Source organism: Felis catus, chromosome A1 (assembly GCF_018350175.1).
Source record: "Felis catus isolate Fca126 chromosome A1, F.catus_Fca126_mat1.0, whole genome shotgun sequence".
In the NCBI taxonomy this organism is placed as follows: domain Eukaryota; kingdom Metazoa; phylum Chordata; class Mammalia; order Carnivora; family Felidae; genus Felis; species Felis catus.
Window position 1 is genome coordinate 20,532,174 of NC_058368.1, and position 122,056 is coordinate 20,654,229.

Below are 122,056 nucleotides of genomic sequence, written 5' to 3' on the forward strand. Positions count from 1 at the left end.
TGGTTTTAAGCTACCAGTGGTTTCGCAAATGGCTTGGGAACTCCTGAATGTTTAACAATTCGCTCTCATGAACCAACATGCCACTGGTGAACGATTCCTACATCTGAAAATTGCATGTTATGTATGGATGGATGGATTTATTTTTAAAGTTGATTTATTTATTTTGAGAGAGAGAGAGAGAGAGAGAGAGAGAGAGAGAGAGAGAGAGAGAAAGAGAGCACAAGTGGGGAAGGGACAGAAAGAGAGGGAGAGAGAGAATCCCAAGCAGGCTCTGTGTTGTCAGCACAGGGGCCTACGCAGGGTTTGATCTCACCAACCCTGAGATCAGGATCTGAGCCCAAATCAAGAGTCAGACGCTTACCCAAATGAGCCACCTAGGCACCTCTAACATTGCATTTTAAATGGCAGGTTGGGATTGACAGGTAAGAAAAAATAACTCCCCTCTCCATACCCCCGGGCCAGCACAAATATGGCACTGAATTTGGGGACAATATTACTAGTAGGGGCCATTAGCCATAACTAAACATGTGGCCAAATGGGCTATTTTCTGGGTTGGTCTTTATTATTGCAATGGTGAGATGAAGATTTCTTGCAAACCAATGGGATTGTCAAAGCAGAGTCCATTCCACGGGTCCCCAGATACCTCTGGCACCCTGAGGAAAGGAGCAAGGTGGAGCATCTTCGGATTTCTTTAAGTATTTTTTTCCAATTTATTTCAAAAGTCAAGATAAGTAATACCATAAAATAATAGTAATAATACCATAAAGTGGCATACGTGAGGATGTCTTCTTCCAATCTCTGAACCTATCCACCCACTGCTGTCATTATAGATCAGCATTTGAAATTAACTTCTCACTAATATTTTCTTTATGAAACTAGAAGCACACACACACAGGTGTTTTCATTCCCCACACCTACCTACCTTCCCCAAGAGATATTATCTACATGGTTCTACACTTACTTTTTTCATTTAACACTAGAACCTGACATTTTTTCATGTCGGTATCTAGAGAACATCCTCATTCTTCTTCTTGCAACTGTGTAGGTTTTCATGAGGTGACACACTGAAGACAGCCCCACATTCTTCGCTCCTCTTCCCACCGAGAGGTAGATTCTACTTCCCTCCCCTCGAAGACATGCCGGTCGTAGTGATTTGCTCAGTTAACAGAACACAGTGCGAGTGAGGCCGTGCATGTAGGTCAGGAGCGAAGAGGTTGGCTGCTTCCCCCTCCTGCCTCTTGGGACACTCCCCTGGGGGGGAAAGACGCTTGGGGAGAAATCTGACTACCCTGCGGCCATCATGCTGTGTGGCAGCCAAGCCAGCCATGTGGAGAGACCGTGTGCAGAGAGATCTCAGCCAGTCCCAGCTATTTTAGCCATGTTGGCCTGTGTACCAGACATGGCAATGAAGACCGTGGAGGCTTCAGATGATTTCAGCCCAGCCAACATCTGACTGCAACCCCACGAGAATTCCGAAATGAGACCCGCCCAGCTGAGTCCGGTCAACCCACAGAACACTGAGAGATGATAATGTGTTTTTGTTCTAACTATTGTATTTTGGGGTCATTTGGCTATAGCAACTGATAACCGGAACACATTGTGCAGATATGCATAATTTAGTTAGTTAGCCCCTTATAAACACACATTAGGGTTGTTTCCAATCTTCTGTTGTGTCAGCCTATGAGGTCATGAATAATCTTACCTATATACTGTTTTGCACAGTTGCAGGTTTATAAATTCTCAGAACCGGATAGTGAGTCAAAGGACAGATGCATTTGCAATTTGGTGAATTTCCATTCATTTAAAGTGCCAATTCCTTGTGCATTTTTCTATTGGCTTGTTCTTTTACTTCTCAGTTTCTAGAAACTTGGGTCTTTGTGAAATGAGATACAAATAGTTTTTCCCATTTATTTTGTATTTGGACTTTGCTTATATTGATTTTTGCCAGGAAGAATTCTATTTTTAAGTCTCCCATATTTCTTTCATTTATCTTTTATCATTTAATCTTTGATCCATTTAGAATTCATCCTGATGCACACATCTAACTTTGTTTTTTCTAAATTGCTACTTGTCTTAAAATCATGTATGAAATAGATCCATATTTTTGCTACTGATTTGAAATTTTACCTTTATCATATACTAAGTTTTAGTATGCATTTAGGTCTACCCGTAGTATGTTTATTCTGATTCTTTATCATCTATTCATTTCCTACTGCACTCTTAATTTTTGTAACATAGAACTATAGTTTAATACGTGAGACGGCTAGTGTACGTCTTGTTCTTTTTTTATTAAAAAAAATTTTTTTTAATGTTTATTATTTTTGAGAGAGACAGAGAGCAAACAGGAGAGGGGCAGAGAGAGAGGGAGACACAGAATCCGAAGCAGGCTCCAGGCTCTGAGCTGTCGGCACAGAGCCCAACACAGGGCTCGAACCCATGAGATCTCAGAAGATCGTGACCTGAGCCAAAGTCAGACAGACGTTCAACCGACTGAGCCACCCAGGCGCCCCGTGTCTTGTTATTCTTATTTCAAAGGATTCTCCTGAATGTTCTTCTTAACTTATTTTCTTACGTGAGCTTTCGAGTCAACTTGTTGAGTTACACACATAATCTGGCAGTATATGGGTTGGAATTACAACACAGGGAGATTTCATTTAGGGAGATTTGCCATCTTGAAGATAGTCACTCCTTTTATCCAAGCATATGGTATGCCTGCATTTGTTTAAAACTGCTTTTGTGTCTTTCAGGATCAGTTTAAAGTTTTTGTTTCATAAAGATGTGGAACATTTCTTAGGCTTATTCTTGGTTATTTTAGCTTTTTTGTTGTTATGCTAAGTGTAAAAAGGCCTTCCATTACATCTCCTAATTGGCTGCATAAATGAAGGAAAGCTTTTGAAAGTTATATATTGATTTTATATTAAGCCACCTTACTCAAGTTTTATTTTCAGAATCTTTTTCAGATAATCCTCTTGGGACATCCAAAAATACAAATATATAATTTGCAAATAATGATAATTTTATATCTTTTCAATTTTTCTGTGTCTAATTTCTCTTTCCTGTTTGTAACATTTTTAGCTTATTCTTGACATTAGTAGGGATGATATTGGTATTTCCACTTTATTTATTTTTTAGAGAGAGAAAGCGTGAGTGTGAAGGGGGCAGAGGGGGAAAGACAGAGAGAGAGAGAGAGAGAGAGAGAGAGAGAGAGAGAATCCCAAGCAGGCTCTATGTTCAGCATGGACCCCAAAGTGGGGCTCAATCCTAAGACCCTGGGATCATAACCTGGGCTGAAATCAAGAAATGCTCAATTGACTGAGCCCCGGTATTTCTCCTTTAAACATATGTTGACTTTCAAGTTGGCTTATCCTAGCAGGTGCACATCTATTCTTATTTCACTGAATTTTTTAGATCAAGAATGGAAATTTAATTTTACTACATATCTTCAAAGCACCTAAAGAGATAAATACATAGTTCTTTTCTTTGATCATTTATATGGTGAATTCATATAAGTAGACTTCCTGAAATTGAACCATCTTTGCATGGAATAAATGCCACTTTTTCATGCTATCCTATTCTCTTAAGGAGTTGCTTGAGTCTACTCGGTAGAACTTTGCTTTGTATTTTTGCATCGGTATTTTAAAATTATTTCATTTAAAAAAATTTACAGTTATTATCAGGTTTTTAAATTCAATATTATGCTCACTTTTGTGTTCTTCTTAATACGTCTTTTCTATACCCATATCCATTTCATTTTGTTTGCTTTTCTCATTTTGACCCTCTAAGCTCCTTGCTATGTTTTATTATTATCCATTTTCTCTCCCAATTCATCCTCTTTCTTTGATGGTTCATTTTTTCTTCTATTTCTACCCTGGATGTCACCAGCTCACTCTCGGTCTCTTGTCTTGCCATCCCTGCTAACGGAGGGCTGCGCTTCTGCGTTGTGCCCCAACTTTGTAGAGGTGACTTCATCACTAAATATTTCACATCTGTAGTACAATACTTTATACTATTTTCATCTGCTCTTTGGCAACATTTTATCTGCCATTTACTTTTCCTGATCTTGTTTTATGTCTTGAGTCTCTGGAATAATTTGGGTGGGTTCTTTTTGATGTCTCACTTTTGGAGCCAGTGAGTTTTTCTTGTACCAAATATTTGCAGGGTCCCATCCAAGCCTAGTAGGAATTTTTTTTTTTTTATGAATCAAGAGTTTGTGCATGAGTTTAAAATTTTTTTTTAATGTTTATTTATTCTTGAGACAGAGACAGAGCGTGAAAAGGGGAGGGGCAGAGAGAGGGAGACACAGCATTGGAAACAGGTTCCAGGCTCTGAGCTGTCAGCACAGAGCCCGACACGGGGCTCGAACTTATGAACTGTGAGATCATGACCTGAGCCGAAGTCGGACACTTAACCGATGGAGCCACCCAAGCGCCCCTGTGCATGAGTTTTAGATCTAGTCTCCCCAGCCAATAAAGACAGGCAGCAGTAGGGTTTTCAAAAAACTCCTCTCTTCCCTGCTGCTGGCAGATAGGGCTTTCCCTGCAAGTGTGTGTGTGTGTGTGTGTGTGTGTGTGTGTGTGTGTGTTAACCCCATCATTTCTACTTATCACAACCAAATTGGGTCCAGAAAGTTCTTGCCACCCTTATTTGTACATTGTTCCCTCTGTAGGAAAACACGAGCCCCAGATTCTGTTCCTCACCTCATTGTGCCCTTTTAACAAACGTATTTTACTGATTCATCCTGGTATTTGAAGCCACGTGCTCCTCTCTCCCCTTCCCTGCTCTCCAGCATTTGCAGGCCTTCCCTCTATTTTGCTGTTCTTAGTCTTAACTCCCTCCTCCTTTTGCTGAAAATGGGTATTTTATTTTCATTTCTTATTTTACTTTTGCGTTCTACAACTTCAGAGAAGGGAGAGAGACAGACAGACCTTCCATCTTTACACTCCTATATGAAAAGTTCATGGACATTCATATTTCAGATTCAATGCCAACAGTCTAAAGGATTAAAGCAGCTAATTTCGAAAATCTTTTAAGGAAAAACAATACGGGATTCACTTTCCAGAGCGTGTGATGTTTTGAAGTCTCAAGATGGGTTTAAAGTATTCAGGACATTTCCTTAGCTTATCATTTGGGCAAGTTATCTCTCTGGACCTCATTTCTCCAATGAAGGGAAAGGATCTCTAAAGCCTTAAGACAGAGTGGACAACCCCAGGCTTAACTCCGAGAAATTAATGACTAGTGGTGAAACTTGGGCATGAGGAAACTTGGATGGGGGAGAAGTTTGGGGCCCTGAAGTAGAGGAGAATTAAGTTGTACAGGGAAGTTACCATCTGCCTGGCTCTGTGCTAGGAACTTAACATACATTAATGTTCACGGGGGCAGGTATTATTATCGGCTCCATTTTAGAGTCATGGAAAATGAGGTTCTAAGAGGTTGGATAATTTATTCAAGATGACAGAACCAAGACAGAAATCCTGACCTTCTTGGTTTTGGAGCTCAGTGCTCTTTCTAGAGCAATTCTCTTTGGTGTGCAGGCCTGTCGTGCCTGAAATGCATGGGCCGTGGTAACATTCCCAGTCACTAAGGCCTTCTGCTTCCCTGCCTTCCGTCCCATCTCCATGGTAATTATTTAAAAGACCAGATGTTTTAATACACATCATATTGATATAATCATGGATGCAACCAAGTTAATTGGATGCACTCTGCTATTAATCCCCCAATGGCCACATCTAGGCTGTGTTAAGGTAACTACATTATGCCTGTTCAGGCTAATGCTCTGGAAACTATATTCTAAACAACACGGTATTCATTTACTAAAACTTTAATTAATTTTAAGCCAAATCAGCCATTTTTAAACTAGACAAACTACATATATTAGAAGACCCAAGGCACCTTTCATGGAGCTCATCTCTTAAAACAAGACAAAGCAAACAAAAAACCCATCGGTACTTTGGTTCACATTTAAAAACTATTCCATACCTCATTTCGACCGTTTTTGATTGTTCACTAATGAAATCAATGCAAATAACCTTCATGTTTATTAAAAGAATAAAAAGGCGAAAAATTCATTTCCTCAAAATACATTTGCTTAGAAATTCTTTTTACCTTATGAACTTCCTTGGCCTTATAAACCTGTCAGCAGAGGAAACTGGGAGCCAGTTTCCTGCAGCCATAACCTCCACTACCCTTTTTTACAAGTCTTTATTCTTTGGAAATATAAACACTTGTGTTGAAAAACATCGCCTGGGAAGATAAATGAGCAGTAAAATGATTAGTGCCCATTTAGTGATTACTTACCTCTGGGCTTAACAACGGAGAGCTGACTTGAGGGGCTTTGAAAGCTGACTCCTCCTCCGCACCTGGGTAGATGGGGTCTCCTGGGGCCTTGCCTGGGCCTGCCCGACTCCAGGGCCCCTGGACAGGCGCTCCTCACAGACCTGTTAGCCTTTGTGGTGTCTCCTTGGAGCACGGGTTCGAACCACCACTCAACTTGGAATTTTCGCTGCCACCTTTAGGCCATGGCACCAGGCAGAGAAAAGTGACATCAGATCCCAAAGAGGTTCTCCAAGCCCTTAGGTGCTGAGACTGTTTCCTCCTGAGTTCTCATCTGCTTCTCATCCTGAGGAAGGGCTGGGGCGCACGCAGTCTGCGCGCGCACACGGACAGTTCACTCTCCCTGGGGCCTCGCCTCAGGCCGCACCTGCCTAGATCCCAATCATCCCAGCTCAGGTGCACCTTCGCCCTGGAACCTTCCAGTCTGTATCCCACAATCCGTATCTCTTTTTGTGGCTCTTCTATTCTGTTTGAGAACCTACGTTTCCATCCACTTCCAAGCCAAACTCCTCTGCCTGGCTTTCAAGACCTGGATAACCTGACCTCACCCAATTTACTACACGTTGCTCCCGGATTCCCTGAGCAGCCATGCTGGGTCCTTCAAGGAGAGCTCACAGCTTTGCCAATTAACGGCTGCTGCGCCTCATAGTCTGCGGGCTTCCCTAGAGAAAAGTTTAAAAATAGCAAAGGCATGGGTTTACATTTACTGGAGGAGAGAGCTTCCCCAAGACAGTATGTGACATATGCATCCTTATCACTGATAGTGAGCTCTTGCCAAATACTCACAACCAATATTAAAATTAATTGGCCTCAGCTTATACGTGAAGTGAGGTAGTATGATGGGCATGGCGCTAAGTGGTGGTGTAGACGCTCACTGTTGAACACAACGTTCTCACGAAGGATGTTCAGCCCTACAGGGATGTTCTTAGGAGTGACCCACTCTGAAATCATCCTGATTTTTATGGTTTTGAGTTCTTCTAACTGCATGTCCTGTTCCCCTCTTCTTGCCCTGCTGAGATTACGAGGTGTTATTTCTTCTTCTTATCAGTGTGCCTGCCTATTGGTTGTGAGCGAAGACGCCAGAAAACAGAAGTTTTAAGAAGTCTTTCAAAAATAAGGATAAATTGGCCTTGACTGGAAGCCTGGGCCTTGTGAAATATGATTGTCAAAAAAACATGGCCTGAGGGGCGGGGGGAGAAGGGCAGTGCGGGTGTCGGGGGGGCTGCACGTTGAAATCCTGGTGCCCAGACTACACTTCAGACCAATTCTATCAGAATTCCTAGAGCAGAGGCCCCAGCGTCATTGTGTTTTAAAACTTCCAGATGATTCCCAATGCGCAGTCGAAGTTGGGACGCACTCATTGCTCCCCACGCTGAGTGTCACTCTATGTGATAGCCAATGGGTGGTGGGGCAGCAGGGAGACAGGAAAGCCAGGGAAGACGCATCTGGGCCAGAGTGAAGGTTCTAGCCCATTGCTCCCCGTGCCTCTCCCGACTTTAGACACAGAAAATTCACTGTCTTGAGAAAAAATTCTGACTGGCTTTGACTGTATTAAATTTCCGGAATCATTTCTTATTCCGCTTTTTTGGGAGGTTTGTGCATTCTTTATTTGGGTCATGGGGATATAGTTAATAAATTATAATATTTCTTAGTTCTTTTGAGAATTTCCACAGGATAGATTAAGCCCTAGCCCTCTGAAGTCATGTTCACTTTCATTTAAAAAATAGATAATAAAGCACTTAATAAATGTCAAATACTGTGCAAGTTTCTGGGGACACAATGGTGCTGGGAGAGTCCTCAAGACCACTCCCGTGTTTGAAGATCTGCTATAAGGACTCACGGGAGTTGGCAAATAGCCGTATTCCCAGCTAAGATTCATTACAGCGGCATATGGAGGGAATACAGCCAGCCAGATCATAAGGGACAAAGACACAGGTGGTCGGGAGAAATCCTGTGCAGCCTTCCTCATGCTCTTCTCTCTCTCTCTCTCTCTCTCTCTCTCTCTCTCTCTCTCTCTCTCCAGTGAGGGGGTCACACAGTGTGGCTGAATCTTTGTACACATTCGTGATTATTTCTTCTGTGGCTCACGGTGGGCACAGCTGAGGCAAAAGGAATGCAGCATTTGAAGGCCTTTGATATTATTTTCCCACTCGGCCTCCTGAAGTTGTCCTTTTTTATATTCTTCCCAGCAGTGTTCACTTCCAGCACCCTCTCTGGCTCTACGCGGGACTGTTTTTTAAAAGTCCTTGACAATTTGACGAGGAAGGAGGATCTCCTTGTATTTGTGCATCGGCGACTCCTGTACTGAGCGGGGAACACGTGAGACACGCTCAGCTCTGTGGGGACTAGAGACACTAGGGCCACATGGTCTCTACCCTCAAGACTGCCGACAATCCAGGTGGGCGACAGCCTTAAACCTGGGGGCAGCGGGCGTGTGGAGGAATGGGCTTTTTTTTTTTTTTTGAAAGTGCTGGGGTTTTAGTGCCATTGATCTACTTTAGTTTTAGTTTCCCTGTGAACTATTTCTGAAGAAGGAACCAGTAAGACAACATAGTAACATACAATATATACGGCATTTATAAGTATATGATATGAAAACCACGTAGATGAAACAATGAAAGAGACTGCATGAAAAGTGAGTGTGGGGTTCCCAGCTGGAAAAGGGTAGAAACTCAATATTGGAAATTGAACAGCTAAGAAAAGGAGCTGGTTCAGGGCCAATGAAACAGTCACCTAGAGGAGCCTGAGCAGTGGTGAGGGTGGGGATTGTTTTCACCTTCTCTTGTCTTTTAAACTTTTTGGGAATGTCTCATGAATTGCTGCGTAAAGATTAAAAAGGTAACGACTGTTTAGAATTTTAGGTGTGTTGAATTTAAAGTGATGGTAGTTCTTCACAGTTCCGAGGTCAATGAAATATGAGGTCGGGGCACAGGTAAGAGAGTGGGGCTTCCGGTGACAAGTTAGGTGTCACCCGTGTTCGTGACTTTGGCCACCAAGGAGTGGGTTATATTTGAGGCAGTGTGTGTGTGTGTATTTGTATGTGTACATATGTGTGTGTATATTTGTGTGTGTATTTGTATGTGTACATATGCATGTGTGTATATTTGTGTGTGTATTTGTACGTGTACGTGTGTGTGTGTGTGTGTGTGTGTGTGTGTGTGTGTAGCGAGAGACAGAGAGGGGGAGGGAGAGGAGAAGAGGAGAAAAGAAAGCAGCAGAGGAGCAAGGACACAATTGATAAGTGGATCCAGTGGAAGACTCAGAACTGTTCCAACAAGACTTTCTCAAGCTGGGGAAGCCTCGTCCATGTGGGAGCCTGGTGCCCACGCAAGGTTTCCCAGCAGTGTCTTCCTGGAGGAGAAAGAGATAAGCGACAGCTGTCACATCCGCTGGCTCTCCTGCCCTTGTACGAGGTCCTGAGAGGCTAACCGAGTTGTTCCCGGATACATAGCACACTTTGCAATAAAACTCCAGGGCTGGCAGTTGCTCTGGGCCAAAATATACACTGGACCCCAAGGACAGTGCTTGAGATTATGCAAGGAGAGGACGGAAAAGGCCAGGTTTTAACTCTACAACCGTGTGTTGAACTAGGTGTCAGGCTCTTGGTTCTTACCCAAATGGCCTGGATTCCAAACAGGTGATTTCTGCCAAGTGCTCCCTCTTGGAAGCCTGTAGGTACACCCTCGTTCCACAGCTGACTCTCTAGAGTTGGGTTTCTGAAGAGGACGGTTCACGTACCAACTACAGAGCACGGGAATATTAAAAGTCCTTCAAGGTTAATGCAAATTTCTCTGTGTGGAAGGAGATGTGTAAAAAAATTACAAAGTACTTTCCAGAACCAGGTACTACTTACCTGCTGGAGTTAGAGAATCAGAAACAAAGCTATTTCAAGAAGAGGTTCGGGGTCCTGTCTGAATGCAGGAAGATCACCGAGTGGCTTCTACTCTGCTCCCCTTGTGTGTCCGATGGACGAGCCCGCTCAAATCCCTGGATGTCTTTGCACAAATCCCTCCACTGCCCCCTACAGCATACTCACTGTGCATCGATTTCCCCATGAAATTTTCTGGCAGGTACTTGCCACTTTCCCCCATGTCTTAGGTCCTCACTTTTAAAAATAGTAATAACACACATACTAGGCTTCTTTTAAAAATGTCAATGTTTATAACTCCAGCAGGTCATACGATACCCGTGTTCAGCTACCACGTTGAATTAGAAGGAGCTGACAAATTAATAAAGAGTAAAGAAAAGTCAGGCTTTCCCTCCCCTCCCCTCCCCTTCTTTCTTTTTTAAGTAAGGGTAGAAACTTGGTTCAACAGAGCTTTTAGTGTGCGGAAATCAAGTACTTATGGTCGGCACACACATCCCTAAAACACATTCACCTGGCCCCAGGGAGGCATTACTTCTAGGCCAGCACGGTCAGGTTTTCGAAAGGACCCCAATCTCACAAAGAGCCTTCTCCTCCCACTGCTTTGAAATCAGAAGCACGAGGCTGTGGAAGAGAAGACAGGCTGCGGGCAGAGGGGCGGTGTGGCTGGAGCTCCTCAGACCCCAGGCGGATTCACACCCAGAGGCTGCTCTCAAGTTCCAGGGACGGAATTGCCTCCAGGGTGGCATGCCATTAACCAATGGACGGGCGGTAGCAAAGAAGAAATGAATCATCAGTGGGTAGTTCTTTAAAATACACCTTTTGGGGGCGCCTGGGTGGCGCACTCGGTTAAGCGTCCGACTTCAGCCGGGTCACGATCTCGCGGTCCGTGAGTTCGAGCCCCGCGTCGGGCTCTGGGCTGATGGCTCAGAGCCTGGAGCCTGTTTCCGATTCCGTGTCTCCCTCTCTCTCTGCCCCTCCCCCGTTCATGCTCTGTCTCTCTCTGTCCCAAAAATAAATAAACGTTGAAAAAAAAATATTAAAAAAATAAAATAAAATACACCTTTTGGCATTTGGAGAATTTCCAGGAGGCGCAGAAGAAACAGTCTTAGCCCTTTGAGAGTATCTGAAGTTCTAGAAGAAGCAGCCAAGCTTTGAGTGGAACGGCTGTCACTTGTCCCTTCTCTGTCTTTGTGCTGCCACCTAGAGAGAAAAGGAAAACATATGTTGTATTCCGCCGAGGAGAAGCAGTCATCTGACACCCCCAGCACTATCTGCACCTTCTAGAACAGAAAAGCGAGGCGGGCTGTTCTAGTTCTGAGAAACAGCAGCGGTTAAACTTCTGCTTCTGAGGGAAGACCTCAGGTAAGGGCCAGGGCTCCCGTCGTGGCCAGCCTCCATCCCCAAGCTCCTTCTGGAGCTAGTATTAGTCTCCTCCAGGAGCACGGGTGGGGAGGAAGCGTATTTTCTTTCCACTGTTCAAATGGAGTGAAAGACGAAATCTTCAGTTCACCCGAATTTATGGAATGGACACCATCATTTTACCAAAAAAAATATAAGAAACCTATGAAAACAAGGTTCTACGATGAATGATTCTTAAATCCTTTCTACTCTTTGCCTTTTCCTTTCTTTTTTGTTAAACGCAGATCCTTTTATGAGACAGTGGGAGGCCTTATGTGGACCCCAGTGTATAAAAAATAGGTATCTATAGACTTGTTGGCGGAAGTTGTCGTCCCTAAAGAAGACTTGACTCTGAACACGTGTAATTACGATCCGCTGTTTTCCGTGTCCAAGTTCAAACATCATTTATTCTGGAGCGGATTTTTTTTTAAGTTAATGGAAATCAGATCTCCGTGCCATAGTGGGGGATGACCTTCCCTAAGCACCTGCCTCCCCAGGACTATCACCCTCCCTTCCCCTTCTGCCATAGCCCTGGCACCACATGACATGCCCACCTCTCTGCTCGCAGACCAGAAACTTGAAGGCAGGTGTTTTTTGTTGGCCACGTTGACAACAGCATTTCCAGCGCCCGGGACATTTGGCGTGTAGCAGGTGCTCGGTATATGTTTTTAAAGGAATAAATGAATCTGCGCTTGTCCCTTGGCTTTTTTCTCTTTTCAAAGAGCAAATACCACGACTAACTTTAACTTTACACATCTTCTGATTCAAATACACGTGTAAGGTAACACCTCTTCTAACATGTGTAAAGAAGTCGATTCCTCTATAAATCACATACGGTGTTTTTCCTCCCTCTCACACGGGCTTGACTAACGGGAGGCCATCAAAATAACATTTATTAAGCAAAGTACAGGAAACGCTAAAATGCTGAGGCTGAATTGAAGATCTGACGTGCAGAGGCACCAGCTAAGTAGAGGCTTTCCTTAAATTCTGGCTCACCACTGCTGAGGATGCACGGACCTGCAGAACCCGTTTTGAATACGGCAAGAAGATGAAGCCCAGGAAATCTGAGTGTCCCTTCCTTAAGATAAAACTCACAATTAAAACAGACTAGTGAAGGAGAAACGGCCATAAAGCTACACACACAACGGTATGAGTAAGGTACCTTTGAGGTAGGCTGCAAGGAAAGAGGCCTGGGCCGGAGGGTAAAAGGGCAGCGGTGGGCTCAGCCACTCTCAGTCTGTGCCACCCACCGTGACCAACATGGAACAGGGACACCCTCCCTTTCTGGTCTACGTCAGAGGGTTGTTGTAAGGATCAGTGCAGCTACTGAGAAGCGGTGGCTGCGGAAACCATAAAGGGCTATTCAAACACAAGGTAGGAAACCGCTCTGTCAGTCTAATGACCCTGAGCAGTGTGTAAACACCAGCGTATGAAAGGTGTATAAGCCTGATCGCTTCTTCCCATTATTCAGATGAGTCAAAGCCTGTGGCCATCCTCTAAGGACACTAAGAAAATACCAGTACACCTCCCTTCCTGGTCCAGGAGCTCTTTGTCTTCTACAGAGAGGTTTGACTCTTCAATGCAGCTGACTCTGGAGCTCTCCAGAGCTTGCATTAGTCCTGGAGAGAGGGCTTGTGGGAGGACGTATGTGATACACGGCGTCTAGCAAGTTCCATCACCTTTAATAACGGAGGAAGTCCGTCCTAACCATGTGAGGAGACTGTCTTTCAAATCTAGTGATGGCATGACTTCCTAGAGTGTGACGGAAGTCAGTTCCTCTGGAGAGAGGGAGTTTGGTCTGGGAGTCAGGGTCCTGAGGTGAGCTTCTGGCTCAGCTCTTTATCAGCCGAGTGACCTCAGGCACATAAGGTGAACTTCGCTTTTCCAACTGTAAAATGGGGGAAATAATAACCAATTGTGCCCTACGGTTTCTGGAAGGATCAATCACATAAATCCACGTGAAAAGTGCTTAACATCTGCTGAGCACTTGGTGAGCCTTTGTTATTACTTCCCCCAAATGGTGTTCTTCACGGTTTTTTTTCGCTGCAAGGTAATGTAATCTAAGGAAAATGAAGAAAAGAGACAAGTCTATACCAGGGACACCGCAAGAGCCAGAACGAGCATGTTGGCAGGTTTCCTTCGGACTTTCTTCCAGTCAAACAGGTAAGATAATCCACTTAAAGAACTCAGAGGAGTGCCTGATGCATGCTAAGTAGTGGATGGATACTAACTCTGAAGCATTTTTCTCCTGGGTATATAGGAGCTGAGGCTCCCCACCCAGCAGCAACTGCAGGGAAGGACATAAAAGGACTCACTGATCGACACTCATTTCACAGGGAACACACGGCTGTGGGCCAGCAAAGCTAGTGATTTGCTCCCGGGCCCACAGAGTTAAGGCAGGTTCCAGGGACAGTATAATCCAGCTACTGTAAATTAACCGGTCTTTTTAGACCAATTATTCTTACTTTTTAAAACTTTTTAGTTTAGTTGGAAACACGGTGGTTGTTGGTCACTTTTCACTTTATTACATTTTTACAGATTCAGATATCTGTTTCCTGTTAGTGTCATAAGTTCGCACATAACAAAAGCAACACTGTACATTGGGTAAGTAAAGGGATGCTTTTTAGCTTCTCACTTCCAAATTGCCTTCGGGTCTTGCTAAGTCTCCTCATGAGAGAAACATGATCCTGGGAATGGGCACAGCACACGAGAAACACACCCGAACTAACACAACACGATCCACTTGACATCCACATTAAAGTGGATGGAGGAGAATCTCCTCGGGAACGCAGGACCAGGGAAGTATAAGCCTCGAAAGACGAGAGAGCCTGAGAGCCGGGGTACAGGGAACATTTAAATCGAAGATAAACCAGACATAAAAAAGAAAAGAACGCTGGTAATTCTGAGATCCGCTTCAGAATTATGTATGGTTTGGTGAAAACGGAGGCTCTTGTGTAAGTACCTAAGTGGTTTTATAGTTTGCAGAAGTTTTTGAAGCTCACCCCGAACTCAGCACATGAATCAAAAAAGATAAATAACGTTAAGTAACAGAAGCAAAGGACCAAGAGATTTAAGTAAGCTCTTTGGGTTAGACGTCACTATCCTGGCTCCTATGTCACCCTGCCCTACGACTGTAGCTGTTGTGGGGATTCAAGGAGTTATTATATGTAAAGTGCTCAGAACAGCAGAAATACATAAATGCTATACAGTGTGCGTGGTTATTAGAATAATCAGTTCTTAGTATTATGAAATGATCACATGAAAAACAGGATATTAGCATAGTTTCAAAAACTGAGGGGCATTTTTACAAAATAACTGACCAGTATTCTCAGAGTTGTCAAAGTCATTGAAAGACAAAGGAAGATTGAGAGACTCACATGCTAGAAAAATCAGAGGAGACAGGGCAACTAAATGCAATGTGTGATGGTGGATTAGATTCTGGAGTAGAGGGGCGCCTAGGGAGCCGTGGAGTGTCAGTCGGTTAAGCGTCTGACTCTTGGTTCTGGCTCAGGTCATGGTCTTGCAGTTCATGAGTTCAAGCCCTGCGTCAGGCTCTATGCTGAAAGCACAGAGCCTGCTGGGGATTCTCTTTCTCCCTCTCTCTCTGCCCCTCCCCTGCTCACTCTGTCTCTCTCTCAAAATAAATAAACTTAAAACGTTAATGTAAAAATAGGTGAAACTCAAATAAGGTGGTAAATCAGTTAATACTATTGCATTATTGTAAATTTCCTGGGTTTGATCATTATACTATGTTTACATAAGGTGTTGACATTAGAGGAAGCTGGGTGAAAAGTATATGTAAACTCTATTGCTTTTGCAACTTCTCTATATATTTAAAATCATTCCAAAATTAAAAAGTAAAGAAAAAAAGAAAGAGAAAGAGACCCCGAAGTGACAGAGATGATGCAACCCGTAGACAGGGACATTTAAGCAACTATTGTAACTATAATGAAATATTTGAGAAGAGAAATGGAAAGACATAAAAAAGAACCAAATGGAGAATCCAGAACTGAAAATTACCATATTTGAAATAAAAATTTACTAGCTGAGGTTAATGGAAGATGACACAGAATAAGATAAAGTAAACTTGAAAACACAATGGGAGAACTGTCTAAAATGGAACATAAAACAAAATCCAGAAACTCAGTGAGAGCACTGGTGGGCTATTATCAAGTGGTCTAACATACGTGTAGATAGAAGTCCTAGAAGCTGAGGGGGTGAGAAGAAAAAAAAAAAAAGCAGGAAAATATTTAAAGAAACACTGACCAGAAATTTTCCAAATTTGATAAAAAATCACAAATTCAAAGATTCAAGAAGCTCGATAGGCCCACAGACAAGTTAGCACAAAGAAACCCACATGAACACATCATAATCAACTTGCTGAAAACTAACAATAAAGAAAAATCTTAAAAGAAGCCAGGGAGGAAAGGGAACACACTTTATATAAGCTAGAGGAAATACAAAAATTATCACAGATGTCTCATCAGAAATCACACAAGCCACAAGACAATGAATCTTTGGAGGGATCAAAGAAGTTAAAAAGTTTTTAGTTGGATCAACCAAAAAAACCAAAACAAAACAAAAACAAAAACAAAAAAAGACACGACCAATCAGGTATGAAAAAAGAAAATCACTACAGATCCACAGATATAAAAGAGATAATAAAAATATGAGAAACAACTTATGTCAATAAACTTGACAATACAGATGAAACACATATTTCTTTGAAAGACAGAAATTACTTAAACTGGTGCACACACACAGAAGAAAATTAGGATAGCTCTCTATCTATTACAGAAATTGAATTAGTAATTAAAAATTTCCCCAGAAAGAAAATTCCAGGCCCAAATGGCTTCATTTGGTGAATTCTGTCCAACATAAAAGGAAGCAACAATTACTAATCTCATATAAACTCTTTCAGAAAATAGGTGATGAGAGGATATTTCTCAATTTATTTTCTAAGGTCAGTTTTACTCTGACACTAAAACTAGACAGAATTATTACAAGTAAGGAAAACCACAGACCAACATCCTTCATGAACAGAGATACAAAAATCCTTTACAAAATATTAGGAAGTAAAACACAATACTGTATGTGAAAAGAAGAATACACTATAAACCAAGTAGGGTTTTTCCCAGGAATTTAATGATATTTTAATTTTCCAAAATCAATCATTATACTTCACATATTAAGAGATATTCCTCTATTAAAGGAAAACTACATGATCATCTCAATAAATTAGGAAAAAAAATGTGGCAAAATTCAATATCCATTCCTGATCAAAACTCTTGGTGAACTGGGGGTAGGAGAGAAATCCACAAAAACCATGCACATCGATTGATAGAAGCAATGAGCACATTTTGTGCCTAGATTTTGGTTTCTAAATACCATTCTCCATGATAAGGAACCCTGGATTTTTAGGAAAAAGGCCGATTCATGGCTTGGGCAGAAGGAGTACCAGAGCCTGGAATAAACTGTCACAGAAGAAGAAAGGAAGTATTAAAGAATAATAGAAACACACCAAGAAGATACAGAGGCCAGCTAGAAGGGGCTCCCACTGGCCCTTCTGGGACAATATGAACAACAAAATAATTTAATATAACACAGTGGGCAAAGTAAAAAATCTACAAGTCCATACTGATATAAATTCATAGATGAAAAATAAGTAGAGAAGGGAAAGCTATTCCTTATTTTTAAAATGCCAGCTAAATAAAAAGAAATAAATATAGAAGAAATGAAGGAGTTAGAAAAATCACCAGTCAATTCTAAACCTTGTGGGCGAATGTTTGATGAGGAATAGTATAGTTAAAAATCCCAGAGTATTTATCTGTAAATTATCTATTAATTATAAAGAAAAAAACATTAACTCTACAGTGGATAAACCTGTATCAAAGTTTACCACCACCTTAATCTAGGTGAACATCATTGGTATTGGGTCACACTGTGACTCCTGATATGGTGCAATGAGAAAGACACATCATCACCTCCGTGGGTGCCCATTAGGTATCATTCAAATCTAATCAAGAGGAAACATTAGGCAAACTCAAAGTACAGAACATTCTACCAAGTAATGGCCTGTATTCAATAATGTCAAGATCAAGTAAGACAAAGAAAAGGTGGGAAGTTCTTCCAGATTAAAGACTGTAACAACAATGAAAAAGAAGTCTCAGTGCTAGCTGGTTTTATCAAACGTTTTCTTTAATATGTTTCAATACTAGAATATTCCTATGCAAAATTATTCCTTCCAGAACATTGGTCAATAAGGAAAGGTGGCATAATTCTAACGCTAAACATAACAGCAATATTACTTTTGAATACAGATGCAAAAATTCTAAGTAAAAGCCCAGAAAAACAAACTGACATGGCTAACCCACATAGAAAGCATACACTATGGTATTCTTTATCTAATGTCAGGTGGAATTTATGGTAGGAACTCAAGTACAGTTCAATAGTGATAAAAACTCTCTTGTCATCTCAAGAGATGCCAGAAAGATACGATAACAGCCAACACCAATTACTAATTAAAACTTTAAGGAAACTAAGTATGAAAGGAAATTTCAAAAATAGACATTCCTTATATTAACTACAGCTAGTGTCAGAATTAATGGAAACGTACATTAATCAAATCACAAATTAGAATGACTACCATTATTACACTTTAACTGTTCCAGGTATTAACCCATGTAAAAGGACATAAAAGATATAAGAGATATAATAATTAGAGTTACACACAATTTTTTGAAGATACGTATCTTATGCATCAAAACCCCAATATGAATATAATAAAAATATTTAAATTAATAGTTTAGTAAATTGGTCATTTAAAAGATAAATATGTAAAACTGTAAAACTTTGCCAGAAAATAGCCAGTTAGAAGATCTAACTAAAGGAAAAAAAAAAAAAGATTTCATTAATAGCAACAAAAATACCTTAGAGATATGCCTTAAGAGAAATATCTAGAACCTATATGGAGATGGAGAACCAAATGTTAGTGAAAGGTACAGTTAGGATTTTAGGAAATACGTAAAACTACTACATGCCTGAATAACAACAATGAATTTTATAAACACATCTGTTTGTCTCCAAATATTACTGATTTAACAACATCTCAATAGAAATCTCATTGGAGCTTATTCTTAGAACCTGACAAGATAATCCAACAGATCCAATGGAAAAATAAACAGGTGAGAAAACAATTAAATTAGAACTTTGTCTCACAGCACATTTAAACACAAATTCTGTAGATGATTTAAGTAATTAAATATAAAACAAAAAATTAATTATTGAAAAATTAGAAGAAAATAAGTGGTTAACCTTCCTGCAAAGGGAAACATCCTTCTAAGTATAACATCAATATAAAGGAAAAGTTTATACACACACACACACACACACACACACACACACACACGTCTACTTAAAAACCAAAACCATCTGCATGACAAAAAAGTCATACACAAAATTAAAGACAATTTACAGGTCAAGAAAAAAATTAACAATGAATATAGTGGACAAACAAGAATGTCTTTAAGTTATAGAATATCTTTAGGGTCCATAAGAAAAATACTGACACTCCAACAATTAAAAAAAAATTTTTTTTAATGTTTATTTATTTTTGAGACAGTGAGAGACAGAGCATGAACAGGGGAGGGTCAGAGAGAGGGAGACACAGAATCTGACGCAGGCTCCAGGCTCTGAGCCGTCAGCACAGAGCCCGACGTGGGGCTCGAACTCACGGACAGCGAGATCATGACCTGAGCTAAAGTCAGCCGCTTAACCAACTGAGCCACCCAGGCGCCCCGACACTCCAACAATTTAACAGAGGACATAATCAGGCAATTCTCTATAAGATGACAAATGGTGAAGGAAATGTGAAAAAATATTAAATATTATTACTAATTAGGGAAATGTGAATTAAAACCACAATAAAATGCCTTTTTCCCCACTTATTTGCAAAGATAACATTCAAAGCTAACCAGGTGGCATGAATAAGACAAGAACTGATACTACCATATGATACAGTACAAGATCCCATACACTTTCTGTGAAAGATCTTCCCGTAAGTATGTATTTGGAAAGTTTAGTTATAAACTGTGAAGCCCACATCTAAAAATCCATTCTAAGGGAGAACTAAACGTTTTGAACAAAGGGCACCCGGCTGGCTTAATCAGTTGAGCATCTGACTTCGGCTCCGGTCATGATCTTGCAGTCCGTGAGTTTAAGACCCTCTTCGGGCTCTGTGCTGACAGCTCACAGAGCCTGGAGCCCACTTCGGATTCTGTGTCTCCCTTCCTCTTTGCTCCCCCTCCCCCCACCCCCGCTTATTCTCTCTCTCGCCTGCTCTCTCTTGCTCTTGCTCTCTCTCAAAAATAAGTAAATAGGGGCGCCTGGGTGGCGCAGTCGGTTAAGTGTCCGATTTCAGCCAGGTCACGATCTCGCGGTCCGTGAGTTTGAGCCCCGCGTCAGGCTCTGGGCTGATGGCTCAGAGCCTAGAGCCTGTTTCCGATTCTGTGTCTCCCTCTCTCTCTGCCCCTCCCCCGTTCATGCTCTGTCTCTCTCTGTCCCAAAAATAAATAAACGTTGAAAAAAAAAATTAAAAAAAAATAAGTAAATAAACATTAAAAAAATAAAAAAATAAATAAAGGCTTGGACAAATATTTACTTATAATGTAATTCTTCAAACAGTGAAACAGTGTAAGTAATCTAAATGTCATGGTCATGAACTAATCAAGTATCCAAATAATTTAAAATGACCATCATTTAAAAAAAATTTTTTTTTAATGTTTTATTTATTTTTGAGACAGGGAGAGACAGAGCATGAACAGGGGAGGGTCAGAGAGAGGGAGACACAGAATCTGAAACAGGCTCCAGGCTCTGAGCTGTCAGCACAGAGCCCGACGCGGGGCTCGAACTCACGGACCGCGAGATCACGACCTGAGCCGAAGTTGGCCGCTTAACCGACTGAGCCACCCAGGCGCCCCTAAAATGACCATCATTTAAAAAGCATATTTATGAAAAATACTTTGGCAGCCTGGGAAAATGCTCACGAAATTATGTTGTCAAGGAAAAAGATTATAAAATTACTACTACGATTCCTTAAAAAATTATTCTTATAAAAACACATGCCATATTATCTCCAGCCAGTGTCAAGGTGGGAGATTCGAGTTTTAATTTTATACTTTTCTCTATTTTCTGCAAAGAACAGGTACTCATAAAACAGACAGTGTTAAACAAAAGATTTACCAAAAACTAAAGGCTTTTAGAAAACTAGTAGTTTCTGACAGCTGTTATCTGAATTCTCTTGGTACCCTGAAAACCAGATTGCTACAGGTACCATGTGGCAAAGTTGTGCAAAATTACAGGCATACACTCAAATATGGTCACATGTTCATTTATTGAGGAAACTGTGAGGCTAGCTACAGATCAGCTCTGTTCACTTGATGACTTTTCATGATGTCAGACAAGACTCTGAAGGCCACAGGCCATGAAGTTACCCAATTACTTTCCCACATTTTGTTCAGAAACACAAAAATCAAATGCCAAGAAATGTTCGACTCTGAAAATTGCCCTCATTTTAAAAAAGTTTTTTTGTTTTATTTTTTCAAAAGGTGGTAATTAAGGGTCAGGAGGTAGAGTGGCATGGAGGAAGGACAAAAACGGAACCTGGAAGAGGCGAATATTTTTTGCTAGATTTCAGTTTCAAAGTTTCAAGTCTTTTCAATTTTTTTTTTATTTTTTGCAGCGAAAAAGGAATCAATACTTTTCATTCCACTCTTGTCAACTTTAGCCAAAGCCTTCTGAGCTGCGGTCATTTTGTTATTTTTCTGTTAAGGAAAATAAGAGAACAATTGTTACAAATGTAACGTTTATGAATCATACATGCAAATCAAACAAGACCACGCATGTCTCAAGGTTCATTAAGAGAAGTATTTGCTGGTAACGTGCTTCATAAGGGAATGATAATTTTTTTTTTAAGTTCTGATTTCTATTCAGAATTCAGACCTAAGACACAAAATACGTTAAAAGAACCAGGACGCAAAACGGCCGCCTTCTAAGGAGGGGAATGTTGCAACCAATGGTTTACTTTAGGGGAGTAATTCTGGAGGGTGTTTTCAGTGCAATAACACCAACAAAGGAACTGACATAGGCTGCGGTTGTCAGAGGAGGAATTACAGCCTGGTATTACAGCACAATGAATAATTCACAACAATTTACTGTTCGAGTTTATTCATAGGCTCTCCGGGAAACCAAGGCCAACACTATAATATTCAAAAGATAACCTGTACTGCAGAGCATCCCGGACCAGCAGGACCACTGCCCTGGGATTCCTCCAACTAAGAACTTTTCAAAAAGGTGACTTCAAGTGACTCTGCCTTTTAAATTTCTATCTCTTTATGGTCACTGTATGTTTTGTTTTGGTTTGTTGCCACATCCTGGAACGGGCACTAACAGGAGGTAAATAGTAGCCGAGTTTCCTTCAGTGCATCATAACTTCTCAGCAGAAGCATACGCGATGGGAAGCAGCGAAGGAAAAAAATTCCTGTGTCTCCCTGTGAACTGTGAGATAGTCATTGACAGAGAACCTTTTAAGGGCACGGTGTCTGATCCCTGAAACCTTGCTTCTCACGTTCTGTACTTCTATTTTAGAAGGCTTATTTTCTCACGGGATGGTGAAAAGTGGCAGTCTCTTCGAGACAAGTTATCCCCTGTTTTTAACAGACAGCCGGGTCCAGCCCCTCATTTCCCTGGGGCGGTGCCCAAATAGATACAACAGAAAGCAGCAGTTCCAAGGGTGGGGCAGAAGCAGTTCTCACAGAGAATGCCAAAACTTCCCTGCTTACAGAAGCCATTGAGGTGACCAGCTGTCTTGCCAGATCTCAACCTGGATTTTCCCCTGACGTCACATGCCCAGATGAATTATGTATAGATCAAAGAAGAAAATTATAAAAAAACCCATTAAGCTCTAAGGTGGGGGGGGGGTTAAATGTTAAAATCCAAGTGGAAGTTAATTTATCTTGGATTGGGCAAGGTCTTTTTAAGCATAAAAATAATGAGAAAATCACAAGAAGAAACAATTCCTATTATTTAATCCTCAGAAAAACTTAAAGCTGTTAAAAAATCAAATGAAAAGGATAAACACAGATTAGAAAATTATTTGTACCCTATTTCATATTAGTAATTACGGTCCTCGTCATAAGTTCCGGGAAGCTTCCAGGCAGTAGAGTTGACAAAAAATGACCTGTGGAGGCCCCCTCTCTTTGTGCCCCCCTACTCTTAATATAGAGCAAAGGGTAGGCACACTCTGGCTAAGCATATTGCCTTCGTGCCTCCCAAGTCTTCTTGACTTGCCATATCCATTGCCATTCACAATTTTGAATTACTGAGTCGCAGAAATGCAAGTTAACAATTCTTCATGGTTAAAACTGTAAAATCACCATCAAGCATGTAATTGTTCCTACGTGTCCTCATGCAGGATCACCTACGGGATCCAAGAATATGCCACTACAGCTGGACACACATACCTTTTCAGTCTTCCAATCTTTCCTGTTAAACTTAGTGTAATCTTCTTTTGCTTCTACAGGCTCATCAGATAACTTTACTTTCTGCAATGTTAGAGCAGTAAAGTGGTATAAAATGTCACCTCGACACATCACTCCATTTTTAAGAAAACAACAGGGCCAATCTGGACCCACATCAAGGCCAAATGGAACAACAGACCCGGCAAAGGGCTTTACTTTGCATTTTGCCAACTGTCTGGGGAATGAAGCCACACGTCCCTTCTGAAAAGCAGCCTTGGTGATGGGGGGATATGATCAGGTGAGCCCACGACCCAGCTCCTTGGGCAGTCTAGTGGTACTGATCACATATTTTGTATGTACCAGGACCAGGAGGCATCTAGGTGACTGCTGACTTCCAGGACAGTCTAACGGGGTGAAGGCAGGCACAGGGGTCAAAGACAAGAATTTCCTTTAAGGGGGCCAGGTGTCCAGCCAGAACCCCCACTGCGTTCACCATCTGGGCTGGTGTAACGTCCACTGAGGAAGAAGGCACACCATGATTCTGTTGTTACCATTTTTGTATAGCTTCATGATCTTACCTCCTTTCAACTGAACTCTCTCAGTTTGTCCACACAAGGACAACCTTGCAAAGCATGAAGCCAGCAGAAGGAAGCACAGAGAGACTAAACAAATGATCAAGGCCACCTAGTAGAGGACAAGGGCTGGGATCTCCGTTTCTTAACACGTGCTCTTTCCATGAGGCCCGGTGCAACCAAGCCCACCTCTACCTCATATTTTCATCATCCACATGAGCCTCGTGCACCAAGGAATGGGAGAACCTTGTCAAGAGCTAGACTGTGGCCTTAATGGTCCCATTATAGAAGGAATCGTGACACATTTACTAGGTAAAAGGCACACAACAGGGCAGGGAAGTCTTGATGATTAACGCAGAGAACTAACTGCACAGTGACCACAACCTGGTCTTCTATAGATCTTTGGGTTCTTTGTGGAGATACTGGGTTGACAAGATCTAACGTGACTCTTCCCTGGGAAATGCAGATTTGTTCCCGGCTTCCCTCTTCATATCCCAGCTTTTGCTAAACAAAGAACTGCAGGGCTAGGGCTAAAAGATACCCTGGCACATGAATGAAACCCAAGGGGATAAAACAACAGGTCTTGAAATACTTCATTCTAAACAAGGGCGGGGGAGGGGGAGCGGTTCTGGGAATCTATAATATGTGACACTCAAAAAAAAAAAACAGGGGCATCCTGGAAATCTATAAGGCAAAACCTTCTCTTGGGCACACCACAATCTAAGAAGGGAACCTTCAAAAGAAAAAGACTAGCTTATCACGAATGAACTACCTACCAGCAAAGTATGTATACAAGGAACTTAAGAATACATGTTTCTACTTAAATTAAGATCAGTAAGGGGTATTTAGGTGATGCATATTTTTACTAGAAAAGTCTCTTCAGCCAGGAGAGTGGAACTCGCAGGGAATAACGATGAAGGCTCGGATGCAAACTACAAAAAGCTTAACGTTATAAGGTGGTTTGCTTTCCTTCTCTGTGGCAAAATGTTCTACAGATGTCATTATAAACCCTTGGGCGTATTTACTTTTCACTGAAAAGGAAGTCAAATGAAAAATGTTCAAGGTAAAGGTTAAGATGAAAAGTGCTTCTTCACAAATATAAAATGTTTCGTCAGATGACTGACTTGTCCAGGTGTTTTAATGGCTCACTGCTAAGCAAGACACCAGTTGTCAGTGCTCACAATAACAGAAATTGATTGTGGAAGGCTCTGCCTGGAATTTTCTTGTGTTATTCACAGCTCACGTTGAATACCCTTGAGAGAGTCATAGTTTGTTACACTCACTTGAATGTTTGTTATTTAAAAGACCAAATCACTACAGGTTTGGAGGGATGTTTCAGAAGAAACAGAAAAGGGCTCAGAAAGACAGTAACAAAGGGTATGACTAAGCGGGTACAGTTCTGGAAAGAGAGGGGGCAAACAGGAGAGTACCACAGGGATTCATGCTAGGATGGTCTGATTCTTACAAATGAGCTGCAAGGATCTCAGGAGCGTCTCCAACCTACTGACTGCATTCGGCTCTGCCAGCTGCCAGCGATAAATTCAAAGGATGGAAGGGGGCGACGGGTGGAAGCAGGGCTTCAATACAGGCAAACATGTGATAGTAAGAAAATAATGCGAAACATATTAAGGATGACAGGCTTCGTGCCATCATTACAGACAAAGATACCTAATAGCCACTGGAACGTATTTCCTGAAAACGGTCAACTCTATTACTGTAAAAATCAATCAAATCCTGGACGCAGACAAGAAAGCTAGCAGAAGACATTACCCTAAGCCTGTTTAAGCCGTGGTACATCATCCAGTGCAGTTCGCACTCTGCACGCCGGAGCCCCAGGAAGACACAATAGACCGGGAGACCTCAAAAAGCAACTAAACAATCCAGGAGATGAGGCTGAGATTTAGGGGAAACAGGACTGGGAGATCTAAATCAGGGCTTGGCAAACCGCCCGCAGGCCAAGCCCTGCCGGCCGCCTGTTTTTATAAATGAAGTTTGGCTGGAACACGGCCGCCCGCCTTCGTTTATGAATCGTCTGTGGCTGTCTCTGTGCTACCACAGCAGGGCTGAGCAGTTGTGACAGAAACCAGCTGCTCCGTGAAGCCTCAAGTATTCACTCTCTGGCCTTTGCAGAGTAAGTCTGCTGACCTCCGATCTAAATCATAAATGATGAATGACATCACAAATGATTTACATTTTGGAAATTAAAATAGGAAAACAGAAAACCGGGTTAAAAGCAAACGTATGAAATGCATTACCCCGGATGCTATCAGAGGCCAAAAGCTTCAAGAACAGGCTTCGATCTGTTCACGAATGATCTCTAAGTTACTATGGAAGACGGATATTTGGGAGAAAGATGCTTAGGTTTTGGAAGGAGAGATATGAGAGAGAAACGGATATGCCCATCTCCTTAGTTACAGGAAGGCAATCATGTCTCTGTCCCCTAGAGCTACTTACTGTCAGAGATTAACTACCAGACTGGAAGAAGTGTGGGTCTGACCTAGAATGACCTTAGCAACTGACCTCTGCCCAGTGCTATTCCTCCAGAGAAAAGGATGCCCCTCCTCGGACGATCTGCTGAAAATGGCCCATAGCTACTACTGATGCACTTTAACAGGACATGATACAAAACAAACAAACAAAAACGACCCCGAGTATGTTGGCCATCGTGAAGGCCGGGAAGACAGAAAGTGCTTTAACATCCATGACGTGTCCACTGTACATTCTCAGGGCATCCGTTATTCTGTTGGCAGGAGAATGGCCTCACTGACAAGCTGGTGCATGTGTTTATTTCCCTGTCTCTGAGCAGTGCTCGCTTGTCTGAGATCAGGCCTGGACGGAGGGACGCCGCAGTGTGCCATCAGGTGTGGTTCATGGCTGCCTTCTCTACTCTCTGTATCTGGGAGACAAAAACAGGCTGCGGCCCACGGAGCAGGGGAGCGGCGGGTGGTGGTCGGAGAGCAGCTGGGAGAGGAAGGGTTTTGTGCAACACAGAAGTTGCGTTGATCATTTCAAGAGGAGGGAAAAAAAAAGTTTGGCTATCTTTGTTCAAAGGATTCTCTGTGTTACAAAAATCATGCTCTGCTCACCTCTGTGCCAGTAACGATTAGATCTGGCAAAGTGAGTTTAAGTTATACATGGAGTCTTCCTGATGATTAATAAAGTTAATTACAGGATCTGGCTGACTCAAGAAGATTTCGTCACGTATCTATAAGACTTTTATGTAGGTATCTGGCTAAAACCAGCTCTTATCTGGTTTTCACAGCACTTTATCATTCAGGTAAAATCTACAAAAATAAAAAGTGCCGATGGACAGCTCATTACAATCTTTCATCCATACAACATCAGTCCATGCAAGGTGGATTTAGAAAGCTTTAAAATGGGGGTGCCTGGGTGGCTTAGTCGGTTAAGCATCCGACTCTTATCTCGGCTCAGGTCACCATCTCACAGTTTGTGAGTTTGAGCCCCGTGTCGGGCTCTGCACTGATGGCTCAGAGCCTGCTTAGGATTCTCTCTCTCCCTCTCTCTCTCTGCCCCTCCCCTGCTTGTGCTCTCTCCCTCTCAAAATAAATAAACTTAAAAAAAAAAAAAGCTTTCAAATGTGCTAGAACAAACTAAACTTATGTGGTAAAAATGAAATATTTTTCCAAGTGCCCCAAAGATAGCTTAGTCACAGCTCCTTACCTTTGATGGAGGGTTTGGCAATGAAGCTGAAGGTTCTGGAAGCCTAAGGAGTGAAAAATAAGAATCATAGTCATTGTTTTTCATAGACAAGCAAACAGAGAGTCTGGGCCAGCTTAGGACTTACAAGTCCCACTTTTAGGGAATAGCTTCACCTCCATGTATCTGACTGTACAATTGCCTCAGTGAAAGGAATGAAATTTCTCTAAATGAAGAAATCTTCATTTTCCTTGTAGTGAAACTGTCTGAACTAAAAAACAAAATTAGAACTCATTGTTGAAATGGAATTGCTTTACTTTAGCCTCCAGAAATTTGCATTCTGGCATTGTAGGATTTTTTTTTTTCTTCAAAAACGACGAATGCAGCACATATATGAAATTGAAAATCATTTTAATTGTTGACAAAAAGTCACACAAACTTTACTTTTCTTCAATTAAAGGGAAGTTTAATTGACCTATCTTTCTCCCCAAATCTTCAAACACTTCAGGGTAAAGAAAAGAATCTAAAAAATAATGGGAGTACAGAGACATAGGTCTCCAATGAGACAAACAGGCACTGAGAAATCCAGGGAAATATTAAACAGAAAGACAGGGTTATCGATTGAAAGCAGGCTTTGCAAGCACTTTAACTACACTAGAAACCAGTTCCCACTGTTTTTTTTTTTTTTTTTTTAAGTTTATTTTTGAGAGAGATGGCGACGGCGTGAGTTGGGGAGGGGCAGAGAGCGAGGGGGAGAGAGAGAGAGAATCCCAAGCAGACTCTGTGCCACAGCACAGAGCCCGATGCATGAGATCATGACCAGAGCTGAAACCAAGAGTTGGGTGGATGCCTAACCGACTGAGCCACCCAGGCGCCCCCACTGATTGTTTTTTAAAGTAGGACCTAAGTCATTTGCTAAAAACAGCAACTATGCATCTGTTAAGAAGTCGCTTTATGTTTATGTATCAGAGGAGAAAGCTACTAGAAGAATCAGGGAAAGCTATTATCACACCCATAAAATCTTAACAATAGTTGCTAAAATCTAGAAAATAAACACATTCTTTTCAGCCTAAGGTAAAGTCTTTATAGTATATTAAATATCTTTATGAAGGACATAACACAAATCAGGTCCTTCTTAAACCCGTTTTCTGCCCTCTGACACAGATTGTGTTTCATCCTTTCAGCTTCAAGCGCTGGGCAAAATGAAGGTATTTGGTGAGTATCCAATGACGGTAAATATGGTACAAAGCCTTTACATGTAGCTTTCAAGAATATTCCACATGCCATCTCTTCTTTCCTTCTAACCTTTATTTCTCTTAAAATCATCACAAAGAACCAAATTAGTTAAGTGTAACCGGGGATCAATTTTAATACCGTTTACCCTCTAAAATCATACCAATCCAAAAATCCAGTCCTAACATTCACAAGTTTCCACAATCAGTATCCACAAATCAATTTGTTCCAATCCACCAGTGTCCACTAAAAATTATCTTCAAACCACACGGTCCAGGAGGTAAGTCGAGAATACTCTCTTATCAAAAATAGTGATGTGATGTGATGAGCCATAAAGAACCTATTGCTGGGAGACCAGGAAGCACCGAGGTACTTCCTAATTACGACTTTAGAGGAATGATACTTACTTTAAATATTTACACAGGTCGTCACTGAGTTCTCTAGGGATGTAATCAGATACCAGACCATGGGCATAACAAATATAATCCTCTGAAAGAAACAGAATGGAGAGTGAAAGAAAAAAAAAATTAGTAACAATTATGATAGTTTTACAACCAAATTGACCAGAGTTAAAATTCTGGCTCTAGCTGGCCTTAGAGACTCATTTAAGCTCACAGCCTCAGTTTTGTCATTTGTTCTTTTTTTATTTAAAAAACAAAAATTTTTTTTCTTAACGTTTATTTATTTTTGAGACAGAGAGAGACAGAGCACGAGCGGGGAAGGGTCAGAGAGAGAGACACGCAGAATCCGAAGCAGGCTCCAGGCTCCGAGCTGTCAGCACAGAGCCCGGCACAGGGCTCCAACTCACGGACCGCGAGATCATGACCTAAGCCGAAGTCGGACACTCAACCGACTGAGCCCCCAGGCGCCCCTGTTTTTATATATTTTAATAGTCGCTATGGTCTGTGGTATGTGAATGCTGTGACTTCAAGGTAGAAAAATTAGGCATAACAAGGAGGGGCCGATCTTTTTCATCATCTTTTTCTTTTTATTATTTTTTAAATGTTTATTTTACTTTTGAAAGAGAGACAGAGATAGAGCACAAGTGGGGAGGGACAGAGAGAGAGAGAGAGGGAGACACAGAATCCAAAGCAGGCTCCAGGCTCCAAACTGTCTGCACACGGCCCGACGCGGGGCTCGAACTCATGGACCGCGAGATCGTGACCTGAGCCGAAGTCGGACGCCCAACTGAATTCAGAGACAGAAGTCTACTAGCTATGACGGGTGACGCTGGATAAGTCATCTCCTTCTCTGATACCATGGGTCTTCACTTTTAAAATGAGGTCTAATGTCTAACATCCCTTCTCCTACTTAAAAAAAAAAAAATCTGGGGTCCATCCATCCATTTGACTCAATCCCTTCTCTTTTGTTAAAGCCAGTCAAAACCAGTGATAGCTGGTAAACTCAGTAAACTCAGCTCAGCAGAGCTGTCCACCATTTCCTGAATGCCTGGAGCCTACTAACATCTACATGTGTAAGGTGTTTTAAGGTAGATTTCTGCAAATCAAGGACTGCCTGAGTTACCTTCAATCACAAACAGATCTCTGGTCCTAGTTTTAATTTTTTTAATGATGAAATTCTGATGCTTTGGAGTGGTATGCCTGTCTAGAACAGGGGAACACTGAATTGGAGTTTAAACTCAGAATAAGTTTTTTTCTTTTTTAACGTTTATTTATTTATTTTGAGAGAGAGTGAGTGCAGGGGAGGGGCAAAACCAGGCAGGTTTTGCGTTGTCAGCACGGAGCCTGACGCGGGGCTCCGTCTCATGAACCGTGAGATCATGACCTGAGCTGAAATCAAGAACGGGACGCTTAACCGACTGAGCCACCCGGGCACCCCCAGAATAATTTCTGTCCCACAGTTGAGAATGTTAATTGTATTATACGGCTGTCTTTATTCAACTATACATACAAAAATAAGGGGACACTACACTGGAAAAAGCAAAAGAATGTACCTTAAGAATCTAAAAGAAAAAAATTGCCAAGGGCATCAGTTTCCATCGAAGATCAAAATATTAAGATCCATGTAGGACATACACTTCTGGAGACCAAGAAGCAAACAGAAGCAGCCCGTTGGAAGCCTAGGGACACACAGCAGTATGACAGAAAGGGGAAGCGTGTGGGCCCCAGAGTCAGGCAGGCTCGGCTTCACCACTTGCTGGCTGTGTGGCTTTGGGTGCAGCCTCCAGACTCTCATTGTAAAGTGAGACTTAAGGGGAGTGTTAGCTGGGATACTGTGTGTATACTGGCAAATGAGCCAAGGGCTTGGCACACAACATGATCTCAACGAATGACGGCCAGAGTTGTTAGGGTGGCTATTACTGTTTTTGCAAAATACGTACTTGCCCAAGGAATTATTTAAGCATCGATTAGTGACAGCAGCGATCTACGGTAGAAATACCACTTGGTTCTGAAACGAAGTGCACACGGCCACAAGATCTATGAGAACACACGGACACGGATGCGAAGCTTCTGGGACATGAAGATTTTAAAATCATAAGGCAGGCATTTGTAAATCAGCAACTTACTCCAGGCAAAAGTAATTTCTGATAAAGTGATTTACCGGGGTGCCTGGGTGGCTCAGTTGGTTGAGTGTCAGACTCTTGATTTTGGTTCAGATCATGATCTCATAATTCTTGAGATCGAGCCCTGCATCAGGCTCCATGCTGAGTGTGGAGCCTGCTTAAGATTCTTGCTCTCTCTCCTTCTGCCCCCTCCCCCACTCATGCTCATTTTCTCTCTCTCTCTCTCTCTCTCAAATTAAAAATAAATAAATAAATACATAATATTAAAAAAACTGATTTCCTTACCTTCCTTGTCACTGGAAGCCTGGTCACCAGAGAAAAATGCAGTTGCCTGTACCCGGGCACTGACATTTACATTATTGGTTTTTAAGGCTGCCACAATCTGATTAACCTATAAAGTAACCAAAAGGGAAACATCAGGGTATTGCCAAGGAACTTTAGAGATCCACAACCTTCCAGATGATCCTCGATCCATTTAAGACCCAGGAAGAAGTAACTGAGGACCTAGAAATGTCTTGACCAGATACCAGAAGACGAGAGAGAGATGCACATTTGGACAGGAGTTGAGCAACAGCGGCAGCATTTGGGGATGATGTCAAAACATGTATCTCTAAATGCCTACGCAGTATGAGAGCACTGCCTCCGGAGTCAGGCTACTTGGCTGTGCTCTGTGACCATGGACTACTTACTTAACCTCTCTGTGCCTCTATCTAATGGGGACAAAAATAGTACCTAATGCACGGTATTGTGGTGAGGCTTAAATGAGTTCATATATGTAAAGCCTTTAGAAAAGAGCCTGGCACAAAGTTTATATGCAATAATTTTTTTTCTAAATGGAATAAATCATATTAATATCCCACTTCCTAGGAATTTAAGAAAAGAAACACAATTGATAAATATACATGTGAATTTGCGATTCACGTCATCATCACTTGCTAACAACAAAACCTAAATGCCGAGACCCTGCTCAGCACTCACCCTTATTTTTCACCTACTACTAATGCAAATGAAAACTGAACCACAGGGGCACTTGTAAAATCTTTCCACTATTTTGTATAGAAGGAGCCTGATTAATTCCGCAAGGTTCACTTCCACGTTTCTGGGTTCCCCGTGTGCCCAGTAACATGGTACGACAAGTGTGTTTTCCACATACGAGACAGAAGAGAATCTTCAGAATCAGTACTATACTGAACTTGAAAAACTCTGTCATCAGTAGACCTAGACTGGTGAGATTCTTAATCAGTATGAAAGTCCACAATATTCTTAGACCAGTGGCTTTCAAAGGAGTTTGTTTCTACTACACCTACAGTAAGCAATACCCAGCAACCCAGTACTTCAACACATATATATGCTTCATAGAACCATACTTACTACTTGCCCTTACTCTGTGCTACATTTTAATACATCCTATCCTATCCTATCCCATCCCATCCCACCCCAATCCCATTCCATTCAAGAGAAATACTGGTTGTGACCCACAGAATCTATTTGAAAACCATTGCCCCAGACCTGAGATTAGTTCTGGGATGTTAGGATCACTAAGTTCCCTCCAGCATCCGGATGCTGAAGGTGGAACACACTTCCCCTAGGCCTGAATCCCGTCTGCCTCAGCCCCCTGCCTCGCTGTGTGAGCAAAAGCAACCTCTGAGACAGGGACTGAAAGCAGTAAGTGCGTGTCACGCCTGGTATTATCTGGCTTGTAAGACTCAAATATCCATCACCAAATGGTGGGAACTTCTTTCATTCAGGGGTGAGGATCATGGGAAATGGGGATGCAGGTCAAAGGAAAACATGGAGCTAAACCCAGAGATACATGAGTTAGGGAGGATGAAGAGTATTTGGGTATCTCTATACAGTTTCTGTATTTTAGCTGGATAAACAACATGGCCCTTTAGATTCACACTCACCTCCTTCTGTAAATATTTTTTAAAAGGAGCATTAAAACTTTCTGCTGTAAGGTAATGGAGGCATACTCTACCTTTTTTTCCAGCCACTTTATCGTCTTCTCCTTGCTGTACTTGTAATATTTCTTTTTGTCTATTTCTGGATTAAAGAGAAAAACAAAACAAAACAGAAGCGTGGATTAAGCAAAAAAAAATACACTCATAAGGTTATATCGTATACAAGATATGTATGTAACATCCACAATAATTTAAAAATATTTTGTAACAGTTTATATTCTTAAAAAAGTCAATCTCTAAGCCTGAGAACATACTTGAGAAGTTAAAAAATCATCGCAAGCCAGAACTTGGGTGACTCAGGTTTCATCCAACCATTAAATGAATGGGAATTTAAGAAAATCATCAAATTATACTAATAGTTCTCATCCCAAAGAGAAATTTCTTTCTTGTCTTTTTATTGCACCTATAGGAGACGATAGATGTTAACTAAACATATTGTGGGGATCATTTCATAATATATGTAAGTCAAGCCATTATGCTGTACATCTTAAACTTATAAGGTGATGTGTGTCAACTATTTCTCAGTAAAACTGGAAAAAAGGTTACCAACAAATCTGTAGAAAATCTGCGATTTTTAAAACTCAGCAAATGAACATGCCAAGCAACCTTCATTTGTCGACATAAGTTTAAGCTTACCTCAGTGTTTTCAATGAAAGACTTCTTTTCTTCCTTTTTTAAAAAATTTTTTTAAATGTTTATTTTTTTATTTTTTTTTATTTATTATTATTTAAAAAAATTTTTTTTCAACGTTTTTTATTTATTTTTGGGACAGAGAGAGACAGAGCATGAACGGGGGAGGGGCAGAGACAGAGGGAGACACAGAATCGGAAACAGGCTCCAGGCTCCGAGCCATCAGCCCAGAGCCTGACGCGGGTCTCGAACTCCCGGACCGCGAGATCGTGACCTGGCTGAAGTCGGACGCTTAACCGACTGCGCCACCCAGGCGCCCCATATTTTTTTAATGTTCATTTATCTGTGAGAGACAGAGAGAGACAGAGACAGAGTGTCAGAGGGGGAGGAACAGAGAGAGGGGTAGACACAGAATCTGAAGCAGGCTCCAGGCTCTGAGCTGTCAGCACAGAGCCCGACGCGGGGCTCGAACTCACAAACCGTGAGATGACGATCTGAGCCAAAGTCAGATGCTTAACCAACTGAGCCACCCAGGCGCCCCGAAAGACTTCTTTTCTAAAATAAAAATGGAAATCCCGAGAAAGAAAACAAAAACTAAAAGGAGATGCATATGAAGTGTGTTGCAAACATTCAGGGAAAAAAAAATCTCGTTAACTACTTAGTACTGTCCTGGTGGGATTAGTGAGAAGGAAGAAAAGATATGCCTATGTTTGAACACATCACCAGTCTAACCATAGCTATTCAAGGGAATTTAGATTTATGATAGGCTTGACTTGGCCCGTAATGGGGGATAAAAAGTTCCCCTCTTGTAAGTTATACTGCCCCCCCCCCCCCTTACAATCCACCCAGCTTTGCATACTGTGACCTGAGCTGTTAGTTCCTTGGTAACACTTCATTCATGGAGTTTCTTGCTTTCTGTGCAGTCAGCAGAGGCGGGGCTTGCACTCCCAGCCTCCTGCCCAGTGCAGGAGTTATCTTGGGGACCCTTCAATATCCTAAAGCCAGATGCAGACTTGCCCCATGAGATGTTGCTAGCCATGCAGAATGACAATTTCTCTTTCTTCCATAATCATCGTGGGAAGTGGAAATGCTTAGGGAGGGATCGTTTCCTGCAGTCTGTTAAATTGCTTGCATTCCTGGGACGGCTTAGATGGGAGAGGGGCTGGCCTCAGCACCTGTAGTCTTCCTCCCCATTGCAGCCTGCGGTTGTTCACGTTGTGGGCAACAGGAGGCATGACGGAACACGGGCTGGGCCTTTGCATCCATCCCCTCGGCGTGTGTCACTGGCGTAATGAAAAGGAGACCGTTGCAAGTGGCACTGTCAGGAGTCCGAGAATTCCAAGGTGCAAAGTCTGTCATGCTGGAGCCAGGACCACCGGGGGCAACAGTCTGCTGTGGAACCAGGCGAGGCTGGACTCAACTTCCCTGGAGACAGTGTCCTACCCATGTGCAAGAGTAAGGGGCATTCTGAGAGCATACAGCAATCACTTAATAAATGTATGCTGCTGCATGGGTTAAAACTTCTAAAGAAGCTCTGGTCACTGCCCAAGACAAATCTCCAGAGAAGCTCAGCGTGCAGGTCTCTCCTAAGAAATCCCATCTTGACTCGGCTGCTCACTTCCCTCTGGCCTCCACCTCCGCATTTCCTGCAAGAACATTCCACAATCTGCCAGTTTCCTTCCTCTCTCCCACTCCCTGAGCCCCTTGTAGGCCCTTCCTTAACACTCTACCAGAAGAAGCAGAGACCACAGGCTCTGAGCCATACTGCCTGGGTTCCGATCCACCCAGGGCACAGTGTCACCTATTATGTGACATGATCCACACAAAGCCAATAGCACAGCACCTGGCATGTAACAAATACTTAATATTACTTAAAAAAAAGATTAAATGACAGCTTGTTAATGATAACAGCATCAGAAACAAATATACAGTCAAGCCTTTGTAAGTTCTTTATATACATTTCTCACTGAATGTTCAGAATAGGTCTCAGGTCAAAACCATTGTTTGTCCCTACCTTCCTAGACTGGGTTAGAGTGCAGTTAACTAGACTGTCCAAAGTCACTGAGCTAGTAAGCAGAGGCACCAGATTCCTACTCCAGATGACTTCAGAGCTGTGGATCTGATACTCATTTTATTGAGATCAATTAGGTCTTCACCCTTCTCAGTACTTCTGACCTTGTTCTTTGTGGGAAAAACTCCTCCATGGTTCTAGGTTCTACAAAAATTTTCCTCTTGGTTCTTCTGTCTTTGATGACTTTTCCTCTGATTCTTTCCTGGCTCTGCTTCCCCCTGCTCCAAGGCTAACTATAACTTTCTCTGCAGGGGGGCCGGGGGGGAGGAGTTCATTTTGTTTCAGACTAAACAAACCCAATCAGGAAGTCCAAAGGCTTGAGCTGAGGCTCTGTATCTAAAGACAGACAGTTCAGCTTCCTCCCAAACCATCCTCCTGGTCAACCAGGCTTTGAATCTCAAAGCCATTACTCACTCCTGCCTTGCTTCCCACATTCTATCACTGGATTCCAGCATTACCTTGTGGGAGCTGTGGGGTAGGATAAACAAAACAAAACAAAACAAAACAAAACAAAACAAAACAAAACACACTGTATCAGAAATGAGGAGGCTTAGCTTCTTGTGCTGGATCAGTAACTACTTTAGTTTTTTAAAAATCACCTTTATTTAGGAATAATGTGCATATGGTTGATACACCCATTTTAAGTGTACAAGTTGAGGAGTTTGGCCAAATGTATACATATGGTCACGTAACTGTCACCCCAAAATGTTCTCTTGAGCCCTTCTGTAGTCAATGCTTTCACACCTACCCAGACTTCAGGTAACCACTGATCTGCCGTCATTAGAGTTTAGTTTTTGCTTGATTCTAGAATTTCATGGAAATGGAATCATACAGGAAGTATATTTTTGTGATCATCTTCTTTTGCTCCACATAATTTCTGTGAGATTCACCCATTGTGTTGCAGCTAGGAATAGTTCCTTCCTTTGTATTATGGAGTAGTATCCTGTGTATGGATATCCTACATTTTGTTTACACACTCACCAACCGAAGGGCATTCGATTTTTTCCAGTTTGGGGCTATTTTGGAAAAGTTGCTATAAAAACAAAAAAGCTCCTCTGAACACCCTTGCACAAGTCTTTTTACATGGAGATATGTTTTTGTAAGGCTTGGGTAAATCTCTAGGATTAGAATTACTGAGTCATAAGAAATTGTTAAGTAGTTATATTATTTTATGCTTCCATCAACCAGGTAGGTGAGTTCCAGTTGTTCCTCAATTTATAGTTTTTCTTTTTATTTCACACCACGCTGGTGAATGCTAATGACATTTCCTTGTGGTTTTAGTTTACATTTCCCTGGTGACTAATGATATTGAACATCTTTTCATGTGCCTATGGGCTATTTATAAATCTTCTTTTGCCAAGTGTCTGTTCAAACTTTTTGCTGCGTTTTTACTAGGCTGTATATGTATATTAGTACTGCGTTAAGAGTTTATATATTTGAGATACATGTCTTTTATCAGATGTGCTATGTAAACATTTTCTTTCAACTATGACTTCTCTTTTCTTTTTTCTTAATGGTAACTTTCAGAAAACAGGAGATATTAATTTTGATGAAATGTAATTTATGGTTACATTTACAATTTTTTTTTTTTATGGTTAGTGGGTTTGTGTCCTAAGAAATCCTCGCCTATCCCCAAGGTCACAAAGTTTCCTCTTAGAAGTTCAATAATTTTGATTTTTGCATTTAAGTTAGTGATCCATATTGAGTTAATTTTTCTGTATGACTGTGAGGTGAGGGTTAACATTGTTTTTTATATGAATATCCAGTTTTTCTAGATCATTTGTTGAAAAGACTGTCTTTTCTCCCATTATCTTGACACCACTGACAAAAATTCAATTGACTATATAAGTGTGGGTCCACTTCTACGTTCTCTATTCTGTTCCATTATCTATATATTTACTCTTAAACCAATACCACACTTTGGTTATTATAACTTTAGAGTAAGTCTTGACATCGGATTGTGTAGGTTCTACAACTTTGTTCTTCTTTTTTCAAAATTGTTCTGGATATTGCAGGTTTTTGCAAATTCATATAAATTCTAGAATCAGCTCATCAATTTCTACTCCCCGTCAAAAAAAGCCTCATAGGCATTACATTAAATGTATAGATCAATTTGGAGAGAAGGAACATCTTAACGATATTGAGTCTTCAAATTCATGAAGATGGTATATCTCTCTATTTAATTCTTTAATTTCTCAGCAATATTTTATAATATCTAGTGTACTGGTCTTACATATACTGTGTTATATTTATTTCTAAAACTGCATGATCTTTGATAATATTACGAATGGTATGTTTTTATTCCATTGGATTATTTCTTCTTAAAGTATGGCAGAACTCGCCAAGGAAGCTAGTTGGGCCTGGAGGAGTTTTTCTAGGAAGGTTTTAATTATAAATTTGTTTCTAATTAAACATTCCCAGGACAAGATGGTCACTAAAAAACATCCAGCTCGGATATCCCAGAATGCTACAAAAGGATCAAGTGCTAAACTACTGCTTAATTTTGAAATTATCAAATTTTGATAAGCAAGGGAGTTCAAAATATCCACGAAGGCTCACAATTATGAATTACCCACACTTATGAAAAATACCATAACATGTTTGCTCATGTCTTAAATTTAATATTTGCAAGAGTTGGTGAGTTAGATAATATGCGCACATGCTGGAAAGGTTTCTTTCCCTAATGTGTCTGGTGCCGATAAAACTGGTCTCAAACATCTGGAAAGATTGGGTTTACAAAATAAAGATGGAATAAAAGTGAGTCCACAATTAAATAACATGTTCAGCAATTGGGTAATCGGCTCACAATCTTGAATTTCCCTGATGCATTGTTGAACAAACTGCCTAGAGCACATTCTCACATCTACTTTCTCAATGTTTTCCATAACGGAGAAACTCATATGGTCTCTTTTTTTTCCTGCCTCTTGGGGATAGAAACTTGGCAACTGTACTTGGGGTATTTTAATCAGGTAAGTTTTCCTGGCTCTTCCTGTTAATCACATCGGACAGCCCAGCGCAGCTCTGGCTTGCAATATGAAACAGTGTTACACTCAAGATGAAGTTCATAAGCCTTTATTAGGCCTTTCCTCTGTCATCCCTCCACTGAATGTGAGCTTCTTTGGCAAAAAATATACTGGGCCCCAGAGCTAGCAAACAGAGACACATCATTTCCTTCACTAACAAATAGGCGATGTTAACTAAGGTCACCACCATCATTATTTGGGATGCAAACAACTGTGGCTGGGTTTACTCGGTAGGGACACAGGGACGGCAGGGACGACGCAAGCAGGGGGAGGTTCTCATAAACCTAGCAGGCTTAACCAGGTCTTTAATGCCATAGACTTTTGAGACAGCATCTGGAGTCTAATATCAAAACATCTGGCTGGGGAATGTGAGTGTTTCAGGTTTTGCTCTGTCTGCACAGCGCCTGGGGAAAGAAGGACATTAAAGATAATCAGCTCTCTTCTTTATCTTTGCTCCTTCTCATGGATATCACCTGACCACTCCCTAGCAGTCCTCTTTGTTACTTATTTTGAAAATCCTAGCAGTAAAACACAGAACAGAACCAAACACTAACTTATAAATGGACAGTAAGCCAAATTCAAACAAGCAACCAGTACCCAAGGCAATCACTAAAAAAGAGGGGAATGGGTACCCGAGAACAGAAGAAAGCTCATTGTTGGGATGAGAAACTTAGACGTCTTTTCCTTAAGTTATTGAAGTTCTCTGTCTTCTTTCCTACCTCTTTTTGCCTTTTAAGACGGGGTACACAAGATTTTTTGGATGTTTCTATTTTTATAGAAGACACCAACTGACAATTCTAATGGAGTGTTCTGGAAGTGTTTTGCAGTTGCAAGAAGGAAAGGAAAGAGTTGCTGTCAGACACGGGTTCAAATCCTGATTCTACCACTTCTACCTCTGTGACTCTAGTCCAGTAACTTCAACTCTTTGAGCCTCTGTTCCTCATTTGTAAAAATGCAGGTTGTAATAATAGTGAAAGGAAATTACTGTAAGGATACCATAACATATGTAAAGCAGTAGGCACAGAAATGATACATAATAATTTCTCATTATAGGGTAGATAGATATTTTTATTGTTATCTGATTATCCCCATTCTACTTAAACCATTTGAATATAATTTAGCAATGGACCTTCAAAAACACATGTGTATCAGTGTATATAGTCCTTAAACATCAGCAAAGAATTTAAAATTTGTAATTTAGCAGCCTTAACAGTATGAACACTTATTGAGCACTTACTATATATCTAGTACTCTCTTGGCACTCAGTTACTTGTAGGACATGGCACATCTCTTTAAGGTAGATTCCAGACGCTATTAATTCCAGACACATCTCTTTAAGGTAGATACCGGACACTATTAATTGCAATATTTAAATAATGTTCGCATTCTGGTCATTCCTGGTCATTCAGTAATCTCAATGCTATAAAGCTAAGAGCAAAAAGCTTTATTTTGTGATTTAGAACAACTTTGCAAAGTAGTAAATACAATGTATGAGGGATACTCTCAACCCTTCAAACTCTTCATCTTACAAACCAAAGATGATGAAAAATTTGAATGATTTCTTCAAAACTATATAGTAAATACACTTCTAATTTTTCTTGCAAGCCATCAGATCCTGAGATCAGATTACCAGACTGTTCTTAAAAAATTCTTTCCTCAAAAATATCTGAAGCAACTGTAATAAAATATTAACATTTGTTGATTATTGGGGTTGGGTACAAATAATATTTGCAGTTTTTTTTTCTTGAGTTTTTCCTGTATCTTTGATTTTTTTAATTAAAATAATTATTTTACCTGCCCATGTACTTTCATTTTCAAAGCAGATATAGTATCAGCCTATACATAAACCAGGTTTCTAAACATTCCAGGCCTCAAATTTTTCTTTCTGTCTCAGTGATGTTAAGGCAAAACATAAAGTAATTCAGATTACATTTCATATACTAAAAGATGTATGAAATTCTCTAAAAGCCTTGACAGTTTCTTCATAATCAAATTCTGCCCCTAAAGAACTGCATTCTGTAAATCTTAAAATAATGGAAGGCTTAAAAGCAACACCAAAAATTTTAAGAACAAATACAAAAAAAGGAAATAGTAGGATCTCTTATTTTTCACCCTCAAAAAGGCCTCTTCATCAAAATACACGTAAGCAATCTCACATTACTTATTTCACCCCTAATCCAGAACACAAATATGTGAAATATTTTCTTTACATCAGTTCTGAATACAAGGACAGCATACTGAGTCAGACATCTTTTTCCAGGAAGATCCAAACGGAAAGGCATCGTATTTTGAAGTTTATTTAGAGCTGGTCAAACAAGAGAAGTGTAGGGCATGCACTTTCTATTGCAGTAGAACTTCCAATGATCAGGTGATGTCGAGGACAGAAAGAGATGACGACAGGAGTTCAGATAATGACTCAGTAAATGGTCACAAGTTCAGCACACAAGAAGGAAGGAATGAGAGAGAGAGAAGATCTTGCTTTGAAATGCAGGCTGTAAGCTAACAAATGCCAGTGTGTTAACGTTGCTTCTGAATTTGGGTTTCTGGGTTTGGGTTTAAGGTAATTGCTCTTTATTCAGCTAATGTAAGAATCTGGGATAATGAATTAATTGCATTTTCAATTTCCGGTAACTTGGCAAAATTAAAATGACTTGTAATTATTCGTCACTACCTAAGCTTTCAGAAATGGCTATTTGTCATCCACAAAACGATGGACATCTTCTCCGAGCTCAGCATCAGGGAATGTCTTTAACGGGCCTGTTTTAAAATTTTTTTTTTTCAACGTTTTTTATTTACTTTTGGGACAGAGAGAGACAGAGCATGAACGGGGGAGGGGCAGAGAGAGAGGGAGACACAGAATTGGAAACAGGCTCCAGGCTCTGAGCCATCAGCCCAGAGCCCGACGCGGGGCTCGAACTCACGGACCGCGAGATCGTGACCTGGCTGAAGTCGGACGCTTAACCAACTGCGCCACCCAGGCGCCCCTTTAACGGGCCTGTTTTAATAAAACCTTGGTGCCACACACCATATCCAAAATGGGAGCTCTGGGCCTGGCCGAATGTGAATTGAGCAGAACCTAAAATGTGAAATGCAGTCAGTAAGGTTCTCCCCTCTCCCGCAGTAAGCTCACACTTCTTGGAACCACTGCTACTTTGGTCTCAGATCCGTCATAGTTGCCAAACCGACCGTGACCCCGAACAACCACAGCTCATCAGCCTGTTGTTTTGGTTCCCACGCTATATTTCCATGTTAACCCTGAAACTACCTGGATGACTTTTTTGAGACACTGACACTAAGGTTGTAGTGTTTCTAACTTATCAACTTATCGACTCACTTCCCTTCCCCTCTCAGAATTCAAATGAAGAGTATCTGCTACTCATCTCTTCTTTACCCCCAGCCTGCTCCTCTCACCTGTGTCTCCAGGACGCCAACCTCACTGCAGGTCAGGGCACAACTCTACAGTCATCCTTGACTCCTCCTTCTCCTTGACTACCGCCCAACACTAGATGAGGCCGGTTTTCCCTTTCGGCGCTACTTTCTGCAGGTGCTAAGCTCAGGCCACCACCATTCCTGCCGAGACCGCTGCGGCAGCCTCCAGGGACCTGGACTTGGCTTCTCTAGCACGTTTTCCACGTTACAGCTCTGCCCTGCTCCAACTCTGCCGACACTCCACTACCACGAGGTAGATTCAGACACGTACAAGACCCTTCACCATGTGAGCCCTTGCCCTACATCCTACCCCATTCCTTCCTTACCAACCTAAATGCATCCCGGGCATCCTATACTCTGGCTACCCTGAACCCCTTGGAGCTTCCTAAACATGACACTTTCCCATATATTGATGCCCCTGTCATGCTGCTACTCTTTGAGCTCCACTTAGAGCTCTAAGAGCACTTCAGGGATCCATTTAGAGGTCATTTCCCCCAGGAGAGCAACACGATACCCAACTTTCTGCACTCCCTACCTGCCAGGGTATGAATCTGTCCTGTGCATCCCCAGAAAACCGAGAGTTCACTTCTGTGACTCCTTGCTGTCATTGCCCTACTTGCATTTGTCCCCAGCAGACTCAAAGCTTAGTGAGGGAAAGGATGATGTCTTATTTATAACTAGCTTAGTTGGGGCGCCTGGGTGGCTCAGTCGGTTGGGTGACCGACTTCGGCTCAGGTCACGATCTCACGTTCCGTGAGTTCGAGCCCCGCGTCGGGCTGTGGGCTGATGGCTCAGAGCCTGGAGCCTGCTTCTGCTTCTGTGTCTCCCTCTCTCTCTGCCCCTCCCCCGTTCATGCTCTGTCTCTCTCTGTCCCAAAAATAAATAAACGTTAAAAAAAAAAAATTATAACTAGCTTAGAGTCTAACCCTAGTGCTCAACATATGCTTCTTAGTTGGCCCTCAATAAACACTTCTTGATTCGGTGAAGGTATAGATTTTATGTAATTTTACAAGTGAGAAATCCAAGGCAGAAAGTAGGCAAGAAACTTAACTAAAGTCAAAGACTAGTTAAAAGAAGAACTGAGACCAAAGCCCAAGCTTCACGATTCCTGGCCCTGTAGGAGACAGGCCACTGTATTCCACTGGTTGGAATTTCACAGGCTGAACAATCCAGTAGAATAGAGGACCAGTACTGACAAGGGGAAGCAAGTCTGAATGTCAGTCTCCCCTATGACCAAACTAGAGCAAGTATTACATTCAGTGAGACGGACACCCAGCCTTTCCAGCAGCCAAAGCCTCATTTCAAAGGCCACGTACTATACCTTTCTCTTCTGTCACATGTTGAAGTAACTTCTCAAGTTCAGGAAGTTTCAGCAACAAGATGCAATTTGGGAACATGTCATCCACCACGACTTGATCTAGGGGCTGGAACTTGCCCTGAAAAAAGACTTTATTCGGTCAGAATGTAGGCACTCCAGTCGGCAAACTCACACATAAAAAAGAGGAAAAGATACATCATCTTGTAACTGAACCTTTAAACTAAGTTCAAAGCCACTGGTTCCACCTAAGGAACCCCTACACTGGGACTGGTGCCAGAACGGACTCTCAGCTCCCTTCAGCAAGCTCTTGAAAGCACTGGGCTTCCAAGCAGCATACTACCCGCATCAAAGGCATAGCCACTGGATAAAACAGGGGAACAAAATTCTGAACAAAATGCGAGAAGCCACGGAAGCTTGCGAAGATGGCAGATATTACCTGGGGCCGTTCCGACCCACTGGACATGAAGAAGAACCAGCTGAGTGAGCAGAGCGGGAGTCCTGACCACCACTCGGGAATCAGCCCAGATCATGCCCGGAGCAAAGTGCTCCGCTCCCTATCCTTACTCCAGGTTGAAGAAAGAAATCCCACAGCAAGAAGAAAATTATCAAAATGAATCCACTCCTGCCAGAGCTGTCTGAAGTACTTCCGAATGCAGACCGTAATAAAAGAAAAGATGGCCGGATGCATGAGTACAGTGAAGGTGCACGCATATTAAATCAGGCTCATCTATATACGTGTATAAGGCCTGGTAGCCAATGGGCCAGAAGGCAGAACATAGGAATTCAGAACATTCTTCTTCTCAGTCAGGTTTATTTTTACTTAACTGTACAGGGGCATGGAGGGGTGAAGTCTGTCTAAATGATTAGTTCCCTGACTTAACGATACCAGACTTTATGAAAAATGTATTCTTTTGCCCGTGTCCCACTTTTAGCTCGCTATGCCTTTCTGTTTTAGTGACAACTCCATTTGAAGACAGAAAAACTGATCATCTTTCTTTCTGCAAATGCAGCTTTCTTTGGTTTTGAGATGAAATCTCATTCATTCAGCAGCACATGTGAAAGCTTGTCATACTTTCTCTTAGGTCAACAAGTGGCAAGAAGTGCCTCAATTTAAATGCTATCTTTTTCCTTCAGAGTGTAAGAATAACCCAGGGATTTTCCAAGTCTTACTTTCACTTACTTACTTAATTTTACTTTCATTCTGTGCCTTCTGAACCAGCCACAGCACACTCAGGACTTCCAAACGGCCAGGGTGAGGGTTAAGTCCGCACCCCCCGCCCGTGGTCTTAAGGGGACACAGGGAAACATCACCACTACATAGGAGGGAGACACTTTAAATGTGCATCATTATAGGTACTAAGGCTGGTTAGTGGCTTTCTCTTAGACTTCTACCTTAATCTATATTCCGTGATCAACCAATACCTTAAGTATTTAGCAATTTAAAAAAATATTCTAATTATATACAATGGACTGCCAACACAGTTATGATATAATAATTTCATAATTAACTAACATTTTATTCTCATTTTCTTTACCATACATGCCCCAAAGGGAAATGTAATAGCAACTTGCTTTGAATATAAAGTTAACAACAGTTGGGACAGCTAGAAAAAAGAATTTTCCTGATGTTAAATCTCAGGATTAAAAAAGACTAGGTCTGGGGTGCCTGGGTGGCTCAGTCGGTTAAGCGTCTGACTCTTGATTTTGGCTCAAGTCTTGATCTCATAGTCCATGTGCTGACAGCACAGAGCCTAGTTAGAATTATCTTTCTGCCCCCACTCCCCAAAAGAAAGAAATAAACTTAAAAAAAAAAAAAGACTAGGTCAACATTTTAATTTTGTTTCTTTTAAGTTTATTTATTTATTTTGAAAGAGAGAGAGAGAGAGAGTACAAGCAGGGGAGGTGCACAGAGAGGGAGACAGAGAATCCCAAACAGGCTGTGTACTGTCAGCACGGAGCCCCATGCAGGGCTTGAACTCATGAACTGCAATATCACGACCTGAGCTGAAATCAAGAGTTGGACGCTCAACCAACTGAGCCACCCCAGGCGCCATGCTCAACATTTTAAAAGTGCATACCGATATTTTTTTAACTAAACAGGAAAAGACCATGTCTAAAATGCAGGGAAGGAAATACCTAAATGTCTCATGAGTTATTTTATAGGGCATTCCAAGTATTTCAGAAGAGGAAGTAAGACGGCTTACAATGAAAGCCAAGCACCACTTTGAGCAGGATTTCTGCTTCATTCTGTGCCATTCTGAACCAGCCACAGCACACTCAGGACTCACAGATGGCCAAGGTGAGAGTTAATTCACCCCAGTCATGGTCTTAGGGAAACATCACTACAACGTGGTGGGGAGGCACTTTAAATGTGCATCATTACAGGTACTGGTTCACGGCCTTCCCTCTGTTAATGTATCTTAGAAAGCAAATGGGAGCCAATGGAAGTTTTCAGCTTCCCCCCTGAATACTACTAGGGCCTTCGTGGTGGTGACCAGAACCATTTCTGTTTGTTAGAGATATAAGACTTACTTGCCTCACTGCTTACATGCCTTAAATAGACTGGCTCCATGATAATGAGCACCGTGAATAAAGTAAGGAATACAATTTCACTAATCCACACTAAAGGACAGAGGATGTAGGAAAGGAGGAGAACAAAAGAAGTTAAGCTGCATCAGGAGAAAGCAGGACTTGAGAAGTTTGAAATCAGTTTTATTTACTTTCAGTTTTTACGGCAAATTAAACTGACACACCTACAATATGGAAGTTTTGGAAATTTGGTCTAAGGACTAAATAAGATGAGCTATAAACATTTAAACTGTAAGTAAACACCAGGGTACGAAAATCCAGATTCTTCTGAGCAGTTTGAACAACAACTCACTCCTTAAAGTTGTTAATTCACAGATTTTCAAACTGTGGTTGATAGATCCCTGGGAGTCTCCAGCATCCTTTCAGGGGGTCCGCAAATGCAAAACAATTTGCACAATAATGCTAAGATGCTACCTGCGTTTTCACTGTGTTGACACTTGCACTGAAGATTCAAGTGCAAAGGTGGGTTAAACTGCAGGCTCCTTAGCACCAGTCATGGCCACGCCAACAAACTGTCCCAGGAGTCCCTGTACTCCTCATGGCCATGCAGGGCAGTTAAAAAAATTTTTTTTTAAAAGCCAGTTTCACTTGAAGGATATCCTTGATCAAGGAGCAAAAGCAACTACTTTTAGTTAAACCTTGAGCCTGAGTACAAATCTTTTAAATACTCTGTGTGTTAGGGGCGCCTGGGTGGCTCAGCTGGTTGAGTGTCCCACTCTCGATCTGGGCTCAGGTCATGATCTCGCTGTTTGCGAGTTGAAGCCCCATGGCGGGCTTTGCACTGACAGTGCAGAGCCTGCTGGGGATTCCCTCTCCCTCTCCCCCCCCTCTCTCTCTCTGCCCCCACTCAGAATAAATAAATAAACTTAAATACTCTGTGTGTTAGGACAGATGCTAAAGTCCTTCTGCCACTACCCAGGCACAGTGATCACCTCAAGGAAAAGTGCTTGCGTCACTGAGTCACGAGCAAAAATAATCATTTTTTGTAGGATACCATTTTTAACTGGAAAAAAAAGGAAACGTTACAGACAATGGCTATTTAGACTTAGGTATTTGACAGAACATAAAAGAAGTGAACCTGTCACTTCAAGGAAAAGACTGACAGTGCTCATAACCAATGATACAACTTTAACTTCTAAGCAAAAATTAGAACTGTAGAAAAGTTATATCTGCCACTATGACAGCTTCCTAATAAATAATAATAATAGTTTTCTGATGAGACCAGTGGTAATATTAACAAATGTGAGAGAGAGAGGGAGAATCTATGTGTGTGTAATGAGATGTGTCAACATTTGTAAGATCTGCATAATTCAGTGAAACAATATTTTCTAAGTGATCAATGCATGACATTACAAAGTCATACATGGGAAAAAAAATTCATTTTCAGTGCAAGACAGGCCAATTGATTTTCATGTGAACAGAGCATGAGAAGTTCATTAACAGGGTTTCAGATTCCACGTTGCAACTAACTTCTCAGAAACCTCTACTCCTTGTTGAGTTTTGGAGTAGTATCAAAGGGTAGTTAATGATAAAAGTTTCACTGTCAGGCTGAGTCAAACAAGTAAGGTACATAGCACGGAGGGCTAGGCGATTCTCAGAAGACACAGGAAAACTAGTCTGAGATTAGTGCTGCTTCTCAGATCTGAGTCAGTGATCGAGTCCATACCAGCACATGTGATACAGGTGTTCTATACCAACCTGAATTAAATTGAATCAAATGTGAATTGTGGGGAATCTACATTTGGATCATTAAAAGGAGAGAGAGAAGATCAAGCTAAAACAGTGTATTCTGTTCCCTCACTGTTAATATCCCAAACTGGGAACTCACCTCTTTATCAGCCTTTCTGAGGTAGTGGAGAAGCAGAAATAGAGGGTCTATAGGTGTGGCAAAGTGGAGAAGACCTCCTATAGATTAAAAAGAGAACAAAGGGAATTAAATGTCTTGGAAAGACAACTTAGTTATTTCATCTTAATCCCAGTGTGGGAACCATTTACTGAAAAATATACCTGGGTGGCTCAGTCAGTTAACCTACCGACTTTGGCTCAGGTCATGATTTCATGGCTCACGAGTTCGAGCCCCACGTTGGGCTCTCTGCTGCCAGCACAGAACCTGCTTCAGATCCTCTGGCCCCTTCTCTCTCTGCCCCTCCCCTGCTCGTGCCCTCTCTCAAAACTAAATAAACATCTAAAAAAAAAAGAAGAGGGGCGTCTGGGTGGCTCAGTCGGTTCAGCGACCGACTTCGGCTCAGGTCAGGATCTCACAGTTTGTGAGTTCGAGCCCCGTGTCAGGCTCTGTGCTGACAGCTCAGATTCTGTGTCTTCTGCTTCGGATTCTGTGTCTCCCTCTCTCTCTCTGCCCTCCCCCACTCATGCTCTGACTCTGTCTCAGAAAGAAATAAACATTAAAAAAATTTTTTTAAAAAGAAGAAAAATATATGTGAAACTCCAAATTCAGAAGTTTTTCCTCCACAAGCCCAAGATTCTACACGACTCTTTCAAAAGGCAGAAGGCGGTCCATGAGATTCTACTCTAAAAAGCTTCAAATCCGTACGTGGAGAGGACAGCCAAGACAATGAAACTGATCTTTAAATTCCTTTTGTCTTTAGACATCCTTTTGTTGTTGTTGTTTACTGAAGTATAATTCACATACAATGTTATCAGTTTCAGGTGTACAACATAATTCAACAATTCTATACATTAGTGCTCATACGTTATACTCAGTGCTCACCATCTGCCTCCAAATGACGTTACTGCACTCTGACTGATTATATTTCCTATGCTATACTTTCCATCTCTGTGACTTCTTTATTTTGCAACTGGAAGTGTGTGCCTCTTAGTCCCCTTTATCTATTTCACCCATCTTCCCAGCCCATCTTCCCTCTGGTGACCACCGGTTTTTATTCTGTATTTAAGAGTCTGTTATTTTGGTCTCTTTTATTTGTCGGTTGGTTCTGTTTCTTAAATTCCATTCATGAGTGAAATCATATGATATTTATTTTTCTCTGACTTATTTCATTTAACATTATGCCCTCTAGGTCCATCCATGTTGTTGCAAATGGCCAGATCCCATTCTTTTTTATGGCAGACTAATATCCATTGTATATAGGGGCATCTGGATGGCTCAGCTGGTTGAGCGTCTGACTCTAGATTTTGGCTCAGGTCATGATCTCATGTTCGTGAGCTCGAGCCCCACATTGGACTCTGTGCTGACAGCATGAAGCCTGGTTGGGATTCTCTCTGTCTCTCTGCCTCTCCCTTGTTTGTGCTCTCTCTCCCCAAACAAATCAAGTTAAAAAAATATTCCATTGTATATAAATATTTCTCCTCAGGCAAGGGGAACAAAAGCAAAAATAAACTACTGGGGGGTTCCTGGGTGGCTCAGTTGGTTAATCGTCCGACTTCAGCTCAGGTCATGATCTCAGAGTCCGTGAGTTCAAGACCCATGTCATCATCTGTGCTGACAGCTCAGAGCCTGGAGCCTGCTTCGGATTCTGTGCCTCCCTCTCTCTCTGCCCCTCCCTTGCTCATGCTCTGTCTCTCTCTGTCTCAAAAATAAATAAAAACATTAAAAAAAAAAACTACTGGGACTACACCAAAATAAAAAGATTTGTACAGTGAAGGAAACCATCGACCAAACAAAAAGGAAATCTCTGAATGGAAAAATATATTTGCAAATGATACATCCAATTGAGGGTTAATATCCAAAATACATAAAGAACTTACACAACTCAACACCAGAAAAACAATTTGATTTAAAAATGGGCAAAGACCTGAACAGACATTTTTCCAGAGAAGACATCCAGATGGTCAACAGACACATGAAAAGATGCTCAACATCACTCATCATCAGGGAAATGCAAATCAAAACCACAATGAGATATCACCTTACACCTGTCAGAATGGCTAGAATCAAAAATACGAGAAATAACAAGTGTTGACAAGGATGCAGAGAAAAAGGAGCCATTGTGCACTACTGACAGGAATGCAAATTGGTGCAGCCATTGTGGAAAACATTATGGAGATGCTTCAAAAAAGTAAAAATAGAAGTACCATATAACCCAGTAATTCCACTACTAGGTGTTTACTCAAAGAAAATGAAAACACTAATTTGAAAAGATACATGCACTCTGATGTTTACTGCAGCATCATTTACAACAGCCAAGGTATGGAAACAACCTAAGTGTCCACTGAAGGATGAATGAATAAAGAAGATAGGGTGTGTGTGTGTGTGTGTGTGTGTGTGTGTGTGTGTGTGGAATATTTAGAAATCATTTTTAGCAGAAGTCCTCCCACCACCCCTAAAAAGGCAAGAATTGGGGGAAATATGGACAGAACGTGAACCAGCAAAACATTACGAAACCTGTAGAAGTCTATCTATAAAGCTGCAGTAAAATGTAATTTCCTACGCTTTTGAGGATGAGGTCATGGGCAAGCAATAGTATTCTCTCCATACATAGCTCCTTCTATGGTCTGTGGGTTCACAGCTCGGAACTTCCAATGATCGAAGGCTCAGAAGGTGGTTCCCCACCCCAGACCCAATCCTATCCACATCCTACCCTATCCTCCTACTCCTGAAGAAAAGGCAAGAGGAAAGGAATCTAACAAGACTGAGCATAAGAAACAGGAAACTCTGCAGTAAGAGTCTAACTCTACCATCCAGGCTGAAGGGAAAAAAGGCGAATCAAACAAACTAGCCTACCTATTCCCCACTTTTCTTTCCTCTGTCACAGCCCCCTCCAAGCATCCAAGACTCCTTCTCCCATGGGAGTAAGCCAGAAGAGGTATTTCATCAAATGGAACAATAAACAATTCCTTTTTCTCCAATCCTTATTTTGGTTTCAGAAACACGTGTACTTACTTTTATTCCCTAGCAGAACAACCTGTCTATACAGCCAAGAAATTCTAACCCTAAATTATATATGTGAATCCATTTCATAGCAAGTAAAAGAAAAATTAAGAAAGTAATTCCATATTATATTAGTTGATTATTTTATTAAAAGTAGAAGAGAAACGTATGAAAACAAGCTGTAAGCTCATTTTATAGGAGGCATCCATGATAGTCAGAAATTAGGAACAGGTTTCTAATATCCTGGTGGCTATTCTTAAAAATAGGTCTTTCTTCAAGGCTAAGTTCAAAAGAAGACAATGATGAAAAAAGCAGACATCTTTGCCGTGAACCTAAAACCACTCAAATAAATAAGGTCTATTAAAAAAAAAAAAGCAGGTACCAGCTCAGAGGGAGAGATGATCAATCACTGCCTCCCAATGTATCCCAATTTCATCTGGATATTACTGTGTCTATCGAGCTAAACCCAACTGCAAGTGTATTACGTTAGAAGTTAGAACTCTCATATATTGCCAAATGAATAAGCATAGCAGTGACAATAAAAGGGAATATATACTTTCCACCTGCCAGACTATACACAGACTGCCACTGCATTTTGGCAACTGAAAGCCATTTCAGATATTCTCATGCACACAAGCATGTGAAATTTATCACCAGCAATAAACCCTTGTTCTGGAATGTCTGAGAAGAAGAAAGACAAAGTGGCTTTTCTACCTTGGCACTAAGTGGAGACATACACAGTCAACAGAAAGCAGAGGGCTTAGAAAGAAACAGAAAGCACTCTCTGGAAACAACGAGAAAATAGGCAGAGAGAACACAGAATGCCTCAACTATCCCTGACTCCCCCCAACTGCCGGAACCATCAGAACAACATGCGGTTTACTTTTTCCTTCTGAGTCAATACTACCCCCAAATTAGAACATTAAAAGAAACAGAACTTTCTTCGGTGTTGAGTATATGTGTGTGTTGGGGGTATGTTGGGGTGGGGGCAGCAGTGATTTATATGACAAAGCATTAAAAAATCTGTTATGTTCTATCTTATTTTAGAAGCAATATCGGTATCCATTTGCAAAGAAATAAGATGTTAAAACTTGAAAATCTTCAAAAGTGTCTAACAGAAGAGCAAAGAGTTCCCAGTCTGCGCAATGTGCAGTGAACATGAAAGATTTGTACTTTCAGTGGTAGGAAGATCCTCTAATTTCTGACTAAGCACATGTCAGTGTTTTAGGAGACAAAGCAGAGGTATTCGTTTAAATTTTCCTACTATCTAAGACATGTAGGTATTGATTTAAACTTGCTCAAATTATCTTTCCTTTCCCCTTGATTAAGTCCTGCTCTGGTGCCAAGGAAGGCTAAGGCATGGACCAGACTCCAAACTGGGCAGACAGGCCTGTACCAACCCCCACACCCCCACCACGCATGAAGGTTGGAAAAGTTAGAGTATGTGTTTAGTTAATGGAAACGTATACGCTAGTCACTTACCTGATTGAACTGACTGATTTATAAACCAAGAATGGTGTTTTTCCTTGAAAACTTTTATTTCAAACAGCTGCTGTAGACACATATTGAACAAGTAAATGGTTCCTTCCCCTGTTAAGACAAATCTGTTTTTTATTTGTAAGTTTTCACACACACACACAAAATCAAAAGACTGTCCAATAGTTCTGAGGAATGTTCCTAATATGAACATAAACATACATAGATATATTCTACACAAACTGACTCCAAGGAAAGCTTATAGCTATTATATACAGATGCTTGTTTTCCAGCTCTATAATCCTCACTGAACTTAAACCAATAAATACAAAAGTACAAGCCATTCATCTTAACTGCTACAAAGCCTCTCACTGAATCCTCCATTAGATCATGAGGGGAAGCCCATTATTAAACTACCCAAACCTAATGGTTCAGCCAGATGAACTGAGCTGGCATGTGGGTCCTTGTCAACAGTGCAGCGTGTGGCTCTGCACACAGAGGGCCCAAGAAAGGGACGGATCCTACACACCCCAGGGCCAGCTCGAAGTGAGAAAAGGCGAGGGCCCTTCAATGCATGAAATCTTTTTCTGACTGCAGCACTGTCAAGGACCCTGAGTTTGAATCCGTGGGTACCACATGCTTGGCGTGTGCCGTTGAGGAAGTTATGGAAACCTTTCTGTGCCTCTGTTTCCATTCCGGTAAAACGGAAGCAATACTGAAGCTACCTCACAGGTTTTTGTAAGGGGTAGAAAGACAGAATATATGTAAAGTTCCTAAAACAGTACTCGGCACATAGTAAACGCTCAGCAAATGTTAGCCTTTATTTTTCCACAGCCAACGTAGAAGATGCAAACATTTGTTCTTCTGTTGTTTACAGACAATTTAGACAAAATGGAAATTTTACAAGGAGCTTAGCTTTTTTTTTATATCTTTATTTTCGTTTGATTCCTTACGACCTTTACCACTACCTAAGACTTCTCTTGAAAAAAATTGCCCACCTCAGTTTAGTCTCACATCCAGTGAGGAGTGCCACATAACGTAGCTGACCGATTTCATTTTCAATTCAAATTCAATTTCATCTTGAGGAAAGAAAACTGGAGGAAGCCAGGAAATTCTGCCTCACTTGTGGCTTCTATTTGTATGTCTTTCCATCAACAATAATAACAAGGCACTACCCATTGGCTTTCCCTTGCTTTCACTATTCAATATTGTACCCACCAGCACAACGCTCTAATTTGCTAAGTATTAGGTGTCTACTCAAAGCCTTATAAAATAACTTTATAACATAAACCTTGTAAAATAAATTAATGAAAAAACAATCCCACGTAAAGACAAATATCAATATTACAGTATATTTACGGTATACTTTAACATTTTTGCCTAAAAATTAGAAAACAAAATGCACTGAATATAAAGTTAAACTCAAACGGCTTGCAATAAAATAGGTATCTCCGTATGCAATGCTTTTAATATAAAAAATTCGCCCCTTGACTGGGAACGAATATACTGCCTCTTGGTCAGAACAAAATAAGGAAAGTACCGCTAAAAATGAAACCACTCAAAATCTTGGCATGTCAAGCAAAAACTTTTTTTTTTTTCACTCTGGTTGTTTATTTTACTTTACAACATAAAATTAATATAAGTGGAGGCTAATGTTGGATAACTACTCTAAGAAGAGTTGGCTTAAGAAAGCTAAAGAAAATTAGTCCGTTTTCCGAGAGAAACCAAACATGCCACTTTTTTGTCCTGCATGCATTTCTGACGAGTGAATCGTCTACAGATTTAAATTACAACAACAACAAAAAATGTTTAGGTCAAGCTTGTTTTGACCATCCAGTAATGCCAGCTTACCTTTCAAAGCTATTAAGGAAGGACAAACATACACAGTAATAAGTATATACACTTTGGGGCAGCAGTGTTTAAAAAACATTAAAGTTACAGTTCTCGGAGGTGGTGAGGAAGAGAGAGGAGGAAAGCTTACCTGAACACGGGTTCACCAGTTTGACAAACATAAGCCCACTTTTCATCTTCTTTGAAGCATCTTTGAAATATTCTGAAAAGAAACAATGAGTCTGTAAGATTAAAGGGCATTTGCTTTGTTGCTCACCTTGTTTAGTTTACTTGGTTTTTCTTCCTTCTGTTTATATGGTTTTTCTTTGTAAAATCTTTAACTTCATTAGAGTTGGACCTTCTGGGTCATACTTAGAGAGGCTTCTCTTCCTCAAGCTTATGTGAATCACCTGCATTTTCTCCAAACACCTTAACGTTGTATCTTCAATCTATCTGAAATATATCTGGGTGTAAGATATGGAGAGGAGATCCAGCTTTTTTTTTTTTTTTCAGTGAATTGTCCAGTTGTCCCAACACTATCTTCTGAAGGACTCATTACTGAAACAATTCCTTTATGCTGAATGTTTAAAATACATTTATAAGTCTGTCTATGGAAATTCTATTTTGGTCCACTAATCTGTGTCTGCTTTAGCATTATTACTTCAATATTTCAATTATTATAGCTTTAAAATGCACTTTATTACCTGTTGAAGTAAGTTCTCGTGGTATGTTTCCTCTACAATATTTTCCTGTCCAAGTTTTAATTGTGTAGATCGAAACACATAGATCATGACAATTTTATTTATAACATTTCTTCCAGACGTTTTAAATGCACGTTCATAGAAGTCATTTGGAGAATCTCTCTCCAAAAGGAACAAAGGGGGGGGTTCTACTAATCGAGCAGAGCAACAACCTACCAAAGAGCAAATGGGAGAGCTTTGGGGTAAGGACTGGCACTTCGGTGTGTTTTCTTTTCTGTGGCCCACGTTCCCTTCACCCCATTTCGGATCTTCATAAACTTAAATACAGCAAGCATGATTAGAAATCGGCTTACTCATACATGGTTAAAATACAACTTTCTTCTTAAAATAATAGTGACACTAAATATATAAAGGTTTAAAAACCCTAATTTTGAGATTTCTACTTGCAACTAAATGGAGTAACAGGAAGCTGATTTATCCTCCCACCTGAAACAACCAAAACAGTAACAACAATGACAACAACAATAAAATAATACATGAAACAACTGTTTTCAAGACACTGGGCATTGAACCCTGCAGGACAGTGACCCCGGAGAGATGGGAGACAACTGAGGTGCGCCCTGTGAATGCCCCAGCTTATTGCTTTGAGAGAGATTCCGGTCCACAGAGCGGAATGGTCCACAGGTGAAGCCTGGCAGACTCCCTGAGTTTTAGAGGTGGAGCGGAGAGTTCTAGAGACACCACGGCTACAGTTCACAGGGCAGTTTACGGGAGAGGAGAGTGCTACAAAGAAAGAAAACGCCATAGATGTGCAAAGGTACTGCTTGAGTACTCAACGGAGTACTGATCAGTGCATGCATATGATGACACTACCTGAGGGCCAGGAGACGAGCCACCCGCGTTGGATTAGAGGGAATAGGACCTCACATTCACTCAGGGCTCCAAATTCCAGATGGGCTGGAAAACCTCACAATTCAGAGTACTCAAAAGGGCCTTGCCTCAACAGTGGGGAGCAGATAGCCCTAGACTAAATGCTGCTGTGGTCCCAGCAAACTAATTTTAAAAGCAAGACCTAAAAGGATCAAACTGTTTCTAAGTACGTCCTCTGTGCTCCAGAATGAAGCTCAACATTATTTATAGGAATACAAAAGTATTCATCAGCCACAAAGGTAAAATTCACAATGTCTGGCATCTAATCGAATGTTACTGCGTATTCAAAGAAGCGGGAAAATATGGCCTATAATGAGAAAAATAAAGAAATCAATATTGAGGGAAGGGTACTGATATTAGACACAGATGTTAGAATGAACAGGCAAGGGCATAAGAACAGTATTCCTCATGCACAAAAAATTAAATAGAGAGACGTAGTTTTTTTTTTTTCTTAAAGACCCAAATTAAAATGAAAAATACACTATATGGGATTAACGGCGGGAGAAAAGATTAATGAACTGAAGACATAGCAATAGAAACTATGTGAAATGAAAACACAGAGAAAAAAGAATGAAAAATAAATAGAGTATCAGTGAACTGTGGGACAACTTCAAGCATCCTAATAATATACATGTCACTGGAGTTCTGAAAGGGGATGTGGGGAACAGAAAAAATATTTGAAGAAATTATGGCTAAATATTTTCAAATCTGATGAAAACAATAAACCCACACATCCATGAGGTTCAATAAACCCAAAGGACAGAAAGAGGAATAAACTATACATCATAATCAATAGCTCAAAGCCAGTAATAAAGAGACAAATCTTAAAAACAGACAGAAGAAAAGAGGACACATTTATGTCCAGAGGAACAAAACTAAAAATGGCAGCAAATTTCTTGTTGGAAATAATGCAAGCCAGAAGACAATAGAAACATCTTTAGAGCACTGAAAGAAAACATGATGATCCTCGAGAGAAATACCCTTGAAAAATGAGGGTGATTAAAATAGACTTTTTCGGACAGCAAGAGCTGAAAGCAATAACCACCAACAGACCCATACTACCAAGGAATGCTAAAAGAAGTCCCGGAAAAAGGGAATACGATACCAGAAGAAAATATGAATCTAAACAAAGAAATGAAGAGTGCCGTTAATGGTGACTACAGGGGTAAATCAATAGGAATTTTTTTATTACTTGAATCTCTTTAGATCACTGACTAAACAAAAATAACAAGTTAGTGTGGGGCTTACCACCTACATATAAATGAAATACATGGCGACAATAGCACGAAGGCCAGGATGGGGGAAATGAAAGCATACTGTTGTGAGTTTCTTATGCCGTCTCAGTCTTAAAAAAGCAGAAAGAGAGTAAAAGCAGTTTCAAAGGGCAGATGAGATAAAGAGAAAACAAACAGAGGCTGACAGACGCAAACCTAACCCTATTAATCATCACATGTGACATAAATCTCTGTGCACCCCAATTCAAAGGCAGAAGTTTTCAGATTGGTTAAAAAAGTTAGGCAATACCATATGCTGCCTGTAAGAGACACACTTGAAAGCACTAGCAGGTTACAATGAAGGAAGAAGATACATCGCCCGTATCATGCTACTTATAAAAACAAAGATGAAATAGCTCTGCTAATAACAGACACAGAATATTACCAGGAATGAAGAAGGTCATCTCACTGACTTGACTGGTTTCACTTAGCATTATACCCTTTAGCTCCATCCACGTTGCTGAAATGGTGATTTCATTCTTTTGTTATGGCTGAGTAATATTCCGTCATATATTTATCATCTCTTCTTTATCCACTCATCAGCCGACGGACACTAGGGTTGCTGCCGTATCTTGGCTACCATAAATAACGCTGCAATAACCATACAGGGGCACATATCTTTTCAAATTAGTGTTTTCATTTCTTTGAGTAAATTTCCAGTAGTGAAATTACTGGATCATATGGTAATTCTATTTTTAATTTTTTTGAGGAAACTCCATACCGTTTTCCATATGATTTCACTCATATTTAGAATTTAAAAAAATGAAAAAAGATAAAAAGAGACAAACAAAAAAACGGACTCTGAACTACAGATAACTGACGGCTACCAGAGGGGAGGTGGGTTGGGGGATGGGTGAAATAGGTGATGGGGACAAAGAACACATGTACTATGATGAGCACTGCGTAATGTAAAGAATTGTAGAATCACTGTATTGTACCCCGGAAACTAATGTATGTATGTGCCAATAAAACTCTACTGGAATTTAAAAAAATAATTTTTTTAAAGCCGGTCATGTCATTTCACAATGAGAAAAAGACCAAGAGGAAATAATCTTAAATGTTTATGCTCACAAATACAGAGCCGCAGGACGTGCTAACCCTCAGAGAACCCTCTGCCCCATCTTCAACCCTTGGCAACCACTAAATCTGTTCCCCGTCTCTACAGTTTTGTGCTTTTGAGAATGTGATACAAATGGAACCATACCGATTTAATTTTAAGAATCTTTTAAGACTTTCCTTTCTGCAACTTGTAAAAATGTACAGGATAAAGTTTAGCACTGTTAAAAACTTTTCCACAAAACGAAAACAGGTTTTGGTTTCTCTCCTTGCCCCTGCCGTTTCTCACTTGTCCATTGTGTCTCCAGGCACAGAAAAGGCGACCTCTCTCTTTCGGCAATACACCCTTTATTTTATATCAATACCACGGTAAATCTTTCACCGTTAACTCGGTGAATCATTATTGATTTTTTCTGTTTCCTTTTTTTTTTTTAATAGAAAGTGCCAGTTGTGGTGATTCTTGCCAGGTCTCCTTCAGCCTTCCCATTCCTGCAGAGCTTAAAATAATTAAAATTTACAAACACCAAAGGGCCAAAAAATATATTTTTAACAACTAGACAAGGGAAGCCCTGTTTCCATTTTTCTCAGGAAGAGCACTAAGTCCGAGGATTAGGTATGGCCTAAAATGTCAAACTGTAAGAACTTTGGATTTACTAAGTACAAATAAATACTGACAATGTGTTCTGCTGCAAATGCCAGGGTTCTCTGGAATATACTTTGAGAGGTATTAGTGTAGATAATGCTGAAACGTCTATTTGGTAGGGAAAAAAAGTCATCTTTTCTCAGTCGTGCCAATAAAATGAACTGCTGTTGGACTCAATCTTTCAACACAGAATTCCAAGTGAGATGCTATACTCAGGTTGTTTTTCCTCTTCAACGACACAATGGATTTTAAAACTAATCTCTCCTCCCTACTTCAGTCATTCATTTATTAACTATTGATTAGCAAAGCCCACCCAGCCTCTACCCATGAGACGCTTTTGGACTTTCCATGGAAGAGAAAGATATTGGGTGAAATTATCACACAAATGCGGACTCCAAATATAACAGCTGCTAAGTTGAAAAAATACATGGAACTTGAGACCTTAAGACAGAGGATAACAACAGAGACGAGGAGGTCTAAGGCCTCCGGTGCCTAGCAATGGTTAAGTACTTTGCTTTGATGGCTAAGAAGTCAAAGGAATTATGCATTCACTTCACTAGCTAAATCTTCCCTTGTCTCCTGGGCCCAACCCAAGCCACAGAAAGGTTTTGTTTGATGTGCGCCTTTAAAAAAAAATCTGAATTTAGGTGCCAATATTCGGAAATCAGGTGATAAAGTGCAGTCTGCAAATTAAGTATATTTTCCCTAAACATGAAAAAAAAAATTACTAGGCAAAGATTTTGCCTTGTGCAATCAAAGAAACCCGGCAACAACAAGCTAACTTTGTGAAACCCCAACTACCACTCTCTAGTTCCCGTATTCCCCTATGGCAGCTCGTACATCCATCCCATGGTCAGACCATTGACAGATGCCACATATGTCCTCACTGAACTGCATTCCTGTCTGCTAGATTCTGTGTACCCACAGCAGGACCTAACAAGTATCAAGTGCTGAATAAATAACCATTTAGTAATAGACACCACCCTCTTACCGAATCTTTTTTATTTTATTGCCAATCTTTATTTTATTTTATTACCAGTTTTCTGTTACCAGCCCAGGTATTAACCTAGGCCCTGAGGATACAGCTGTGAATAAAACAAGGCCCCGGCTCTCAGAGCAAGACTGCATTCATTACACCCCTTTATCTCCGTCTACTTCTTCTCCACCCCATTTCATCAATCCCCATGCTCTACCCTTAACCTCTCAATCATCCAGTGCTACAGGACAGGGGATAGGGCCCACATGTACCAGAACCTGGAGGCCCTGGGTCCAGAACAGAAATAACATGCATTCCACAAATGTGAGTCACTTAGAAAATTTTAAATCGGTAAAGTAAAAATTAAAAATAGGTAAAATGAGTGTCAATGATATATTTTATTTAACCCAATATACCTAAAGTATTTTCATAACATGTAAAAATATTTCACGTGAAATGTGTTAGCATGTTACCTGTTTTTTATAGATGTGCTCTATCCGATTGAGAAAGTTCCCTATTCCTAATTTGTTAACTTTTTTTTTTTTAATCATGAAAAGTACTGTGTTTTTTCAAATGCTGTTTCTGTGGCTATTGAGATGGTTATGTGGTTTGGGGCTTTTATTTTATTAAAATGGTATATTGATTGATTTCGGTATGTTGAACTAACCGTGCATTCCTAGGATAAATCCCACTTGGTCATGGTTCATAATCATTTTCTACATACTCCTGGATTGAGTTTGCTAGTTGTTGAGCACTTTGGCATCTATGTTTGCTAGGGATATTGATCTATACTTTCCCTATGCCTTTGTCCTGGTTTTGGTATGAAAGTAATACTGGCCTTACAGAATGAGTTGGGAAATGTTCTTTTTCCTTTTTTGTTTTGAAAAGTTTAAAAAGGATTAATATTAATATGTTAAATGTTTTTTTAATTTTTTTTTAACGTTTATTTATTTTTGAGACAGAGAGAGACAGAGCATGAACAGGGGAGGGTCAGAGAGAGAGGGAGACACAGAATCTGAAACAGGCTCCAGGCCCTGAGCTGTCAGCACAGAGCCCGACGCAGGGCTTGAACTCACAGACCGTGAGATCATGACCTGAGCTGAAGTCAGACGCTTAACCGACTGAGCCACCCAGGCGCCCCAGTATGTTAAATGGTTAGTGGACTTTATCAGTTAAGCTATGTAGGATTGGGCTTTTTTTTTTCCTATGGGAAACTTAATTTACTAACTTCTTTACTTGCTATAGGTCCATTTAGATTGTCTATTTCTTCCTGAGTTGGCTTTGGTAATTTATGCCACTCTAGGAATTTGTGCATTTTATCTAAATTATCTATTTTATGCGCATACAGTTGTTCATAGCGTTCCCCACGGTCCTTTTTAATTTCTGTAAGATCATTAGTGATGTCCCCTCTTGCATTCCTAATTTTAGTAATTTGAATCTTCTCTTTCTTTCTCTCCCCTCCCCTCTCTTTTTGTGGTCATTCTAACTAAAGATTAGGCAATTTCATTGATCTCTTCAAAAGGACCAACTTTGGCTTCATTGATTTTTCTCTATGTTGTTTTTCTATTCTCTCCTTTGTTTATTTCTGCTCTGATCTTCATTTCCTTCCTTCTACTTGCTTTGGGTTTGGTTTGTCTCCTTTTTCTAGTTTCTTGAACTGGAAGTTTAGATTATTGGAGATCTTTCTCCTTTTTAGATATAGCCATATACAACTACATAGTTTGCTCTAAACACTCATTTGTCTGCATCTCTTCTGTTTTTGATATATAATGTATCATTTTCATTCGATTCATTTGATCCATTGGTTATTTTAAGAGTGTGTTGTTTAACTTCCACGTATTTGTGAATTTCCAAAATTTCTTTCTGTTATTGCTTTCTATTTTCACTTCAGTGTTTTTGGAGAGCATATTCTGTATAATATCAATCCTTTTAAATTTACTGAGGTTTGTTTTATGGCCTGTGATATGGTCTTTTCTGGAGAATGTTTCATGTTCACTTAAGGAGAATGTGTATTCCACGATTATTGAGTGTTCTATAGATGTCTCTGTAGTCGTTTTACAGTGTTGGTCAAGTCTTCTATTCCCTTGATGATCTTCCTCTTAGTTGTTTCAGCCATATTGGAAATGGATTATTTAGATCTCCCACTAATATTATTCAATTGTGTATATATACCTTCAATTTGATCAGTTTTTGGTTTGTATATTTTGGGGCTCTGTTGTTAGGTGTATATATGTTATATAATAGACTAACATTATTATCATTATAAAGTATCCACTCTTGTGTCTAGCAACAATTTCTGTCTTAAAGTCTATTTCATATGATTAGTAGAGCCATTCAACTCTCCTTTGGTTACTGTTTGCATATACCTTTTCCCATCTGTTTATTTTCAACCTATTTGTGTCTTTTAATTTAAAGTGTGCACCTGGTAGATAACATATAGTTGCATCATGCCTCCCCATTGTGCCAATCTCTGCCTTTTAATAGGAATGTTTAATGCATTTACCTTTAATGTAATTACAGATAAGGTAGGATTTATATCTGCCATTTAACTTTATTTTCTATATATCATATGGTTTTGATCCTGTATTCCTCTATTATTGCCTTCTTCTGTGTTTAATAGATATCTTCTAGGGCATTATTTTAATTCCCTTGTCATTTCTTTTACTATATTTTTGGGGGAGCAATTTTCTCAGTTGTTGTCTTGAGAGTTATAATTAGCAACCTAACTTACAACAATGTAGCTCAAATTAATATTAACTTGAAAATTTCAATAGTATCTAGAAATTTTCCCACAATATATTCCTTTTCTCCTCCTTCCTTTGTGCTATTACTATGTGCCATATATCTATGTGTGTGTGTACATATATACACATACACATAAATTATCTTTATCTATGATAAGCCCATCAACCATTTTAGATTTTTTGCTTATGAAGTTATATTTTAAATCAGATAGAAAAGAGTTACAAACAAAAGTACATTTTTATTGTCTTTTGTAGTTATCTATATTTATCTTTACCAGTGCTCTGCATTCTTTGTGTGGATTCAAGTTACCATCTAGTCTCTTTTCCTTTCAGTTGGAAGGACTAACTTCATGATTTTTGAGGGTCAAGTTTACTAGTGATGAATTCTCTCAGTTCTTCTGTATCTGAGAATCCCTCAGTTATGAAGGGTAGTTTTGCCAGATACAGAATTCTTGGTTGAGTATCTTTTTCTCTCAGCATCTTGAATATGCCACCCAACTAACTTCTGGGCTTTTTGATTTCTAATGAGAAGTCAGCTATTCATCTTACTGAGGATCTCTGTACTTGATAAATCACTTGCTCTTGATGCGTTCAAGATTCTTTCTTTGTCATTTGACAGTTTGACTATGCTGTGTGTAGGCATGGATCTCTTTCTGTTTATCCTACTTAGAGTTTGTTGAGATTCTTAGACATGTGATGTTTTTCATCAAATTTGGGTCTGGCCATTCTTCAAATATTCTTTTTACCTCTTTCTCTCTTCTCTTGCTGGGACTCCCACTATACATATGTCAGCTATGCTTGGTGGTATGCTATAGGTCTCTGAGACTATGTTCAGTTTTCTTAATATTTTTATCTCTCTGTTCCTCAGGCTAGATAATCTTAATTGGCTTATCTTCAAGTTTTGCTAATTCTTTCCTCTGTCAGCTCAAATCTGCTACTGAACCTGCTCATGATTTTTTCATATCAGTTATTATACTTTTCAACTCTGGAATTTATATATTCTTTTGTAATTTCTATCTCTTTTTATTGATATACTTTATTTTGTGAGACTTCATTACCATACTTTAATTTTTTAGATATAATTGGTTGTAGTTCTTTGAATGTATTTATAAGAGCTGATTAAAATCTTCACAGAATAAGTCCAACAACTGGGCCCCCTCAGGGACAGTTTCTATTGACTACTTTTTTCTTCTCCTGTGTATAAACCTACTTTCCTATTTCTTCAGGTGTCCCACACCCTTAAAAAAAAAAACAAAAAGCTAGACATTTTAGATAATATAATGATTGATGTGACAATTCTGAAAATCAGAACCCCCTGCCCCAAGTCCCTAAGATTTATTGTTGTTGCTCCTTTTTGTCATCATTGTAGTTGTTGCTGTTTTTTTAGTGACCTTCCTGGACTAATCCTATAAAGTCTGTTACGCTTGTAACCACTGATGTCTCAGTTTAGTGGTTAGCTAATGAATAGTCAGAGATTCCCTTAAATGTTTTGAACAAAGAAGCCTTCCAACATTTGCTAAGGAGTTCTGCATGTGTTTCGGGACATGCCCTCAACACTCAACCAATTTAAACTTCTACCTTACCTTTTATTTACTGCTTACCTAAATGTGAGAGATTAGGGCCCTCTCAGGTCTTTCCTGGGCATGCATACCGTCCTGAATATGTGCTCGGCCTTTTAATTTCTTAGGAATATGTCAGAGCTTTTCAAAGTCCCTTATGGATATCTTCTCCTCATATCTTCCTTTTAAGTTTTTGGCCAGGTTCTTATTTGCCCAACTGCTATTGCTCCCTCAGGAGCTGATATATTAACAATTGCCACTGATTATTTTTGACAAAGGCCCTGGGGACAGGGTATTTCTTGCAGAGCAAGTTCTGAGCTCCAATCTAGCTTTTCTAGGGAACTGCAAGACAGGTCAAATAGGGACAATGCTCTGGGAATGGAACATTTGGAGAAGCTCCAACAAGGCCTGTCCCATCCAGGGGTTGCAATGCTGATGGTTTTTACAAGTACCATGTTTGCAAGACTGTTGGTTTTCAAGGTTCCTGTAGACCTGGAGAGAGGGAGATGTGAGCAGTTCAAGTTACAATGCCACAAACCCTGCTTAATGAGATTCAGCAGTTTTTCTTGAATAAACACTTCTCAGATTGTTGGAAGACTTTGGCTAATTTCAAGAGTTTTGAAAAAGTTGATTTTGGCCATCTTTGCCAATGCTTTCATTGCTTTTATGGAGGGGTGGATTTACCCCCACCGAATCTTGAAGGCTTAGCATGAGGAAAGAACTCATATTGCTATAAGACTTCTGATAAATTCTTTAGTCTATACCTGGCCTTAGGCACACAAAGTTACTTGCAACTATAAATTAAAGGCTCTATAAAAGTTGCAGTTTTTTTATTTTCATTTAAATCTGGAAAATTCTGGGTCATCCTATGGACTATTTCCTTACCCACAAGCTTAAAAGTTCTATCTTTTTTCTAACTTTTACCTGCATCTAGCACAGCTGAAGGATAGCAAAATTAATTAAAGAAGGAAAAAAAAATCTGCTTTTAGAAAGAATAAGAAGTGTATGAGAGTGGGAGTTGGAAAAGGGTTGTCCTCTATTAACCTAGTTGTAACTAAGGCCTATTTCTTTGATAATGTCAGCACAAAAAAAGAGTACAAGATCCAGAGACAGAGAGGTCCGCATAACCCACTCTCAGTTCCTTTTCTTGCTCAGCAGTATGAACTTGGGCACAATATGAACTGTGTGCCTCAGTTGTTTCATTTATAAAATAATTTTATAGGTTTTTTAAAGAAAAAAAATTTTTTTAATGTTTTATTTATTTTTGAAACAGAGAGAGACAGAGCATGAGCAGGGGAGGGGCAGAGAGAGAGGGAGACACAGAATCCGAAGCAGGCTCCAGGCTCCGAGCTGTCAGCACAGAGCCTGACGTGGGGCTCAAACTCACAAACCGCGAGATCATGACCTGAGCCGAAGTTGGATGCTTAACCGACTGAGCCACCCAGGCGCCCCCAAATTTTAGAAGTTTTTCTTAAGCTTAAATATATGTCAAAGTGCCTAGAACATGTAATAAACAATTAAAAATCAGTTCCCTTTCTCTCAGTGACATGGAAACATTAGGAATATGCAGGGAATAATAAGATCAAAATATGAAGGTTAAAAATTCTAAACACAGAATTACCTAAGGGCTTAATGATTAGCTTTTTAAGAAGAGACTAAGTTAGGACCAGGATATCCTTTTCTAAAAGCCAAAACACAATATTCATTTTAGGTGCGAAAATGAAGATAATCCAATATATAGTAAAGTACCCAGCAGTTTTTGGCACATGGAATGTGCTCAATAAATGTTACATGAATGTGTTGTTTGACTTTAGAAAAAGCTCAGTAAGAAACAGTAAAGCAAGTTTTGATATCCAACAAGTTGAACTTCATTTATCTAGAAAATTGACTCATATGAAACACCTAAAGCTACGCTGAATAAAATAAGATTCAAATTGCATTTTTTAAAGAGTAAGCTTCCCACCCTTCTTTTTCTGACTGTTTTCTCTTACGTAAGAGATGACTTAAGCCATGCTGGCCAAAAGTGTTTTCAGAAAAATAAAAAAATTCAGACATAGGTACTTGGTATTTTGGGCCATTTTGGACTCAGTGATATCTCAAACTTGCTAATTGCCAATTGTCTCAAGCCCTGCTAGCTTTTGTCTAACCAATTCCACGGCAGTTTTCTTATGGCCTTTGTGTTTTCTATAAAGACCCAATTTTATGTCCCACTGGTCACCATTAACTCTAGAAGCAAATTCTCCATCTGTTTACCATCCCGATGTAAACACCTCAACAGAAAGGAAAGTCTCATTGCTACCTTCCTGACATTTGAACTTTAAAAAAACATACCAGTGATCAAGAGACAACTGTGTCCAATGAATGTAAAACAGCAAATAATAGCTAATACGTATTGGGCATCTACCACACTAGGCAACATCCTTGATACAAGTTACATAATGTCATCCTTATACTATTTCTATGAGGTAGGTGCTATTTTGATTCCCACTCTTTTGGGTGAAAAACTTGCCCAAAGTTAAGAAACCTGTTCAAGGTCACAGAGCTATGTAGCTGGACAGAGAGCCAAGATTTAAGAGACACTTGAGAGAAACTCTTAATCTCAAATCCCATCCGCATTAACTCAGAAAACACAAACTGCAGCTCTGAGGCGCAGTGACTATCTTGCACGCCTGTTCTCTTACAACGAAGACGTCGCAGACCCATTTGTCTTCTCTTGTTGTGTCCTGTTCAGCTTTGAGGACCAGAGGGTCATCTAATCAGCTGCCCCCACTCCAATCCAGCCGGCTTCCCACACTGCCAGGGGTGCCGCAGAAGGAAGAGAGGGGCGGGGGTGCTGGGGAAAGCGAGAGAGACAAAAAGGGCTGGATCAAAAAATATACGAACAAACGATGAGAGAAATCTGTCGTGGGAAACAAGAAACATCAGGTGATAAAAACAGATAAAGAAGTTTGACCAAAGGTAAGAAAAGGAAACTGCTCTTCCCATTGGAGAATATAACATCCTCTACACAGTTACATACACCCCCAAGTTTTCACAGAAAACTTGCCTGTACACAGCACGTATCACTGCACAGACTTAACCATTATGTAATATTGAAAAGTTAGTCAGGAAGTCTTGTAGAAGCCAAAATGCAACATTATTTTTCATCTTCAGACTACACGGTATGGGCTGTGCCGTTGATACGAAGTTACTTATCAACCAGTTTTTAAACTTGGCAGCTCTTTCTTATCCCTCTCTTGGTTAAGACAAGTTTCTTCGTATCATTTAAAGTTCAAAGACATGAGGCAGCAGAAAGAGCCACCTTTTTGCCAAGTGTTCTTATGACTTGGAAGCAACGGACATTTGTCCGTGACCCTGTCTGATTTTTGGCACACAGCAGATAAGCTCTGAGAAACACACACCCGCTGTTACATGGGGAAGAAAGGACAGACATCAAAGCACCATTTACTTTATTTTTAGATACTATATCAAGGCTATTCAGTTTTCTTAAGAAGATCTAATAGGAAAAAAAAAAAAAGATGAGAGCATCACTCTCATGCTCATGCAATACCTTGTCCTAAATAGGTTCTGGTTCATTTTTTTGCAGTCATCAGCCATTAGAACATATTCACCCCCCTTGGTTCCTTTTGGTTTGATCGCCAGGGACAGCTCCTTGGGAACACTTGGCTAGGACACTTGCAATGCACGCAAGACAAATCAGCATAATTTTTAAGTTACTTGCCACTTCCAGGAATGTTAATTTAAGCAATGACTATATGTCTTCCCTTCCCAAGATGTTAACCACTGCCATCAAAGAGATCTGGGTCACTTTCCAGGCTTTGGGGCACTCTGTTTCCTTCAACGCCACAGGAGGCAAACCAAGAAAGCTAGACAGAGGCACGCACCAGAAAAATAATTCTCAAGTAATGGGTTCCTCTAAGAATGCTTTTTGATTTTAAAGCTTTGAAGAAAAAAGAAAAAAACCAAAAACTGGCCTTCACCAAGGCCACAGAAGATAAACTTTCCATTTTCTCAAGGCTGCCCCTATCAATAGCCATGTTTCTAGGACGGACCTGTGCGCTGAAGAAGAAACTGATGAAGAACTTCAGGATGGCGGGCAATTCAGAGTCACGGAGACCAACGACACGTACAGATGGAGCTAAGCTTTTGAAATATCTGCGAAGCAGGAATATTCTAGAGAGGCAGAAAGGACAGACCCAATTGGGATGTCTACTGATAACCAGGGCTGGCACCAGGACAGGCGGTGTGTCTGGTCCCTGGTCATCAAACTGACGACAGAAGGAACCCCAGCCCTTTCTGATCCTCCCGCCTCTCCCATCCTGGTGGGATGCCACCACTCGGCCAGCAGAGTGGCCTCTGGCCTACAGCAGGGGTCCTAGACACCCAGGGAGGGCCTGGAGTGTCTGCCATTTAATTCCCGTGGGGTGTTGGGACAGATTGTCTGACTTCTCCAAGTCTTGTAAAATGGTGATGATAAAGCTTGCCTTGACTAATTCCCAAGGCCATCGTGAGGGTCAAGTACAACAGCAGACATCAAAGTGTACTGCAAAGGTATAAGAGCTAAAAGACACAGGACCTAGAAGATGGGCTTCCTAGAAATTACACAAACCTTGGGTAAACGAAGAAGAGCACAAATTACAGCCCAAATCTACTTCTTCATACGATAAACCTCTGCCCCACCTACACACCATCTAGCCAAAGAGACCCCCAAGAACTGGGAAACTGAGAATGCTCAGCTGAGACCACCCCGTCACACGCAGTGCAGGCTTCTGGCCAGAGCTCAGGTACACCGGGGGGTGAGGGCAGCAGCTAGCTCTTGCGCTGCCCAGCCTCGCCATTCCTTCTTCTGGAAAAGTGCTCCCTACCCTCCAGAACCCCTCTGTCCTCCCTGTCTCACACCTGGTGCTGTAGTGGAGGCTGCCCCTCCAAGGCTACAGCTAACAGGGGGTGAGGCTGGGGTTGCATGTGATCACAGTGGGGCCAGTCAAAAGGCTGTAAGAGAAGAAGAGAAAAGGGGCAGTTTCTCCCAGTAGACACTGGGGGATTTGAGGCGTGGGTGCAGCGTGCAGCCTATTATTCACTAAGTGGAGGAAGTTGGTTTGAGCAGAGGAAGTAAACTCTCAGGGGGACAGAAGCCTTGGACCTCTAAGTGCTGCAACACCCTAGTTCCAATGCTTGTATACTCTCCACCCCGCCTCTACCCCAACACACAGCCGGCCCTTCCCAGGGATCAATGAACTGGCTAGGGAACCCCTAAGGAAGTATAAGCCAGGTTTTGTAACACAATTAGGATGAATGTCTCAACATTAAATGCATAGCAATTTCCATACCAAGCCAGATTCATGGTCTACTCAAACTGGCATCCTATTTATGGTAAGCACACCAAGGGATGTTTGCAGGAGGCCATGGTTGTCCTAAAAACTTCAACCTCAAATGGCTTTCAAAGAATCCCAGCTTGCCATTGTGGCCATTATGGTTCTGTGAATTTACGTTCACCTCTCCTGCATCTATTTGTATTTTCAGTCTTTACCCACTCTTAAAGATAATCCATTCAAAATATGCAGTCTATGCTGTGAAGTAATTTTTTTAATTGTTTTTTGAGAGAGAGGGAAAGAGAATGAGCAGGGGAGGGGCAGAGAGAGAAAGAGAGAGGGAGAGAATTCCAAGCAGGCTCCACGTTGACAGCACAGAGCCTGATGCAGGGACAAACTATGAGATCATGACCTGAGGCCAAATCAAGAGTCAGAGGCTTAACTGAGCCACCTAGGTGCCCTGAAGCAAAACTTATTTGGTATATTTGTTACAATAGAAATAAATTCAGGGGCACCTGGGTGGCTCAGTTGGTTAAGTGTCTGACCTCAGCTCCGATCATGATCTCACAGTTTGTGAGTTGGAGCCCTGCACCAGGCTCTGTGCTTGGAACCTAGAGCCTGCTTTTGATTCTGTGTCTCCCTCTCTCTCTCTGCTCCCCCACCACTCATGCTCTGTCTGTCTCTCTCTCTCTCAAAAATAAACATTAAAAATTTTTTCTTAAAAAAGAAATAAATTCATAGTATAAGTAGAAAGAATAAACAGTGAAATAAAGCTAAAAATAGAAAAATGAGAAAAAAAAATGAAAAACACTGAGTTCACACTAGGATACATACAATATAAAAAGACTAGAAAGAAATATTTCCAAAATTGTTATTTCTCAGTGGCAAGATGATAGATAAATTATTTCCTTCTTTATATTTTTCTGCATCGCTAAAGTTTCCATACTGGGAACTGGGTAAAGTTTCCATACAGCACTGGGTCTGTATTACTGTTCTAATAATATTCTACTATTAAAATATACAGTATAGTATAGCATAGTATAGTGCAGTATAGTCTAGCCTATACTATTCTATACTGATAAAGCAGAGCCTCACCAAATGTCTTAGACTCTTGCAGAGAAATTAGCTCCGCCTAGAGACCTCGGCCAGCTTGGCTCCTCGGCGTTTCAGAGGCAGATGATAAACCAGGCATGAGAACATGCAGATCTGACCACTCCAGCAGGCAGCCCATTCCACTTTAGCAACAGCCATACCTGGAAAGGCAAGCTATACCTAGAAAGGCAGATCTTTAAAAGGCACAGACAAAGGACCTCTGAACAAAAAGGCTGGGAGTCCTCAGTGGCACGCCTCTGCTTTCAGAGGCACTGGGCAGGGGAGGGCTCTGGAGCCTCAGGCCAAGGTGCCCAGCACTGAGGAGCCGGTGGTGGTGATGCAGGCGGAACGCACGTGGATTCTCTCCAGCTGCTGGCATGTACTGGGGGTTCAATACGTCTTTACATAAAAAGGACAGTGGACAGAATAATCACAAGATGCGTAGGTGGCCGAGAAGGTACCGCGAGCTCGCACACTCACAGGGGAGAGGCTCGGAGGGAAGGTTGCCTGGAGGAGCCAGGGGCTGAGGTTAAGAGACAGGCAGGCATTTGGCAGGCAGAGAACGTGAAGACGAGCAGGCAGGAGAGTCCAGGCAGACCCAAAGTCACGGGCATTCAAACAGAGAGATGTTGTATAACCCCAATAACCCTGAGTATTTTAGCGAGTAGTATGAGTGCAGAGTGAAATAAAGGCAGAAATAGAAAAATGAGAAAAACTGAAGAATACTGGAATTCATTTGTGGTCTATACAAATGGCTTAGCTTTGTGGAAACTAACTTTGAACCAGGCCTTGAAGAAAGGGGTAGGATTTGGATAGAAGTGTAAAAGGAGGACAAAGGGCAGTGTAGCCAAGACTGCAGGAAAAAAGGGCACGTGAGACATGCATCCTTCGGTGAATGTTTACCGAATGCCCACTCTGTCCCAGGTCTGGGACTAAGATCTTGGGGTGCAAAGGGGAGCTTAGGAGAAAGAGCTGTTCTCCCCACTGTAGAGATGAGGAAATTGAGGCTTTACAAAGAAGATGCAATTTGTCCAAGGACATAGAGCCAACAAATAGCATAAATCTCGTTTTAGGTATGTTTTATTACAACACTTTAGAAAATACTGGTAAGTTGTTTGTTTCTTAACATCATGGTAAAAGCTTACAGGATATGGGAAAAACCCATGTGCCCCCCTTTTCTGCTATTCAAATAAAAAATTATGTTTTCTTTAGGTAAATACACAGTAGTGGAAGTACTAGATCATATGGTATTTTTTTTATTTTTTTAATGTTTATTTATTTTTTGAGAGAGACAGAGTGCAGTGGGGGAGGGGAAGAGAGAAAGGGAGACCCAGAATCCAAAGCAGGCTCCAGGCTCTGAGCTGCCAGCACAGAGCTCAATGCAGGGCTCAAACACAGGCATCATGACCTGAGCCAAAGTTGGAGGCTGAGCCGACTGGGCCACCCAGGTGCCCCTCATATGGTAATTCTACTTTTAATTTTTTGAGGGACCTCCATACTCTTCTCCACAGTGGCTGTACCAGTTTGCATTCCCACCAACAGTGCGTGAGGGTTCCTTTTTCCGTACATCCTCACCAATACTTGTTATTTCTTGTCTTTTTGATTTTAGTCATTCTGACAGTTGTGAGGTGACATCTCATTGTGGTTTTGATTTGCATTTCCCTGATGATGAGTGAGGGTGAGCATCTTTTCATGTGTCTATTGGCCATCTGGATGTCTTCTTTGGGAAAATGCCTATTCAGATCTCCTGCCCATTTTTTAATCAAATTATTTGTTTTCCTGATGTCGTGTTGTATAAGTTCTCTCTATATTTTGGATATTAACCCCTTATTGAACATATTATTTGCAAACATATTTTTCCATTCAGTGAGTTGCCTTTTCATTCGTTTGAAGGTTTCCTTCACTGTGCAGAAGCTCTTTATTTTGATGTAGTCAAAACTTTTCTAAAAGCTTTTTATTTTGACATGCTTTTGTTTCCCTTGCCTTAGGTGACCTATCTAGAAAAAGGTTGCTATGGCCATCCCTATATTTATTATAGCATTATTTGCGGCAGCCAAGATACGGAATCAACCCAAGTGTCCATCAATAGATGAATGGATAAAGAAGATGTGATTGTGTGTGTGTGTGTGTATGTAAAATGTGTGTGTATACGTACATACACAATGGAATATTACTTGGCCATAAAAACGATGAAATCTTGCTATTTGCAACAACATGGATGGACCTAGAGGGTATTATACTAAGTGAAATAGACAAAGAAAGACAAATACCGTATGATCTCACTTACATGTGGAATATAAACAAAACAAAGCAAAGCAAACAGCAGAAAAGACCCATAAATACAGAGAACAAACTGATGGTTGCCAGAGAAGAGGTGGGGTTAAGGGGAGTGGGAGACCCAGGTTTCAGCTACAGAATGAGCAAGTCATGGGAATAAAAGGTAGGGTATGGGGAGAACAGCCAATGTGACACAGCAGCTACACTCGTGGTGGGCACAGCACACATAACGCACAGAGTGGCTGGAAGACTATGTTGCACACCTAAAACTAACGTAACATTAGGTGACAACCATACTCAAATAAAAATTGTGAACGTTTCTTACTTTCCTTTTATGAAAACTCTTTTCTGCCCTGGAGGATAAATATGTGAGAGTTAAAAGTTCTTATAAATATCCCAAATCTTTCGGAACAATTACTAGCGGGACAGTATCAGGCTCAGCTTGACTGCACAACTGACAACCGACTAAGTCCACCCGCTTCAGAGTGTGCTCAGATAGGGCAGATCCAGTGGCCGTCTGAGAAAAGGTCGGTGGAACCGCCACCAAAAAAAGCCTCGTAAAGACAAAACCAGCCTCAGGATTTGTGTGGAAAACGTTAAACATGCTCCATGCTGGGGAACTCAGAGACTCCCGTGCTGCTGACGGCCTGCAGAAGACTATTCAGTAAAAGACAAATCTCCCAAGAAGCGGAGCTTAGTTATTCAGAGATTGTCTAAAACCAGTGCTGGAATTGTGCCCCATCTCCTACCAAGTACAGTACAGGTTCCTGCCCTGTGAATAAGCTCTTCTGAAAGTAAGGAAGCTTTCAGCCCACAAGCTAGATTTCCAAACAGAAACATGCATAGCTGTAAACAGTGTTGACAAAAAACCAAAAAATCTGCTTACAGTTTTCTTCTGACATTAACCATGTGCCTTTAGGTAAAGGAGGAAAAAAGTTTTATTTACGCGTTTTAGGGTCACTGAAAAAAAAGTCATTTGGGTCTATAGCAATTCTTCCTTTACCACATACTTCACACTATTATTATTTTTTTTTCAAATAAGAGGTGTTTCTTGTGGGCTTATTAAAAAGTTACAAGACTCGAATCAGAAATAACATTAATATAAATTGTCTCTACCATTAATTACAAAAACTACTTTTGCCTTTTAAAGTTGATTTTTTTTAATCCTTTAATTAGAACATGGTTCTAAAGCCTGCATTCTCACAATGCTTTCAAATCTATTTCTGTATTCTATTTGGAGAGACAAAGAGGATCGTATTGTTTGTGATCATCATGCTGCCTCTCATAAAAGGTTCATTAGTGTCTAAGGTAGGCAGGCAGGCCGGCCTGTGATTCTTACCTCCCCCCCAAAAGCAACCCATCCTCTACCGTGCAAAAGCTGGCATTATTCATGCTGTGGGGAAAGAACAAATACAATTCTTCTTAAAATGCTTTTGAACGTGTGTTTTCTGGAGATAAAGGTGAATAATTTTATTGCAAAACTTGTCTACAGCTGAAAATGTGATGTGGCATCTACCTTGATCTGGGGGCTTTTTAATCAGGGGGCTGAATGAGGGATGCTTTCAGCCTAAGCTAACCCAAATCAATTTAGTGGTCCTGAGATCATTTCTGTCCTTCCTTTCTTCCCTCACACAACATTAGGGTTTTCCAATGTTTTGACATCTCCTTGGAGATGGTCCAGCCATAGGGTGCAACCACACAAACAATCCACACAGACTTCTATACTTGGTGAATCGGTTCCCAGCCCACCTTTCACGTTAGGGTCTATCCCAACCTAGTAGAGCTGACAAGTGTACAAAACTTACACTAGAGAAAAATATTAAGAATATGACTTAAACATTTATTTTTAGGGCAGCAAAGAGAGATAGAAACTTATACCAAATTCTAAAAGATAGAGATGTTAATGGTCTCTTACAGTAACTAAAACTGTGAATAGGCTAGAACCTACAGGCCTTTTTGGAGAAACACTGAAGACCATCCGAAACTACAAGAAATGCTTGCCTTGTTTGCATGGGAGGCAGTTCTGTCCCTGGCAGCCTATGTAAGTCAAGGCCCTAAGCCTTACTACCTCACAAGTCTCCTTTCCAAGTTTCAGTTTTTGTTTTTCTGGGAATTTTGACTTCTCCAGAGGAATTAAAAAGCAAGAGGCCTAAACAGTCCTTTTTAATATATCCTTCAATGTATAACACAATGTTATTGTAGACAACTTGATAAACAACATGAACTAAATGGCAAGAAAAAAGTGTCATCCCAAGGACCAGTGGCTTTGCATTTGCCTCATGGGTAAATCTCTAAAGTTCTATTCATCTGTTGGCTAATGAGCTTGTGTTCCAGTGACAGAGTAAGTTCCTCCGATCCCAGAAATTTCCTAAAACTGAGTACAAACGGCTTCCACCAAATATTCTTGAAAAATCTTTTATAATCTTTGTTTTCTTAATTAAGGGCCCAATTTCACTGGCGCTATGGTGCTCACTCCAAGGAGGACATTGTTTCCTCGTCTCAAATGCATAGCTTACCGTAGCTGATTTCTCATCTGCTAGAAAAAACCCACAAATATGTGTCTGTGAAGATGGGCCTCATACCCTGGACTTACACGCACACCCCTGAGGACACAAAAGTCTTTCCGGCCCACGAAAAGAGAGCTAAACCTGGGGCTGGCCATTCCTACTCCTCTCTACCCACTCCCAAGGGCTGTCTCAGTGCAGGGGTTCGAAGTGGTGTCCACAGACCGACAGCATCAACATCACCTGGGAACTTGTTTGAAATGCACATTCTCGAGGCGCCTGGGTGGCGCAGTCGGTTAAGCGTCCGACTTCAGCCAGGTCACGATCTCGCGGTCCGTGGGTTCGAGCCCCGCGTCGGGCTCTGGGCTGATGGCTCGGAGCCTGGAGCCTGTTTCTGATTCTGTGTCTCCCTCTCTCTCTGCCCCTCCCCCGTTCATGCTCTGTCTCTCTCTGTCCCAAAAATAAATAAAAAACGTTGAAAAAAAAAATTAAAAAAAAAAAAGAAATGCACATTCTCAGGCCTCTCCCGAGAGCCACCGAATCAAAAACCCTGGCGGTGGGGCCCAGTTCCCCAGGTGACCTACGCCCTCAAGTTTGAGTGGCATTGTTGCACTGCAGGAACTGTGAAACCACCAATGTTTGTACGCTCAAAGCCTGCAGGTGGCACTAAAGGCTGGCCGGACAGGCAGGAACAGGAAGCTCAAGGAGTGGTATAGAACAAGCCAGCCAGACAACGCAGCTCCTGAGCAGCTGGCTCAGGCCTCTCCAAGGAGTTCATAGGCCACAGGACATCTCAGCTTTGAACGGGAAGCAGACTGAACTTCTCACAGTCCAGCAGTAAACACATTAAACCTAAAATTTTCAGGGATATGGAAATTGCATATATTTCCTGAGCCTGGGTGGCTCAGTCGGTTGAGCATCCGACTTCGGTGCAGGTCATGATCTCACGGTCTGTGGGTTCGAGCCCCGCGTCGGGCTCTGTGCTGACAGCTCAGAGCCTGGAGTCTGCTTTGGATTCTGTGTTTACCTCTCTCTCTCTGTGCTCCTCCCTGCTCATACTTAGTCTCTGTCTCTCAAAAATAGGTAAAACATTAAATTTTTTTTTTTTAATTTTCAGGGATGCAATAGTTAATGAAGGTTTTTGTGGGTTTTTTAAAAATGTTTATTTATTTTTGAGAGAGAGAGAGACAGAGCATGAACGAGGGAGGGTCAGAGAGAGAGGGGACACAGAATCTGAAGCAGGCTCCAGGCTCTGAGCTGTCAGCACAGAGCCCGACGCGGGGCTCGAACTCACAGACCATGAGATCGTGACCTGAGCCGAAGTCGGAAGCTCAACCGACTAAGCCACCCAGGCGCCCCAGGTTTTCGTGTTTAATACGATGAGGATATATGCATTTTCAAGAATGAAAATGTCAATACCAATTAAACAGAACAAAATAAGAAACTCAAATTATCAGCAGCTGTTGTGTGTATCCAAATAATAATAATGCACTTGATTGTGAAAGAATTGGAGTTCCTACCCTTAAAATCTCACTGAATTGATGTGACAAAAACAAGAAGAAGATTTTTCTAATGTAAAACATGTATACGAGTAGGCCTTTGCTAGATTCTATCAAAACCCTGAAATTTGCTTTAATGGTTTTAGTATATATACATCTCCGGGCACCTGGGTGGCTCAGTGTTTAAGTGTCGGACTCTTGATTTTGGCTCAGGTCCCGATCTCAGGGTCGCAAAATGGAGCCCCATGTTGAGCTTCGGATTCTCTCTCTCTCCCTCTCTCTCTGCCTTTCTCCCTGTCTCTCTCTCTCTCTCTCAAATACAAAATTTTTTTAAAAACTGCCTATACAAATCTCTGGTGAAGATATGAAGCAATGGGAACTGCTGGGTACACACGCCAGGGAAATGAGTGCCTCTTTCTACCAAAAGCCTCATAAAAGAATGTTCTTAGAAGTGTAATTCATGGGGTGCCTGGGTGGCTCAGTCAGTTAAGCATCTGGCTCTCGGGTTTCGGCTCAGGTCATGACCGCAAGGTTGGTGAGTTTGAGCCCCGCATTGGACTCTGTGCCGACAGTGCAGAGCCTGCTTGGAATTCTCTCTCTCTCCCTCTCTGTCTGCCCCTCCCCCTCTCTCTTGCTTGCTCCCAAAATAAATAAATAAACTTAAAAAAAAAAAGTGCAATTCACAATAGTTACCAAGTGGAAACAATCCAAATGTCCACCCACGGCAGAGGAAATAAACAGTATGGATATTCATACAATAAAATACACACAACAATGAAAACACAAATCGACCAATAAACCAAACCACTGCTACACATAATACGGATGAATCTCAAGAAACACTGCTGAGTGAAAGAAGCCAGACCTATAGGAGTACACACTTACCCAAACAGGCAAAACAAATCTCTAGTGACAAAGGTCAGCACTGACCCGTGGCCATCCAGCAGCAAGCATGAGCTTGCTGAAAAAGTTCTACATCTTGACCTGGGGGACGATTACAGGGGTGTACACGTACGTGTACATAATGAAAATACATGAGTGTATTTGCTGAATTGCACACTTAAATTTGTATACCGTATTGTGTGTAATAACTATAAAGGGAGAAAAAGTGAAACATACACATAAAAATATTCTTGACACACTGTCAGGTAAGAATTTTCGATATTCATCATGAAATCTAGATTGCTAGATACCTATAACATCATCAGACCATTATTTGTTGTAAAAACACTGCATTTGCTGAGCTAAACCTAAAAATTAAACACAGTGAACCAAGGATTCTCCTTATTTCCAATGTTATGCCATCATATCAATGTATCAACCTACAAGAGGGCCAAACCTGAGGGGCTTGCATTCCCTAGTCCCAAACGCCTTTGATTCTGACACTTCCTGGAGCCCATCGCGTGCGGTTATCTATTTCTCCAATCCTCTGCAGACCCTGGATGGCCCCTCACCACCTAGGGGGAGGCTGACAAAGGGCCTGGCTCCATCACTTCATTAACTACCCACCTGACCTTCTTTGAAGACTTGTCCTAACCCCTACCATCATCTGGGCCTTGTTAGAAAGGTGCACAGCGTCTGAGGCCTTTCCGGGCTCACTGGATCCTATCCAGTAGGAACCCAGAGCTGGGCCAGCTGCCGAGTGGGGAGAGAGAGGGGGACAGCAAACTGCCCCCCCCCCCCGAAACAGACACTTCCGGGCCCCACAGCGTGCCGCGAGACCCTGAGCCCGCGTCATTCTCCACTGGCCTGGGCCGCTCCTTGCAGCCCACCGCAGCGGGAGAAATAACGCTCGGCCCGTTTCTGCGCTTTCGGCGTTGGGTTGCAAACCCCGCAGTCAGCTGTAAGGAGTGACCAAGAGCGGGTGCGACGCGTCGGGGAGAGAATCTGGTCCCACACCGGGGGCCCGGGGACGCGCAGCGCCCGTGCCCGCGGCGTCCGGGCTCCGCGCGGGAGTGGGACCCGCTGGGGTGCGCGCGCAGGGCCGCGAGCGCCGAGAGCCGACGTGGGGCGCGCCCCGCCGCCCCAGGTGGAAGTCCGGCCGCGCGCCGCCGCCGCCGCCGCCGCCGCCGGACCGCGCGGGCGGAGGGCCGGGCGAGGCGCGCCGCCGCTCGGGGCGGGCGTATTTACCTGGAAGCAGGAACACGTGCTGCCGGGCGCGAGCCCGGTCCCCGCCGTCCATGCCGTCCCTGCCGCCCGCCTCCTGCGCGGGGCGCGAGCAGGCCTCACCCGCGGAGCGCGGGACCTGCCCGGAGCCGGCGGAAGATGGCGGGGAAAGGGTGTATCCCCGCTAGCGCGGCGCGCGGAGGGGCCGGCGGAGCCCGGGAGGCGGCCCGCGGGACGAATTAACTTTCGTTTCCGCAGCCAGCCGGCCGCGCCTGTGAACGTTTTTAAATTTAGCGCCAGGCCGAGGCGACCCGAGAGGTGGCGCGTCGCCCGCCGGCAGGGGAAGGGTCGCGGCCTCTCCCCTCCGCTGCGCGGCCAGTGGTAGGTCCTCACCGAGGGCGCGGAGTGACGCGGCGCGCGGGGCGGCCACCCTGGGACGCGGCGGCGGGCGGGGGAGCCTCGGCCCGCGAAGTGGTGGCGCGGCCGGCGGCGGAAGGAGTCCCAGGTGGGCGAGCGAGCGAGGCCGGGCCCCCCCCCTCCCTTGGGAGCGGGGGGGGGGGGCCGGGACGGATGAGGCCGCCGCACCCGGAGGGTTGGGGAGCGCGAACACCAAGCGTGGAGGAAAAAGCCTGCAGCAGATCCGTGTTAAGGACAGCTGCCATCAGATTCTAATCCTGATGTCATTCTTGTTAGTATATCTTGTTTGTCGGTTGCATTCTGCGTTGGAATTAAGGTCACAGTATTTTGTGCTTTGTGGATTCATAATGCATTGTAAGTAGTCTTCGAATTGGGCTTAGCTCTCACCACTAAAAAGAGGTGCTCAAAATACGAATTTGTTATTTGGGGAGAATCTTTGTAATGAGTTAAAAATGTAAGACATTTTAAAAGGGATATTTAAGGGGCACCCGGGTGGCTCAGTCCTTAAGCGTGGGACTCAGTTTCCGCTCGGGTCATGATCTTAGGGTTCGCAAGTTCGCCCTGCATGCACTGGCAGTGTGGAGCCTGCTTGGGATTCTCTCTCCCTCTCTCTGCACAACCCCCCCCCCCATACTCTCTCTCTAAACAAATAAAGTAAAAAAAAGTTTTTTTTTTTTTAATCAAAGCGATGTTTAAAAGTTAAGTTCATGAAATTTGGTGATTTAAACTTTGAAAAATAAAATTTTAATTGAAAAAGTGGTACCTGGTACAGGGTTTCTTAAAAGAAAATAATAAATACTTCTCTTATACTTTAAAGAAAAATCTGTCTGCCTCCTCCCCCAGATCCCCAATCTCCATCCCCATGGGCAACTACTGTTAACAGTTTCTTGTCTGTTCTTCCAAAAATTTTCCATGCACGTACAAGTCCGTGTCTTTTTGCACGAATGGAAGAATAATATTTTACATAACTTAATGCACTTCACTTTTCTTGAAGATAGTTAACTTTGGCAGAACTCCATCTATCTCAGCCTTCTGAAAGGAGTTTTAATTTCAGTCCAATTTCCCATGGGGAGTGGTGGTGGCAAATGCAGCTGAAATTGACTGGAGGACACACCCTTCTGCCTCAGGAGGGACATCCAGATGCCAACGCTGGGACAGGCAGCAGATTAGTATTGCTCTGATCTCTTCCCTCCCCCAAGATTATACTAGAGGAAAAGCGTGTGTAGGCTAAATTCCCAGGCACACCATAATCGCTATTAACAGCTACAAGAGAAACGTTACCCACAGTTCCCTTGCTCTGACATACAGAATTGTTTTCATTCTCTGATCCTTTCCAGCCATTGGCTGTATGAATATGTATTTATCAGGAGGTAGTTTGCACAGAGTAAAGACAATTTTGTCTGCATTTCTCCCTTAGCATTGTATAAACATGTTTCCCATGGCATCCAGAGTATTGTTAAAGGAGGCATTATTTCATACTGCTAATGTACCAAGGTTACTTAGCCATTCCCTAGTGTGCAATATTTAAGTTATTTCAAACTGTTATTATAAATAATGCTACAGTGCATACCATACATGGACTTTGCGGCAGTTCAAAGCAATGGACTAGATGTTCATATGATGAACTACATGTACACACAGCAACATGGATGCTTCATATCAAGAGAAAAAAAAAAGATGCAGGACTAATAGAATACCAAGTAGATAAATCAAAAACCCACATAAGGGGCACCTGGGCGGCTCAGTGGGTTAAGCGTTCGACTTTGGCTCAGGTCATGATCTCGCTCGCCGTTGGTGAGTTTGAGCCCCGCGTGGAGCTCTGTGCTGACAGCTTGGAGCCTAGAGCCTGCTTCAGATTCTGTGTCTCCAGTCTCTCTCCCTGCCCCTCCCCCACTCATGCTTTCTCGCTCTCTGGCTCTCTCAAAAATAAACATTAAAAAACAAAACCCACTTAAAACATTGTATCTTTTAAAAGGATACATGCAGTTTTAAGACCACGGATGGAACGCATAAGGAATGGCATCTTCAAAATGGAGGGTAATGGGATAAGGGACAAGTAAAGAGTGAGGGGCAAGAAAAGTCAAATAAGAGAGGAGCCAGGGCACACATGGGCGACTGTCACTATGTTTTATGAATGAGAGTATAATTTACTTTCTGGCATTTCGGTCCAGGGATAAAAACATTTTTTAAAAATCTGTTCCAACAAACATTTCTAAACGATTTCCTTTATCCACTTAAAATGTTTAATTTGAGTACCTTCTTAGAAGAGGTACCAGTGGTGATATAGGAAACTGACTCCAGATTCCTATTGTCCTCAGGATAAATAAAGTCCAAGATACTAAGCTTTGAACAGAGGGACCTTGAAATCTTGTCCTCACTTGCCCCTCCAACCACACTTCCCACTGCCTCCCTCCCTGTCCACAGTCTAGCCACAAGGAACTGCCCTTGTCACATCGAGCACTTGACACTGTGTTCCCACTGCAGGGACACCCTGCTCTCCACTAGCCGCATTTCTTCACTTTCTCTCCACCACTGCTTGGTCAACTTTTACTCACCCACCAGGTCTTATTTAGGCAATTCCTTCTCTACAGCACTCGTCTTGCTGTCCGCCAACACCCTCCCCAAGAATGAATGAGATGCCTCCAGTCTTCCCAGGTACATCACTAGGTAGGGGAGCCCAAGCCTCCACCAGTTCCTTGAGGAAGGACAGCATGTAGTTATTCATCACTTAATCCTCAAAAAATAACAATGGCTTTCTTTTAGTACTAGCTGTGACAGCACCGCACTAAACATTTAACTCAGATGATCTCTTTCCATCCTCCTGCAGCCTTAAGGGGAAGTATTAGTGGGATCCCCACACTGTACAGAGGAAGAATGTAAATTTAGAGAGATAACTAATTGCTCAGCATGCCCAACCAGCAAGTGACCGAGTAGGAATACCAACCCATAGATGGCTCTTCACCCTTCCTCTCTCCTGCCCTGGTGTCCAATGTCTAGGACGAAGCTTATGGGCACACCATGTGCTTACATATGTCTTTTGAATAAATATGTGTGTAGATAAATAGGCAGTTATGGTAACAGTGTGGCTTCTGGTATTTCTAAATTTTACAAACAAGAACACACGGATTTTCCAATATACCAAAAAATATTCCAGAAATTAATTTTTTTTTAATTTTTTTTTCAACGTTTTATTTTATTTTTGGGACAGAGAGAGACAGAGCATGAACGGGGGAGGGGCAGAGAGAGAGGGAGACACAGAATCGGAAACAGGCTCCAGGCTCTGAGCCATCAGCCCAGAGCCTGACGCGGGGCTCGAACTCCCGGACCGCGAGATCGTGACCTGGCTGAAGTCGGACGCTTAACCGACTGCGCCACCCAGGCGCCCCTCCAGAAATTAATTTTTATACTAGTCATGCTAACATGCAAAAAGTCAAGCAGGTCATTCTCCAAAGAATAAGAAAGAAACAGCAAGTAGAGAATTCAATAGAGAATCACAGAAGCTCTTCTAAATGCCAAAAGCAAGAGATGTTCATTTTCTAGTTTAAAAAAAAAAAAAAAAAAAAAAGGAACTGGGAGGAAGACGTTCGGAATCAAATGACCTGTAGCAATGCTTAGTGGTGACCAGAGCAGAAAACCCTTGAGCTAAGGCGCAGAGAAACAATTTCTTTCTCTTAGAGATTATTAAAAACTTACGAGGATGCTTCTTTCAAAACAAAATGCAAATGAAAATTCACATCTATCATCACTTTTACTATAAGAAAAGATTGTTGCCTTGTTTTTGTCTTGTTGCCAAGTGTTCATCTAGTGACAACAGAGAAGACAACATTGAGCATAAGTGAACCATCCTTTCTGGGGAGAATGTTTCCTTTATGTTCACTCTCTTATCCAACCCAACCTAAAATTGGATTATACTTGTTGCAGACGGGCAGTGTGGCACGTGTAAACTAGTGAGATCTGCCAGTTCTAGAAGAAAAATGACTGAAGCTATTAGGAAAGGAAGAAGAACCACCCTTGACACCGAGAAGCTGGCCCGGGGCTCACAGCTGGACCGTGTGACTCTGCCAGGAGACAAAAACAATTTCCCAGAATACCAGCCTCCCACAAGCCTGCCTGAAACCAGAAGAAAATGAGACAAAGCCAGACCACTTCATGCTTTTGGCCAAGCACGGACAAAAACAGGTCACTGTGCCACCCACAAAACGCCACACACCTCCCCTCTCTTAGACCAAATGAGTGACTGCTACCTCTTTACCATGTACAGCTTTATCCTCATTCCAGTTTTCCCTTCCTGTAGATGAGACTCAATTAAGACCCTCAATCACAGAATTGCCCCACTTTCCAACAGCACCCAATCTGGAGGCCATGTCTGCTTCCTTAGGTTCTCCCCCGGGTCACACAACTGAAGCTTCCTTCTAACACTGGCTTACTAAGACCCATGATTTCCCATGGCGTGTATTCACCCTCCCTGCAACAAGTGACAAGTGAACAAGTTGAACAGGTGTGTTTCTAGTAGTCTTTGGCTGAAGCTTATTGGCACTATGCTTACACATTCCAGTCCGGGTGTGCATATAGAGTTATAAACATCATATATATTTACATAAAATCAAGGTAGCAAGAAATCTCAGGCAACTCAAACTCCAAAATACACTTTTGTGCCTGAACTATCTGTAAAGATAGGCTACCGTGATCACATGAATCAGATAATTAGATAATTACATAGTTTGCTGCATGACAGATGAAGCAATTATACACTTCAGAAAATTTTGATAACTTGATGTCTTCATTACTCATTTAATTTACTCTCATATAATACTAATATTTCAACAGGACAATGCTTTTGAGATGTGTGTTTTTAAGCCATGAATTACCTAGCAAGTCAATAAATTGAGAAATGTGTCAAATATCGGCTACTTTTCATTTAAATATTCATGTTCAAAAGCAGGATACAAACTTGTACAGAAAGTATGGTCACAACTAAGAAGAATAACAGAAATAAAAGACTGGTGGCTAAAATCTAACCAGAGTTGTTCTTTCATTCTTTCTTTCTTTCTTTGGTGTATTTTCTAAATTGTGCAGTTAATATTTTAATTTGATAATATTTTTTTAAATTTTTATTTTGTTTTTAGAGAGAGGGGTGGGGAGACGGGCAGTGGGAGAGAGAGAGAGAATCCCGAGCAGGCTTTACACTAGTGTAGAGCCCAACACGGAGCTGGATCTCAGAGCCAAGAGATCATGACCTGAGCTGATAGCAAGAGTCGGGCGCTCAACCTACTGAGCCACACAGGCAGCAAATAACATAGATACAAACAATTATAAGAGAATACCATGAAAAATTATATGCCAACAAACTGGGCAATCTGGAAGAAATGGACAAATTCTTAGAAACTTACACACTACCGAAACTGAAACAGGAAGAGATAGGAAATTTGAACAGATCCATAACCAGCAAGGAAATTGAATCAGGTATCCAAAATCTACAAACAAACAAACTCTTCGGCCAGATGGCTTCCCAGGGGAGTTCTTCCAGACATTTAAAGAAGAATTAATACCTATTCTTCTCAAACTGTTACAAAAAGTAGAATGCAAAGAAAGTTTTCAAACTCATTCCATGAAGCCAACATGACCGTGATTCCAAAACCAAAGACCCCACTAAAAAGGAGAACTACAGGCCAATAACCCTGATGAAGCTGCAGGAAAAAATTCTCAACAAGATACTAGCAAATCCGATTCAACAGTACATTAAAAGAATTATTCACCATGATCAAGTGGAATTTATTCCTGGGCTGCAGGGCTGGTTCAATATTCACGAATCAATCAATGTGATACACCACATTATAAACGGAAGGATAAGAACCATCTGATCCTCTCAATAGATGCAGAAAAAGCACTTGACAAAATACAGCATCCTTTCTTGATAAAAACACTCAAGAAAGTAGGGATAGAAGGAACATATCTCAACATCACGAAGGCCATGTCCTCAACGGGGAAAAACTGAGAGCTTTCCCCCTCTGATCAGGAACACGACAAAGATGTCCACTCTCACCACTATTATTCAACATAGTACTGGAAGTCCTAGTCTCAGCAATCAAACAACCAAAAGAAATAGAAGGCATACAAATCAGCAAAGAAGAAGTCAAACTTTCACTCTTCACAGATGACGTGATGCTGTCCATGGAAAACTGGAAGACTCCCATCAAAAAACTGCTAGAACTGATTGATATGTGAATTCAGTGAAGTTGCAGGATGTAAAATCGATGTACAGATATTGGTTGCATCTGCTTCTTTAATACACCAGTACTGAAGTAGCAGAAAGAGAAATCAAGGAATTGATCCCATTTACAATTGCGCCAAAAGCCATAAGATACCTAGGAATAAACCTAACCAAAGAGGTAAAAGATCTGTATGCTGAAAACTATAGGAAGCTTATGAAAAAAACTGAAGAAAACACAAAGAAAATGGAGAAACATCCCATGTTTATGGAGTGGAAGAACAAATATGGTTAAAATGTCTATACTATCCAAAGCCATCTACATATTCAGTGCAATCCCTATCAATATAACACCAGCATTCTTCACAAAGCTACAACAAACAATTCTAAAATTTGAATGGAACCAGAAAAGACCCAAAGTAATGTTGAAAAAAAAAAGCCAAAGCTGGAGGCATCACAATTCCAGACATCAATCTGTATTACAAAGCTGTAATCATGAAGACAGTATGATACTGGCACAAAAACAGTCACATAGATCAATGGAACAGAATAGAGAGCCCAGAAATGGACCCACAGATGTGTGGCCAGCTTAATCTTTGACAAAGCAAGAAAGTTTATCCAATGGGAAAAGTCTCTTCAGCAAATGGTGCTGAAGAAAGAAACTGGGACACTGTCTTATACCATACATAAAAATAAATTCAAGGGGCACCTGGGTGGCGCAGTCGGTTAAGCGTCCGACTTCAGCCAGGTCACGATCTCGCGCTCCGTGAGTTCGAGCCCCGCGTCGGGCTCTGGGCTGATGGCTCAGAGCCTGGAGCCTGTTTCCGATTCTGTGTCTCCCTCTCTCTCTGCCCCTCCCCCGTTCGTGCTCTGTCTCTCTCTGTCCCAAAAATAAATAAACGTTGAAAAATAAATTCAAAATGGATGAAAGACCTAAATGTGAGATAGGAAACCATCTAAATCCTAGAGGGGAAAAGAGGCAGCAACCTCTTTGGCCTCGGCTGCAGCAACTTATTACTAGAAATATCTCCAGAGGCAAGGGGAAAAAAAGCAAAAAAGAACTATTGGGACCTCATCAAGATAAAAAGCTTCTGCACAGCAAAGGAAACAATCAACATAACTAAAAGCAACCGATGGAATGGGAGAAGATATTTGCAAATGATGTATCACATAAAGGATTAGCATCCAAAATCTATAAAGAATTTATCAAACTCAACATCCCCCCAAAAGTAAATAATCCAGTGAAGAAATGGGCAGAAGGCATGAATTGACACTTTTCCAAAGAAGACATCCAGATGGCTAACAGACGCATGAAAAGCTGCTCAACATCACTCATCATCAGGAAAATACAAATCAAAACCACAATGAGATACAACCACACACCTGTCAAAATGGCTAAAATTAATAACTCAGGAAACAACAGATGTTGGTGAGAATGAGGAGAAAGGGGAACACTTTTGAAATGTTGGTGGGAATGCAAACTGATGCAGCCACTCTGGAATGTGATTCCAGAACCTCCAGTATGGAGGTTCCCCCCCAAATTTAAAATAGATCTACACTATGACCCAGCAATTGCACTACTAGGTATTTATCCAAAGGATACAAAAATGCGGGTCTGAAGGGACACATGCACCCCAATGTTTGTAGCAGTGCTATCAACAATAGCCAAAATATGGAAAGAGCCCAAACGTCCATTGACTGATGAATGGATAAAGAAGTGGTACACACACACACACACACACACACGCACACACGAATAGTACTTGGCGATGAAAAAGAATGAAATCTTGCCATTTGCAACAACGTGGATGGAACTAGAGTGTATTATGCTAAACAAAGTAAGTCAGTCATAGAAAGACAAATATCATATGATTTCACACATGTGGAGTTTAAGAAACAAAACAGCTGAACATAAGGGAAGGGAAGGAAAAATAAGATAAAAACAGAGATGGAGGCAAAGCTTAAGGAACTCTTAAATACATTGGGATGAGCACCGGGTGTTGTATGGAAACCAATTTGTCAATAAATCATATTTAATATATAAAAAAAAGAAACTCTTAAATACAGAGAGCAAACTGAGGGTTGCCAGAGGGGAGGTAGGTGGGGGACAGGCTAAATGGGTCATGGGCATTAAGGAGGGCACTTGTTGGCATGAGCACTGGGTGTCATATGCAAGTGATGAATCACTAGGATCTACTTGTGAAACCAATACTACACTGTATGTTAACTAACTTGAAATTAAATAAATAAATAATGTACTCTAAAAATATATTGTTAATTTCTAGTTTCATTTTACTCTGTGCTTCCTCCTGTTTTTTTTGTAGTAATTGTTATTTTTAATGGCTATTTATTTTTGAGGAGGGAAAGACAGAGCATGAGCTGGGGAGGGGGGGGCAGAGAGAGAGGGAGACACAGAATGTGAAGCAGGTTCCAGGCTCTGAGCTGTCAGCACACAGCCCGCCACGGGGCTCGAGCTCAGCAACCGCGAGATCACGACCTGAGCTGAAGCTGAACACTCAACCGACTGAGCCACCCAGGGCCCCCCCCTCCAATCTGTTTAAAGAATAACATTCTTACTCCCTTTTGGTCTCGATTACCTTTACCAATGGTCTCACAATTAAGAGGGTTGAGGATACACGTTCACTGATTACATCAAAGCAGTACATTTCTGCTGCCCTCTGCCTACAAGTAAAATATTCTTCAAATAGTAATGAGATATTTTAGGAACTCATCCTGTCCGACCATCTGAAAACAGGAACTGCAACTGAAAAATATGACTAATGCATCACCAAAGATGAACAATTTTCCTGGTAGTGTGACGTCCACCCGACATTTTGCTCAACAGCAAAAATTAGTAATATTGATTAAAGAGGAACTTCTGCATCTTCTACAGGATATTTAATTTCACATTAAGCTTTCTAATGTTTATTTACTTTTGAGAGAGAGAGAGAGAGAGCAGGGGAGGGGCAGAGAGAGAGAGAGGGAGACACAGAATCCAAAGGAGGCTCCAGGCTCTGAGCTGTCAGCACCCAGCCTGACTAGGGGCTCGAACTCACAAGACCATGAGATCATGACCTGAGCTGAAGTTGGATGCTTAACCAACTGAGCCACCTAGGCATCCCTCACATTAAGCTTTGTAATTACATTGACTATGTAACTTTTCTTAGGTCTTAGGGTCTTCTTCAGAGTCCATGAAATATCCTTAATCCTTTAAGAACTTAATAAAAAGACTGTCCTTTAAAAGAGCTTATAACTTCTCTATTTTTAGCATAACCATGAAGAAAATTTACGAAAAAAATCATCTAGGTCTCAAGACAGAACAAATGAATGTTGTTAGTTCATAAATATCCCTAATTCTTTAAGAACTTAGTTAAATTAATAAAATGATTATCTTTTAAAAGTGCTTATATATTTTTTCTACGTTTTAGTGTAAATATGAAACACGCTAAAAAAAAAAACCTATCAAGACCTCTAGACAAAACAAATGAATCCCATGTATTTCTTTTTTTATTAAAAATTTTTTTTTAATATTTATTAATTTTTGAGAGAGAGAGAGAGACAGAGTGCAGAGTGTGAGTGGGGCAGGAGCCAAGGGAGAGGGAGACACAGAATCCCAAACAGCTCCAGGCTCTGAGCTGTCAGCACAGAGCCCGATGCCGGGCTCAAACTCATGGGCCATGAGATCATGACCTGAGCTGAAGTTGATGCTTAACCAACTGAGCCACCCAGGCGCCCCTAATCCCATGTATTTCTTATCAAGATCATGCCAAGAGGTGAAGAATTTGTAACCAAGTAAGTACCCCTTGTTCTGGAGTTGGGGAAAAAAAAAGAGACATTTTAAAAGTTTAACATTGATTTAAGATGTGAAAGAATTGCCCTACCCTGAAAGGCTGCAATATTTATTCCACAGCTTTGGCAATATTGACTGAACCGTGACAAGCCTATAATGAAACAGATTCTGTCATCTTTCTTGTAGACAGGAACCATGCAGACATGTTTCCATTTATTTAAAATGTAGCTTAAAATAAAAACAATATTAAGTATGAATAAGATTTGGTGCAATTCTTCTGGCTTTGGAGATAAACACTGAGATAGAAGAAAGCTTTCAAGTTGAGTTTATGTTCAAATTCCTCAAATATCAGTACAGATTGGGAGGAAGGGGGGATAGATTTGGGGACAAAAGGAAAAATAATATAGCTTTAAGTTTCTCACAACAGTGTGGTAAATAAATAAGCACAAATTAAGATAATGATTAAAATAAGTGGCCAAATGTGTAGCCATCCCTTTTGTGAAGTGTTTGGTTATATTTTGTTTTGGAAGGGTTTTTTTTAATGCTTATTTATTTATTTTGAGAAAGAGAGAGAGAGAGAGAGAGAGAGAGAGAGAGAGAGAGAGAAAATCCCAAGCAGGCCCCATGCTGTCAGCTCAGAGCCTGACGTGGGGCTCGATCCTACAAACCATGAGATCATGCATGACCTGAGCCCAAACCAAGAGATGGTCACTTAACCTACTGAGCCACCCTGGTGCCCTTGTTTTGGAGTTTTTTGCTATTTATATGATGTCAATCTATTTGAAGTCTCCTTTTGTTATTTCTAACATCAAATATGTCTTCTGTGAGCCATTTTATAAATGGCATCCATACTGCAATCATGTACAAACCCAAAATGATATTTCTACCGTTTCTTCCAGAAATTATTTATTTATTTCACAATCTTCCAGCTTTTTATTTTTTATGTACTTATTTATTTAAAAAAAATTTTTTCATCTTTATTTATTTTTGAGAGAGAGACAGAGCGTGAGCAGGGAAGGAGCAGAGAAAGAAGGACACATGGAATCCGAAGCAGGCTCCAGGCCCTGAGCTGTCAGCACAGAGCCCGACGGGGGGCTCAAACTCACGGATCGCGAGATCATGACCTGAGCCGAAGTCGGACCCTCAACCGACCGAGCTACCCAGGTGCCCCAGCCATCTTCCAGCTTTTTAAAAATGGAAACTACTTCATATATGATGCTCATAACACTAAGCAGATGAAGGTAACTTGTTTTGGAATAAGTACAAAAAGGCATTGGTGATTCCCTTAGATGCCAGGAGTAGTCCCTGCTTCTATGTTGGAAAGTTTGAGGTGAAAGATAAATGAAATGTACCAAGAACATAACCCTCCTACCTGGGTGGCAGAGCCAACTCCTTTATTCCCTGAACTGGGGACCTTTATTCCCTGACCTGGGTGGCTTCGGAACCAAAATTTCAGGGCCCATCACCTTGATCCGGTTACTTTTCTCCTTAAGTTTTAAGTTGTAAACCACGTGACACGGTAATTTATTTTCTGGCCTCCTTTACTATTTCATTTGCCATGTTGGATAAATAAGCGCGTTCAGCAGAGGCACATGTTTTGATGATTTTACCTAGATTAGCTGTATTAAATCTATAAATTATCACCAGAGGCTCATTTCTTATGCTATACTCCTCTGGGATGGATTCTAAGAAGTTAGTGGAAGCTCTTGGTCTAATGGCTTATAGAACCAGATGTGGACTGAGCCTTATAAGGAGCAAATGTAAGTTAGAATGCCTGCTTTTTAAGAAGGGTTAGAAGTTTCTGATAAAATGCAGAAAATAACCTATGAATGCAAAATCCATCTGGTAATTTTGAATTTGATGCTTGGTCTCTCTTGATGTGGGCCCAATCTAAATTAATTCTACAATATTTATTGACACCTGCTATGTGCCAGACCCTGCTCTGGTTGTCAGTAAATACAAGGGACAAGGATACCTGCCTTCCTGAAGTTTACATCTAGTAGAGGGAGAAAGGCAAACAATACACATAATAAATAAATTCTATGGTACAACTGAGGGTGGCTGGTACAACGGAGGAATGAAATCAGTAGGGAAAGGGGGGTTACGAGGAAAGAGTATGAGGAGGGTTGCAGTCCTGAATAAAGAAGTCACAGCAGGTAACACAAAGGTAACATCTGGGGGCGCCCGGGTGGCTCCGTTGCTTAAGCGTCCAACTTCAGCTCAGGTCATGATCTCACGGTCTGTGGGTTCCAGCTCCGCCTTGGGCTCTATGTTGACAGCTCAGAACCTGGAGCCTGTTTCAGATTCTGTGTTTCCCACTCCCTCTCTCGCTCTCTGCCTCTCCCCAACTTGCGCTGTGTCTCTCTCTCTCTCTCTCAAAAATAAATAAACACGAAAAAACTATTTTCACTGTCACCCACAGTAAGAAATACATTCTACAGTATGACCCAGCAGTCACAGGACAGACACACAACTGAAATTTTTCCCAAACCAATACTTACTTGCATCATGTTCAATGGACTCTAATTCTAGTCTATTAGGTTTCTGTTCTTTATTCAACCCTGATTACACTGACTAAATTAATTTCACACCCTAGTAATAGGTTGTGATCTGCCGTTGAAAAAGCATGGCTATCAGTAATGTGCTCATTTTAGCTACATCCTAACACATGGATGACGTCATCGACATCATCAACTCTGAGCATGCCAGACACCACACAGGACCTAATGACTTTGACCGGGAACTACCATTAGCTCATTAATCAAAATCCAATGTATATATACGATATTCTGCTTTCATGACAGCTGTCATTATATAAAAATACTGCGTGGGCTGGATCACTACTAGGAGATGTAAAACATATGAAATTTGGGCACATCATTTTTGACAGGCAGCCAATATTCGTGGTAGTTGGCTAAAGAGATTTGACTTCAAATAAACAAATGTTTAGTGTTTCCATAAAAGCATAGATGTAACCCTAATTAGTAAATTTGCTAATAGATTTCTGTTCATTATCTCCAGACCAGTCTTTAGATGTATTTGTTTTTAGATAATACAAATTTTAGAACTGTATCTCAAAATGTTTTGACGGATTCTCAACATGTTTGAGAGCAGCTTCTTTTTATGAGCTTATAAGCACTGGTACTTTTCTGAACTGTTAAATTGCTCTGTCAAAACTCAAAATTTGTTTTAAATCGGGGCTATAGTTTTAAATATTTTTTTTCCGCTGCAAAAAAAGTTCTTACATTTGCCATTGGATAGGTTCCAGTTTATTTGTTTGTGACTTAGTTATTTTACAATTGGAAGTTTGTACCCCTTAACCCCCTTCACCTATTTCACACATCCTCTCACCCATTTGCCCTCTGGCAACCATCAGTTTGTTCTGTGTAGTTGAGTCTGTGTTTTGTTTGTTTGTTCATTCGCTTTATTAGATTCCACATATAAGTGAAATCATATGATATTTATCTTTCTCTGTGTGACTGATTTCACCAAGCATAATACTATCTAGGTCCATCCATGTTGTCACAAATGGCAAGATTTCATTCTTTTTGATGGCTGAGTAATATTCCATCACACACACATATACATATATACACACACATATATATGTGCATATATATGTGTGTGTGTGTGTATATATATATATATATGACATCTTCTTTATTCATCATCATATCTCAGGTATTGTAAATGATGCTTTAGAGGTGAATGTATCCTTTCAAATCAGAGTTTCTGTTTTCTTTGGGTAAGTATCCAGCAGTGAATTACTGGATCATATGGCATTTTTATTTTTAATTTTTTGAGGAAACTCCATATTGTTTTCCATAGGAGTTAACACTGATTTACGTTCCCACCAACAGTGCACAAGGGTTCCCTTTTCTCCACAACCTTGTCAATACTTGTTATTTCTTGTCTTCTTGATACTGACCATTCTGACTGGTGTGAGAGGATTTACCTCATTATGGTTTCGATTCACATTTTCCTGATGTTGAGGGATATAGAGCATCTTCTCATGGGTCTGTGGCCACCTGTATGTCTTCTTTGGAGCAACATCTATTCAGGTTCTCTAATCAGTTTTAAATGGATTATTTATTTTATTTATTTAATTGTTTGGCATTGAGTTGTGTAGGTTCTTTAAATATTTTGGATGTTAACCCCTTATTGGATACATCATTTGCAAATATCTTCTCTTAATCAATAGGTTGCCTTTTTATTGGTTTCCCTTGCTATGCAAAAAAAAATTAAATAAATAAATAAAAGAAAAAACTTTATTTCGCTGTAGTCCCAACAGTTTATTCGTACTTTTGTTTCTCTTGCCTGAGGAGACATACGCATAAATATGTTGCTGAGGCCAATGTACAAGAGATTCCTGCTTATGTTTTCTTTTGGAAGTTTCATGGTTTCACGTCTCACATTTAGGTTTTTAGGTTCAAGTTTGACAGTAAACTGGAATCGTCCTCTGAACCACTGAGCACTCTGTGCTTTCTGTTAAGATAGCCACTAACCGCTTGTGACTTTTGAGCACTTGAAATGTGGATTGTACGACTGAGAAGCTGAAATTTTAATTTCGTTTATTCTTAATGAATCTAAATCTGAGTAGCCATGCCGGGCTAATGGCTGCCATATTGGATAGAGCCGCTTTACAAAGAAAAGCTGAACAAGTCATTTCCCTACTTAAACCACACCAGTGGCTTCCAATGATGATTCAAACAAAATTCGAAGTCCTCAGTTTGATATTCAGGGCCAAGAGGAGCTGAGCTGCCCACTACTTTCCTCCTGTAATGCCAGGGTTCCTTGGTCTTCTTTCTGTTCCTGCCACATGCCATGCTCCCTTCACCCTCAAGGACCTGACACAGGTTGCTCCTTCCGACAGGAACGTTCTCTCCACCCCCACCCAACACGCCTCTCACGTCCTCCGTTTCTTTGGCCAGAGCCTATTCATTTCTTAGGTCTCTTTCTATTATGGGTTCACTTACCCATTCGTTCAGCAAATATTTTTTAGAGTTCCAACTGCGAGCCAAGCATCATGCTAGCAAGTGACAGCAAAGACAACAGAACACGATAAAACAGGCCCTTTGTCTTTGTGGAGCTTACAGTCTAGTTAGGATGGTGGACTTTTTAGAATAAATAATCTCAATAATAGTAAATTGTGATAAGCTTCTTACATCTGGGCTCTGAACCAAACCAGATAATCAGGGCAGGTAGGGAGAGGATTCTCAGAGGATATGACATTTTCAATGAAGTTCTGAAGGAAAAGAAGCCACATTACGTGAGGACTGAGAAGAAGGGCACTGGAGAGCACTTATTACAGTGGTAGTGAAAGCTTGGCCCTGTGATTACATATTTATTTAATGTCTGTAAGCTCCATGAGGCAGGGGCTCTGTCTATCTTGTCTTATTTTCCCACAGCAAGACCTGGCATGTAATTAATGCTCAGTAAATGCTTGTTAATGGATGGGGAAGTAAATTTTTTAAAGTCTAAAAAAACCCAAAATAGTTGCTTGAGAATAATTACAAAAAGAAAAAATCATTAGTGATTATTTTTTTTTTAATTTTTTTTTCAACGTTTATTTATTTTTGGGACAGCGAGAGACAGAGCATGAACGGGGGAGGGGCAGAGAGAGAGGGAGACACAGAATCGGAAACAGGCTCCAGGCTCTGAGCCATCAGCCCAGAGCCCGACGCGGGGCTCGAACTCACGGACCGCGAGATCGTGACCTGGCTGAAGTCGGACGCTTAACCGACTGCGCCACCCAGGCGCCCCTCATTAGTGATTATTAATTGTGATTCACTTTGGATTAAACAGACAATTTTATCCAAAGATTTTGAGCCTTTAAAGCACAAAGTACAAAATGATTTCTCAAGAATGAAGAATTTGTTGATAGCACACAAATTTTTAGAATGTCTTTTTTCCCCCAAGATTTTACTGTATTTTATTATTATTTTTTTAAAGTATAATTTGTTGTTGGGGCGCCTGGGTGGCTCAGGTGGTTAAACGTCTGACTTCAGCTCTGGTCATGATCTCGCGGTTCGTGAGTTCGAGCCCCCCGTCGGGCTCCGTGCTGACAGCTCAGAGCCTGGAGCCTGCTTTGAATTCTGTGTCTCCCTCTCTCTCTGCTCCAACCTCGCTCATGCTCTCTCTCTCTCTCTCTCTCTCTCTCTCTCTCTCTCTCCTTCAAAAATAAATAACAAACATTTTTTAAAAATTAAAAAAAAAAACAAAACTGAGACCAGATATAAAACACTATACCACATCCTTAATTTGTAAAGAAGACAGGCTGGTAAATAACATTTAAAGAAATCAGTTATATGATGTGGACATGCTTTTCAGCAAAGAAAGTCCTGGTCCCTGTTTCCACTTAGGGTTGGGATAAAGGCAAAAGACTTGAGTTGCAGCCAAAGAGATTTAGATTAGACATTAGAAATAACTACATATCTCTGCAAGACATTCAAGATTGCCTGGGGATTTGGAGAACAAGAGCTTTGCTGAAATAGCCGAGATCCTAGCCTACTTGGAACTAGAAAGGATTATCAATGTCATAGGTGTCCTTTGAAATTTGAGATTTGGTCTGTGAACTCTCCAGGTATGAAGATCTCAACAGATCTCAGAATCTACAGCAAGGCAGGAAGAACGCCGAGGAAGAGAACAAGAAACTTGGTCCTCAGCCCTTATAAGAGCCTGTACTAATTAATGACAAGCTGCCATACACCAACGGACTAGTGGTGACCAGGGCTCTGGGGAACCCGTGATGCAGGGTAAGGTGTGGTTTCATCCGTACTCCAGGTTATTTCTACTCACCCATCAATAAGCATTTGTAGAGGAGCGTTAGAAATCCATACTGTGCAAAGTGCTCTGCAGAATGAATATAGGAAGAGTAACATTACTGCTTATCCTTAAAAGTGTACACTCAACTTAGGAAGGACTCGTATGTTTGAAATAATTAGAAAAACAACACACTGACTGAGAATCAACGGCAAGCACTTCTGAACGCAAGGAAAGATTATGGGCTGGGCTCACTGTCACTGAGGAGGGGTTTATGATGAGTCCCTATGGGATGGATGGAGCTTGAACAATCACAGGAGATTTGAGGGCATTTCAGATGTCAGCTAAATGTGGGCTCAGACCTGAGGGAGGAATATTCATGAGTATCAGAGAATGTTGTTCATGGAGGCTTCTGGCTATAGTGCAGATGCTTCAGAGGACATGGGAGGTGATGAAGTGAGATGGTTGATTAGTGGTGTGTGGTCACGGAATGCTTTGGAAACCAGCCAGAGAATTCTAGAATTAAGGATGGAAGGGGAAAGGAGCCTGTGTGTGTTCTTGAGTCGGGCAGGGATGTACTGAAAAGCGTGTGTCCAGGATTTATTTGACAGCAATTTTCACAGTTAAATATTTCATATGGATTAGGTACAACATAAAAGGTCTGCATGTTTTTCTGCATTTTTTTAATGTTTACTTATTTCAGAGAGAGAGAGATATCTGAGAGAGAGAGAGAGAGAGAGAGAGAGCGAGCACAGTTGGGAGATGGTCAGAGAGAGAGGGAGACACAGAATCCGAAGCAGGCTCCAGGCTCTGAGCTGTCAGCACAGAGCCCGACATGGGGCTCGAACCCACGAATTGGGAGATCATGACCGGAGCCAAAGTTGGAAGTTTAACCAGGGGACTGAGCCACCCAGGTGCCCCTCTGCTTCTTTTTTATGTTAAAACTTGGGATTTTTGTTATTGTTAAATGACTACTCTTAATTATTTTAGAACACACTGAAGGAAAGAAGCCTAGGTATGATTGAATAACCTTCTTATCATTCAGATTAGTCTGAGCTTTAACCTGGAGCTTAAAACTCTTTTCCTGACAGTATTTCTTTAAATTTTCATTGCATCCGAGGACAATTTCTTGGAAAGTAGCAGTAACAGTTTTAACACGGCAGAGCCATGAAAAATTCAGACTTCCTAAAATATAGAATCTCAACAGTTTTACTTCAGATCCCCAAAAAATGCTTGTAGAATGCTCATCTGCTACTGGAAAAGGGCACGAGGGTTATGCTCGAAGGTTCAGGATTGCAGAGCAGCAGGCTGAGCACTGAGTGGAGAGCAGGAAATGTGGGCTCTGTCCTACCTCTGTGCCTCCTCAGTGTTTCCGGACTCAAGTCAGGTCAAGTCACTTCTCCAGTCTAGGTTTTATCTAAAACGAAGGGGAATTAAGTCTGATAAATGAAAACAAAACAAAACAACATTTTTCAGTTCAAACTTGATATGAAAATACATTAAATATATTTATTTATGTACCTGGGGTTCTAGCTTGAGTTTAACCTGGCATATTCTAGGGTATCACTGGACATATCTGACAGGTGGGCAGAAGAGGTCTAGTTGCATGAGGAAGTCTCTTGGGAAAAGAACTCAGTCCTAGAGAGTCACGCACACACACGGTTCACAATCAGTTCTCCAACACTGGAGAATGGAGACAATATGCCGTGCATTGTCTGCTATTTAGAGCCTCTTTGATCCAGCACTTATGGACTCGTGGTTGAATTCTAGGAAAACTTCTGAGATATTGGTGTACAAATTGCTCAGAAGACCACTTAAATCAGTGGAGTAGTTTTTTCTTTTTTTTTTTTTTAAGTTTATTTATTTATTTTGAGAGAGAGTGCGCACACAAGTAAGGGAGGGGCAGATAAAGAAGGAGAGAGAGAGAATCCAAGCAGGCTCTGCACTGTTGGTGCAGAGCCCAACACGGGGCTTGAACTCACAAACCATGAGATCATGACCTGAGCTGAAACTGAGTCAGATACTTAACCAACTGAGCCACCCCGGTGCCCCAAGTATTTTCGACTGTGAGGAATCAAACTACCTGACTCCACCTGGCATAAATAACCAGAATACTTATTTCTATACCCAGATCCTGAAGGTAGAGAAGCCTTAGTCTCCTCCTAAGACTGGTTCTGTTTCTAGTCCCCGTTTGGCTGCCAGTGGCAATGCAAGCTACTTGCTTCCTGGTCTATCTGAGGCATGAAATACCTCATGCCTATCTCATCTCAGATTATGTGCCCAACGCAGTGCCTGGGAGACGGCCATTGCCATGAACTTGAACTAATCAGGTTCTATTGTTGATGATCCAGGTGGCGGTCAAAGCCCCCAGCAATGTGTGGAAGAGGGTAGGTTTCTGAAAAGCACTTTTGTACTGTAAGGTACCAATGAATATTCTGCAGGCAATGAACATCTCCCTAGACTCTTACCTAGCATCTGGAGAGGTGGGGAGAAGATAGCATCTCCAAGTGGTTGAAAACACTTACCTTGAGGGCACCAGAACACAGGGGGTGTTGCCTGCCAAGGAGGTTGTCTGTGATAGTTTTCCAAGAGTTGAAAGGACACGGTTTCCTCAAACCAATAGGCTGTCCAAAATGTAGCTTTGGTAATTCTGACAGTTCATGGTCTTTAATACGAAGTTTCTCATTTGCTGCTACTGATTTGGGCAGAAATCACATGTTTCATGCAGCTGGAAGGAAGTTGCCTAAGAGAAGGTATCCAATGTGTGTGAGGAATGGAGGCTATTAAATATATAGATGGTGAACCTGCTGGCTGGGATTTGGAATAAGTGAAAATTCAAGAAATGAATTTGGACAGACCCCTGGGGATTTAGCTAAAGCAGAGAAGGGAAGATATCTTTTTTTAATGGTTTTTCCTTGATTCACGGTCTAATTATGCTTTAAATCATGAATTCAGCCTATTTCTTGGTAGGTGGGGTTGACGAACCGCAGAAATTCTAGCTCAGCTTTACCTCTGCTCATGGCATCATTTTAACGTTAAGGCCAATTGATACATGCCTCTTTTCTTCAGCAATAAGACCTCATTCAGTGCATCTACTTTGCATGTAAACAGGGAGCTTGGTTGCGGCCTAACTGAATTTCTATGCACATAAGTGTGGTTTCCTGATAAAGAAAATGAAATCCTGTCTCCACGTTATTATGAGTCTAACATGCATGCTGGCTTTTTTTTTTTTTTTTTTTTTTAACTGTATATCTGACTCACACTGAAAAATCCTATTTCTTCTCCAAAGGAAAAAAAAAAAAGTTAAATTTATGTTACATGCCTGTAAGGCATTTTAAAGTTAATCGGGCCCTTTGGGTCTAATTTAATTTGTGTAAGATTGCTGTTGATGATTAGAATAGCTATTTAAGATTTTTGTTAACAGTCTGTTATGTGGACTTAATGGAAACACTCCAAAAGCAGTCTGTTCACTTTCCCCTGTCAAATTCAGGTTACAGAGCCTTCACAGATGTTGTAAGTAGACATCGATATGAAAAGGGAATAGAGCACAAATTAAAATCATAAGTGTACTCAAACAGCCAACGTTGAGCTTTGGTTAAAAACATCTGTCACATAAAAGCAAACATTCAGAGCTATTGCGTCTTGTAACAATTGTCTTTATTTTTCATATCTTTGGCATTTTCATCATTTCGTGTTACTGCTCCCTTCGGAATTTTTCTTACGAACGATTGCTTTTTTAACATCACTGAGTTCTCTACACAAACAGCATTTTATAAGGCTTTGGTACCAACATTATAAAGTGAAAGAATCCCAAGCATAGCTGAGGTTGTCATGGTCCCGTAGAATTGGAAAACTGACTACTGCAGGGCACTAGGAGGGAGGGAATGTATTTAACTCATTCAGGCAGGTCCATATTAACTCACACGAGTTCTTTGATTTCTTCTACAAGGCTATTTTTCATCATTTAAAATTTTAGTTGACCATCCTTACGACATAAAACGACCATGGGAAACGCTCTGGTCCAGTTCTGCCTTCTCTGTAATCAAGGAGACTTCAGGATGCTCTAGTCTCCATCTCCCGTTGTTATAATCAGATAATTCTTTTTCCAGATTGAAAATCTGGTTTCTCTGATTACTTTGTTCCAAAGCTTTTAAATTTGTGTTCCTCTCTTCCGTTTTAATTTTCTGTTTTCCAGGCTCTGCATTTCAAACCACACCCTGTGGTTCATCTTCCCTTTCTTGCTTTTCTCCTCCATCACCTCCATTTCTCTTCCGCTCTTTGACTCATGTTCCTTTTACAGAGGGAAAGGTTTCTCAGAGAAAATGAGATTTCCCAGAGAAAATGAGCTGCAGCCAAGTGCCCACACAGCAGAGCAGGAGCAAGGAGACAACGGGCACCATCCCAGCGCTATGTTGCACTGCCCAGGGACCCCCCCCCCCCACCTTGTTTCCTGTGTGGCAGTGAGGACGAGACTGTGCACAGCAGCACAGATGCCCACAACTGTAGGCCAATATTTTGACAATAATGAGATCACTCATTGAGTGGGAAGTGGTTGGACCAAAAGGCTGGCCTTTATTTATTCTTGATTTTACCCTGAAGGGTGATAGGTTATGATACTGTAATTTCTACATTGAAATCAATCAGGTGACTGAAGATTTAAACTTATGTGGAAAGCATTATCTTGATAGGCATTTGGCTGGAGGTTTGCCAGAAAGTACTCTTCTCTTACAATGCCTTTAAAAAGTGTATTAATTCATAAAAGGGGAACATATGATTTAGATTAACCCTATTCCCTAATTTGAGGGAAAAATCTCTATTTTATCTTGCTTTTGGTAATGGATAACTGACATTAAGAAAAGGGACTGAAAAACCTAGTAGAAAAGGTTGTGGATCATGCCCCAACCTACTCTCCTCCTGATCACCCCAGGCTGGTCGCCATGCCCTCCTTCTTTAGGCTGTCATTTGCACCCTCCAGGAGGTTATATCCTCTCTCACTTCCCGTTCACTCTAAACAAAATCCCTTATATGCTAACATATTCAATGCCATGAATAGTAAGGCTAAAATACGAAGACCCAGCAATCACATTTCCCCCCATAACTAATTGTGTAATTGTACAGTTTGGTCAAACCTTTATATTTCCCCCCCACCTATATTTTTAAAGATTTTTTTAAACTGCTCTTTTGTTTCTACACCCCTGACAGTAATGATAAAAATACCTTGCCTCCCCTATTCCTATATGTCTGTCATAGTAGTAATACTCTTGATTAAAAGAGGGCATCAGTGGAATTCAAGGAGAAAGATAAGGCAGCCTTCCCATATGTACTTGTAATATGGAGATATATATATATATATATATATATATATATATATATATATATATGAATGACAGTCGGGGAGAGGGGCAGAGGGAGAGAGAGAGGATCCTAAGCCCCAATGCAGGGCTTGATCCCATAACCCTGGGATCGTGACCTGAGCTGAAATTAAGTCGAATGCTCAACCAACTGAGCCACCCAGGCACCCCAGTGCAGGCTATCTTTAAAGGCTCAGGCCACCCTTCTGCACCCTTTACCAGCTGTGACTCCATCTTAGGAACTGTGTTCTCTTCTCCGTTGCAGACCATCTTCATGCAGAACCTTCGTGGACGGTGTGCTGATAAATGTCAACAGTTGGCTATGGCAGAGCATGGGGCTATAATTTGTAGCATTTGCCAATTCCTGTGGTAGAAACGCTCCCAGAACTGCCACTTTCAAGCTACCAACTTGACATGACTAAGTGAAAAATTGGGAAGTGATATGTATAATGGGCTCTTGGGAACGGATACGAGCCAACTCAGAGATTATTAAACTACTGTTAAAAACAACACATCCAAAATGGAGTTGCTTATGCTAAGCCCCCCATCACCAAACTGAGACTTAATTACAGAAATGGAATCTTCTCCCAGAAATGGAATCTTGAACCAGTCAATCAGGAATCACTTGGTCAGTACTAGTTAGGTAGACTGCCTGATGGAACAATGCTCTCCCCCAAAGGAAAATAATCTTGCAATCACCAACCTCCTTTTTGCCTAGTGTCATTTCCTTGATCCTGCTACATTGGCTGTAAAAGTCTTTCATTTTGTATGGCTCCTCAGAGTTCCTTTCTACATTGCCTCACTGGCTACCTCCTGATTTGAATTAATTTTGGCTCATGCTCTTAAAAATTTTGATATGTCTCAGTTTACCTTTTAACGCTACTCAACAAACATTTACTTACTGTGAGTCTGCTGTTTTTGTCATGTACTGTGGGAGGAGAAGGTGTATAAAATAATGTCTCTGACAAGGGAGAAAGAGACTTAAAGCAATGGCCAGAGAAAGATAGTATGCAATAGTGATCCCACAAACTCCACTAAAGAGGCTCAGAAAAGCTCAAAAGAAGGGCACCTTAGTGGGGAAAGTGTGCTTGAAGGACCCTGAGGACTTCACTATGTGGAGGAAAGAGGAGAAGCCATTCCAGGCCAGGGAAGGCCTGAAGGCTGCAATAGTCATGATACATTCTCAGAAAAGATAAAACAGATGTCGAGTCACCAATACGGCCCTGCTGACTACAAATGGAAAACTTTTTGTACTATTACAGAATATGTGTTTCCCATTTACCAGATATTTTTACACACAATGCTTCTTTGGATCCTCATTATAACCTTGGGAGACATGTAGAATAGAATAGGTATTATTATTATCCTCATTTTATTTTTTATTTATTAAAGTTGTTTAAAATATATTTATTTTTGAGGCAGGGGAACGGGAGAGAGAGAGGGAGACATAGAACTCAAGCAGGCTCTAGGCTCTGCTCCGTCAGCACAGAGCCCAACGCAGGGCTTGAACTCACGAACTGTGAGATCATGACCTGAGCTGAAGTCAGATGCAAGGTACTTTTCCTCTACTTGGTAGTGTTGGCCATGGTTGATTCCCTCTCTGAAAATTTCCATTGGCCAAAGGGAGATACCTGGCCCAAAGTCACACCTCCTGCCTGGGAGCATCTGAATGGGGGAGGAGAGCCAATGGAAAGACCTGGTCTCTTGCCTCAATGCAGGGGAACTCTGAAGGGAGAGGCAGCTCCAGACCACCCCATGGAATTAAGACAGACTCTTTTGCAGCTGAGCTGCAATTCAACTTGCCCCTCTGCCGGTTCAGCGCCTCTCGTTCCCTTACAGGTGTCGATCCTGCGGTCACTACCCAGTAAACTTCCTGTGGTAGTGCTAAGTTGTTTCCTAAGTGAGTGTAGCAATTTACTCTAGAACCAGTGATTTTTCAGGAGCTCTTCTTCTCCCACATCTCCACCAACATTCTGTGTTGTCAGGTTAAAATGTATTCTCTGTCAAGCCAATGAGTGTCTTGGGCATTTCAATGTTGTCTTAGTTTTAATTGCTCTGAGTACTGGTGAGACTAGCCATCGTTTCACCTGGTTACTGATTACTCATGTTTCTTCTTCTGTAAATTGCCTATTCACATCATCCTCTGTCCAGGTTTTCTATTGGGCTGTTGGGCTTTTTTTTTTTTTATTGATTGGTTGGAATTCTTTACATACTAATAATTTCTGTGTACTATGCAAATATCCTAGTGTGCATCTTGCTTTTGCACTTCTGTTTTGTTTGTCTTGTTTTTGTTTTTGTTTTATTTGCTCTTTTACTTTTATATGGTACTGGGTGGAGGATTTTTGTCAAAGTTTAAGATATTCAAGTATACTATATTTTTCATGGTTTATGCTCTTGAATTTTACATAATAATTACGTCTCTATTCTAATGCCATAAAGATATTATTTTTCTATTCTCGTCCAAACTTTTACAATATTGCTTTTCTGACGTTTAGGTGTTTCGTCTGTCCGAATAGCCAATTTCCTCAAGACTGCTAACTTGTAATGCTGTTTCAAATGTCTATATCGAAGTTCTTAAGTTTCTAGACCTCTTTGTCTTTGGCGTTCTGAAGTTTCACTGTCACAGGTCTAGCTATGGTCTTATTATTTTCATTCAAGAGCGAGGGCCAAGTAGACTTTCAGGGAAACAAAGCCTGGGACATTTACTAGATCCTTGCTAAAAGAACTACTGTGAAAGATACCCCTCTGGCAGAAGAAAATTGAAACCAGGTGAGAGAATTAAGATACAAGAAAAGCTGTGCATCTTTGCTTTATTTGGCAAAGATGTAACTGAAACAAAACAAGCACCGACCATCAAGCCATGATCATAATACACGTCGGCTCTTCCAACCATTATTTAACAGCCAATCTCTTCTTAACGATACCATAGAAGGTAAGAAAGGGCAAAGCAGAGAGAAGAACAGAAAGACTCAATAGAAGGTGAAGATCCTGAGAAATCTGTGCTGGTTGAGATCAAACTTGGTGCTTTCCTCGTTTTTCCACGATGTGAGTTAGTAAGAAAAAAAAAAATAACAGATTTATGCTTTTTCTAAAGAATGGGTACTTTGCAGATATTTTCAGTGTGGGATAGTATAAGCATCTTTCAAATGTTATTTTCAGCCTTAAGGAGCAAGGAAATAACCAAAAGGCGGACGCAACACAAGTATCCATCGATGATTAAACAGGTAAGCAAAATCCGTTAAATAGGTACAATGGAATATTGTTCCGCTTTCGCGGGAAATTTGAACACGTGCCACAGCACGGATGAACCAGGAGGCTTCACTGTGCTGGGTGAAATCAGTCAGTCATCAGAAGACAAACACTGTATGACTCCCATCTATATGTGGTGCCTAGAACAGTCAAATCCATGGAGATAGAACGTAAGCGGTGGTTGCTAGGGGAGTTACTGCTTGATGAACACAGGGTTTCAGTTTTGTAAAAGACGAGAAAAGTTCTGGAAATGGATGGTGATGATGATGGCGCAACAATGTGAATGTAACTGTTGCCACTGAACCGCACGCTTAAAAATAGGGAAGGTGATAAATTTTGTCATGTGTGTTTCAGGACAGTTTTAAAAATAATTAAAGAAATGAGTAACATTATTTTTTGGAGCTGTTTTATAACGTGTCCAGGGATGACAGCCCGTCTGAGAGAGAAGTTAAGTGCTCTGTCAAGGTTCTAAGACATTAAGTCCAGCCTGGTGGGGTCATACCCTACCCACCTCCCACAGTGTACTTCCAATCTGCCCTTCCTCCCTAGGGTCTGTTTTTCGAATCACTCTAGAACCTATTCCCCCTCTGTATTAGCACTCCAAGTCTCGGGTCAGGCCCTATCATTTCTCACTTTGATTAACACAATAAAATCCTAACCAATACTCCCTGTAGTCATTTTCATACTTCAGGTTAAGTGATCTTCCAAAAGGAGGAATCTGTTTAAAGAAGCGTGGGGGAGATAGTGGTTAATAAAGTGAAACGAGACAGAACGGTCAAGGAGAGAATGCAGCCCGAGAAACTGTTAATGGCTTGGTGTCCTTCAGGACAGAATAGTTTAAGGTACAGAGACAAAAGCCAAATGGCAGGGAGTTAAGGAAAAGTGAAGAAAGAGACACGAACTTGCCCGCCTGTCTGAAATTATCTACTCCCTTTGCCTGGCAAATACTGACTCTTGTAAGACCAAATAAATGACATCTTTGTCACAAAGTCTTCCTTAATATCTTCAGGAAAAGTGGAGAGATTCCATTTCTCCATATCAGAGTACCTTGCTCATGCTTTTACTATGGAACTTGCCAGATCCCTCTAAGTCTTAGTTTTTCATCACTTTCTGTCACTAGACTGTGTCCCCTTGGGAGCAGATACTGTTTTCTATTTATCTGTGAATCCCCAGATCCTAGCATGATGTGAACAACACCAGTGCTGGCCGGATGAAGGAACGGTGTTGAAAACATCTCTAACTTTGAAGGGACCTTAATCTAATTAATTCTTCCCCACCCAGAGGAAAGCTACTACATCAGAGTCTATTGAAAATCTATTTCCCTGACTACCTTCAGGCACAGCATCATTATGTACTGATATGATACTCACTCATAAATTCCATCATGTACGTCTGTATATATATCTGCATGATAGAGTCATATTTTATGCATAACACACAGCCACTGATTTCTGCCTGTAGCCAGCTATGGATCAATACAAATTACGCATGACCCTGATTCAGTTGGTAAGCTAAAACTGTGTGAGTAAACATGATTTCATGTCTTGTGATACGTTCGGTGAATAGTACCATCTTCTGGTTTAAGCTCTTAGTATTATACCCGAATCATGAAATATATTTTTCCACTTTTCGTCGTCTAAGAAGTTTAAGTAAAAGAACTGAATGTAATAACATAATTCGGGATGTCACTATTTTTAGGTGAGTTCTCCATTCACTGTTCTGTCATGGACATGAAGTTCTTCAAATTGCAGATGAAGCTTCACTTTAATGTACACTCACAACTCCTGTTAAATTATACTGCATTGCTTATTAAGTGAGCATTACTGTCCACATTAAGTCTGTCACCAATGCAATAATGGCACACAAAGAAGAATGTAATCCCCTCATTAGCCTGAGACCCCAGGGCATGCCTGCATATGCACAGAGGCCCTGAATACTCGGTTTTCCTTGTGGAGCTCTGACTTTGCTGAAAGATGCCTAGAAACTGATGGAGTCAGGCGGCTCCCTGCTGGCTACACATTTGTACAGAACTCAGAAGCATTGTTTATTTCAGCAGAGATCTGGAATAAATTATCCTTAATAATTTGGCTCCTGAAATGGCTGTTTCCAATGTTAGAGCATGGTGAACTTGTACATTGTGGGAGTTCTCCCATCTAAATCATGACCCTTTTATTTTTCTACAAGTACACTAAAATGTAAGCTCCATGGGACTTTTATCCTGTACCTTCAGGCCCCTGAGATGGCCCCCAGCACACAGTAGGCACACAACAAGCATTTGTTGGATAAAGAATTATGTGAATAAAGTCCATCACTAATGTGGGAGATTCTAGAGGGCATTTTTGAAGACAAAGGGAAGTTTAAGCTCCTTTACATTAGTATGGATGTTGAACTTTGAGGCTTTGAAGCATTGTTTAGCCACTTTTAAAAGGAATGTGTGTGTGTGTGTGTGTGTGTGTGTGTGTGTGTGTGTGTATTTCAGGTAACCTTGTGACAGGTATACAACCTACCCCCTGAGGACAATGCACATCTAATGAGGGGACAAGACTTAATTTCTGTATAAGATGCAGAAAGTTACAAGTCTGTCACTCATCTCTTTTTTACAATTTATCTTATTTTTAGAGAGAGAGAGTGAGTAGGGGAGAGGGGCAGAGGGAGAGAAAGAGAGACCGAGAATCTTAAGCAGGCTCCACGCTCAGCCCAGAGCCACACATGGGACTCGATCCCATGACCCTGGGATCATGACTTGAGCTGAAATCAAGAGTCAGACACTCAACTGATGGAACCACTCAGGAACCCCTCAAGTCTGTCACTTTTACCCTAACAAGAACAGTCCAGAAATGCTAAAAAATCATAGTTGGATTTGTTGCTGTTTTTGCTTACTTGTTTTATACCCATCAGAGAATTTGTGAGGCAAAAATAACTAAATTAACTAAATGTTAGAAAGAATCAGGTACTTTCTAGAAGAGAAGTCCCACACTGCTTTCACCCCTAGGGCAGTCTGGAAGGGATATAGCAAAGGAAGGGAGAGACCAGCCTATCTGTAAACACACTTTCAATGATCGTATGTGGGCAGGCATGATACCTGTGCTGAGTACATGGGCTGAGTACACTGAAAGTTCATGCCAGGGCAGGGGTGCCAAAAAATATCCCCCAGAGGTACATCAAGGCTTCCCCAGTACAGGAAAGTAGCCTGCTGGAGGTGGAAGCCGACCGGGAGCGGGAAGAGAGATTCTCTTAGGTACATGAATTTCACTGATTGTTAGGCATTGGCTTGCAAAGCTTGGGTGTAGCCAGCAAAGCTGAGAGGAGTTCTCTCCTCAGAGCACGGGCTCTCCCCCGGGGCCAGGAAGCAGCCTGTAGAAACTGAGGCAAAGCAGGAGAACTGACAGGAATGCCCCCTACTGGAGGCACAGCAGGCCCTTACTCAACACATTGCAGCTGCCTACTGAAAGCTGGAGGGAGGGCATCAGACTGGAAATAGATATCCCAAACTTCTATGATGAAGAGGCAGAGTGGGGGCGGGAGGGGGGCAAAGAAAATGCTACAACAACCCCCCAAATTTGGTGGCTGGGTTCTAAAGCACAGACAGGTTTCCATAGTTTGGAAATCTGGGAGCTGGCCTGTGAAGCTTGAGGAAATTTCCAGAGTCTTGCAGGCTCTAGGGTTTCAAGACATACCGAAAGGAAAGTCCTGATCCCACTCTTGAAGCTCATGAAACCAGTCATAAACTGAATCCAAAAACTTGCAACAAAGCTTGGAACCCGCCCAACTAAAGATCAGGTTGACCAGCCCCTCAAACACAGAGGACTAAAAGAGCAGGATCCATGCTGCACAGTAGGAGTAAATATTATTTACCTCCAACCTTGTTGCTCTATTAGACCACATGGCCAGGATAAAACGACAATATCATGAGCTACTGACAGTAATAGGACAATGTGACCCAAAGTCAAGATACATATAATGTTATTAGAAGCAGATCCACAGATGGCCCAAATGTTAACAACAGAGGAAATAGGATATGGGGTATATGGGAACTATGTTATCTTTGCACTTTTTTTTGTCATCTAAAACTATTCCTTTAAGAAAGTTTGTTTTAAAACACCTGTGGGAAAATAGCAAATCATCCAGTATACATGTAATTAACAATTACGAAGCAGCAGAAAGAGGAATGAATCAAGGAACCGATCCCATCTACAGTTGCCCCAAAACCCATCAGATACCCAGGAATAAACCTAACCAAGGAGATAGAAGATCTGTGCTCTGGAAAGTATAAAACACCTATGAAATAAATCGAAGATGAGACAAAGAAATGGAAAAACATCCCACACTCCTGGATTGGAAGAATGAGTATTGTTAAAATGTCCATACTACCCAAAGCAAAACACCAAAGAGTCTACCCAAAAGCTGCTAAAACTGATGAATGAGTTCAGTAAGGTCACAGGACACAAAGTCAATGTGCAGGAATCCGTTGCATTTTTATACACTAATACTGAAGCAGCAAAGGAGAAATTGAGAAAGCAATCCCATTTACAGTTGCATCAAATGTAATAAGGTGCCTAGGAATAAACCTAATCAAAGAGGAGAAAGACCTGTCCTCTGAAAACTATAAAACACTGATGAAAGAAATGGAACATGACACCACGAAATGGAAAGACATTCTATGCCCATGGACTGGGAGAAAAATATTGTTAGAATGTCCATACCGCCCAAAGCAATCTACACATTTAATGTAATTCCCATCAATACACAACCAGTGTTTTTCACAGACCTAGAACAAACAATCCAAAAATCTATATGGAGCCATAAAAGACCCCGAATAGCCAAAGCAATCTTGAAAAAGGAAAGCAGAGCTGGAAGCATCACAATTACGGACTTCTAGGTATATTCCAAAGCTGTAGTAATCAAGACGGCATGGTACTGGCATAAAAACAGACACATGAATCAATGGAACAGAATATGACACCCAGAAATGGACCTACAGCCATATAGTCAACTAATACTCGACAAAGCAGGAACGAATATCCAATGGAAAAAAGACAGCCTCTCCCACAAATAGTGTTGGGAAAACTGAACAGCAACATGCAAAAAATGAAACTGGACTATTTTTTTTATATCATACACATAAATAAATTTCAAATGGGTTAAAGACCTAAATGTGAGGCAGGAAACCATCAAAATCCTAGAGGAGAACACAGGCAGTAACTCCTTTGACATAGGTCGTGGCAACATATTACTAGATAGGTCTCCTGAGACAAGGGAAAGAAAAACAAAAATAAACTCTTGGGACTTCATCAAGATAAAAAGCTTCTGCACTAAATGATAAAGCAGAGCTCTCATATTAGTCAAAAACTAGAAGCAACCCCAGTATTTCAGCAGGTGAATACATAAACAGAATATAGTATATCTATGCATTGAGATACTACTCAACAATAAAAAAGAACTACGTCTATTTACAACCACATAGATGACTCTCAAAACCATAATGATGAGGGGCGCCTGGGTGGCGCAGTCGGTTGAGCGTCTGACTTCAGCCAGGTCACGATCTCGCGGTCCGTGAGTTCGAGCCCCGCGTCAGGCTCTGGGCTGATGGCTCGGAGCCTGGAGCCTGTTTCCCATTCTGTGTCTCCCTCTCTCTCTGCCCCTCCCCCGTTCATGCTCTGTCTCTCTCTGTCCCAAAAATAAATAAACGTTGAAAAAAAATTTTATAAAAAAAAACCATAATGATGAGTAAAATAAGCTAAATGCAAAGGACTAAATACTGTACAATTTCGTTTCTATAAAGTTCTAGAAAAAAATTAATCTATAGTAACAAAAAGTCGATTGGTGGAGGGAATATTGGACTGCCAAGGGACGTGAAAAAATTTGTGTGTGGGGGGGGTGATAGGAATGTTTTATGTTTTAATTATGGTGCCAGTTGAACAGGGATGCACATCTGTCAAATTTATCAATTTAAATAGATGTAGTTTAGAGGCTCCTGGGTGACTCAGTTGGTGAAACGTCCGACTCTTGGTTTTGGTTCAAGTTGTGATCTCATGGTTCCTGGGATCCAGCCTGGCTTCAGGCTGTGTGCTCACAGCACAGGGCAGAGCCTGTTTGGGATTCTCTCCTCACCGTCTCTCTGCTCTTCCCCTTCATGCTGTCTCTCTCTGTTAATAAATTAACTAAAAAAAAGTTGCAGTTTATTATATGTAACTTACACCTCAATGAAGGCATTTTTTTAATATGGATATACAACTTCAGACATATGCAAGGGCACAGAAAATGGTTTGGACCATCACCTCTGTACAGGGAGGTAGGCTGGAAATTTGAACTTTTTACTCTGTATAGGTCCAGATTTTTAAAATGTACTATAAAAGGTACGGTTTCATAACAAAGATTCAGGGAGTACAGAAACTTATACAGATTACCCATAATCTCATCACTCAGAAAGAGCTTTCTTAACATTTTGGTTCAATTTAAAATAGTATCATGTGTGTATATTCCTTGGGAGCACGATTGCACGGATGCACATAAAATTGAGATCATTCTGTATGTAATTTTTTGCATCCTGCTTTCTTATTGAATACTGTATCATAAGCATTTCCAAATGTCTTTAGCTGTTGTTTGAAAACATGATTTTTATGGAAGTGTGCTGTTCCACTGTATGGAAGCATCAGAATTTATTTAACCAATTCCTTATTGTTGGACATGTGGATTACTTCCCATTTTTTTATTATAAACAATGCCTCAATAAATATAGTTAATCTTTTCAGGCATCCCTATTTAATACCTCGACACAGATGCTTGGGGGTGGAGGTTTTTGTGTCTAAAGCCGTGAAGACACCCCTCACTTTGTATGGTTCTTATATGATTGCGTTTCAGTGTCACACCACAGTGTGCAAAAGAGAGGGCCACCTGCCTTCGGATGGCTACAGACACACATGCCAGGTTGCTTTTCCAAAGTGGTACCATAGGATGCAACCTATGGTCCATCCCAGCCAAACCTGAATAATGTCACTTTTAAAAATCGTTGATAATTTGAGAGGCAAAAAAATAGTATCTAATTCGTAATTTAGTTTTCTTTTATTGTTAGAAGACCTTAACATCTGTCATAGGTTTATTAATCGTTTGTATTTCTCCTTTCCTGAACTGCTTTAAATTTTGAAGCAAAATGCTCTGCAAAGGCTGAGTGGAAGTTTTAAGTAAACTTTCTATCTCTGTAATAATCCCTCTACTGTGCAGCAAACTTTCAAATCTTTATAATCACTGCAATATATTAAAAACATCTTGGATGGTATCAGCAAAGGTGGAAGCAGTAAATAAATAATCCATAGTAGACACCCACCAGCATAAAAATAGGTGAAAGAGGAATATAAATCTCACTGTCTTCCTTCACGTAAATCTCAAAACTTTCAAACCCATAAGGTTTGCTTGGACCCAGAATTCTAAATCAAATCGTTTCGCAGATACACAATTTCCATTTCCTGGGAAAATAAGCTACGTCCTGTTTCATACCATAGTTGTTGCGAAATACAAATGTTACATGTTAGTAGTGTATTTATAATGTGTATCTTTCCACCATGGATGTGATAGAGATCTGTTTGAAATTATGAAATTGCCATTAAGGAAGGGCATATGTCTGGTGTGAGGCACATCTGTCTGGAAATCAGGACAGAGAATGTCAAAACAAAATGGTCTTCCAGTGCAAAGCTCAGCACAGGGCTGGGCAGATAGAAGGGACTCAATTAACTATGTAAAAGAGTGAATGCTGATTAAATAAATACTATCCCTGCCTCCTTAGGATTTTTTTTTTTTCGTTTTTAATGAAATACAGTTGACATATAATACACAGAACTCAGGTGCTCGGTCCAATAATTTTGTTGTTAATCTGAGTATAGTGAACACACAATGTTACATTAGTTTCAGGTGTACAATTTAGTGATTTGACAAGTTTATACATTATGCTATCAGTCTAATAATTGTTAATAATTACTTACTCCTGTGTCATCATCACCCAAAACAAAATATAGAATACTCCCATCACCCCAGAAGTTTCTTACTGGCCCTTTCCAATTCATTACCCATCCCCCTAACCCAGAGTCAACCATTTTCTGATTTTTATCACCATAGTTAGTTTTTCCCGTTCACGGACTTTCACATAAATTCAATCAACAGTATGCATTCTTTTGTGCCGAAATTATTTTACTTACTATGCCATTTTATTATTAAATTTTTTAAAGTTGATTTATTTATTTTTGAGAGAGAGAGAAAGAGCGTGGAAGGGGCAGAAAGAGAAGGAGAGAGAATCCCAAGGAGGCTTCCACCATCAGCACAGAGCTGACACAGGGCTCGAACTCACAAACCGCGAGATCGTGACTTCAGGGGAAGGAAGTCAGATGCTTAACTAAGCCACCCAGGCACCCCTCAATATGCCATTTTGAAGACTCATCCATGTGGCCGTATCATTCTTTGCCACTTAGTATACAGTGTATTCATGGTATGGATATACCACAATTTGTTTTCCCATTCTCCTACTGGTGAATGTTAGGTTATTTTTCAATTTGTGGCTATTACGAATAAGACTGCTTTGAATATTGATGCACAAATATATTTTTTAAACATTTTTTTTTTTAGTGTTTATTTTTGAGAGAGACAGTGTGAGCAGGGGAGGGTCAGAGACAGAGGGAGACACAGGATCTGAAGCAGGCTCCAGGCTCCGAGCTGTCACCACAGAGCCTGACCTGGGACTGGAACCCATGAACCACGAGATCATGACCTGCGCTGAAGTCGGATGCTTAACCGACTGAGTCACCCAGGCATTCCTGCACAAGTCTTTTTGTGGACAGAGTTTTAATTTTTTTAGGTAAATTCCTATGAGTGGAATTGCTGGGTTATGGGGAAAATGTGTATTTAACTTTTTAAGAAACCTCCAAACATTCTCCAGATTGGTTGTACCATTTTATACTCTGGCCAGCAATGCCGGAGAGTTCTAACTGTTCCACATTCTTGCCAACGCTTATTGTCAGTATTTTGTCTGGTTGGTTTCGGTTTCGTTTTGTTTTGTTTTTAGGCATTCTGGTGGGCATTCATTGTGTTTCTTTGTTTTTGATGGACATATAAAGTTTATTGAATTTTGAAGGTTTTCTAAACCATGCAGTCACTGTGTAAAATAAGATATAGAACACTTATTTCTATTACCCCAGAAATTTGCCTTGTGCCCCTTTTAGCTAGCTCTCTCCTTTAACAGGCAACTATTTTCTGATTTTTATTATCATAGATCCATTTTGCTGTTCTAGTAATTAAAATAGATGAAATCACATAGCGTGTTAGTTACCTATTTCTGCATAAAACTTTGCCACAAACTGAGCAGCTTAAAACGGCAGACATTTATCACCTCACAGTTTCTGTAGGTAAGAAATCTGTCACCGCATGGCTCAATTCTCTGCTCAGGGGCTCACAAGGCCAAAATCCAGGTGTTGGCTGAGGGGAGTTCTCGTCTGGGGCTCAGGGTCATCTTCCAAGCGCTGGTTGTTGGCAGAATCCATTTCCTTCGCACAGTTTCCTCATGGATTCCTCCACCCTGAAACCAGTCGGAGTTCCTCTCAAGCTTTGAACCTCTCCGACTTTCCCTTCAGCCTCTGCTTTTAAGGGCTCATATGGTTAATTAGGCCTCCCAGGATAATCCTGAATCATCTCCCTATTTCAAAGTCAACTGATGAGTTTCCTCAATTGCATCTGTAAAGTCCCTTTGCCAAGTTATGTAACATAGTCACAAGCATAACCATATGACCAAGGTCATGGGGACAAAATGCCGTCACCTGTGGTGAGTCCTCTTTTTTGCTTCATTTGCTGCAATCAGATTAATACCTGTAAGATTTAGGCATATTTTGCAATCATAAATAGTTTTAAACTGTTTTTTTTTTCTTGAGAAGTATTTTGTTCCACGAATATACCATAGTTTGTTTATCTACTCTCCTGTGATTGACATGTGTGTTTTTTCAATTTTTGGCTATTGTGAATAAGAATGCTGTGAATATAATTTTATAAGTCCTTTAGTTAACATATGTTTGCATTTCTCCGGGTAAGTACCTAGGAATGTAACTGCTGAGTCATAGGGGACACGTATGTTTAATTTTATAAGAAGCTGCCAAACAGTTCTCCAAGTTGCTCGTACAATTTTTTTACACTCCCACTAGCAATGTATGAGAGTTTCAACTGTGCCATATGCTCTCTACATTTGTTATTGCCAGTCTTTCTTTCTTTTTTTTTTAAGCCATTCTAGTGAGTGTGAAATTGTAGCACGTTGTGGTTTTAATTTGTCTTTTCCAGATGACTAACGATGTTCAGCTACTTTTCTTGTGCCTGTTGGCTATTAATGGCTTCTTTTGTAAAATGTCTGTTCAAATTTTGTGCCTATTTTAAAAATAGGATTTTCTCAATTATTAACATGTATGTATCAGAATACAAGTCCTTTGTCATATATTAATTTTAAATATTTTCTCCGGTCTGTGATTCGCCTATTTATTTTCTCAACAATAGCTCTTAAATAGCAGAAAATTTAATTTTCATGAAGTCCATTTTATCAATAGTTTTGCAACTATTTTTAGTGTTTTTGGAGCCCTTTCTAAGAACATTTCTTTTTCTAGAAGCTGTATAAGTACATATTGTTTGCATTTAATGCTGTGGTGCATCTTAAATTAATTTTCTTCTCTATAATGACATGGGGGTTGAAGTTTGCTGTTAAAATACAGATATCCAATTTTTTTCTAGCACTTTATTTTAGTAAAAAGACTTTCCTTTCCCCCATGGATAGATGTTTTGTCAAAAAAATTATCTGAAATGTCTGTATAGAAGTTCTATAGTTTCATTCTTCTTTTTCAGAATTAATTCTCACTATTATAAATCCTTTGCAAGTATTCCAACACCATTTGTTAAAATGATTTTCCCCACATAATCATGTTAGCAATTTTGTCAAAAAATCAATTGATCATATGTGTGGGTCCATTTCTGGACTCTATTCTGTTTCATTGATCTCTTTGCCTAGCTTATTCTAATGCCAAATTGTCTTGATTACTGTAGCTTACAAAAAGTTGTGAAATCAACCTTATTCTTCTTCAAAGATATTATGGCTATTTTAGGCCTTTGCATTTCCATATAAATTTTAGTGTTAGTGTCAGTTTGTAAATTTATACAAATAAATACTAAAATTTTGAATGAGATTGTGTTGAATCTGTATATCCATTTACAATGAGTTGACATCTTAATAATATTTAATGTTTCTGATCAGTGAGCATGGCATATCTCTCCATTTATTTGGATCTTCTTTAATTTCCCTGATCAATGTTTTATCATTTTCAGCACACAAGTGTTGTACATGTTTTGTTAAATGTATCCCTAGTTATTTCTTACTTTTTGATGTATTATAAATGACACTTCTTTTAAAGCTTCAATTTCTAATGATTTGTTAATGTATAGAAATACAATTGAGTTTTGAATATTGACCTCTGTCCTGTAAATAAGCTATATTCATGTTAGTTCTAGTGATTTTTAATAGGTTCCCATTGGATTTTCTACATAGATGATCATGTTGAATGCAAACAGAAAAATAGTTTTACTTTTTCTTTTCCAAACTAGATGCATAATTTATTTTTCTTGTCTTATTACACTGGCTAGAATCTCTTAGAACAATATTGAATAGAAGTGGTAACAGTGAATAATATCCTTTCCTCATTTCAAATCTTAGTGAGAAAACTTTCAGTCTTTTACCATTCATATGGTGTAGCAGTAAGTTTTTCAAGGATGTACTTTTTCAGATTAAGGAAATTCCTTTCCACTCTTAGTTTGCTGCAAGTTTTATCAGGAATGGATGTGAGATTCTGTCAAACACCTTTACTGTATCTGTTGATACAATCATATAGTTTTCCTTTTTTAGAATGGTAACATGGTGTGTACATAAGAAATATTCCACAGAGGGGAATTGCTGTATCAAAATACATGTGCATTTGAAATTTTGGTTGACATCTTAATAATACCTCCAAACCATCCTCTAAAATGGCTGACTTAATTTACATTGTACCTATAGGCTCAGAGACTGCTCATTCCGTTTTCTACATCCTCACCAATCCAGGATATTATCAATTGAGGGTTCATTTTAGAATCAGAAAAATCAAGAAATGTAAGTCACAATCAACTAAGGCATCAAAAAATTTGCATTCTGACCACTTATAATTTGTATTGCATTAATGGTAAAGAAGCAGATTTATAGAACATAAGTTCCAAGAGGTATGGATTTTGTCTGGTTTTGTTCACTGCTATATCCAGAACAATGCCTTATACATAACAGACATTCAGTAATAGTTGTTGAGTGAAATGAAAGTGAATAAAAGAATGAAAAAATGAACAAAATAGAAATCAGAACCAGCAGGGATATTTGGAAATCACACATGTAAAGGCTGCAAATCGGAAAGACGAAGACCAAAGAGTTAACTCGCTGCTCAAGATCTCACATATGATGAGTTACAGAGACATAGCTAGACCTCGGGCCTTGTGAGAACCCAGGGTACTAGCAAGTTAGAGGTGATATTGATGAGGATAAAGAAAACATCCTACCCCACTCTGCCACATACATTTATCTTTCCTTTGTGAGGGGTATTACTTTTATCTGACTGATACTTCTTTAAGCCATATAATGCTCAACATCCTCTCTTATGCAAAATATTTAGCCATGAAACCACAACACAGACTAAAGTTTTAGGTTGGAGCTAAAATTTCATAACTGAAAGTCCTCAGACCCCTATAGGACCAAAATGCAACAATGGCATCCCTGAGATGGAAATCCGTGCTATATTCTTGTGAAGCTTTCAAAGTTACTGAGGGTGCTAAAAATCTCCACAGCTCTCATCTTCACTGGCACCTAAAGTGCAGAGTGAGTGCCCTTCTTTCTTGTCCCCATTAACCAGGAGCATCTTCACTGGATAGTCAATGAAGGAAGAAGCAAACTGCTATTGTGTTAAACTACTGAATTTTTGAAATTTACCTGTTTTAGCTTTTAATTAATATAATGGTATGATAGGGGTTTTTGAGAGTGTATAGAAGAGACAATTAGACATCCTTAGAAGGTGAGAGAGGGTGTCCTGGAAGTAGTGATACTTAAGTTAAGCATCGATGAAATAGAAGTTAGACTAGGAAGAGAATGGCTCCCTGCTCCTGACAAAAAGGATGGCATAGGAAGAAGCTCCAATGGCAAGAGAAAGTATACTGAATCCGAAGAGCTGAGTGTGAATGGGACACTAAGTGGGCAAAGTGTAATATGAGAAAGAGGAAGAAAGAGACATGATGCTAGAAACTGACACATGCTGGAACATGGTCAAGTTCATGAAGATCATATAAGCTGTCTTACTGTGTTCATACTTTATCTTCAGGGTAATGAGAAGCTAGTGAACATTTGTTTTTCTAAATGTTGGATTGTATTTTAGAAAAACTATTCTGAGTGCCATATGGAAGATGAGTTAGCTGGTAGTAACAACAGAAGCTGAGAAAACAGGAGAAAGTAGTAGCCACCCAGATGTCAAATGATGACGATGGGTAAGAGTAGGGTGTAGGTAGTGGGTGGAGAGAAGTGGGTTGGTTACAGAGATATTTCAGAGGCAGATGGACAAATCACAAGGCTTGAGTTTATGGAGAAGGTGAAGGACAGGGGAGAGTAAAGAATGACATCTAGTTTTTTGTCTGGGACGCGGGAAGAGGAGCTGGAAACACAGCAGGAAGAGTAGTTACAAAGAGTGAAGAAAATTAGGTCAGTCCTGAATAAGTTGAGTTTGAAGTGATCATGATATATCCAGGGATAGATGTCTCATGGCAAGTTGATATTCATCCACAGAACTCTAGAGAGAGCTAAGTGAGTCTTATTTTGGGATGTCATTATCATAAAGGTAGTAGGTAATGCCTAAAGTAAAGAAATGGCTCAAAAAGAATGTGTAGAGTTCATTCATTCATCAAACTGGTCACTCACTGTCAGCATTTAGGAAAAAGCACTGAAGAAGCAAGATCTGTTTCTCACTGAAGTTACAATCCAGAGGGGGAACCTCTGGGGACAGAAAATAAACATGTAAACACATCAATAAATAAGATTTTCAATTCGTCCTAGTGCTAAAAATACGACAGTGAATGACTCTGTGTTTCAGATCAGGTGTTTAGGGAAGGAATTCTCTGAGGAGGTGTTGTATTATTGGAGCCATGAGATAAGAGGGCCAGGGACTGAAGCCAGAGGAAGACTGGCTTTTAAAGGCCAAAGAGACAGGATCCCACAAGGACGACTGGGAAGGCCCAACCTGAGATCTGGGAGAGCATCCATACACAAAGGTAGCAGAAGCCATGAGAAGAGAGCTTTCCAAGAATGGAAAGGTTAAGAGACTGACAAGTGACCACTGAACTGACAACAGGAGGCTGACGGGACCCGGGGAAGGGCCTGTTTCTGGAGTGGAGGAAGTTGGGCAGGCAAATCCCTGCAGCATGGGAACAGAGTTAGAAGTGAGGACGTGAGCACACAGAGAATAGGCAGGTCTTTCAAGAGGTGAAGGAAGAAAAGAAACTGGAATGAGGGAAGATGGAATTTTTAAGATGTGAAAAATAACAAGCATATCTGATGGAAAGAAGCCACTATAAAGAGTGCAATTGGAAATTTATGAGGGGAAAAAACAATAAAAAAAGAATTCAGAGATTGCTTTGTGTACTAGGTGTTTTACATATTTTTTTTCTTATTTAATTCATACAAAACTAATATTACTCTTAGTTTACAGATGAGGAACTTGAATCACAGAGAGTAAATACATTCCTCAATTTACGCAGCTAGTGATAGATGTTTTGGGCCTAACTCCATATCGGCCTGACTCCAGACTTTGTTCGTGTTTTGGAAGAATTATTTTCATAGTATGGAGTTTCCGCAAAAAATTAAAAATAGAAGTACCAATGTATCCATATCGGTAAGAAAGGAGTAAAAGTTTCACAATTTGCAGATGATACGATGCTATATAGGGAGAACCCTAAAGACTCTGCCAAGAAACTACTAGAATTGATGAATGAATTCAGTAAAGTCAAGGGATACAAAAGCAATATGAAGAAATCTGTTACATTATATATACTAACAATGAATCAGCAGAAGGAGAAATTAAGAAAACAGTCCCAGGTACCTGACTGGCTCAGCACGTTAAGCATCTGAATCTTGATTTCGGCTCAGGTCATGATCTCACGATTTGTGAGTTCGAGCCCTGTGTCAGGCTCTATGCTGACAGTGTGGAGCCTGCTTGGGATTCTCTCCTCTCTTCTCTCTCTCTCTCTCTCTCTCTCTCTGCCCCTCCCCCACCTTGCACTTTCTAAACAAACAAATAAATAAACAAATGAGCAAACATAAAAAAAAAAAAAGAAAAGAAAATCCCATTTACAATGCACCGAAAACAATAAGATGCCTAGGAATAAACCTAACTAAAGAGGAGAAAGGCCTGTCCTCTGAAAACTATAAAACACTGATGAAAGAAATTGAAGGTGACACCAAGAAATGACACATAAAGGACATTCCTTGCTCAGAGACTGAAGGAACACATATTGTTAAAAAGTCCATACTACCCAGAGCATCTACACATTTCATGCAATCCCTGTCAAAATACCAACAGCAGTTTTCAACAGAACTAGAACGAATGATCCTAGAATTTATATGGAGTCACAAAAGGCCCGAATGGCCAAAGCAATTGTGAAAAAGGACAGCAAAGATGGAGGTATCAGGAGTACAGATGTCAAGTTCTATTACAAAGTCTTAGTAATCAAAACAGTATGATACTGACACAAAAATAGAAACATAGATCAATAGAATAGAATAGAAAACCCATAAATAAACGCACAATTATATGGTCAGTTAATCTTCAACAAAGTAGGGAAGAATATTCAATGGGAAAAAACAGTCTCTTCAACAAATGGTGTTTGGAAAACTGAACAGCTACGTGCAAAATAATGAAGCTGGAACACTTTCTTACACCAACACAAAAGAAAAACAAAAAAGAAACTCAAAATGGATTAAGAACCCAAATATGAGACCTGAAACTATAAAAATCCCAGAAGAGAGCACAGGCAGTAACTTATCTGGCATTGGCCATAGCAACATTTTTCTAGATCGATCTCCTAGGGCAAAATGAACTGTTGGGACTATATCAGAATAAAAAGCTTCTTCACAGGAAAGGAAATGATCAACAAGACTAAACAGTAACCTACAGAATGGGGGAAGATATTTGCAAATGACATATCCAATAAAGGGTTAGCATCCAAAATATATAAAGGACTTATACAACCCAACACCAAAAGACCTCAAATAATCCAATTTAAAAATGCACAGAAGAAATTTATAGACATTTCTCTAAAGAAGACATCCAGATGGCTAACAGGCACATGAAAAGGTGCTCAACATCACTCATCATCAGGGAAATGAAAGGAAAAAAAAACTACCTTGAGATATCACCTCACACCAGTCAGAATGGCTAAAATCAAAAACACAAGGAAGAACAAGTATTGCCAAGGATGTGGAGAAAAATGAACCCTCTTGTACTGTTGGTGGGAATGCAAACTGATGCAATCATTATGGGAAACAGTATGGAGGTTTCTCAAAAAGTTAAAAGTAGAACTACCTTATTATCTAGTAATCACATTACTAGGATGTACTCCCCCAAAATGTAAAAACACCAATTCAAAGGGATACATGCACCTCTATGTTTATGATACCTCATTATTTACAATAGCCAAGTTATGGAAGCAGCCAGTGTCCATTGATTGATAGATGAATGGATAAAGAAAATAAATGGGTTATACACACACACACACACACACACACACACACACACACGGAATATTATTCAGCCATAAAAAATGAAATCTTGCCATTTGCCATGATATGGATGGAGCTAGAGAGTATAATACTAAGCAAAATAACTCAGTCAGAGAAATACCATATGATTTCACTCATGTACAGTAATTAGAAAAAAAAAAAGACCAAAGAAAGAAAAAGGAGCAGGAGACAAACCAAGAAACAGACTCTTAACTAGAGAACAAACTGATAGTTACCAGAGGGGAGGTGGGCGGAGGGATAGGTTAAATAGGTGATGGGGATTAAGGAGTGCACTTGTGATGGACACCGGGTGATGTATGGAAGTGCTGAGTCACTATATTGTACACCTGAAACTAATATAATACTGTATGTTAACTATACTGGAATTTAAATTTTAAATTAATTTCATTTAAAAAAAAGCAATATCATACGATCCAGCAATTCCACTACTGGGTGTTTACCCAAAGAAAATGCAAACACTAATTTGAA

The 122,056-nt window shown here is 40.8% G+C and overlaps 1 protein-coding gene across 5 annotated transcripts; it reads right to left on the reverse strand.

Moving 5' to 3' along the window:
* Window positions 1–11,202: 11,202 nt before the first annotated feature.
* On the reverse strand, window positions 11,203–79,252 carry RNASEH2B (ribonuclease H2 subunit B). Of its 5 annotated transcripts, none has more exons than XM_023251282.2 (11): window positions 78,969–79,252; window positions 54,423–54,494; window positions 52,448–52,555; window positions 47,948–48,024; window positions 43,534–43,648; window positions 33,077–33,141; window positions 31,384–31,489; window positions 28,982–29,063; window positions 27,366–27,408; window positions 23,116–23,196; window positions 20,969–21,417 (listed from the first exon to the last, which is right to left on the reverse strand). In XM_023251282.2, the coding sequence occupies exons 1-11, from the start codon at window positions 79,018–79,020 to the stop codon at window positions 21,301–21,303; spliced, it is 918 nt and encodes a 305-aa protein (XP_023107050.2). In that variant the 5' UTR covers window positions 79,021–79,252; the 3' UTR covers window positions 20,969–21,300. The 5 variants fall into 5 exon arrangements, with proteins under 5 accessions (XP_044908557.1, XP_023107050.2, XP_019681656.3 ...); XM_019826097.3 differs by lacking the exon at window positions 78,969–79,252 and adding an exon at window positions 78,348–78,555; XM_045052622.1 differs by lacking the exons at window positions 20,969–21,417; window positions 23,116–23,196; window positions 78,969–79,252 and adding exons at window positions 11,203–11,398; window positions 78,348–78,686.
* Window positions 79,253–122,056: the final 42,804 nt, after the last annotated feature.

What these genes read in the sequence shown, in the direction of transcription:
- RNASEH2B (XM_045052620.1), bottom strand. Translation starts at nt 78,576, where the DNA reads ATGACGCGGGCTCAGGGTCTCGCGGCACGCTGTGGGGCCCGGAAGTGT. An exon ending in AAGTCTTCAAAGAAGGTCAG is followed by an intron (nt 54,495 to 78,347) that starts GTGGGTAGTTAA and finishes GTTTCTTTTCAG; the next exon opens with AATATTTCAAAGATGCTTCA. An exon ending in GGCTTCCAGTGACAAGGAAG is followed by an intron (nt 29,064 to 31,383) that starts GTAAGGAAATCA and finishes TGTTTCTTTCAG; the next exon opens with AGGATTATATTTGTTATGCC.